We start from the raw sequence: 144,179 nt of genomic DNA on the forward strand, positions 1-144,179 counted from the left end.
CTACAGTGCGGGAGCGCACTGTAGCACGCTCCAGAGCGCCCAAATGGCATGCCATGGCATTTTATATGCCTTATGGGCGCGGCCACTAATGTCTGGTAGCTCTAGGAGGGAGTAAAGAAAGGGGAGGAAGCATTGGATGCCATGGATGGCCACTGGGGTGAGGGGAGAGGAAGAAGAAGTGTGCAAATGGGTTGTCCAGAGAGAGGAAGTGGGGTTTTACCCATCCAATAAGTGAGCTGTGGATTTGCCATTGATACTGGAGGTGAAAGGGGACTAGGAGGAGCTGTGGTAAAAAGTTGAGCTCAAGGAGATTAGTGGAAGGGGTCAAAATGGTGTTTTTGGAAAAATGGCAGAAGGTACTTGATAAGGGTTTTGGCAAGCAAATGAACTCCAATTGCCATGATACTTAACAGGATGGAATGACACTTAGAAATAGGATGTTCCACCAAGTTTGAGCTCATTTGGGCAAAGTAGCCAATGTAACTTTGGTAAACCCTAGAAATTAGCAGAAATGGGTTTTCCAAGATCTAGTCATGCAAAACCATTCTCCTTGATGCACCACTTGGTGTAGCGTCATCATTTGGGGATTTGAACATGTCCACAAAAATTCAGATTAAAAGAACAGACTTGGCAATGTAGAGTTGCTCAAATTTGGTTCTGGACAAAAAAGGGTTTTGGGGCATTTTGGTGAACCAAAATGACTTTAATTGACTTGAGGCTTCGCAAGGTGATCACAACATGCATTCGTGACTTTCTGGATTTTTCTTGGATTTTTATGAAAATATTTCCTGTAGAAATATTTCAAATCCTTGAAATGGGTAGAAATGGTTTTGGGAGGTTTTGTCCAATATTTTTAACATGACCATGTGTTGAAACTCTTATATATGGGAAATATATGCCCACTGAGTTTCCCTGATTTTTGTCAAATATTTTTGAATCAATAAAATAATTTTTCCCTATTAAAGACCATTTCTGGCCTTAAGAAAAAGCCTTTAAATAAAATAGGAAAATAACTTTTAAAATTATATTTTTGGGGTTTATGGGTATCCTATATCTAATAGGAGTCAAAAATACTTTTGGAAATATTTTTGCTGCCCTTAATTAAGTACTTGCAGTGCAAATCTCAATTCAAGGGTTTTTGGGAATCTAATTTTAGAAAATACTTTTTGGCCAAATTATTTTTGTAAGAAAATACTATATTGTACTATACACATGGCATGATCATTGGGCAGAAGTTTGGGGCAAGGAGATGAAGTACAGAAGGTGGAGTAGTTGACTTTAAAGAGCACAAGAAAAATCACAGAGAGAAAAACCAACTCCAAAATAAAAAGGCAAACAATGCAAAAGTTTTTTGTTGGTCCAAATTTTCATGCTTTAATAATGCAAATGAAGTGTTACAAAATGCAGGGTGTGACAGACCTACCCCCTTACAAGAATCTTGTCCCCGAGATTCCTAAACTAGGCTTTAAAGAGATACGGAAACTCGGATCTAAGGTAGTCTTCACGTTCCCAGGTTGCTTCTGCTTCTGTGTGGTTGCTCCACTGGACCTTGAAGTACTTGATGGTGCGGCTTCGAGTGCGTCGCTCAGCCTCATCCAAAATGCAGATGGGCCTCTCACGGTAAGTCAAATCAGGCTGAAGGTCAATGGCTTGGTGATCGACGTCCTTGTAAAGATTAGGCTTGTCTGGGACTTGGAGACACTTCCGGAGTTGTGACACGTGGAATACGTTGTGCACCTCGGATAGTTCAGGTGGCAGTTCCAACTGGTAAGCCACTTCTCCTCATCGGTCAGTGATTTCTAAGGGGTCGATGTATCTTGGGGCGAGCTTCCCTTTGACATGGAAACGCTGGGTTCCCTTGAGAGGTGTGACCCGGAGATAGACATGGTCTCCAACTCGGAAGGTCATGTCTCTCCAACGTGAGTCAACGTAGCTCTTCTGCCTTGACTTGGCAGTTTTCAAACGCTCTCTGACAAGCTGGACTTGCTCTTCTGCTTCACGGAGGATTTCGGACCCAAAGACTAGTCCTTCTCCGGTCTCTGACCAATTGAGGGGTGTGCGACACTTGCGTCCATACAACACCTGAAATGGTGCCATCTGGAGGCTTGACTGATAACTGTTGTTGTAGGAGAACTCGGCGAAAGGGAGGCAATCTTCCTGCCTAGCTCCATATGCTAAGACACAGGCTCGGAGCATGTCTTCGAGTATCTGATTCACTCGTTCTGTCTGACCTCCGGTTTGTGGGTGGAAAGCAGTGCTGAAGGACAACTTGGTCCCCATGGCCTCTTGGAACTTCTTCCAGAACCTTGAGGTAAACTGGGTTGCTCGGTCTGACACAATCTCCTTGGGAACACCATGAAGGCTTAAGATTCTGTTGATGTAGAGGCTGGCTAGCTGGTTTCCCTTGTAAGTCGTTTTGACAGGAATGAAATGGGCTACTTTGGTCAAATGGTCGACTATGACCCAGATGGAGTCATGTCCCTTATTTGACCTGGGTAATCCAGTGATGATGTCCATTCTGACTTTATCCCATTTCCATTCAGGCACCTTGAGAGGCTGTAACAATCCAGCGGGTCGCTGATGTTCAGCTTTAACCCTTTGGCATATGTCACACTTAGCGACGAAAGTGGCTATCTCTCTCTTCATGCCATGCCACCAGAATCTTTCCTTTAGGTCTGGATACATCTTGGTTCCTCCGGGGTGGATGGAATACGGGGTGTCATGAGCTTCTTGCAAGATCAGATTCTTGAGCTCAATCTTGTTGGGTACGCAAATGCGATTCCCAAACCACACAATTTCTTGCTCATCCTCTGAGAATCCTGGGGCCTTGCCTGCCTTGATCTTCCTCTTGATGCCTTCAATACTTTCGTGTCCCTTCTGAGCTTCCTTAATATCATCCATCAGGGTAGGCTTGACTTCAAGGTTGGCTAAGAATCCTGGTGCAACCAGTTCCATCCCGAAGCTTTCAAGTTCTACTTACAAGGCGGGTAGCCTTTCCTTAAGCATAGCATTCAAGGAACAAGCCTTCCTGCTTAATGCATCTGCTACCACATTAGCCTTCCCAGGGTGGTATTGAACACTGAGGTCATAATCCTTGATCAACTCTAGCCATCTTCTTTGCCTCATGTTCAATTCCTTCTGAGTGAAAATATAATTCAGACTTTTATGATCTGTGTATATCTCACACCGCTTCCCTAGGAGGTAATGTTGCCATGTTTTCAGGGCATGAACTACAGCTGCCAACTCGAGGTCATGAGTAGCATAGTTCTCTTCATGAGGCCGTAGTTGCCTTGAAAGGTAAGCTACGACTCTGCCTTCTTGCATCAGAGCACCTCCCAGTCCGGTTCTTGACGCATCACAATATATCACAAACTTCTTGTGTATATCTGGTGTGGCCAGAACTGGGGCGGTGGTCAGTCTCTTCTTCAGCTCCTGGAAGCTCTCTTCACACTTTGGCGTCCATTCAAACTTCTTGTCCTTCTTCAAGAGCCAAGTCATGGGTCGTGCAATGCTTGAGAATCCTTCAACGAACTTGCGGTAATATCCCGCGAGTCCGAGGAAGCTTCTGACTTCCTTCACATTGCTTGGGGATTGCCATTCAGTCACGGCTTCAATCTTAGTGGGATCGACCGACAATCCTTCTTCAGTCAAAACATGACCCAAGAATCCAACTTCGCGCAGCCAAAATTTGCACTTGCTGAACTTGGCATACAGTTGGTGCTCTCGAAGCTTGTCTAGGACCATCCTCAAGTGTTGCTCGTGCTCTTCTTCCGTCTTCGAGAAGACAAGAATGTCATCAATGAAGACAACGACAAACTTGTCCAAATATTCCATGAGGACCTTATTCATGAGATACATGAAGTAAGCTGGGGCATTGGTCAATCCAAAGGACATGACCGTGCATTAGTACAGGCCATATCTGGTTACAAATGCCGTCTTCGGAATATCTTGGGGTCTGATTTTCAGCTGGTAATATCCAAATCTGAGGTCGATCTTGGAGAACACCTTGGCCCCATTGAGTTGATCAAACAGATCTTCAATCTTGGGAAGTGGATACTTGTTCTTGATTGTAACTTCATTGAGGGAGCGGTAGTCAATGCATAAGCGGATGGTACCGTTCTTCTTTGCCACAAACAGAACAGGTGATCCCCAAGGGGAGGCACTAGCGCAGATAAATCCCTTCCTCAACTGCTCTTCCAGTTGCTTCTTCAACTCTGCTAACTCTTCCGATCCCATTCTATAAGGCTTCTTATAGATGGGTCCTGCTCCGGGCATGAGCTCGATGATGAACTCAATCTCTCGGTCAGGAGGCATTCCCGGTAGCTCATCAGGAAAGACATCGGGGTATTCGCATACTACCGGCACTTGCTCCAGTCCAACTTCTGACAGACAGTTGACTTGGGCGCCTTGAGCAGAGGAGGGGTTGGGAGAAAACTTAACTTCGACTCCTTGGTCATTGGTCATAGTGACGGTCCGGTTGGAACAATCTAACAAGCCTTGGTGCTTGATGAGCCAATTCATTCCTAAGATCACATCCAAGCCTTGCGATCTTAAGATGATAAGGTCTGCTTGGAAGTCTACCCCATTAATGACAATCCCGGCACCTTTACATCCTATCTTGGCTCTCATCTCTGCTCCGGGGGTTTGTACCACCATAGGGTTATTCAGGGTTGTAGGGGTCATGCCACTTTTTAATGCAAATCTTTGGGTGACAAATGAATGCGTGGCTCCAGAATCAAACAAGACTGTTGCAGGTGTTGAGTTGACAAGGAACGTACCCAGCACGATGTCCGGGTCTTCCTGGGCTTCTTTAGCAGTGACATGATTCACACGACCCCTGCCGTTGTTGGGCAGGTTGCGGGGAGCTTGGTTCCTTAGTGGCATTCCACGACCTTGTCCTGGGTCCTGCGCATTGGGGCGCGGGGCGTCTGGCTTCTTGTTGGGGCAATTCTTGGAGTAGTGTCCTGGCTGACCAGATCCAAAGCAAGTGACTTGGTTGGGGTTGCTGCTCTTGCCGGCATTGTTATTGGGGTTGTTGTAAGCTGGCCTGGGGTTGGCATACTGCTGGGGTGGATAGTTGGTGCGGGGTGCAGGAGCTCTTGGCTGCTGATAGGTTGGCTTGACCGGGGCTGGCTGCCACGGGCGAGGCTTCTGGTTGCTGGAGCTACCCTTGCTGATCATCTTGCGCTTACGGTTGTCATCCAAAGCACGTCGCTTATCTTCAAGCATGAGTGCCTTGTTCACCAGATCAGGAAAGGTTGGGTAGTCACACACAACAAGCGAGTACTGCAGAGTCTGGTTAAGGCCTTCCATGAAGCGCTCCCTTTTGGCAGCATCAGTGGTGACATCTTCAGGGGCATACCTTGAGAGAACACTGAACTTCTGCATGTACTCCTTGACAGTGCTACTACCTTGCTTCAGGGCTCGGAACTCACGCTTCTTGATGGCCATGATTCCGGAAGGAATGTGGGCTTTGCGTAATTCTGCCTTGAAGTCATTCCAAGTGATGTTTCGCTCAGCATGCATGGCCTTGAATCCATCCCACCAAGCTCTAGCAGTACCCCCGAGACAGTGAGCAGCATATGCCACCTTCTCACGGTCCTCAGTGCATCCGACTAGTTCCAGCAGATCCTCAATGGTCCGGACCCAGTCGTCTGCATCCAGGGGTTCAGCAGTCTCGATGAAGGTGGGTGGTGCATTCTTCTTGAACTCCACCAACGTGGAACGTCTATTGCCGTTTCCCGCCGGCTGGCGGTTGACAGCTTGAGCAATCATCTGGAGGGCTACAGTGTTGGCTTGGCGTTCCTCTCGGAAGGCTTGGAGAAGCTGAGCCATGTCCATGTTTGGAGGTGGTGGCGGTGGTGGAACTTGTCCTTGGGTTTGGTCATGACTGGCTCCTTCTCCGGCTTCTTGCTGCTGGGTAGAGGTACCAGTACGAGTTACAACAGGCATCCTGTTGGAGCGATCAAGGTCTCATGATTGGGAAAGATGGGAAAAGCAATATAGACGGGATGCCTAGTAAGGGGGTTGGTATGACTCCAATTGTTTTCATGCAAGGGCCAAAAGGCCAAACACATTCATTGAAATCCAAATGGGTGATGTGGTCGCTTACAAGTTCCCGAAGGAAAGCACGATGTCCATCAAACATATCAAAGCAAACACAACACTACATGGTTTCATATGAACCATTACAAGGACTCGACTTCGCATAGGGTACACGATCTATCCTACCATAGGGGTTACTAACGGGCATATCCGGGTTGCGAATGATGCCTAAGTGGTGGAATGCTTGGTCGCGTAGTCTGGCTCTTCTGGGTCTTCCTCCTCGCCATCGGTGGCCTGACTTTCCTCTACACTTGAAGGGGTGGGGGAGTGAAGGATCTCAACACGGCGTTGCTCTGCCGGTGGTGCGAAGAGCTTGCGGTATTCCTTTGTGCTCATGCGGTGTTGCTGTGGTGGTTCTCCATCCTTTGGGGGTCTTCCGCCTCTGTATGCGATTGCGGGTTGACCAGGGGAAGCACCTTCCTTCTTGATCCTATCCGTCTTCTCTTGTGCTTGGCGAAGAAGTGCCTTGGTCTCATGAAGTTCCTTTCGGAGCTTCATCAATTCCGAGGCCATGTGTTGTGTCAAACTATTGGCACAAAGGCTGAAGTAGGTCTGGAATCGGAGTGGAAGTCCTTCTTCTAATGGTGGAGCTGGTGCACTGCCCTCATCCTCACCTTCCTTCCAATAAGGCAAGAAGCGGGTTGCCAACTCGTCTGCCATCTCTGGAAGAAGGTCTCGGAGGCGGGTGAGTGCCTTGAGGGTTGCCGTCTCGACGACAAGAACCAGCGTTGCCATCTGGTGTCCCTCGAAGAACCAGCTTGTTGGAGAGTCATTAGCCTTCACGATTACTTCCACATGATACTCCGTCTCGGTGTCATTGATCCAATGCTCATGGTAGGTGAAAATGGGGGCTCGGTGAAACTGGCACTTCTTGAGGCTATCCTCGAGAAGCACGGGAAATCCGGTGGTCAGGAAGTCTTCGGGTACGGCAACCATCTACAAAGGTTGAATGGGAGAGGTCAATAAGGGGAATATATCTTGGGTGTGGTAAGCTTTAGAAAAGAAGAGAAGTTTAGATGGTCTCAAGCTAACTAACGCCCATGTTAACTAAGTCTTCCTACAGTCAACCTGGCTCTGATACCAGCTCTGTGGGGACCCCGACTCATAAGTCATGATCACCGAATGCACGTGTACAGTGATCCCAGAGATCAATGCTCACTGAACACACAGAAGCTGAATAACGAGAGTCTTACATCCATACATATCGTCTTACACAAATTATGACCATTATGGTCAAGCCTTACATTGATAAATCCTTAAGGGCGGAACATCAAATGAAACACAAGCAGCGGAAATCTTCGTCGATAAGTAGAACCCATGCCATCTGCCTTAACCCTACAGGCATTCTGACTGGGAAGCATCCTAGTTCGCATGTTCGTCTCCACAGAATTATTCTTCGAACTCCTATTCTTCCATGCCTGGCCAATTAAATAACCAGTGGCAAGCCAATGAGTACTTTGAATGTACTCGCAAGCAACCCATGTTTTGGTTCAATATACAACAGTGCATGATATAGGTAAATTTTTGTGGAAAGCTAGTTTTGAGTGCAATGACAAGTTCGACCACTTGTAAGACATGCATCAGGAGAATTCAAGTAACCATGAGGACAGGTTACAGATATCAACATAAATAGAGCGGGCACCAACCCAACTCAATCATGTCATGTCCTTGACTTGACCCAAGTAGTTCATCCCACTTATCCAACACACACCCTGGTTTGTAAACAAGTGGACGTAGCCCAAGAGTGGTTACCCAACTGTCCTTGACCGTGGACACGGCTATTCGAATAGTTTTACACTCTGCAGAGGTTGCACACTTTACCCACAAGATCCGGGGAACTTCCGTGTCATCCACGACCCGCGGTACCTCAAGTACCCGGGGTAAGCACCTGATCACTATCTTTCCCTAGACGACACTAACATGGAGTCCACTCGATTGGTAGTAACCCCCGTGCCCAACATTTCACAACTTAAAAATTGTGGAGCCTTGCTCCCATATTCATCACATACCACTGGCACGGGGTACCAACGGTGTGTCCGGTGCCCCATAAAAATGTTCTTGGCCGCCCTACCTGGCACGACCCCGTCCCGAGAGAGAGAACCAACTCTCCCCCATCACTAGTAATGCGGGCTCCAAGCTAGTATCGGCCTAGGTAATCAATAATGCCCTTTCCCATACAAGGGTAGAGTGGTTGCGCATGTAGGGATGGAATAACGGTCGCAACTTAAACCAATCCGCTTTGAAAACAACACACACACTTGCCTTGGTACACCACTTCGTCATCAAGTGGCTACCCAACTCATCATCTCCCTCGGGCATAAGTGGCACCCGACGGGGTTTTCGAAAAGTCCTTTGAAAATAGTTTGTCTCCATCACTATGCATATACCCGTCCCCTTTTGCGTAGCAACTACTTTAGCATCCTATCTACTCCCACCGGCATAACCCTCATAAGGAGGTAGGGTCATGCACAATGCAAGTATCAACGAGGAAGTAACGGAGGCAAACCATCAAAGTGGTTCCACCTCATCATGATTCCGATGCAACAATAATAAAGTGCTATATGAAATGCATAATAAGGGGTTCATAGACATGGTCAAGGGGCTGCTTGCCTGGCTCAACAAAGTCTTCTGGGTCTTCAAAGTCTTCAGGTCCAACTCCTTCGTCAGCAACGCAATCTATCGTCGCAAAATAATAACGAGAAAAATAAGGCAATAATAAAACAGAAAAACCAAAGTGCTCAGAAAAATGTCAACTCATTTTTGTAAAAAACTAGGTTGAAAACTAAGAAGGGGAAAATTCCTAGTTTTGGACTTGGTGTAGTAGAATAGGAGAAATGGATTTACAAAGGCATATTTAAATGCTTAAAATCACATTTAAATATTTACAGTGAAGAAAAGGTTGTTGGATTTGAATGAAAGTTGCACCATTAAATAGGTTGCAATATTTTAGGAATTTAGGAATTGGAATTAATTCATTTGGACATATATTCTGTCTTGTAGAATTTTTGGAAAAAGTGACAGAAAAGAAAAAGAAAAAGGGCCCTGTGCCTGCTGGGCCAGAACAGCCGCAGGGCAGCAGGCCCAGTCAGCGAGGAGGCCCAGCGCACTGGTGCACGCGTGCGCGCCGGGTTTAAACCTGACGGGCGGGGCCCAGGCATCAGCGAGAGAGAGGGGGGCGATGGAGGGGAGAGGCTGACAGGCGGGGCCCGCCTGTCATCCCTAACCCTGAGTCCAGGCGGCCGGCGAGCTCACCGGCGACGATGCAGGGCACGGCGAGGTCGGGCGAGGGCACGGCTGGGCTCAGCATCGTGTCGCCGTTCGGGTGGAGGTGGTGGGCGTCACCGGAGTTGCCTGGTTTGCCGGCGACGAGGTCTTGCGGCGGAGGAGCTTCGGGTGTCGACGGTTCCGGCCGATTCCGGCTGCAAACGAGGCGGGGGACAGAGGGGAAATGATCAGTGGGATGCAGGGGTTCCAGATCAAGGCAGAGGAGGAGCGGGGGAGGCCTATACCTCGCGAACTCCGGCGAGCCGAAGCGGCGGAGCTCGAGCTCTATCTCGAGCTCGGGCGGCTCTGGAGAGGAACTGGGGGTGCAGGGGGAGGTTTTGGTGGCGCAGAGAGCGAGTGGTGAGGAGAAAAGGGCTTGGCGAGGCCTTTAAATAGGCGAACGGCGAGGTGCCGTGGACTCGTGCGCCGGAGAGCTCCTGCTCATCGCCACAGGGCTCGGGAGGAGCTGGCGCCGTGTCTGGGGTGTTCCTGGGCGTGGACTACGCCGACGGGAGCTAAGGGAGAGAGCGGGAAGGGGTCAGAAACGCGCGCGTGTGAGCCGCGCCATTGGCGCTCTCGGGCGGCCTCTGTTTGCTAGCGCGGAGGCGCGGGGAGAAGGAGAGAGGAGGGGGCCGACTGCGTAGCATGCTGCGGACGCCTAGGCGCATCGGCAGGCGCGCGGGGGAGGCCAGAGGTGGCCGGAGGTGCTTGGCAGGGGGCGGCTACAGTGCGGGAGCGCACTGTAGCACGCTCCAGAGCGCCCAAATGGCATGCCATGGCATTTTATATGCCTTGTGGGCGCGGCCACTAATGTCTGGTAGCTATAGGAGGGAGTAAAGAAAGGGGAGGAAGCATTGGATGCCATGGATGGCCACTAGGGTGAGGGGAGAGGAAGAAGAAGTGTGCAAATGGGCTGTCCAGAGAGAGGAAGTGGGGTTTTACCCATCCAATAAGTGAGCTGTGGATTTGCCATTGATACTGGAGGTGAAAGGGGACTAGGAGGAGCTGTGGTAAAAAGTTGAGCTCAAGGAGATTAGTGGAAGGGGTCAAAATGGTGTTTTTGGAAAAATGGCAGAAGGTGCTTGATAAGGGTTTTGGCAAGAAAATGAACTCCAATTGCCATGATACTTAACAGGATGGAATAACACTTAGAAATATGATGTTCCACCAAGTTTGAGCTCATTTGGGCAAAGTAGCCAATGTAACTTTGGTAAACCCTAGAAATTAGCAGAAATGGGTTTTCCAATATCTAGTCATGCAAAACCATTCTCCTTGATGCACCACTTGGTGTAGCGTCATCATTTGGGGATTTGAACATGTCCACAAAAGTTCAGATTAAAAGAACACACTTGGCAATGCAGAGTTGCTCAAATTTGGTTATGGACAAAAAAGGGTTTTGGGGCATTTTGGTGAACCAAAATGACTTTAATTGACTTGAGGCTTTGCAAGGTGATCACAACATGCATTTGTGACTTGCTGGATTTTTCTTGGATTTTTATGAAAATATTTCCTGTAGAAATATTTCAAATCCTTGAAATGGGCAGAAATGGTTTTGGGAGGTTTTGTCCAATATTTTTAACATGACCATGTGTTGAAACTCTTATATATGGGAAATATATGCCCACTGAGTTTCCCTGATTTTTGTCAAATATTTTTGAATCAATAAAATAATTTTTCCCTATTAAAGACCATTTCTGGCCTTAAGAAAAAGCCTTTAAATAAAATAGGAAAATAACTTTTAAAATTATATTTTTGGGGTTTATGGGTATCCTATATCTAATAGGAGTCAAAAATACTTTTGGAAATATTTTTGCTACCCTTAATTAAGTACTTGCAGTGCAAATCTCAATTCAAGGGTTTTTGGAAATCTAATTTTAGAAAATACTTTTTGGCCAAATTATTTTTGTAAGAAAATACTATATTGTACTATACACATGGCATGATCATTGGGCAGAAGTTTGGGGCAAGGAGATGAAGTACAGAAGGTGGAGTAGTTGACTTTAAAGAGCACAAGAAAAATCACAGAGAGAAAAACCAACTCCAAAATAAAAAGGCAAACAATGCAAAAGTTTTTTGTTGGTCCAAATTTTCATGCTTTAATAATGCAAATGAAGTGTTACAAAATGCAGGGTGTGACAGCATGTGTGCGAGAAAGACACCTCGGGAGAGAGTGTGTGAGCATGTGTGAGAGACCACCGATGGAGAGTGAAACTACACGTAAAAGATTGCTCTACAGATTGATTACAGATATAAATGTATCCAAATATTAGGATGGGATCATGATATTTGCAATTCGCGTAAGGAGCGGTCATTGATCCATCAGACATCTAGATTCTATCGAATTTGAGCATGTCTATATTATTATTCGACACAATTGATCCACATAGTTAGTATTTTGAACTCCAGACAATGCATCGCTTTAGCAATCGAATATAAACGTGAGTATAGTTCATGTTGTGTGTGTAAAGCGCATTATACATACGAAAGTTACACAATGGACATTGTAAATAGCTACTACCTATGAACTAGCATACATTTGAATTCAACTTAAGGTTGTTTAAAAAAATTGAATTCAACATGAAGTCCATTCAATTATTTGAATTTGATATCATGGCATTTGTAAACAATACCTAAATTATGGGGGCACCAATCTTTGCTCTGATTTTGTACATAATAGCATATGTAGTCGTGTACAAAATAGATTCAAATTTAGCTCCTCCATTCCAAAATAATCGTAGTTATAGGATTTTCAAGTGTCAAAATTTCAAAAAGAAGCGGATAATTTAATGAGGTTTTCAAACATTCAAGGTCAAATATAACGTTGTATATTTAGGTCAATCCTCATAGTTCAAGAGTACTCTAAACGCGAATGCTTGTGTTTCAAAATTTCGAATGAAGCGCCAAAAGAGCCTCTACTCGCCCGAACCCGCGTGAGACCAATGTTTGGTAGTACAAGGAAATTACTTTTCTAATAACTCCGACCCGTGAAACCTACCGGCCCGACGTCCAAAGGTCTAAACTGGGGTAGGTTTGTAGCTTCATCTAGACGCCACGCAACCGCATCCGAAAAACATTCTTACACAATGGCCGCCTAAGCACACATGCGCATGGCCGAAATCGCTCCCGCCCACTATTTGGGACACCTGGGATTACCATCCTACCCCCGACCCGCAGTAGGTCCGAAATTTAAGAGGGGGGCAAAGTTTGTACTTTCCCCAAATTTCAAACAAGCACGTCCCATCTTCTGTTCAAAAAAGCCAAAAACAAGCGCGTCCCAGACTGAAACATGGTTCCACCCCAACCGTACGATTCCCCATTCGTACTCCGTGGCCGCCAAAACTACCTCTCCACCAGCCGCGAAACCCCGGCGTCCTCCGTCCGCCACCCCATCCCACCCATTAACCGCCGCCCTCCTCCATCACGCCGGAGCCGATATCCCGACGTCGTCGTCCACCGCAAGCTCAACCACAACACCCTCCACCACTAGTAGTTGAAGCCGAGGCCGAGCTGTCCGTACCCGAGCCAGTTCAACCACGCCGTCCTACGCCTCACCGCTACCGCTCCAACTTCGCCACCCTCCACCGCACTGGAGCTGTTCCTGCTACGCCGTCCTTCGCCGCCTCGGATCTGCTTCCCCTCCGCCTACATACGGCCACAGCAACACAGTCAACAATTTGGCCATGGGTCCGTCCAAGCATGCACCCTCCAGAACATCGGTTTCCCCGGTAAAAAGAAGAATATCGGCGCGACTTGTGGAGGTGACCACACCGGCAACCGAAAAAGGTACTCCTCTACCCTTATTCGTGCAAATCTTACATCTCTGCTTGCACGGTATTCATCCCACATAAGACACTAGTTGGCCGCTTCTTCTTGATACTAGATGTTCCTAGTAACTCACGATGCACAAGGTTTCTCCTCATATACCATTTCACCTTAGCTAGAGGTCCGTTGCCCCCCTGAATTTCAATTTCTGGCCACTTGATTCCCAATTAACGGAAGCATTCCCCGGCGTAACTGGCGCTAGTACGCCTATTACGCCGGGGAAGCAACGCCTTGGTGTTTATCTTAGTGGCGTGTGCGGCCTAGAGCTACTAGCGCCCGATCTGGAGGTCGGCCGGGATTAAAGGGATGGCCTGGGGGCGCTTCCAAGCACAGCGGTGGTGTGAGGTCGATGGGAGGGCGGGGCGGCGGAGGCAGGGGTCTGGGACGGTGGTCACTGGCGGTTCGAGAAAGATCGTCAACAGTGACTGGCGGGAGGTAGACGAAGGCCATCTGCCCGTTCCTTATAGATCGGACGGTTCATTAATAAAATCTACTAACCTATTTATTTTCAGTCGACTGTTATCTTAGATATGACCACATGTGGTGGTGTGCTGGAGGAGTACCTGCATTTCCTGTGCTCATATATTACAAAATCATACAGAGTAGAATCTAATTTTGTTTGCCATGCAATGTTGTAGAGCTATCATATGTCTCCTGTCATTTATTTTTCAGCCACCTACTATCTGCTACTTTTACAGTGCACTAGTTCTGCACACACTTCACGCTTACTCTCATTATTGTGTTTTTATGCAAGGGTATTTCAGACTCTGCTGCCATGAGAGAAGCCAAAAAGAAAAGAGAGAGGTCGCTCCAGTTTGGTGTGCGGCTAGGCAAGACACGTTTCAACGCTTTAAAGGGTGTAGTGTCAGCAGATGGAGACGGGGAATGTAGCTCTAGAGTTGATGACCTCGCTCGCAATGAACCACCATCCCAAGTGCTTGCTTTAACTTCGCGGTGTCATATGTGGTTGCATGTTCCATATGGTGTCTGGCTTGTATTTGAAAGGCCGAAGTCGGTAAGATAAGGAAAGATGTTTTTTTACATGAACCACCATCTCGTGAGCACCAGAAGACAAATAGCTAGTCAGGGCACTGGCCGAGCCAGTTACAAGCCCAACAAAGATAGGCATCACCTGGAAGCCAACTAAAAAGCTGCGATGTTGGCGAAGCAGCCCGCCTCCCACCAGGCTCTCAGGTCCTAGATGATCATGCTCACCACTCCAGCCGGATGTCTAGCTTGTATTGCTTCCAATTTGGTTAAATTGCATCTGCTTAGCTTACACATTATACCTTTGAATATGACATGCCTTTCTGTTTTTGGTACATATTAGTACATTTGTGTATTAACCATGTTCTTACATCAAACTAATGTTCTTGTGTATCCCTCATCAATCACTTATGACGAGGCAGGCAGGCAAGGGGATTACTCCTCGTTTAAAGAATGCAGCGTCAGCCTCCCGACATGATTCTCAAGAAACAGAAATGCTAGATGAAGATAGTGAACATAGCTCTCTAGTTGATTACAGCATTTCCCCTACACTAGCATCACAGGTGCTTGCTCTAACTTGGCAGCGTGATATGTGGTTGCATGTTGCATATGGTGTCTAGATTGTAATTCTTCCAATCTGGTTAAACTGCATGTGCTAGTCTGCTTAGCTTATACATTATACCTGTTAATGTGACATGCCTTCCTGTATTTAGTACATAGTACATCTGTCTATTAAGCATGTCCTTACATAAAACTATTGTTTTTTTGTATCCCGCATCAATCAACATGACGAGACACCTTTAGTATATGCAGTGCAATATTAGCTGCATCTTTCATATGATTTATAGCATGCACTGCTTCTAATTTGTTGAAATTCCATTTATGATGGGACACTTTTAACTTGGCAGAGTCATATTGGTTGCATCTTTCATGTGGTGTCTAGCTTGCATTGCTTCTTATTTGCTGGAATGGTTTCTGCTTAGTTTACACAAACAGTTGTGAACATGCCATGCCATCCTGTTTTTCGTACATATTCCATCCTGGTATCATGTGTTTGCCTTACATCAAAGTAGTGATTGTCAGTATCATGCATGAATGAGTTCTGAAGAGAGAATTTTATTGCTTTTTCTTGTCGGTTTTACTTGACAATTCAAAATCAATAAAGCGGAAGGAAGTTAGCAAGGCAGCGGATAAATGTGCTCCTTCTGAATGGAGGGCCTCTACAGTTTCTACTCCTCCACACCCCCAAGATGATTTCCAAGACAACACATGCATAGACACTCAACAAAGCTGTGTTTATGATGAGCACGTCTCCTCTAGTGCAGCATCACCAGTGCTCCCTCTAACTTGGCACTGTTATATGTGGTTGCATGTTATGTATGATGTCTAGCTTGTATTGCTTCTAATTTTGTTGAATTCCATCTGCTTACTTTACACATTATACTTGAATAAGACACGTGTTCCTATTTCTAGAATATACAATATATGTCTATCACACCATGTTCTTACATCAAATTACTACTGTTGTGTAACCTGCAACAATCACTTATCATAAGACACGTTTGACTTTAGAGTGTGATATAGGTTACATCTCACATTCTTTTCTAGCTTGTATTACTAATTTGTTGAAATGGCACTTATGACGAGACAGTTTTAACTTGGTAGAGTGATATTCGTTGCATCTTTCATATGGTGTCTAGCTTTCATTGCTTCTAATTTGTTGAAATGCCTTCTCCTTAGTTTACACATCATAAGCTGTGAATATGCAATGCTGTGAATATGCAATGGCACTAATGACAAGAGACCTCTAACATGGTAGTGTGATGTTGTTTGCATATGATTTATTTCTTGTACTGCTTCACATTTGTTTAAACGCCATTTATGATGAGACACTATTAACTTGGCAGAGCGATATTTGTAGCATCTTTCATATGGTGTCTACCTTCCATTGCATAGCTTCTAATTTGGTGAAATGTCTTCTCCTTAGTTTACACATCATAGTTTTGGTTATCTCTTCTGTCCTGTTTTTCATACATATTACATCCTCCTATCATGTGGTTGTCTAACATCAAAGTTCAGTTCGTCTGCATCACACATCAATTTGTTCTGAAGAACTAAATTGTTATTCGTTTTTCTTGTTGGCTTGACTTAACATGGCACAGAGAAAGAGGAAGAAACACAGAGTGGCAGGGAATGAGAAGCGGATGAATCTTGCAGATTCTGCTGGTACTGATGGTGCAATAGAAGGTCAAAGTCCAGCAGAAAATTCTACAAACACGACATCCCATGCTACATGAGTTGCAAAAAAAGACAAATAGAAACAAATAGCTGCCACCAAACAAGCAAAGACAGCCTTAGTTCTTGCAACACCTACCACGGTACTACTAGCTGCATGACGTACTCATGCGCCAACTGAGCTAGCAGCACGTTCCCAAGCTCCCTTGCCACCTGACACTACTTCCTAAGCACTCTTGACACAAGACGAGTTGGCAATATCAGATGAACCTTGTGAGCTTCAACAGCAAGAAGGTAGTTGCTGGAGTCAAGTTACAGTTGCATGCTTCTTTATATGTAGTCTCACAGTTTAATGTACACTAACACTTCCTATGTTTGTTCTTGGACTAGCACCTAGGCGCAAGAGGAAACAAACATCAGGGATAATGCTCGATAGGTTAACTAAATCTAGAGGAGGAAGAATGGAGATCCGTTTTGAGGCAGGATTAAAAAGGCCACATGATGCTACAGAGTCAGCCAAGTTAGTATCAGAGGCAGCGGTTGCTGTTAGGTGTCATGTACGTATCCTCCCAACATGGATTCAGTACAGGAATGACAAAGACAAAACCCAGTTCAACATCTTCCTCGACCATTTATCTGTACGTATGGTTATGTATGGAAACTAGTAATATCGTCTTGCTCTGTCCAATACTTTCTAAGTTGCTGATAATGAGACTCCCAGAATTTTCAACAGATGAGGTTCAAGTAGGATAGCCAAGATGATGCAACCAGACAAGCTTGCACCCATGTTTTCAACTCTGCTCTGCGACAGTATCGGTATAACTTGAGGAAAACTCACTTGGAAGGCAAGGCTAATAGTGAACTTGCCCAAACATCTCCAGTGGAAAATATATCTGATGAAGACTGGAGAGGCCTCATTAAACACTGGTCCGATCCGAAGTATCAGGTACATTATATATATGTCATCAGATCACATGTTGAAGTCCTATTTATGCATGTGCCACACAAATCTATCTTCTTGTAGGTGAACTGTTCAAAGAACAAGGCCAACCGCACGAAAGTGAAATTCCAACAGACGACAGGATCTCATAGCTATATTGCACACTGCGAGGCTCTTGTAACTAGCTGCCGTTTCACTCTTTTCGCTGTACCATATTATCAGATCTATATTGACTTATTCCAAATGCAGAGGAAAGCCCGCAAGGACCAAAAAGTACCTGAACCAAATGCTGTGGAAATCTTCAAGGACTGTCACACCAGCAAGAAGAAGGGCATGACTACACCAGTCAAAGCCGCTGTTGTAAGTCCTTAATCCTCATGCCTTTTAACTACTACTTACTCTGACTTCTGCCTTGAACTGCATGGTTTGCAGCCAATGTCTATTACTCTTTTCAATTTTATACACAATTGTCTTAGCTGATCATTGCACCTTACAAGGTTTAAAAGAGAGGAGTGATGTTCCTTTGATCTTGACCTGTAATCTAGTTCCGTGCTGGACTTGCCCACACAACGTTACAATTGCCTGTTTGTCTATTCTCAGTTGTTTTGTGATATGAATGACGTCATACTATGCTTACCGTATTACAAACTTTGTCTCTTTATCCTTAGCCCTCAATACAATGTGAAAAAATAGACAATACATTAGCGATGGTACATGGTCATATGTTTGGAAGTTGGTTTTATTATGTACTTTGCAATAAAATACAACTAATATTTTACATGAGTTCACCAGAATAAGTTCTGTATATAGACCAAAGCTATTTTATTTGGTTTTGCTGCCTCCTTAATATCTTCTAATCTGGTACTACTAATGTAAAACCTCAACTTTTCAGCGAGCTATGGACAAAATGGTGGAACCGCCACCTTCTGAAGGTGGCGAGGCAACTATAACCGCAATGTCAGCTCTTGATGCAGTGGGTCAGTACCTGTCCACTAACAGTGCCAAAAGCACGTTCCTGCATAATACTGGGTTGGTTGTTAAGGCAATATCGTCCAAACTGCCTCATGATCAAGATATGCAAGCTCAAAGCAATGTTGTATATGCGCTCCAGACACAAGTCCATTCCCTAATAGAGACCCTTTGTGAAACAAGGAGAAACATTGCTCAATCTCGTCAAGATATGCATGGTTTTGAAACCAGACTATCAGACATTTGCTATGTTGTTCAGGAGCCTAGGGGAAATGAAGGCGAGGGTTATGGTGCTCCATCGGACAATACATCATGAAAACGTAACAGTCAGGTCAAATGAACTGAGCTTCTAAACTTCTGGTGGTGCATTTATCTGCTAGACTGTTAAGTTTTATGCCAACCTTCCTTTTGTTATATAGTTGTAATTTGTTTTGGTGCGATACAAAATTTATTCTTAACGTGCAGCTACCACCTGAAGAAAACAGCAAGCCATTTTTGTATAGTGTAGGGTGTTCCCTATATTTGCACTGGTGGCGATCTTTGATGCCGAGTGGATGTAATCTGTGCAATCGCCTTAATATCCTAGGGTTAGTTTCGGCCTTATTTATTTCCTAGTCTTCTTTTTCCCTGGTTTGCTAGTGGCCGCAACTACCAGGGGCCATATACAGGCCGTAGGATCCATGGGTCTCCTACCTGCCGTCGATAAATGGGCCTGTAATCGGTGGGCCTCGGGCCGTCGGATAAATGGGTCTACATGGGCCATAATCGGGCGTAATTGGTATCGGCCCAGCACGGTAACAGGCCATTAACAGGCCGTAGGACAGCAAAGGCTTAACTCTGTCACAGGCATAACGGGTCGTTAATGGGCCAGAATATAGGACGGGCTGGAAATGGCACAACGGGTTAACAGGCCAGAAACGGGCCGACTCTTGCCATGGGCCAAATTTGGCCCATTAGGGTAACATGCCAGTAACGGGCCGACTCTTGCCATGGGCCGAGTTTGGCCCATTAGTGGAACAGGCCAGTAACGGGCCGACTCTTGCCATGGGCCGAATTTGGCCTATTAGGGGAACAGGCCAGTAACGGGCCGGAAGTAATCGAGGGCCGAAAAGGAGCCCAAGAATGTATGGGCCGTCAATAGGCCGAAAGCTAACATGGGCTGGAAACGGCCCATGTAAATCACAGGCCATTAATGGGTATAAAGAAAATTACTGTTCATTATGGGCTAGATTCACCGTGGGCCTTTACCTGGGCCGGCCTATTATGGCACACGAAAATCTTATGGGCCTTTACCTGGGCCGGCCCATTATGGCCCGCGAAATCTTGTGGGCCTTTAGTTGGGAAAGCCCATTATGGTCCGCAAAATCTCGTGGGCCTTTAGTTGGGCTGGCCCATTATGGTCCACAAAATCTTGTGGGCCTTTAGTTGGGCCGACCCATTTAAACTTGTTGGGCCGTGCCATGTGTCGATGTATCATAGGCACCTTCTGTCCAGTGAGTGGATGACATCTGTCCCGACGATGAGCTGACACGTGTTTCCTCTAACCAGTGATGATTTTACACGTGGAAAATCCCCATTGGTCGGGGCTGTTAACGGGTTATCGTATCCAAAACCCGACCCGATAGCTTAACGGCGTTCCATTACGGTGGATGCCACGTGTCGGTCACCCTTGATGAAAGCACTTGTGTGACGCGCGATTTATTGTCATGGAAGTGGACACTTCCGTGATGATAATTTTGGTAATGTCATGGAACACTTCTACGACAGCACATGTATGACTATCTTGATTCTGTCATAAATTTGTCATGGATGTACATGTATGACAAAAAAGCGACCTACTGTGACAAACACGTATCATCATGGAAGTGTATTTTTTTGTAGTGCAACTACGGAAGATAGCTCATGGCAATGACAAGGGCGGAAACACGGTTATCCATGATGTCATCACCACTGATACTATGGTCACCGAGCTGAGCTAAGCATGCATTTCTTCAGAAGGATTGGATGGTAGAAGGCCGATGGAGCATCTACCAGCAAAAGATGAAGTTTTAACCATAGCTGGTGTATCACCAGGATCTGGAGTAGTACATCAAGAATTTTAAGATGGAGCTCCAGGAAGCCGTATTAGACAAGGAAGTATTTCGTGAAGAACTCAGGAACCAGAAGCTGAAAGTAGCCAAGCGAGAGGAGCAAAACCTCGAGAATACCGAAGATTTGTTAGGAACTGAAGGACAGTAGGACCATGGTTCATGCCAAGGGTGTTGAAACCCAGAAGTTTGGAATGCAACTCCAGAATATTCAAGGATGTTATGAGAGACTTTGCTACAACAGGAATGATCTGGCAAAAGAACTTGAGAAGGACAAGCACGATCAAAAGAAGCCATCGGAGATGTGAAAAAGACTTGAAGAGTTTGGCGACGTTGAAGATTTATTGACCTTTAGCAGACCAAACCCCTGTTATGTGCCTACATTAGATGCGACGTTTGTGAGCTATCATTTGTTTGATGTTTTTCCGACAGCCACAAATAAAATCCGTCTTTTCAAAACTATTGTTTGCATTGTGTGTATCCCTCTCTATCTCTCTAATCTCACCCCAAACCCATGGAACCAATAGAGGATGAATGAAGATGAGCTTGTATTTTCTGGACCGATGAGTCAATTGGAGACAGACCGATGGATTCAGAACATGGAGGATCACATGAAGAATAACCCTGTAGTCGGAAAGGATATGACCCAGCATGCTCTTCAGTGCTTTGAAAGAGGTGCTGCTACTTGGTAGAGGATGTACCAAACCATCAATGGATGGCAAGGAGTAACCATTTGGAAGGAATTTAAGTTGACTTTGTTAAAGTCTCGGCTTGTGTTTTAGAAGTTGAGGCCTTATGGAAAGGATATGAAGAAACCTTGTGCATACAAGCTTTGTGGAGAAATAGGACACAACCATAAAGAAAACAAGGACGAATACCCTCATAATTAGAGGATTACAAAAGGAGTTAGCCGAGGATCTCAGGGAACTTCGGTTGGAGATTGTCCCCAAAGGTTTTGTTGCAGCAATGGAAGTTCAGTCTACATTGTTGAGAAGGATCCGTGAAGCTCAGAAGGATGACAAAGAGATTGCCGAGGTAAAAGAGAGGATGAGCAAAGAAAAGGCCAAAGGTTTTCGTAAGGATGAGCACGACACCTTATGGTTCGAGGACCGTGTATATGTGCCCAATAATGAAAAGATCAGGAAGAAAATACTTCAGGAGGCTCATGACTCACCATACTCGATTCTCCCTGGAAACACCAAGATGTATTTGGATTTGAAGGAGCGTTTCTGGTGGACTGGTATGAAGAAGGATATTGCGGAGTATGTAGTCGTAGGTGATGTATGCCAGAGAGAGTAAAAGCAGAACATCAGAAGCCAGCAGGATTACTACAGCCTATGCCGATACACGAATGGAAGTGGGATAAGCTTGGCATGGATTTCATCACCAGATTTCCCAGAACCCGATCGAGATATGATTCTATCTGGGTAGTAGTTGATTCTCTTGACCAAAGTGGCCCACTTTATCCCAGCGAAAACCACCTATACAAGTTCGAAGTTGGCCAAGATATATTTGACCAGGATCATATGTCTGCATGGAGTTCCGAGGACCATCGTATTAGATAGAGGAACACAGTTTACCTGAAATGTTTTGGAATCAGCTGCACCAGACTTTGGGTACCAGGCTAGAGTTCAGTACAACCTTTCATCCGCAGACAGATGATAGACCGAGAGAGTCAATTAGATTCTGGAGGACATGTTGAGAGCGTGTGCGCTAGATTATGGATCTAGTAGAGATGATAATATACCTGACACGGAGTTCTCATACAACAACAGTTATCAAGCAAGTTTGAAGATGGCCCTTTTGAAGTTTTTTATGGGAGAAGGAGCCAGACACCGTTGATGTGGGATGAAGTTGGAGATCGTCAGTTGTTTGGATCAAATGTGATCAAGGAGTCAGAAGAGAATGTTAAGTTGATTCAAGATAGACTAAAGGTAGCTCATTCCAGGCAGAAGAGTTATGTAGACTAAAAAAACGCAAGGAGGTAGTCTATGAAATTGGAGATAGAGCATGTCTTCGTGTGTCCCTTCTGCGAGGAGTTAAACAATTTGGAGTTAAGGGAAAGTTAGCCCCGAGATTTGTAGGACCATACAGAGTTTTGGAGCGTATGGGAGAAGTGGCCAACAAGTTGGAGTCACCCAAAAGATTGTCTGGAGTTCATGATGTGTTTCACATTTCCGAGTTGAAGAAGTGCCATGCAGAGATGGCCAATATTCCCCTGTAAGGACGCTTGACCCTGGAAAGGATAATGATGTTCCACGGAGTGGACTTCATAAGTACGAGTTTTATCTCGATATGTGGGATACCTCAAGTGGGCAAAGAGATGAAGTACTATTGGATATAAAGGAGGTATGATGTTAGTAATATGGGGCAATTGTGACTCCATGATGAGTCTGAGTAATCACGTCTTGGTTTGGTGCCAATAGAAGGAAGAGAGACAATACAATTGGATGGATTTTAAGTATGCTAGGAACCATAAATTGATGACCACCATGAGATATCGATAGTTGTTTAGTATTGGCGCCAAACCCGTCAGCTAAGAAGACCCCTTCATGGAATAACCTTACCAAGAAGAAAGGACAGAAGAATTGTGGTAAAGGTTATGCCACTACCGGAAGAGCCCGGGTAAGGAATTATCCCGAAGATCTGAGAAGACCGACACTGTTAACAATATGGATGAAGTATATGAGTTTCGATGGAACCGTAACCATGCTTCTAAGGGTGGCAGCACCCCAGACCCCTGTGATGATCGATGGATTTTGAGAAGACCCCCAAACCTAACCTATTTCTTTCTAGCCTCACCGAATCTCAAGGACGAGATTCATTTTAAGGGTGGTAGGTTTGTAACATCCCAAAATTCTAGATTTTGTAATGTTATGATAAATAGATAGGTTCAATTGTTGTGTTATTGATTGACTAAAAGTGAGTGAATTCGAAACTTTTTAAAAGTTAAATGAGAGGGAATAAAAGGACTTTCCCAAACTTTCATTTTGCATTTATGATCTTCGTGACTTCAAATTCTTTTCAAACACAAAACCCTAGAGAGAAGATGACATGACTTCTTCCATTTAATTAAATGAAAAGGGGTGTTGAAAATATTTGAATTTCCTTTGAAAATATTCCCAGTTCTGAAACTTTAAGCAACTCAATGATTTTCATGAGAGAAGATAAAATGACTTCTTCAAAACATATGAAATATGAGTTGGGAGTTTCAAAGAAACTCAAATTTAAAATCCATTTGAAATTATTATTTTTCAATTTGGGTTATTTGAGTTGCTTAAAGTTTAGTCGCCGATCAACGTTCACTAACCCGGATGTAATTAGTTTCTTCACAGTTTAGTCCCTGATCTTCAATCTATCACAACTTTTTGCTCATTTGTGCAACTCCAACGAAACCAATGCTCACTTCTTCGTTATGATCTCCTCTATCCAGTAATCCAACTCAAACATGTTTTTGAAAGTTTAAAAGTTGAATTAGACCAGATTTGAATTCAAACTTCTTTTGTTCATAACTTGAGTTTCGTAGCTCCGTTTGAGTTGATTCTTTTTGCAAATCGAAGCTCTTAACCTAAACTTTTTGATAAGACCAAATTCATATAATTTTGGTGCTGTTAGAAATTGTTTTATGTTGCAAGAGTTATTTGCTTGGATTTGGTGTTTTCCGAATCATCTTCTTCGTTCTTTCTGATCTGTTGAGTGATTGCTTATGTGTGGTTCTATTGCTTGTGTACGATAGATTGACCAGAGTGTGACGAGTAGATCTATCGAATGTTATGAGTGCGAATCATCTTCATCAACATTGTAGGCAAGTTCACACTTTGATCATACCCCTTTATCACCCAGTTTTTATGCATTAGTTCCAATCCTCAAACATTGCATGGTTAGGATGTCATTAACATGTGGGTTGGGAAGTAGTTGATGAGGTAGAACCTATTGCCCTGTTACATTCAAACCCTTGGGAGTCACTTCTACGAATGGCTATGCTATGCTCGTAGACGTGGTTTGGGAGAGTGAAATCCATGATAGATGTGAGATTGTTAATTAATGGTTCAACTTAAGGTGGCAACTTAAATACACATATGGGTGGATTGAGGCACCTGGAGTACCCAGTGTTGCTTGTATTTTTTGGAAATCCCGGAGTACCTATGTGATCTTCCTATGGACCGCCACCCAGGCTCAAAGGGAACTGAGATGATTCATGCCAGAAACTTCTGTGTGCAGCCACAAGCTATTATGGGCTCTAGCATAGTTGAGTAAGTTACGTGAAGCTCTTGAAGAGGTGGATCAGCAGGTAGTGGGTTGTAGGTTTGGTATGGTCTGCCCGGAGTAGAGAGTTAATGTTTCTGAAAGACTGTGTCTCGGTCATCCGTTTCTCAAACACCATGTAGTGCGAGAAATCCAACGGAAGCGATCGAGTCTTGTGGGGAAAAGTGCGCAAACCTCTACAGAGTGTACAAACTAATCATGGTTAGCCGTGTCCCCAGTTATGGACAATCTTGAGTATCTAGTACTTGGAGTATCTTAAGTATCTCATCATGTTACTTAAATAATTTGTTGGGTTATTGATGTTAATTTGGGATTGAGTTGGAGGAACCTTCTCAATATTTTCAACAAACTTTGTAGTTAAATAAATTATATTCCTTTGTAGTAGGGAAAAATTGGCTTTTCGCAAAAACATTATAACCATAGAGCCTTTCCACCAGCCAAATATGCATGTAGTGATAGTCTTCATTCATCATTATCCTATGGTGTGCATTTGCCAGTACATTCAATGTACTGACCCTTTGTGGCTGCAACGTCTCATGTTGCAGGAATCTTACGACGAGTAAGTGATACGTTAGGGTTACGATTTCTACACTCAACTTTGCCGTTGGTGTTGATGGGAATCCACAAACCTTGTTGTTACTTACGCTATTTGGATTGAGGTAATAGTATTTACGTTACTTTATACATGTGATTTACCTCTGTTATAAATCCTCGAGTACTATGTGTGTCAGCATAGCGATCCAGGGATGACACTTAAGCACAGAGACTTGACCGTCTGAGGTCGGGTCGCTACAAATTTTATGTTGACATAGAGTGGGACTAATGCCCTCAAGATCATCCAGTGTATATCCAATAGTGGCACGATGCTTCCTCAGAGTTTTCAATAATTTCTTTTCTTCATGCTTTGAAAGGTTAGCACTAATAATAACATGATATATCTTCTTCTCATTGAGATAAGCATATTTCAAAGTATCAGGTAATTATTTAAGATCGAACGCAGAATCACTCTTGGGTGGTAGAGGATCTCCAAGAGTATCAACAGGAAAATTATGTTTCAAAACAGGCATTTGTTGAAAGAATATCTCATCTATTTCATTTCTTTCATTCATGAACATGTCGTTTTCATGGTCTAGCAAATATTGTTCTAAAGGATCAATAGGAGGCACGTCAATAGAAGCAAGACAAATAATTTCATGTTTACTAGGCAATTCTTTATCATGGGGTTGTCTATGAAATTTGGAGAAATTAAACTCATGAGACACATCCCCGAAATTTACACTAACAGTTTCTTTCTCACAATCTATTTTAGCATTAAGAGTGTTCAAGAAAGGTCTACCAAATATAATGCAACAAAAGTCATCTTGTGGGGAACCAAGAACTAGAAAATCAATAGGGTATTTTATTTTCCAACACAAGACTTCAACATCTCTAACAATCCCAATTGGTGAGATATTATCTCTATTAGCAAGCTTAATAGTAACACCATCAATATCTTCTATTTCAGTAGGTGCAATATCATTCATAATTTCTTGGTATAAAGTAAAGGCAATTGCACTCACACTAGCACCCAAATCACATAAGACATGATAACAATGATCTCCTATTTTGACAGAGACAACAGAGATGCCAACAACTGGTTTACGTTTATCTTTTTCATCGGGTTTAGCAATTCTAGCAGCTTCATCACATAAATAAATAACATGCCCATCAATACTATCGACCAAGAGATCTCTAACCATAGCAATACTAGTTTCAACTTTAATTTGTTCAGGGGGTGTAGGTGTTCTAGTATAACTCATACGGACTACAACTGAAGTTTTTAGCAAGTTCCTTTATCCTAAGAGGAAAAGGTGGTTTCTCAATATAAGAAGTAGGAATAATAGGATCAACATTATAAGTAATGGTTTCTTCTTCAACTTTAATGGGTTCTATTCTTTTTACTTCAATGGGAGGATGATATTTAAACCACTTATCCTTGGGGAGATCAACATGAGTAGCAAATGGTTCATAGAAAGAAGCTACTATCTCAGAGTCAAGTCCATAGTTAGTGCAAAATTCATGAAAAGCATCGGTATCCATAAAAGATTTAACACAATCAAACTTAAGGTTTATACATGACTCCTTAATTTCATTGAGCTCCCAATATTCAGAGTTGCGTTTAATTCTTCCAAAAGATCCCATTTGCATTCAATAATTTTCATCATAAAATAACCAGTACAAGAAGTATCGAGCATGGATTGATCATTACGAGAAAGCCGAGCATAGAATTTCTGAATAATAATTTCTCTTGAGAGCTCATGATTGGGGTATGAATATAACATTGACTTAAGCCTCCCCCAAGCTTGAGCGATACTTTCTCCTTCACGAGTCCAAAAATTATATATATAATTCCGATCATGACGAACCAGATGCATAGGATAAAACTTCTGATGAAATTCTTTCAGTCAATTGTAATTCCAAGCTCCAATTTCATCACATAGCCTATACCATGTCAATGCCTTTCCCTTAGAAGATAAAGGGAAGACCTTCTTCTTGACATCATCCTCAGGCAAACCTGCAAGCTTAAATAATCCACAAACTTCATCCACATAGATCAGATGCAAATCAGGATGTAGTGTTCCATCTCCTGCATAAGGATTAGCTAGCAGTTTCTCTATCATACCCAAAGAATTTCATAATAAATATTTTCAGTAGGTGAAGTAGGTTGAGTGGCAACACTTTGCTCTTCCGGTCGAGGTGAAGATACCCCTAACAAACCCCTCAAAGGATGATTATGCCGGATGCGGTTCATCATGTAACAGTCATAAGATAGGGTGACACAGAACTAGCTCCAATTCATCAATGTAATGTAGGCATGTATTCCGTAAATACTCATACGTGCTTATGGAAAAGAACTTGCATGACATCTTTTGTCCTACCCTCCCGTGGCAGCGGGGTCCTATTGGAAACTAAGGGATATTAAGGCCTCCTTTTAATAGAGAACCGGAACAAAGCATTAGCACATAGTGAATACATGAACTCCTCAAACTAGGGTCATCACCGGGAGTGGTCCCGATTATTGTCACTTCGGGGTTGCTGGATCATAACACATAGTAGGTGACTATAGACTTGCAAGAAAGGATCAAGAACTCACATATATTCATGAAAACATAATAGGTTCAGATCTGAAATCATGGCACTCGGGCCCTAGTGACAAGCATTAAGCATAGCAATGTCATAGCAACATCAATCTTAGAACATAATGGATACTAGGGATCAAACCCTAACAAAACTAACTCGATTACATGATAAATCTCATCCAACCCATCACCGTCCAGCAAGCCTACGATGGAATTACTGATGCACGGCGGTGAGCATCATGAAATTGGTGATGGAGGATGGTTGATGATGACGACGGCGACGAATCCCCCTCTCCGGAGCCCAGAACGGACTCTAGATCAGCGCTCCCGAGACGTTTTAGGGCTTGGTGGCGGCTCCGTATCATAAAATGCGATGATTTCTTCTCTCTGATTTTTTTTCTCATCGAAACTCAATATATGGAGGTGGAGTTGGAGTCGGAGACGCAACAGGGGGCCCACGAGGTAGGGGGCGCGCCCTGGGGGGGCGCCCCCACCCCCATGAGAAGGGTGTGTGTCAGTGTGAAAACCGGCGGATCTCGGGTAGGGTATCCCGAACTGCGCGCCTAGTCCGGATGGTAACAGGAGGCAGGGGACATAGTGTTTAACCCAGGTTCGGGCCCTCTTGATGGAGGTAAAACCCTACGTCCTGCTTGATTGATATTGATGATATGGTTAGTACAAGAGTAGATCTACCACGAGATCAAAGAGGCTAAACCCTAGAAGCTAGCCTATGGTATGATTGTTGTTTGTCCTATGGACTAAAACCCTTCGGTTTATATAGACACCGGAGAGGGCTAGGGTTACACAGAGTCTTTTACAATGGGAGGAGATCTACATATCCGTATTGCCAAGCTTGCCTTCCAGCCAAGGAAAGTCCCATCCGGATACGGGATGAAGTCTTCAATCTTGTATCTTAATAGTCTGAGAGTCCAGCCAAAGGTTATAGTCCGGCTATCCGGACACCCCCTAATCCAGGACTCCCTCAGTAGCCATTGAACCGGGCTTCAATGACGACGATTCCAGCGCGCAGATCGTCTTCGGCATTGCAAGGTGGGTTCCTCCTCCGAATACTTCATAGAAGATTTTGAACACAAGGATAGTGTCCGGCTCTGCAAAATAGGTTCCACATACTGTCGTAGAGAGAATAATATTTACACAAATTTAATCTGCTGATGTATTCCGTAGCGTGTCATCACGCCACAGCCAAGCCTTTATTTGAATCGTTTTTACTGTCCCACCTCAGCGCGTTTTGCGAGGCGGTTTCCTTGGCACGTCTTGTCGAAGCAGAGATCATGTCCCCTTTTCCTGGGATTCTCATCAATACGGGCATGGGTAACCCAACCGCGCCATTGATTACGGCGCTTGGGTGATAAGCGAGTTTTACCAGGCTGGTGGGGACGCATAGTTTCGTCCGCCCATATAAGGGGATAAGGATCCGCCTTTCCATCCATGCCTTCTTCCTCCTTTGCTCATCCATTTTCGCGCACTCAAGCTCCAGTGACCAAGTCCGCATTCCCCACCTCAACCTTCTCCAGCCATGTCCGGGGCAGGAGGCAAGTGGATGGTCTCCTCCGTTACGGAGGGACACATCAAGAAGCTGAGGAAAGCCGGATACTTGTCTGACGACATCACGCACCGGCTCCCAGACGAGGGGCAGCTCATCCCCACCCCTAGGCCCCATGAGAGGGTGGTGTTCCTCACCCATTTCCTCCGCGGACTAGGCTTCTCTCTCCACCCATTTGTCCGGGGACTCATGTTCTACTACGGCCTGGACTTCCACGATCTGGCCCCGAACTTCATCCTCAACATCTCGTCGTTCATCGTCGTGTGCGAGGCCTTCCTCTGCATCCAGCCCCACTTCGGCCTATGGCTGAAGACCTTCAATGTCAAGCCGAAGGTAGTGGGCGGCCGCCAGGCGGAGTGCGGAGGCGCCATGGTGGGCAAGATGCCCAACGTCCTATGGCTCGAGGGCTCATTCGTGGAGACCATAAAGGGGTGGCAATCAGGGTGGTTCTACATCACTGAGCCGCGTGACCCTGAATGGGTCGCAGCCCCCGAGTTCCGATCCGGAATCCCTACGCGGCTCACCTCCTGGAAAGAGAAGGGCCTGCCGTGGGGTAAAAAAGGAGAGCTTACCGGACTCCAAACATGCGTCCAAAACCTGGTGAGCAAGAAGCTCAAACTTGTTAACGTAGTCCAGGTCATGCTCATCCGCCGGATCCTCCCGTGCCAACAACTGGATTTCAGCTTGTGGGAGTTCAACCCAGCCCAGCACCGAACTCTGAGCAGGCTCTTCGACACAACATACGAAGATGCCTGGAAGGTGCTATTCAAGGGCGCCGAGGCTCCCGCATCCTCTACCGAGGATCGCGGATTCAGCACGCAGCGTCAAGCCAACGCGGTAAGCTGTTTTTACCTCTTACAGGATATTTGTCTTTCATAGTTTGACTCTATGCGGGATCTAAGCCCCCATGCCTTTGACAGGACTGGCAGAGTACGGCCGAATAGATCAACTATCTGGCTCCTTTTCCCGAAGACCCAGCGGACGCCTGCTTGGCAGAGCTGCTGGTTCCGGCACCTTACATGGTGCCGGAGAAGAAGGCCAAGAAGAAGGCCATGGGAACCCGAAAGAGTTTCCGGCGCCCGGTGGAGTCAGACTCATTGTCCGATGACTCCGAGGCACACACCTCCCACAAAGACGAGGAGGAGGAAAGAGAGGTTTCTTCCCCACCAGGGGGAGAAAAGAAAAGGAAGGCCGCCCCAACTGGGGAGGCCGGAGGGTCCAAGAAAGGGAGGACCCTCCCTACGGACTACTCCACCAACGGCGACGACGGCGAAGAGGAGTGGCCGCCCAGGGCCAAGCCCCTGGCAAAATCGTAAGTATTCGGATACCTGAGTGACTCATGGCGTTCCATTATTGCACAGCTTCTCCTGACGCCGAATATAATTATGCAGTCCGCCCAAAGCCCGGCTCGACGTGTCATCGAGCAGCTCCCGGGATTCGTCGGATGTGAATAGTTTTTCACTTCCGACCGCTACCTCCCCCCGCCCTACGGACGACGGTGAAGTGTTGTCCCAAAAGGTTCCACGCCAGGAGGAGGTGGTCCTGGAGGCACCGCAAGGCGACCTCTCGGACTCCAGGCGCAAAGGGGAAAGAACCCCCAAGGGCTCCAAGTCCGGCCCTGGGCCGGACACCGCACTGGAACTTTCAATGGTTCCGGAGTCCGGCAGGCGGCCCCCTAGTAAGAAGGGCAAGCCTACGACGCTGGTGACCTCCTCCCAACTGGAGGCACCGAATAATTTGCTGGAGGTGCTTAACGGCGCCTCCATCTACGAGGAGCACCGCCCTATTATCTATGCGGTGATCCAGAAGGTTCAGTCCGCCAAAAGCGGGCTGATTGAAGCCTGTGCCAGCCTGCTAACAGGCTTTGAGGTATGTGAAAAATATGTGAAAATATTATCGCATAGACAGTAGCCCCTGATGCTCTGTTTGGCGTTCGGAAAGAAAAGTCGAATAGATGATCTAACAACATTCGCAGGACTCTAACATAATTAAGTCAATATGCATATGCAGGCTTCGCTGCTGGCCTCTACCGCACTGACTGCAGAGGTGGATGCACTGATGCCAAGCCTCAAGTGGTCCGAGCAAGAGCTCGGCCTTGCTAAAAAGGAGCTCGAGGAAAAAGAAGGTAAGTAATACCTTGTGGAGTATATTTAAAAACATGCAGTTGCAAAAAATGACAAGATCACCATTGGTGTCCTAGGGGCCACGACTGAGGTGGTGACCCTTAAGCAAGCGCTTTCCGAGGCCGAAAAGAAGGCGGCCACGGAGCGCACCGAGCGGGAGAAACATGAGGCACGGGTTGGCGAGGTGCAGCAAGAGCTCCAGGCTCTCATGAAAAAATATGAGAGTTTGGAGCTTGACTCAAAGACACGAGAGTCCGAGCTCGCGGCGGCCCTTGAAAGCTCCAAGTCTGCCAAGGCCGAAGCCCAGAAAGCCCTCTAGGAAGCTGAGGCAATGAAGAAGATAGCAGCGGGTAAGGCATTCTTTATGCAAAGCAAGCACGTGAAAGTGAATTACTTGTTACTTACCCGAATCCGGAGCTCTCCAGGAGCATTCGCAGATTTGCCCCGTAGCGTGTCAGATGCCGCCGCCTTCTACCAGGCCGAGGAGGGCAGCTCGACAGAGAAGGTGTTCTCACTAGTAGAAAACAGGGATTTGGTCCAGGCCGGGTCAGCCCATTAGTCCCGGTTCAGTCCAGGTTCGCAAGCCCAGGGGGCCGGCCGAGCCACGTGGGCCATTGGTCCCGGTTCATCTGGACCTTTTGGTCCCGGTTGGTGGGATGAACCAGGACCAATGGGCCTCGCTCCTGGACCACCACCATTGGTCCCGGTTGGTGGCTTGAACCGGGACCAAAGGCTCCCCTTTAGTCGCGGCTCAAGTCACCAACCGGGACTAATGAGGTGCCCATGTATACCCCTCGCTCGCGAGCAGAGCACCCCAGTGCTCTGTTTTTCTCTGGCCGAGGGGGACAGGGCTTGGTGGTGCTCGAGCTCACCTCCTATGCACACAAGGTGTTCGATGGAATGCCCGAGCCACACTACTTAAGCTTTCTCCTCTCCAAGCTCGACCTCCAAGCTCCATTTTCCATAATATTTGTCTAGGTTTAGCGGTCCGTCACGCCCCATCCCCGTCTTCACCGCCGTCGATCACCCGCGCCGAGCTCATGGCCGGCACCACCGTGGTGAGCCTCTTGTTCTTATCTTCTTTCTGAAAGGAAAAATATTCTTACTTGTATGTTTACATAGATACTTGTATTATTTTCTTACTTTTATTATTGCATCGTATATAGTGTGATGGTTTTGGTATCCGCCCCCGTCGGCCCCCGTCCTGTCTATGATTCGGATGTGGTATATATATTATCTTTATAACTATTGGTTCAGTTATTGTTTATGAAAATTATGCCGACCAACGTGACATAGATTTTATTTATGTAGGATGTATGTGAATCGGAAATGCCAACCGACCCTATTGTCGAGAGGTTAAAATTAGTTGAAGAAGAAAACAATTTGTTGAAGGAAAAAATAAAAAAATTAAGGAGGAGAAGATGATATTGGAGTTGCATGTTGCGGATGTCGTTGATGATCACAAGATCAAGATGGATGCAATGCGCTTGAAGATTAGAAAGATTAGAAAATATGCCATTCATACCGAGGCTTGGTATCATTATGCCGTTGGATCAATTGTTACCTTGGTTGCGATTATGATCGCATTTGTTTTCACATTTAAATGTTTTACATAGTTTCAATGTATGGTTTAATTAATTAGATGCTCTGGAGAGCTATATGTTGTTAGATGAGAACTATGTATGCACTTTGGTTTTAATGTGATGATGAACTTCTATTAATTCGGACACTTAATTATATATAATGCACGCAGATGAACCGGCAATGGATGTACGGTGACAGACACACCCGCGACTACATTAAGGGCGTGCATGAGTTTCTCGATGCGGCTGAGGCAAACAAGCAGAATGGTTTTATGTGTTGTCCATGCACTGAATGTGGGAATATGAGGTCTTACTCTAACCAGAAAATCCTTCACTCCCACCTTCTTTACAAGGGTTTCATGCCACACTATAATGTATGGACGAGGCACGGAGAAATAGGGGTTATGATGGAAGACGGCGAAGAAGAAGAGTACGATGACAACTATGTGCCCCCTGAGTACGGTGATGCTGCAACGGGGGGAGCTGGTGAAGATCAAGATGAACCAGACGATGTGCCCAATGATGCTGCAACGGGTGAAGCTGCTGAAGATCAAGAGGAACTAGATGATGTGCCCGATGATGATGATCTCCACCGGGTCATTGTCGATGCAAGGACGCAATGCGAAAGTCAAAAGGAGAAGCTGAAGTTCGATCGCATGTTAGAGGATCACAAAAAAGGGTTATACACCAATTGCGAAGATGGCAACACAAAGCTCGGTACCGTACTGGAATTGCTGCAGTGGAAGGCAGAGAATGCTGTGGCTGACAAAGGATTTGAGAAGCTACTGAAAATATTGAAGAAGAAGCTTCCAAAGGATAATGAATTGCTCGACAGTACATACACAGCAAAGAAGGTCGTATGCCCTCTAGTATTGGAGGTGGAGAAGATACATGCATGCCCTAATGACTGCATCCTCTACCGCGATGCATACAAGGATCTGAACCCATGCCCGGTATGCGGTGCATTGCGGTATAAGATTAGACGAGATGACCCTGGTGATGTTGACGGCGAGCCCCCTAGGAAGAGGGTTCCTGCGAAGGTGATGTGGTATGCTCCTATAATACCACGGTTGAAATGTCTGTTCAGAAACGAAGAGCATGCCAAGTTGATGCAATGGCACAGTGAGAACCGAAAGAAAGATGGGAAGTTGAGAGCACCTGCTGACGGGTCGCAGTGGAGAAAAATCGAGAGAAAGTACTGGGATGAGTTTGCAAAGGACCCAAGGAATGTATGGTTTGCTTTAAGCGCGGATGGCATTAATCCTTTTGGGGAGCAGAGCAGCAATCACAGCACCTGGCCCATGACTCTATGTATGTATAACCTTCCTCCTTGGATGTGCATGAAGCAGAAGTTCATTATGATGCCAGTTCTCATCCAAGGCCCTAAGCAACCCGGCAATGAAATTGATGTGTACCTAATGCCATTAGTTGAAGAACTTTTATAGCTGTGGAATGGAAACGGTGTACGTACGTGGGATGAGCACAGACAGGAGGAATTTAACCTTAAGGCGTTGCTGTTCGTGACCATCAACGATTGGCCCGCTCCCAGTAACCTTTCAGGACAGACAAACAAAGGATACCATGCATGCACGCACTGTTTAGATGACACTGAAAGTATATACCTGGACAAATGCAGGAAGAATGTGTACCTGGGCCATCGTCGATTTCTTCCGACCAACCATCAATGTCGAAAGAAAGGCAAGCATTTCAAAGGCGAGGCAGATCACCAGAAGAAGCCCGCCATGCGCACCGGTGATCACGTGCTTGCTATGGTCAATGATTTACACTACGTAATCTTTGGAAAGGGTCCCGATGGACTAGCTGTTCCGAATGACGCTGAGGGACACGCACCCATGTGGAAGAAGAAATCTATATTTTGGGACCTACCCTACTGGAAAGACCTAGAGGTCCGCTCCTCAATCGACGTGATGCACGTGACGAAGAACCTTTGCGTGAACCTGCTAGGCTTCTTGGGCGTGTATGGGAAGAAAAAAGATACACCTGAGGCACGGGAGGACCTGCAACGTTTGCACGAAAAAGACGGCATGCCTCCAAAGCAGTATAAAGGTCCTGCCAGCTACGCTCTTACGAAAGATGAGGAAGAAATCTTCTTTGAATGCCTGCTCAGTATGAAGGTCACGACTGGCTTCTTGTCGAGTATAAAGGGAATAATAAATATGCCAGGGAAAAAGTTTCAGAACCTAAAGTCTCATGACTGCCACGTGATTATGACGCAACTACTTCCGGTTGCATTGAGGGGGCTTCTACCGGAAAACGTCCGATTAGCCATTGTGAAGCTATGTGCATTCCTCAATGCAATCTCTTAGAAGGTGATCGATCCCGAAATCGTACCAAGGCTAAGGAGTGATGTGGCGCAATGTCTTGTCAATTTCGAGTTGGTGTTCCCACCATCCTTCTTCAATATCATGACGCACGTCCTAGTTCATCTAATCGACGAGATTGTCATCCTGGGGCCCGTATTTCTATACAATATGTTCCCCTTTGAGAGGTTCATGGGAGTCCTAAAGAAATATGTCCGTAACCGCGCTAGGCCAGAAGGAAGCATCTCCATGGGCCATCAAATAGAGGATGTTATCGGGTTTTGTGTTGACTTCATTCCTGGCCTTAAGAAGATAGGTCTCCCTAAATCGCGGTATGAGGGGAGACTGACTGGAAAAGGCACTCGTGGAAGAGACTCAATAATATGCAGGGACGGATATTCTTGGTCTCAAGCAAACTACACAGTTCTACAGAACTCTACCTTGGTGACCCTGTATGTCGATGAAGACAAGAACAGTCTGCGCTCCAAACACCTGGAGCAGTGCGACGACTGGATTACATGTGAACACATCAGGACTTTCAGTAGTTGGTTGGAAACACGGCTCAAAGGTGACAACACTATTTGTGATGAGTTGTACTTGTTGTCCAGGGGACCATCTTTGACTGTATTGACTTATAAAGGATATGAGATAAATGGGAATACATTTTACACGATCGCCCAAGATCAAAAGAGCACCAACCAAAACAGCGGTGTCCGCTTTGATGCAGCAACCGAGAGCGGAAAGGACACATATTATGGTTACATAGTGGACATATGGGAACTTGACTATGGACCTGATTTTAAGGTCCCTTTGTTTAAGTGCAAATGGGTCAATCTGTTAGGCGGCGGGGTACAGGTAGACCCACAGTACGGAATGACAACAGTGGATCTGAAAAATCTTGGGTACACTGACGAACCGTTCATCCTAGCCAATGATGTGGCACAAGTTATCTATGTGAACGACATGTCTACCAAACCGAGAAAAAGAAAAGATAAGGAAGCGAATACATCATACGATGAGACAAAGCGCCACATAGTTCTTTCAGGAAAAAGGGACATCCTGGGAGTGGAAGGCAAGACAGACATGTCTGAAGATTATGAAAAGTTTCATGAAATTCCTCCCTTCAATGTCAAGGCTGACCCAAGCAACCTGATAAACAATGAAGATTATCCATGGTTACGGTGCAATAAGCAAATGACACAAGCGAAGAAAAAGTGAATACTTTCTCCCGCAACTATTATGATGATACCATGCCAACTTTGTAACACACGAACATGCTACCATTGTCCGTTTTGTACATGCACATGCTATGTGGGTGAAATTATGATACCATGCCAACTTTCAACTTTCTCAGAGTTCATTTGAAATGCTTTCATGTCTTATGGTTCGACCCTCGTAATACCATGACCATTAGTCCCTGGCCCATGCCAACTTTCAACTTTCAACTTTCTAAAACTAATGGCACTAACAGAAAGTTTATAATTTTGCTCCTCGCCCCTGGCCCATGACCATTAGTCCCGGTTTGTGCCACAAACCGGGACTAAAGGATTGGTCCTCGTTGCGGGCAGAATTTACTCCCACCTCGCCAACCGAAGGGGGCTCACACCGGTTTATAAGCCCTTCCCTCTCTACCTTGTTGAGCTCCTCTCAAAGTGAAAATAGATGCCCTAATAGAGAAAAGTTTAACCTAAATTCATAGTGAATTTCTCCGAAATTCATAGAAATTTACTAGGAATTTAGGTTGTAGCGCATCTATTCTCATTTTTTAGTAAGTTAATCACAAACTTATGATTCAAACAATTTTCAAAGAATTCAAGTTTTAACTATTCAAATTCGAAAACTAATGGCACTAACAGAAAGTTTATAATTTTTCAAAAACTAATGACACTAACAGAAAGTTTATAATTTTGCTAACCTAAAAGCAAACAGAATTAAAAATTAAAGCAAAAAATAAAAGAAAATAAATAATGCAGAAAACAAAACAAAAATACTGGAAAAAAATAGCAACAATAAGTATTTTGTTGTAAGTAGAAACAAAATAAAATAAATAAAGCAACAGAATGTTTATAATTTTGCTGACCTAAAAGCAAAAAGAATTAAAAAATAAAGCAAAAACAAAAGAAAATAAATAATACAGAAAACAAAACAAAAAAACTGAAAAAATGAAAATAGCAACAATAAGTATATTGTTGTAAGTAGAAACAAAATAAAATAAATAAAGCAACAAAGAAAACAAAAAAAACAAAAAAAGTGTTTTCAAATTTGAAAACTAATGGCACTAACAGAAAGTTTAGAATTTTTCTAAAACTAAAAGCAAAAAGAATTAAAAAATAAAGCAAAAAGCAAAAGAAAATAAATAATGCAGAAAACAAAACAAAAAAACTGGAAAAAAAATTAAATATAGCAACAATAAGTATTTTGTTGTAAGTAGAAACAAAAAAAACAAAAAAAGTGCCACCTACTGGGCACCCACGGCCTGAATACGACTAGAAACCCTACCATGGGCCAGGATTCAGGCCCGCAGGAGGCCCAGTAGGCCCACAGGCACACATTGCACGGTTAGGCCCGAAAGCCTGCTTTAGAGAGGAGCTCGAGAGGGAAGGCGCACTGCACCTTATAAACAGGTGCGGCTCCCTCTCAACTAGCGAGGTGGGACTAACCATTTGGGCGCGGGGCAGCACAAGGCCTTTGGTCCCGGTTGGTGGAACCAACCGGGACTAAAGGGGGGCATTGGTCACGGTTCGTGGCACCAACCGTGACCAATGCCCCCCTTTAGTCCCGGTTGGTGCCACCAACCGGGACCAAAGGCCTCTTTTGGAAGCGGCGGCCTTTGGTCCCGGTTGGTGGCACCAACCGGGACTAAAGGGGGGCATTGGTCACGGTTGGTGCCACGAACCGTGACCAATGCGCCGTCTATATAAGCAAGACTTGTGAAAAATTTCGTTCAGTTCTTCCATCGCGCCCCGACGCCGCCAGGCTGCCCCTCTGCGCCTCGCCGTCGCCGTCGTCGCCCTGCCTCCGACGCCGTCCCGCGCCGCCCCGACGCCGTCGCCACCCCGCGCCGCCCCGACGCCGTCGCCACGCGCCACCCCGCGCCGTCGCGGTCTCTCCGCGCCGCCCCGACGCCGTCGCCTCCCCGCGTCGCGCCCCGACGCCATCGCCGCCCCGCCTCTGCCTCGCCGTCGCCTCTGCCTCGTCGCGCCGAGCTGCCCCGTGCCGCCGTCGCCTCTGCCTTGCTGTGGTCTAGGCCGGCACCGCCCCCCTCTTCCCCCTTTTTTTGCAAACACATATATGTTTTTTTCCTGCAGATTATATGTATACGTATGAGTATATGTATGAGTATATGATGATGTATGAGTATATGTATGTGCTGAAAAGATAGATTTTTAGAAAAAATACTATTTTTTCTGTTGATGATATGATGATGTTTTTTTTCATATATGCATTTTTCATATATGTAATAATTTTTTAAGTTGTTAGTAGATATCGATTTTAGGTTAGTGCATTTTATCACTGATTTTAGGTTAGTTGATCGATTTAGTGCATTTTATGTTTGTTGCATTTTAGGTTAGTGCATTTGCTAAGTGATATTAAGAAAGGAAGGAAAAGAAGGATAGGAAAGAAGAAAATAAGAAGAGGAAAGAAAGAACAAGAGGAGAGGAAGAAAAGGAGAAATAAATAAGAAGAAGAAAAAAGAAGAAAACGAAGAGGAGAAGAAGAAAGGAATAGTGGAGAAGAAGAGAAAATAGAATATTCTATTTTCTCTTCTTCTCCACTATTCCTTTCTTCTTCTCCTATTTTTTTTCTTCTTTTTTTTTCTTCGATCTTCTCCTCTAGCTATTCCTTTCTTGGAGGGTTCTATAGGGTCGAGGGATCGAGGGTCGAGGGTTCCAGGGTCGTCTAGGGGTCGAGGGTTCCAGGGTCGTTGAGGGTTCGAGGGGTCGAGGATCGCCGAGGGGTCGAGAGAGGTTTCCTAGTGTCGAAGTATTGAAGGAATCCATGGCTTCATCATTAGCCGGAAGTAACCAGGGCATGACAAAGTCCTCCAAAGTTATTCTGGAATGGTGTCCCGGATAGGATAATTTGCCTTTTTGTATGAATTTCAGCAAAGGCCTTCCAAATAACGATATTTGGAAGGTTCTTGCTGAACTTTGTACCAAAAAGCGAATTATCTTATCTGGGACTCCGTTCCAAAATAACTTTGGAGAGCTTCATACCATCATGCACCCGTTACTTTCGCCTAATGATGAACACATGGTTTTGTTGAATCCTTTGACACTAGGAAACCTCCCGACCCCTCGGCGATCCTCTCGAACATGAGAGGAAGAAGAGGATAAAAAAAGAAGAGGAAGAAGAAAAAAAAGAGGAGAAGAAAGAATAGAGGAGTTCTTCTCCTCTATTCTTTCTTCTCCTCTTTTTTTCTTCTTCTTCCTCTTTTTTTATCGGGAACGAGGGTCGTCGAGGGTCGTCGAGCGGTAGAGGAGAAACCCTAAATAGAAAGTATCGTCGGTGTGAGATACATGTACCGTTGGTGTCGGACACTACATCCACGTCCCACAAGTGGCGCGGGCTTCGACGTCCACGTCACTTGTGGGACGTGGATGTAGTGTCCGACACCGGCGGCCACATGTATCTCACACCGACGATACTTTCTATTTAGGGTTTCCTCTACCGTTCGGCGACCCTGACCCTCGACGACCCTCATTTCCGATAAAATAAAGAGGACGAAGAAGAAAAAAAAGAGAAGAAGAGAAGAAGAAGAAGAAAAAAGAGTCTTAAAAAAGAGAAGAAGAAGAAAACAAAAGAGTCTTCTCTTTTTTTCTTCTTCTTCCTCTTTATTTTATCGGAAACGAGGGTCGTCGAGGGTCAGGGTCGCCGAACGGTAGAGGAAACCCTAAATAGAAAGTATCGTCAGTGTGAGATACATGTGGCCGTCGGTGTCGGACACTACATCCATGTCCCACAAGTGGCACGGGCTTCGACACCCACGTCACTTGTGGGACGTGGATGTAGTGTCCGACACCGACGAACACATGTATCTCACACCCACGATACTTGCTATTTAGGGTTTCCTCTATCGCTCGGTGACCATCGACGACCCTCGTTCCCGATAAAAAAAGAGGAAGAAGAAGAAAAAAAGAGGAGAAGAAAGAATAGAGGAGTTCTTACTCCTCTATTCTTTCTTCTCCTCTTTTTTTTCTTCTTCCTCTTCTTTTTTTATCCTTGAAGCGTTGTCGAGGCCACCCCAAACCCTAGAGAAGCAGCGTCGAGGCCACCCCAAACCCTAGAGAAGCAGCATCGAGGCCACTAATTAATATTAGTTCTACGTTTTTGCCACTAATATATCCATCTGTCATGTTTTAATAATAATTGCCATGTTGTCAATATTTGTAGAAACTATGGACACCGCCCGAGACGAAGTACAAGAAGAGTTGTTGCGGGACATAATCACACGATGAAATGATGCCATCTGCTCGTTGTTTCTCAACGACACCGATGGTATGGAAGCAGCTGGCTATGATTATGATGGCTCCGGTGACCTAATGCCGGTGCAAGAAGGAGACCATGAGGACGGCTTCGGTGACCCAATGACGGTGCAAGAAGGAGACCGTGATGTCGTCGCCGGTGACCGAACCGAGTCCGGCCAGATATATATATTAGTTAAGCTTCTGCTGACTAGCTAATTGATGGATTCATTGTTTTGGTATGTACACATATTAATTAAGTCTTTGTTCTTTTTTCTAGCCCTCTGGATCGAGCACAACTTCGGTAAAGAGACGAGGCCCGAAGAAAAAGTTGAGCTCGAATGAAAAGTTTGAGATCATAGCAATCGCGCCCGACGGCCAACCGATTGAACCCCTCCGGACAAAGAGCGCATTTGTTGCTCAGTGCGGGGTTTTGGTTAGGGACATGATCCCGATCAGCATCCAGCAATGGTTTAAGCCGGCTACAGAAGACCCTGAGGTGTCTTATGTCAATGATATGCAGAAAAATGATCTTTGGACTGAGCTGAAGTCAAATTTCACCCTACCGCCAGAGGATAATCCAGAGAAGCCAGTTAAAGAGCAATTAATCAAGTCTTTTGCTCTTAAGAGGATGGCAGAACTATTCAGGAGATGGAAGAAAGAGCTGAATAAGTTTATCGAAAATAATGAGACACCAGAATTCAAGGGCAGATATGAGAGGATCAGACATCACTGGCCCACATTTGTGGCCCACAAGACATCGGAAAAGAGTAAGAAGATGTCGGCGACAAACAAGCAAAATGCTGCGAAGAAGAAGCATCACCATCGCACGGGGTCAGGTGGCTACCTCGTAGCCCGGCCTAAGTGGGCCAAGACTGAGAATGATCTGGTTGCTAAAGGGATCGAACCAGAGACAATTAACTGGCCAGACCGTGCCGGACTTGGTTCTTTGGGGCTAGCGGAACCTTGGACCCTGTAACAGGGAAGTGCATTTGGACGAACGATCAAATGGACATACCAGTCAGGAAACTTCAGCACTATATCGAAGCAGCGTAGCAAGGGACGTTCTTTCCTGACAGAGAGAACGACGAGCTCACAATGGCCCTCGGGAATCCTAAGCACCCTGGATGGACACGAGGCACGCCAGGCTCCATTCTGTAGAAGGTTGGGTTTCCGGACGCAGGCGGTTACAAATCTCATGAGAGGAGGAAAAAAGTGCAGCAGACCCAAATGCAGGCGCTGCAAGCAAGGGTACAAGCGATAGAGGAACGAGAAGCAAATCGCAGCAAATGTACTGCCGAAGCTTCCCCCGAAGCTACCCCGCCATCTCAGCGGAGAAGCAGCGTGGCTTCCACCGAGCTGCTTCAGCCGGAGCATGCCTTGACGGCTCCTGCCAGCTATCCCGTGGATGCTATCACGGAGTCTCAAAATTGCCACCTTATGACGCAATGGATGAATTTGAAGGTCAAGGCGATTGTTGGCTCTGTTTATCCTACTGAACCCAGCACAACTTTTCGCTGCTGGCCGATTCCAGAAGGATATGCTAGGGTGATGGTGGATGAAATAACGGAGGGATTTGAGGACCTCCAGCTTGACCACCCTACCGGTGAAGGGGAGACTAGGGAGGGGTCTGCTCTGAAGACTCCATGCCTATGGCGGAAGGAGCTCATCAACCTTCCGAACTGGACGCCTCCGCCTCCTCCTCCTCCTCCTCCGGCAAGTCAGGGCACTCCGCCTCCTCCATCGCCTCCTCCTCCGGTGAGTCAGGGCACTCCGCCTCCTCCACCGCCTCCTCCTCTGGCGAGTGACGATCAGGGCACTCGACCGGCTCCTTCTCCAGCGCGTGGCGGCACTCCGCCTCCTTCTCCGCCTGCACCGACGCGCCCGAGCAGCCAGCATCCTCCTTCTCCACCTCGTCAGCATGGGCAGAAGAGACCTGCCGCCGCTCTGGCTGCTCCGGCGCGTCGTAGTCCTTCTCCTCCGCCTCGTAAGCAAGTAAAGAAGACAACCGCTCCGTCTGCTCGGCCGGCGTCTAGCAATACAGCCAGAGGCGGGAGGACATACAGATTCGGTCCTTCTCTGAAGACTCCAGAGAAGTTACCATACGAGAGGACCCCGGAGGAGAATGCCGAGATCGCACAAACTGAAGTGGATGACTGGTTTCAAGGGTTGAAAGCAAAGAGACATCCACTTCCGGAGGAGAAGGTAGATCCGGTGAAAGCGAAGCGCACTCTGGCTGCCCTGACAAAACCACCCAAGTCTCCGCCGAAAGGAAACTATGAGCGCATTATTGGAAAGGAATTTGCCGAAGCGGAGTGGTCGGGAAGTACTGTCAGTGATCAAAGGCTGAAAGAACGACGAGCTGGGAAACAAATTGCCCAGCTCGGCAAACAAGCGAAGCAATCGTGCCCCCCGCTCAAGGTGCCTAGCGACAACATCGCTAATGATCCGAGGATGGTGCCCGGTTATAGCAATCTTGCCGATTACCTGCCCGACGATGTACATTATGAACCCATGGAGGTGCAGATACAAAGATACGAGTACGGGAAGCCTCTCGTCAAAGATGAAAGATCTCTATCAACGATGATGCGAAGATTGCATGATTGGTACTTGAAAATCTGCAGAGACTCTGGGGGGAGGAGTACTTTGTATGTGAAAGTTAAAAAGGAGCATGACCTCATTGGAATTGAACTGTTGCCTGTTCCATTTGAGGAGTTCTTTCTGTTTTTCAATCAATTGGCCCTCGATAAAACAACGGTCGCCTGCTACTGTCTGTAAGTAGTACTACTTCTGTCATTAAGTCTCTCTATATAGCTCAGCTCTTTCATTGCATGTATTTATAATCATCCTCACTATATTATGCAGATTGAAGATCACCGAATTGAAGAAAAGACAAGTCGGTGGTATTCGGTTCATTAACACATATCTCATAGATGCAACTCAGGTTAAATTTCATGCCGCAGCTACCGAGGCCAACTTGCTACGATCATTGGTAATAAATGAAAACAAAGATATAATACTCTTTCCTTACAACTTCAAGTGAGTGTTACTGTCTTGTGCGTATTCGGTTTCCCTTATATATTAGTCAAGGTTATAGTAATGTAATTGATGAGTTATGCATGCGTGTGCAGTTTCCACTATATTCTCCTAGAGATTAAGCTTGAGCAGGGACTAGTAACCATCTTAGACTCAAGACGAAAAGATCCCCAGGACTATGCAGACATGACTCAAATACTCGAGAAGTAAGTTAAATCGATCATTATCCACCATATCAGCAACTTTGTTCATTTCCTGATATATCAAGTAATTGTTTTGTTTGTCCGGCAGGGTTTGGAGAAAATTCACCAGAAAAGCTCCGGGACTGCCGAAGGAGCTGCAATTCAGACACCCGAAAGTAAGTACTATAGTAGCATGTTCCGCGCATCTACTAGTGATTCAAGCGCTAGTTTCATCAATACCATTTGGCATTCTTGCTTATCAGTTTGATTGACCTCTATTTCTTGTAAAGTGGTTGTGGCAGGAACAAGGGAATGATTTCTGTGGATACTACGTTTGCGAGTCCATCCGCCACACGACCTGTGAGCGGGGCTACACTGACGAACAATATGAAGTACGTAAATAACAACATTCACAATTTTATTTTATTACCATCATTTGTGTTGAGTTTCATTCATTCATATATATATATATGTATTGATCCCCTTCTTTAAGTTAGATGTTTTGGAAGCAGGATGAACTCCTAGCACCAGCTCGCATGCGAGCAATTCAAGAGGAATTGGCGGCATTCTTTCTTGACCATGTGATCGCTGAAGACAGAGAATACTATGTGGACCCTGAGTCCATATGATTAATTTTGTAAGAGATAATTATTGTATATATGTAGCCGGTAGTGTCAGATAGATAGACGAGAACTTGTTGTTCAAGCAATCTCTCGGAGAAGGAGAGGTGGTCGATATCACTTCTCTCTGTATGCATATATGTTCATGACGATCTTCTGTTTCCTTCGTTTGCTTACTAGCTAGCTAGCGTGTCTAGTCCTGTCTATACGTATGTATAGTACGTAGCGTCGACCAAGCACGGACATAAGAGAGGACACTTCTCTCTATTAATTATAGCTAGCTAACACAATATATGAAACACCTAAATTAACCCCCCAAAACCCCCAACCCCCCCCCCTTTAAATAAAACAGAAACCCCAGCCACAGAAATGCTAACGCGTGGATGCCTATTGGTCCTGGTTGGTGCCACCAACCAGGACCAAAGGGTCTCCTGCTTGGGCTCCGCGCACAGGCCACGTGGAGGCCCATCTGTCCCGGTTCTGGATTGAACCGGGACTAAAGGGAGAGGGCATTAGTACCGACCCTTTAGTCCCGGTTCCAGAACTGAGACAAATGGCCCTTACAAACCGGGACAACAGGCCCTTTTTCTACCAGTGTCTGGTCTAAGTATGCTGAGCCGGACACTCGGTGCCCTTGAGCGACGAGCTGAAGCAACTGGTCGAGATCCATAAGGTGGCCGAACAGGTCATGAAGGGCCTTATAGTTCGGCTATGGCCTAGAGAGGCCCTGCCTGGGAGCTACTTCGGGCTGGTGAGGCGGCTGGTGGATGCCTTTCCATGGCTTGAAGTCGTCAAGCGCTCCTTCTGCATCGAAGGTGCCCGTAGGGCGCTTGCCCGTGCTAAAGTGCACTGGGGCAAGATGGATGCGGAGAAGATTGTGAAGGACGGGCCACCACAGGGCAAGGAGCATCGCCACCCCGAGATGTATTATGAGGGCGTCCTGAAGGGCGCCCGCCTTGTGGAGGACGAATGTTCCAAAGATGTAATATTTGAGTGAACTTGTTCGTTTTATCCTGTGCGCTGAAAACTTGTTCATATGCGCTATGCAACGCTTGTTTTAATTTAAAATATTACCTTCTATGCGGCCGTTTATCGAGTCTGAGAGATGGCGAGTCGTCGGCTTCTGCCCCCATGCCACGAGTGTTGGGGTGTTCGGGATAAACCTGAGCACTCCTTTTCCAATTCTTGGGTCCTTCGAGGGAGGTGCTCAGCAGAACGAACAAGGCAATCGGACTATAATGCGTTATCACTCTCACTTAGCCAGAGAATTCTATAATTTTAAATTTCGGCGAAGTCCCTAGTGTTCGGAAGACCGAGTTCGGGGCGTTATACACGCCTAGGCCGGACAAATCCGACTCCACGCTCTAAGCGGCATAAGTCTTTAGGGACTCGAAACCTCCCGAACAGCGACCAGCTCTCGCCCTATCATGACAGTCAGTTTTAGCATTCTCTACTGAGGTGCTTAGCCCAGCTCAACCGGGGCACAATCGCAGTAGTTCTCCCAGCGCTACCTTAGCCGATATAGCGGAACGTAAGGTACCAAAACATGGGAGCTGGGCAAACCCAACTGTCGGTGTCAAAACCGGTGGATCTCGGGTAGGGGGTCCCGAACTGTGCGTCTAGGCCGGATGGTAATAGGAGGCAAGGGACACAGGTTTGGGCCCTCTTGATGGAGGTAAAACCCTACGTCATGCTTGATTAATATTGAAGATATGGGTGTTACAAGAGTGGATCTACCACGAGATCGGAGAGGCTAAACCCTAGAAGCTAGCCTACGGTATGATTGTATGTTATGATTGTTGTCTACGGACTAAAACCCTCCGGTTTATATAGACACCAGAGAGGGTTAGGGTTACACAAGGTCGGTTACAAAGGAGGAGATATCCATATACGTATTGCCTAGCTTGCCTTCCACGCTAAGTAGAGTACCATCCGGACACAAGACAAAGTCTTCAATCCTGTATCTTCATAGTATAACAGTATGGCCAATGGAGATAGTCCGGCTGTCCGGAGACCCCCTAATCCAGGACTCCCTCACCAACTGTTGACCAAAGACATGATTCAGAGCTGATGCATATAATGCTATAAGTTCGGACGGCCGCACTTTGTGAAAGTGTTCAAACTTCTCACGCCGTATTATGGGGTGCTTGAGCCCTTGGCGTATGGATCGTACCAAAGTGTACGGGTGCTAAATATCATAACTGAACATATGTATTGAAAAAGAAATGAATAGAGAATGCAATAATAAGCTAAAGCTAAGCATTGCTTATTTTAAAAGGCGGCTGTGAAAGCAGAACGATACAAATAGTGCGATAAGCAAGAGATGGGACTATTTGACATGTCTCCCTCCAGGCGCGAGCTGCGATACGGTATGTAAGACAGGTATTTTTCTCGTTATAGAGACCACCTGGGAATTCGACGTAGCTTTCTGCCTCCTTGGTTGTTGCATCGTGTGTTCGGCGGTTGTACTGCCGGACAGGCCTTCCGAAGAATGGAGTCCTAAAAGTAGAAAATAATGACAAAATCGGGAGCCCCTAGTGCGGTTGAGCCGCATTTTTGGGCGTGCCGTGGTCGTGCCCCTCCCCCTGTGCCCATGGTATTTTCAGAGCGTAGTTATGTACGCGTAGTACTGATTTTGCAGTTTCGCGAAGGCTGGGGTTGGGGCCGTATTGCTACGCTTGCTCGGAATGTGCCAGGCGATCTTGTTGTAGGTTACTCCGGGCGCGCTTGACGGTGTCCGGACGTTTAATAGCCGGACTGGAGAATTACCTTGAGAGGCTGCTTTGTACTTCCGCTGTGAGGGCCGCCGTGTGCTCCTCCGTTTGGAGAGAGCGTTCGGTGTTTCCACTGACCGTAATGACTCTTCGAGGACCTAGCATCTTGAGCTTGAGATATGCGTAGTGCAGCACCACATTGAACTTTGCAAATGCGGTTCGTCCGAGCAGTGCGTGATAGCCACTGCAGAACGGGACTATGTCGAAGATTAACTCCTCGCTTCGGAAATTATCCGGGGATCCGAAGACCACTTCAAGTGTAACTGAGCCTATACAGTTGGCCTCTACACTTGGTATGATGCCTTTAAAGGCGTTTTTGTGGGTTTAATCCTTGAGGGATCTATGCCCATTTTTCACACTGTATCTTGATAAAGCAGGTTCAGGCTGCTGCCGCCGTCCATAAGGACTCTAGTGAGGTGAAATCCGTCAATGATTGGGTCTAGAACCAATGTGGCGAATCCGCCATGGCGGATGCTAGTGGGGTGGTTCCTTCGATCAAAAGTGATCGGGCAGGAGGACCATGGGTTGAACTTTGGGGCGACTGGCTCCAACACGTATACGTCCCTGAATGCACGCTTCCGCTCCCTTTTGGGGATGTGGGTTGCGTATATCATGTTCACTGTCCGCACTTGTGGGGGGAAGCCCTTCTGTCCACTATTGTTCGGCGGCCGGGGCTCTCTGTCGTCGTCGCTGTGCAGCAACTTGTCTCTGTTTTCGGCATTTAACTTGCCGACCTGCTTGAACACCCAACAATCCCTGTTGGTGTGATTGGCTGGTTTTTAGGGGTGCCATGTATCTGGCACGAGCGATCGAGTATACAGTCCAAACTGGATGGGCCCGGAGTGTTCCTCTTAAATGGCTTTTTCCGCTGACCGGGCATAGAGCCTCTGAATCCGGCATTAACTGCCGTATCTTCAGCGTTGTCGCTGTTAATGCGGCGCTTGTTCTTGTTGCGACACGACCTACCATTGCTGTCCTTGGTATCCGAATTACCAGGGCTCTTGGTCATGTTATTGCTACGAGCCAGCCAGCTGTCTTCTCCGACGCAAAAGCGGGTCATGAGTGTCGTGAGGGCTACCATAGATTTCGGCTGTTCCTGTCCAAGGTGACGGGCAAGCCACTCGTCACACATGTTATGCTTGAAGGCTGCTAGGGCCTCTACGTCCGGACAGTCGATGATTTGATTTTTCTTGGTTAGGAACCGTGTCCAGAATTGTCTGGCAGATTCTTCTGGCTACTGAATTATGTGGCTCAGGTCATCAGCGTCTGGTGGTCGCACATAAGTGCCCTGGAAATTGTCGAGGAATGCGGCTTCCAGGTCCTCCCAACAACCAATTGATTCTGCTGGCAAGCTGTTAAGCCAATGCCGAGCTGGTCCTTTAAGCTTGAGTGGGAGGTATTTGATGGCGTGTAGATCACCGCTACAGGCCATGTGGATATGGAGATAGTCCTCGATCCATACCGCATGATCTATTGTGCCATCATGTGATTCAATGTTTACGGGTTTGAAACCCTTTGGGATTTGATGATCCATTACTTCATCTGTGAAGCATAGTGGGTGTGCGGCGCCTCTGTACTGGGCTATATCACGACATAGCTCAAATGAGATTTTTTTGCTGTGTTCAACCCAGCCGGATTTGCTGTATCTGGCGTGACGGTTATCGTCTCGTGTCGTGGGGCGCCCGCGTGATCCGTAGATCGATCTTGTTTGCCTTGCCCTGTCTTCCAACATATCTCGCAGGTCTAGCGCATTTCCCCGTGCCTTGGTATTTTTTGAGCGACGCCGGGGTGCGGCTTGAGTGGAGGGCCGGGAGGACTCTCTATCGCGGCCGTGAGGTGGCCGGTCAGCCGCATCATGCACTGGTGATGTAGGCTTCTGTGCTTCCTCCTCTAAACGGGGTAGCAACCTGCGCTTTGGGTAGTTCTTGGAGGGGCATTCGAGTTCGTATTCCTCGGCTGCATGGACTACCGTCCATCTATCGGCTAGCAAGTCTTGATTAGCTCTAAGCTGTTGCTATTTTTTCTTAAGGCTACTCGCTGTGGCCATAAGCCTGCGCTTAAAGCGCTCTTGTTCGACGGGATCCTTAGGCATGACAAATTCGTCATCGCCGAGGCTTGCCTCGTCTTTGGAGGGAGGCATGTAATTATCATACTCTTCTTCTCTGTCTCCCCGCTCTCTCAGGGGGGATGGCTTCTCCATCCTCCTGCGCTGAATCTTGCTGGAGGGAATTGTCTTCGGCACTGTCCGGGGTGTTATTATCTCCCGTGCCGGCATCACTATTTTTTCTTTGGCGGGACTTAGAGCGGCGCCGCTAACGCTGGTGCTTGGGTTGCTTCTTGTGGGGGTCATCCCCCGTTGTTCCGTCGCCATTGCCTTCTTTGGGTGTATCCACCATATATATGTCATATGACGAGGTGGCTTTCCAGTGCCCTATAGGCACTTATTCATGTTTGTCTCCTACATCATCGTCCATACCGTCGATGTCTTCGGAGTCGAAGTCGAGCATGTCGGTTAAATCATCGACAGTGGCTACGAAGTGGGTGGTGGGTGGGCGTCGAATTTCTTCGTCGTCCGCATCCCAATCCTGTTGGCCATAGTCCAGCCAGGGCTCTCCTGACAAAGAGAGAGACCTTAGTGAATTCAGAATGACGCCGAAGGGCGAGTGCTGAAAGATATCCGCGGCAGTGAATTCCATGATCGGCGCCGAATCGGATTCGATTGGCAGGGGCGCGGAAGGTTCAGAGTCCGGAAAAGAGTCCGACACCTTGGAGTCACGGGCTTCGCATAGGATGAGGCTGGTGTTCGGCTCGATCGCCGTTGAGACTGCAGCCCCCGAGGCGGTGTCTAGCCACCCGTCCTCGATCGACGCAGTTGGCTCCGAGCTAAGGGTCGGAGCTGATGCGGGCGCGGCCTCTAGGGTACTGCTCGGCGGTAGAGCAAGGTCATACCCATCGTGATAGTGTGGCGCGCCCGGCTATGGCTAGAATCCGTCGAAGATCAAGTCTCTACGGATGTCGACCGTGTAGTTCAAACTTCCAAATATGACCTGATGGCCAGGGGTGTAGCTTTCAATCTGCTCCAGATGGCCAAGCGAATTAGCCCGCAGTGCAAAGCCGCCGAACACGAAGATCTATCCGGGGAGAAAGGTCTCACCCTGGACCGCCTCGTTGTTGATGATCGGAGGAGCCATTGGGCCTAAAGGTGACGACACAGAGGAACCCTCAATGAAAGCACCAATGTCGGTGTCAAAACCAGCGGATATCGGATAGGGGGTCCCGAACTGCGCGTCTAGGCCGGATGGTAACAGGAGGCAGGGGACACAATGTTTTACCCAGGTTCGGGCCCTCTTGATGGAGGTAAAACCCTACCTCCTGCTTGATTGATATTGATGATATGGGTAGTACAAGAGTAGATCTACCACGAGATCAAAGAGGCTAAACCCTAGAAGCTAGCCTATGGTATGATTGTTGTTCGTCCTATGGACTAAAACCCTCCGGTTTATATAGACACCAGAGAGGGCTCGGGTTACACAGAGTCGGTTACAATGGGAGGAGATCTACATATCCGTATTGCCAAGATTGCCTTCCATGCCAAGGAAAGTCCCATCCAGACACGGGACGAAGTCTTCAATCTTGTATCTTAATAGTCCGAGAGTCCGGCCAAAGGTTATAGTCCGGCTATCCGGACACCCCCTAATCTAGGACTCCCTCAGTGTGGGCCCCCTGGTCTTCATCTTTGGCAAGGATTTTTTATTGTTTTTCTAAGATGTTCCGTGGAGTTTCAGGTCATTCCGAGAATATTTGTTTTCTGCACATAAAACAACACCAAGGTAATTCTACTGAAAACAGCGTCAGTCCGGGTTAGTTCCATTCAAATCATACAAGTTAGAGTCCAAAACAAGGGCAAAAGTGTTTGGAAAAGTAGATACGACGGATACATATTAACCCACAAGTACAATGGATCTGTCGTAGTCCTTTAGATAAGTAAGAGTGTCGAACCCAAAGAGGAGCAGAAGGAAATGACAAGCGGTTTTCAGCAAGGTATTTTCTGCAAGCACTGAAATTATCTGTAACAAATAGTTTTGTGATAAGATAATTCGTAACGGGTAACAAGTAACAAGTGTAACAAAGGTGCAGAAAAGTGGATCAATCCTTTTTGTAGTAAAGGATAAGCCTGGATGAACTCTTACATAAAGAAAGCGCTCCCGAGGACACATGAGAATTATTGTCAAGGTAGTTTTCATCATGCTCATATGATTCGCGCTCGTTACTTTGATAATTTGATATGTGGGTGGATCGGTGTTTGGGTGCTGTCCTTACTTGGATAAGACTCTCACTTATGATTAACCCCTCTCACAAGCATCCGCAACTACGAAAGAAAAATTAAGATAAATCTAACCATAGCATGAAACATGTGGATCCAAATCAGCCCCTTATGAAGAAATGCATAAACCCACCATCTACTTATTACTTCCCAATGCCTTCCCATAGGCCCAAATCATGGTGAAGTGTCATGTAGTCGACGTTCACATAACACCACTAGAGGTAATACAACATATATCTCATCAATATATCAAACGAATACCAAATTCACACGACTACTTATAACAAGACTTGTCCCATGTCCTTAGGAAAAAACGTAACTACTCACAAAGCATGTTCATGTTCAAGATCATAGGGGCATTGAATATCATTAAGGATCTGAACATATCATCTTCCACCGAATAAACCAAGTAGCATCAAGTGCAAGGAGTAATCAACACTACTAGCAACCCACAGGTACCAATCTGAGGTTTTGGGACAAAGATTGAAAACAAGAGATGAACTAGGGTTCGAGAGGAGATGGTGCTAGTGAAGATTAATACGTCTTCGTCGTATCTACTTTTCCAAACACTTTTGCCCTTGTTTTGGACTATAACTTGCATGATTTGAATGGAACTAACCCGGACTGACGTTGTTTTCAGCAGAATTGCCATGGTGTGATTTATGTGTAGAAACAAAAGTTCTTGGAATGACCTGAAACTTCACGGAACATTATTTCAGAAATAATAAAAAATCCTTGAAAAAGATGAAGACCAGGGGGCCCACACACTAGCCACGAGGGTGGGGGGTGTGCCTGCCCCCCTAGGTCACGCCCCCTACCTCGTGGGCCACCTGGAGCTCCTCCGACCTCGACTCCAACTCTATATATTTGCTTTCAGGGAGAAAAAAAATAAAGGAGAAGGATTCATTGTGTTTTACGATACAGAGCCACTGCCAAGCCCTAAAACCTCTTGGGAGGGGTGATCTGGAGTCCGTTCGGGGCTCCGGAGAGGGGAATCCGTCGCCATTGTCATCATCAACCATCCTCCGTCACCAATTTCATGATGCTGACCGCCGTGCGTGAGTAATTCCATCATAGGCTTGCTGGACGGTGATGGGTTGGATGAGATTTATCATGTAATCGAGTTAGTTTTGTTAGGGTTTGATCCCTAGTATCCACTATGTTCTGAGATTGATGTTGCTATGACTTTGCTATGCTTAATGTTTGTCACTAGGGCCCGAGTGCCATGATTTCAGATCTGAACCTATTATGTTTTCACCAATATATGAGAGTTCTTCATCCTATCTTGCAAGTCTATAGTCACCTATTATGTATTATGATCTGTTAACCCCGAAGTGACAATAATCGGGATACTTACCGGTGATGACCGTAGTTTGAGGAGTTCATGTATTCACTATGTGTTAATGCTTTGGTCCGGTACTCTATTAAAAGGAGGCCTTAATATCCCTTAGTTTCCGCTAGGACCCCGCTGCCATGGGAGGGTAGGACAAAAAATGTCATGCAAGTTCTTTTCCATAAGCATGTATGACTATATTCGGAATAAATGCCTACATTACATTGATGAATTGGAGCTTGTTCTGTGTCACCCTAGGTTATGACTGTTACATGATGAACCGCATCCGGCATAGTCATCCTTTAAGGGGTTTGTTAGGGGTATCTTCACCTCGACGGGAAGAGCAAAGTGTTGCCCCTCAACCTACTTCACCTACTGAAAATATTTATTATGAAATTCTTCGGCTATGATAGAGAAACTGCTAGCTAATCCTTATGCAGGAGATGGAACACTACATCCTGATTTGCATCTGATCTATGTGGATGAAGTTTGTGGATTATTTAAGCTTGCAGGTTTGCCTGAGGATGATGTCAAGAAGAAGGCCTTCCCTTTATCTTCTAAGGGAAAGGCATTGACATGGTATAGGCTATGTGATGAAATTGGAGCTTGGAATTATAATTGACTGAAAGAATTTCATCAGAAGTTTTATCTTATGCATCTGGTTCGTCATGATCGGAATTATATATATAATTTTTGGACTCGTGAAGGAGAAAGTATCGCTTAAGCTTGGGGGAGGCTTAAGTCAATGTTATATTCATACCCCAATCATGAGTTCTCAAGAGAAATTATTATTCAGAAATTCTATGCTCGGCTTTCTCGTAATGATCAATCCATGCTCGATACTTCTTGTACTGGTTATTACATTGATGAATTGGAGCTAGTTCTGTGTCACCCTAGGTTATGACTGTTACATGATGAACCGCATCCGGCATAATTCTCCATCACTGATCCGTTGCCTACGAGCTTTCCATATATTGTTCTTCGCTTATTTACTTTTTCGTTGCTATTTCTTATCACTACAAAATACCAAAAACATTACTTTTGCTACCATTACCTTTTGATACCATTACCACTACTATCATATCACTTTGCTACTAAATACTTTGCTACAGATATTAAGTTTCCAGGTGTGGTTGAATTGACAACTCAGCTGCTAATACTTGAGAATATTCTTTGGCTCCCCTTGTGTCGAATAAATAAATTTGGGTTGAATACTCTACCCTCGAAAACTATTGCGATCCACTATACTTGTGGGTTATCAAGGCTATTTTCTGGCACCGTTGCCGGGTATCATAGCTCTATTCTTCGAGTCACTTGGGATTTATATCTGCTTATCATTATGAAGAACTTGAGAGATCCAAAAACCAGGATTTATCCCTCAACTACGAGGGGAGGTAAGGAACTGCCATCTAGCTCTGCACTTGATTCACCTTCTGTTTTGAGTAAGCTTGCCACACCTAAACCTACTTCTGCTATTCGTTCTGATATGTCGCATGTTATTGATGATGCCACTTCTGCTATGCATGATACTTATGATGAAACTAGTTCTATGCTTGATACTACTGTGCCACTTGGTGAATTGCTTGATGAACAACTGGCTAGGGTTAGAGAGAGTGAAAATATTGAATCTGATAATATTGATGAAAGTGATGATAAAGACTCTACCTCTAATGAATATGAATCACCTGTTATTCCTGAGGGTTATGTTTTTGAAAAAGAAGCTGCTTTAGCTATTTTAGCTTGCAAAGATAGATACGTACTCAAGAGGTTATTAGCTAAATGGAAGCAGCAATCTATTAATGCTAGAATGAAACCTGACCCTGCTTTTGCTACTTCACCTATCTATGTTACCGATAAGGAGTATGAATTCTCGGTTGATCCTGATATAATTACTTTGGTTGAATCTGATCCTTTTCATGGCTATGAATCTGAAACTGTTGTGGCACATCTTACTAAATTAAATGATATTGCCACCTTGTTCACTAAAGATGAGAGAACTCGCTACTTTTATATCCTTAAAATATTTCTGTTCTCATTAAAGGGTGATGCTAAGATATGGTTTAATTCTCTTGATCCTGGTTGTGTGTGTAGTCCCCAGGATATGATTTATTACTTCTCTGCTAAATATTTCCCTGCTCATAAGAAACAAGCTGCTTTGAGGGATATATATAATTTTGTGCAAATTGAAGAAGAGAGTCTCCCACAAGCTTGGGGGAGGCTTCTCCAATTACTTAATGCTTTGCCTGATCACCCTCTTAAGAAAAATGAAATACTTGATATTTTATAATGGACTAATCGATGCTTCCAGAGATTACCCGGATAGTTGTGCTGGTTTTGTTTTCAGGGAAAGAACACCGGATGAAGCTGAAATTCTATTGAATAATATGTTGACAAATGAAAATAATTGGACACTTCCTGAGCCTATTCCTAAACCAACTCCGAAGAAGAGAGGTGTTCTATTTCTCAGTCCTTAAGATATGTAAGAGGTGTTCTATGAAAGAGGTGTTCTATTTCATAATCTATGAAAGAAAAAGTTATTAAAGCTGAAGATGTTAAGAATTTACCTCCTATTGAAGAAATACACGGTCTTAATTTACCGCCCGTTGAAGAAACATATGATCTTAATCCATTACCTATTGAAGAAACTCATGGTCTTGATAACCCGACACAGGTAGTAAAGGTAAATTTTCTCTATAGATATGATAAAGCTGAAATCCCATTTACTAAGTTTGCTAGCCCATGCTTAGATGAGTTTGATAAATTTATGGTTAAGCAAGAAGATTTCAATGCTTATTTTGGCAGACAATTGAAATACAATTCAAATATCCTTGAACACTTGGGTGATTATATGGCTAATGTTAAAGGTGAACTGAAACTTATTAGTAAACATGCTTCTATGGTTACCACTCAAGTAGAACAAGTACTTAAGGCTCAAAATGATTTGCTCAATGAATTGAATAGTAAGAATAATGATTATTGTGTTAGAGTGGCTACTAGAACTGGTAGAATGACTCAGCAACCTCTGTATCCTGAAGGCTATCCTAAGAGAATTGAGCAAGATTCTCAGAGAAATAATATAGATGCACCTAGTCCTTCTAAAAGTAAAAAAAAAATTAAAAATGATAGGACGTTGCATGCTTCTTGTGAATCTATTGCTCAACCACCTGAGAATCCAAATGATATTTCTATTTGTGGTGCTGAAACACAATCTGGTAATGAACCTGAAACTAGTGATAATGTTAATCATAATGTTCATGATGATGCTCAACCTACTAATGATAATGATATAGAAATTGAACCTGCTGTTGATCATGATAACCCACAGTCAAAGAATCAACGTTATGATAAGAGAGACTTTGCTGCTAGGAAACACGGTAAGGAAAGAGAGCCTTGGGTTAGAAACCCATGCCTTTTCCTCCCAAACCATCCAAGAAAAAGGATGATGAGGATTTTGAGCGCTTTGCTGAAATGATTATTCCTATCTTTTTGCGTATGCGATTAACTGATATGCTTAAAATGAATCCTTATGCTAAGTATATGAAAGAAATTGTTACAAATAAGAGAAAGATACCGGAAACTGAAATTTCCACCATGCTTGCTAATTATACTTTTAAGGGTGGAATACCAAAGAAACTTGGAGATCCAGGAGTACCCACTATACCATGCTCCATTAAAAGAAATTATGTTAAAACTGCTTTATGTGATCTTGGAGCCGGTGTTAGTGTTATGCCTCTCTCTTTATATCGTAGACTTGATTTTAATAAGTTGAAACCTACTAAAATATCTTTGCAAATGGCTGATAAATCAACTGATATACCTGTCAGTATTTGTAAGGATGTGCCTGTTGTAGTTGCAAATGTTACTAGTTTAACGGACTTTGTTATTCTTGATATTCCTGAGGACGATAGTATGTCTATTATTCTTGGAAGACCCTTTTTGAATACTGCAGGGGCTGTTATTGACTGCACTAAAGGCAATGTCACATTTCATGTTAATGGTAATGAGCATACGGTACACTTTCCTAGGAAACAACTTCAAGTTCATAGTATCAACTCTATTGGAAAAATTCCATCGATTATATCTGGAGGTTTTGAATTTCCTCTTCCTACTGTCAAGAAGAAATATGATATTCTTATTATTGGGGATGTGCATATCCCCGTTGAGGTAACATAGTGTTATTCGAAATTTCTCCGGTTCCATGTTATTCGGAATGAGTTCATTAACAAGACTTGATCAACCTTGTTAGTGGATTCCTTTTGATGATCATGAGATGGATGAATTCAGAAAACACAACTCTCTGTACCCTCCTTTTACTTTCTGTTATTTATATTAAATAAAATAAAAATAATATTTCTCTGTCTGTTATCTGAATTATCCGTGCAATATAAAAATACCCCGAAAATAAAAGTTCTCCAAATGCCCTGAAATTTAAATATGATTTTTTCTGGAACATTTGAGAATATTTGGCACCAAGAGCGCAACACGGGGGGGCATCCACCTGGCCTTGAGGGTGGAGGGCACGCCCCCTGCCTCGTGGGTCCATGGTGGCCCTCCTCCACTTATTCCTGCACCCACACACTTCTTCCTCCCAGAAACACGAATATCCAGCTCAAGCACGAGTTCTAGTTCATTTTGCTGCGATTTTCGATCTCCTTTCTCAAAGCACCTCTCACAAAACTGCTTGGAGAGATTGTTCCTTGGTATGTGACTCCTCCATTAGTCCAATTAGTTTTTGTTCTTGTGCTTTATTCATTGCATATTTTTGCTGCTTAGGTGACCCTGTTCTTGAGCTTGCATGTCAAATATATATGGTTCCAAGTAGTTTTGATGCATGATATAGGCTCTAGGCACTTGTAGGAGTAGTTGCTATCAATTTTGTTGATGTTTGGTTTACTTTTACTTTGAAGTTACTAAAAATTTCAAAAAAAAAATTCAGAGGAAGAAATATGCTTAGGAAAATGTACCAAGGTAGTTCTTCAAGGAAGCAAGGACCCAGGCTTGCAATGCATGATGCTGATGAAGAACCACCAAGAGACGCTCTAGTGCGTCGTTATGAATGGCCTTCGGAAAACTTTATGGATCGAGGAGGAATTAAGGAAGAATTTAACGCATATTTGCGTAACACTGATCTTGTGAGCTTCGAGGAAGAAAAGTGCAGCCAGTATCACTATCTCCACTAGTTCCTTTGTGAGGAGGTTTGAATTTTCATCTTCACGTAATTCTCCAACTGTCCTGTTTGATCTTTATGAAAATTCTTACACTGTGGACTTAGAGGATTTTACCACTGCTTGCAAACTTCCACAATGGGGTAGTGTCAGGGAACCTCGCAAATTTGAATTTAGAGATTTTCTTGCTAGTATAACTGTGGGGGAATCTAGAGATATAACACAAGCTACCATAGGGAGCATTCACTTTCCTGCTATACATTATTTTGCTCTCTTCATAGGTGGATGCATTAATGGTAAAGATGAGGCATGTCACATGTGTGCCCTGACCTCAGTATTCTTAGGAGTGCTATGTTAGGAGATAAATCTTATAATTTGGGAGCCATTGTTGCACGTAGGTTGCATCTTAATAGATTTAATGGAGATTTATTTGGTGGAATTTATGCAACCCGCATAGCTAATTTTCTTGGTATAGCCATACGTGAAGATAATATTGAGTTGCCTCCTGCTTATTTGGATTATGAGGCTATGGTTCACCACCAGTTTGTCGAGAGGAATGAATCACCTCTCTAGTATCGCTTAATCTTGGACAGACGCTGTGCTGTCCGTATCACTCTCCTTGCTCCTGCCTTATTTGATTATCAGGCAAAAGGAAGATATGTTATCACTAAAGAGGAGGCAGATGAGTACGAGAGGAGGGCGGAGGCCGCTCGTCGCCACGCTGCAGCTCAGGAGGCGATAGCCGCTGCATCTTAGTCCGACCCCAACTATTATTATGGATATCCGCCAGGCCAGCTGTGGCCATAGACCAACTTAGGCCAAAATCCTAAGCTTGGGGGAGTACTATTTCCCACCGACATTACATTCATGTTCACACTCATTGCTAGATGTCGGTGCTCATACTTTTTCATTGTATCATCCATGCTAGTTTATTTTCCTTTTTATGATTTCTTCTTGTGTGTTTAATAAACCTTAAGAAAAACAAAAAAATTAGTTGTAGATTTTAATTAGTTTACTTTCCATGCTTGTAGTAGTAATTAAAAAGAAAACCCAAAAAGATTTCCTGTTCTTCTTTTGCTTGTTGGGAGCTTTCCCGTGTAAATAGTTTTATTTCTTTTCTTTTCTTTGGAGGTCGATAGGAGAAGACCATAATTAAATTGTTGAAGCGGCTCTTATATGCATTATTGTTGATCTGACAAAAGAGCCCATATTGCCTTGTCTTCTCCTGTTTATTAAATGCTTGCAGATTCCAGCTTAGTCCAATGCACGTGCACTATTATTATTATACACATCGTTCGGTCGTGCAAGTGAAAGGCAATTATGACGATATATGATGAACTGACTGAGATGAGAAAAGTTGGTATGAACTCGAGCTCCCTTGTTTTTGTAAATATGATTAGTTCATCATTCCTGATTTAGCCTATTATGAATAAACATGTTTTCAATGACAACTAGAGATCATAGTTTCTTGGGCCATGCTTGATTAGCTAGGAGCTTATAATGGTTTACCTTTCATGCCAACATGCTATTAAAATGGTTGTGATGTGGTATGATAGGGTGGTATCCTCCTCTGAATGATTTAAGTGACTTGACTTGGCGCATGTTCACGCATGTAGTTGAAACAAAAATCAACATAGCCTTCACGATATTTATGTTCATGGTGGATTATATCCTACTCATGCTTGCATTCGGTGTTGACTAATTTTAATTCATGTTCATGACTGTTGTCGCTCTCTAGCTGGCCGCTTCCCAGTCTTTTGCTAGCCTTCACCTGTACTAAGCGGGAATACTGCTTGTGCATCCAACTCCATAAACCCCAAAGTTATTCCATATGAGTCCACCATACCTACCTATATACGGTATCTACCTGCCGTTCCAAGTAAATTTGTATGTGCCAAACTCTAAACCTTCAAATAAATATCATGTTTTGTATGCTCGAATAGCTCATGTATCAACTAGGGTTGTCCGTATCTTCCATGTTAGGCGGGTTATTCTCAAGAGGAGTGGACTCCACTCCTCACTCACGAGAAAATGGCTGGTCACCGGGATGCCCAGTCCCATGCTTTATGCAAACTAAATCAAAAATAATTGGAAACAAAACTCCCCCTGGGACTCTTGTTAGTTGGAGGCACTCGTTGTCTCGAGCAAGCCATGGATTGATGCTTGTTAGTGGAGGGGGAGTATAAACTTTACCATTCTATTTGGGAACCGCCTATAATGTGTGTAGCATGGAAGATATCACCATCTCTTGGTTGTTATGTTGACAATGAAAGTATATCGCTCAAAATATTATTCACCTCTATTTCAAAACCGAGCTCTAGCACCTCTACAAATCCCTGCTTCCCTCTGCGAAGGGCCTATCTATTTACTTTTATGTTGAGTCATCATCCTCTTATTAAAAAGCACCAGTTGGAGAGCACCGCTGTCAATTGCATTCATTACTGTTAGTTTACATTGAGTATGAATTGACTGGATCTCTTTACAATGAATTACAATGTCTAGTCAGTCCTTCATCTTTAAAGGTGCTCTGCATTTATGTTTTGCGGTCTCAGAAAGGGCTAGCGAGATACCATCTTGTTATATCATATTATGATTGTTTTGAGAAAGTGTTGTCATCTCAGATTTATTATTATTGCTCGCTAGTTGATTATGCCATTGATATGAGTAAACATGAGACCTATGCGTTATTGTGAATATGTTTAGTTCATAATCTTTGCTGAAAACTTGAATGCTGGCTTTACATATTCACAACAACAAGAGAAACAGAGTTTGTAAAAGTTTTTCTTTATCACTTTCAGTTTATCAACTGAATTGCTTGAGGACAAGCAAAGGTTTAAGCTTGGGGGAGTTGATACGTCTCCGTCGTATCTACTTTTCCAAACACTTTTGCCCTTGTTTTGGACTCTAACTTGCATGATTTGAATGGAACTAACCCGGTCTGACGCTGTTTTCAGCAGAATTGCCATGGTGTTATTTATGTGCAGAAACAAAATTTCTTGGAATAACCTGAAACTTCACGGAACATCTTTTAGGAAATAATAAAAAATCCTTGTAAAAGATGAAGACCAGGGGGGCACACCCTAGCCACGAGGGTGGGGGGCGCGCCCCCCTACCTCGTGGGCCCCCTGGAGCTCCTCCGACCTCGACTCCAACTCTATATATTTTCTCTCAGGGAGAAAAAAACAAAGGAGAATGATTCATTGCGTTTTACGATACGGAGCCGCCACCAAGCCCTGTAACCTCTTGGGAGGGCTGATCTGGAGTCCATTTGGGGCTCCGGAGAGGGGAATCCGTCATCATCAACCATCCTCCATCACCATTTTCATGATTCTCACCGCCGTGCATGAGTAATTCCATCGAAGGCTTGCTGGACGGTGATGGGTTGGATGAGATTTATCATGTAATTGAGTTAGTTTTGTTAGGGTTTGATCCCTAGTATCCACTATGTTCTGAGATTGATGTTGCTATGACTTTGCTATGCTTAATGCTTGTCACTAGGGCCCGAGTGCCATGATTTCAGATCTGAACCTATTATGTTTTCATCAATATGTGAGAGTTCTTGATCCTATCTTGCAAGTCTATAGTCACCTATTATGTGTTATGATCCGTTAACCCCGAAGTGACAATAATCGGGATACTTACCGGTGATGACCGTAGTTTGAGTAGTTCATGTATTCACTATGTGTTAATGCTTTGGTCTGGTACGCTATTAAAAGGAGAGTTTAATATCCCTTAGTTTCCGCTAGGACCCCGCTGCCACGGGAGGGTAGGACAAAAGATGGCATGCAAGTTCTTTTCCCTAAGCACGTATGACTATATTCAGAATATATGCCTACATTACATTGATGAATTGGAACTAGTTCCGTGTCACCCTAGGTTATGACTGTTACATGATGAACCGCATCCAGCATAATTCTCCATCACTTATCCGTTGCCTACGAGCTTTCCATATATTGTTCTTCGCTTATTTACTTTTCCGTTGCTATTGCTATCATCACTACAAAATACCAAAAACATTACTTTTGCTACCATTACCACTACTATCATATTACTTTGCTACTAAATACTTTGCTACAGATATTAAATTTCCAGGTGTGGTTGAATTGACAACTCAGCTGCTAATACTTTAGAATATTCTTTGGCTCCCCTTGTGTCGAATCAATAAATTTGGGTTGAATACTCTACCCTCGAAAACTGTTGCGATCCCCAATACTTGTGGGTTATCAAAGATGTTGATGGAAATTGACCTCCTCTCTATGAGAGGATCGTTGGTGATGATGATGGCTTCGATTTCCCCCTCCGGGAGGGAAGTTTCCCCGACAAAATAGCTCTACTGGAGCCCTAGATTGCTTCTGCCTAGGTTCTGCCTCGAGATGGCGGTGTTTCGCCCCAAAAGCTTCCTTATGATTTTCCCAGGTCTAAAAACTCCATATAGCAGAAGATGGACACCGAAGACCTTCCAGGGGGCCCACAAGCCCTAGGGGTGCGCCCCCAGGCTTGTGGCCACCTGGTGGGTCCCCTCTGGTATTTTCTTTGCCGGGTAATTTTTATATAATCCAAAATAATTCTTGGTAAATTTGCAAGACTTTTGGAGTTGTGCAGAATAGGTCTCTCAGATTTGCTCCTTTCCGGTCTAGAATTCCATCTATTGGCATTCGCCCTCTTCATTTAAATCTTGTAAAATAAGAGAGAAAATGCATATTGTACCATAATGTGTAATAACAACCCATAATGCAATAAATATCAACATAAAAGCATGATGCAAAATGGACGTATCACCTAGCACATTACATAAAGATTTTGGTATAGTGGAAATGTTAGCACCCAAATCACATAAAGCATTGCACTCATAATTTTTAATCTTTACTTTTAATAGTATTTTTCCATTCAGCATACAATTTTTTAGGTATTGAAAATTCCAACTCTAGCTTTTCTTCAAGGGCTTTTATCATAGCTTTTACAATATGTTTAGTGAACACTTTATTTTGTTCATAAGCATTGGGTGAATTTATCATGGATTGCAACCAGGGGCAGATGTACAGGGTGGCCAGGGTGGGCCGCGGCTCACCCTAGGATTTTGAATGTGCTTATATACCTACTATATCTCTAATTGGGATAGAGAAAAAAACGGCCCAGTAACTTATCCATGGACGAACACATCACGACATGTCCATGCACGAGTAGAATCCTCGTCTCGCTCGGTCGGCCCCTCGCACAAAAGCTCCCCTAAGGCTTTGCCCGACCTCGACACCTACCTGGCCAGCCGCCTCGCCGTAGCCGGTCGGAGACTGATTTTCAGCCGCTGATAACCCACAAGTATAGGGGATCAATTGTAGCCTCTTTCGATAAGTAAGAGTGTCGAACCCAACGAGGAGCTAAAGGTAGAACAAATATTCCCTCAAGTTCTATCGACCACCGATACAACTCTACGTACGCTTGACGTTCGCTTTACCTAGAACAAGTATGAAACTAGAAGTACTTTGTAGGTGTTTTTGGATAGGTTTGCAAGAATATAAAGAGCACGTAAATAAAAGCTAGGGGCTGTTTAGATAATGAAGCAATAAAGTAAATATAGTGGGTGTGGAAAACTGGTGGTAGGCGTTGCGAAATTATCCCTAAGCAATTGACTACTTTACTAGACCGATAGCAAGTTTCATGTGGGAGAGTCCACTGCTAGCATCTCATCCCTGACTTGGAATTCTATGCACTTATGATTGGAACTATTAGCAAGCATCCACAACTACTAACGTTCATTAAGGTAAAACCCAACCATAGCATTAAGGTATATTGGCCCCCCTACAATCCCGGATGCATCAATTTCTATGCTAGGTTGAAGCTTCTGTCACTCTTTCCCTCCAATACATAGTCCTATCAACATACAACTAACCCTATGGTGTGAACCACGCGCGCGCTCATATGATGGGCACCAAAGGACATCAACATAACCACAAGCAAATTAAATCAATCATAGCAATTCGTCAACCACCGACATCATAGGATGGCAACACATCATTGGATAATAATATGAAGCATAAAGCACCATGTTCAAGTAGAGGGTACAACGGGTTGCGGGAGAGTGGACCGCTGTAGATAGAGGGGTGAAGATGATGGAGGTGTTGGTGAAGATGGCAGAGGTGTTGTTGTAGATCGCGGTGATGATGATGATGGCCACGGCAGCGTTCCAGCACCACCGGAAGAAAAGGGGAGAGGGGGCCCCTTCTTCTTCTTCTTCTTCTTCCTTGGCCTCCTCCCTAGATGGGAGAAGGGTTTACCCTCTGGTCCTTGGCCTCCATGGCATGGGAGGGGCGAGAGCCCCTCCATGATTGGATCTATCTCTCTGTTTCTCTCTGGTTCTGCGTTCTGTTATTCCGCCCTTTCACCGTTTCATATATATATGGATATCTGTAACTCCGATTGGACTGAAACCTTTGCCGAGATTTTTTTCTTCTGAAAATTCGCTTTCTTGTGGCCGAAGAAGATCAGCAACCACCTTACGGGGGGCCCATGAGGGTCAGGGGCGCGCCCAGGGGGTGGGGCGCGCCCCCCTGCCTCGTGCCCCCCTCGGGCACCGTCTCGCGTGGATTCTTCTTCCCATATCTTCCAAATATTCCAAAAATATTCTACGTCCGTTTTTATCCCGTTTGGATTCCTTTTGATATGGGTTTCTGTGAAACATAAAACATGCAAGAAACAGGAACTGGCACTGGGCACTAGATCAATATGTTAGTCCCAATAATAGTATAACAAGTTGCCAAAAGTATATGAAAGTTGTATAATATTGACATGGAACAATAAAAAATTATAGATATGGCGGAGACATATCAGCATCCCCAAGCTTAATTCCTGCTCGTCCTCGAGTAGGTAAATGATAAAAAAAGATAATTTTTGATGTGGAATGCTACCTAGCAAAATCTTGACCATCTATCTATACCTATACTAATTACAGACTCCCAAGAAATTACCACGTTAATCAGTAATTAGGAGTCGTTAATCTGGTGGGGCCGAGTTATTACGGTGTAGATCAAACCATCTATCTAATCCTCGATTTTTTTTCTTAGTTCAGCCAAAAAATTGCAATCACTTAAAAACGAGTCCTATACCAGTTCTAAAAACAGAACCCTACGATCCAAACTCCCATCTCAGAATTTTTTTTGGCTAACACAACATAACAGATTAGATGTTAGCCTAAAAAAACAGATTAGATGTTGCACGCTGATGAAAAAAGATTTGATGGTGCACGCTCCTTTTTTTCTTGGTTGTTGCAATCCCTAACGTGAGAAACTTGGTTTCCTCATCCAATAAAACAGAAAATCCTAGATCTAGCGGGTGCTTTTCTCGTCTGTTTCCACACGACCCTTCCATGGCGATCTCTCAAGTTTGGCGGCTGCTCCTCTCCTCTCCTACTCAAGCACGACGCCTCCCATTGTTCCAACATCATGACGTATGTATGCCGCTTCCGTTCGGAATCTCCGCTGCTTTCCTTGAGGTGTGTTTTTCTTTTGATCTCCGCCATCCTCTCAGATTTGTACAAAAAGCTCTAAGCTCATGTTGCTGCCGCTACAGGAAGTGCATCATACCGCCTATCTTCTCTCCATGTTCGCATGTGTTGCATCTCCAGCTGCAAAGATCAGGTGCAAGTTATATCAGGAAGGGCGCGTGCGTGCACATCTCGCTGGATTCGCTACATGCTAGGTTCCTGCAGGAGCGCATTGAGAATGAGAGTAATCATTGATGCCATCATAGATGGAAGGGGGCGGCTAGGCTGCAGGTAATCATGACAAAAAAAAATTCATCGCTGCTAGACATCCACCATACACGTTCCTCACAAGCGGCATGAACTAGAACTTGCCACCCACTTCAATTAGAACGTGCTAAGCACCAGCTATACTCTGAGCGCAATGGGGTCAGCGTATATATCATGCAACTTTCTCCCAATTCGTCCCACCCCCTTCTAAATCCTGGGAGTTGCTCTCTATGTGTTCAAGGAATTGTGAAGTTTGGTTTCTCACCAAAATCCCGGGAGTTGCTCTATGTGTTCAAGGAATTATGAAGTTTGGTTTCTCACCAAAATCCCGGGAGTTGCTCTATGTGTTCAAGGAATTATGAAGTTTGGTTTCTCACCTAAATCCTAGGAGTTGCCCTCTATGTGAGAATTTGGATAGTTGCGCATATAGAATAAACATCATCTCTTGATTTAGAGGTGATCGAATTTATAGGTTTGTTTACCAGTTGGTGCACTCATATAGTTAATATGCTAAATGTATGTTTTGATAAAATTGCAGAATTGATACCCACACGACAAGCTATCTGTTCTATTCCAGAAGCACAGAAAATTAAAATGCCAAGTTTCATCATCTTAATGGGTTTTATGTTTCTATTTGTATTTTGTAGGAAGTGGTAACTGTTACTATTGCTTCCATCCCAACAGGCATGATCATTGATTGGTGCTTCGTTTCTCAAGTAAACCACATTGTTGTATTACGAGGATTAACCTAATTAGCAAGATAGGGTTTTTCATCTTCTTGTCTTTCTATCTCTCTTTATACCATGCAGCAAGTGCTAACTCTACTCACAAATAAACTCAACTATGTACTGATTTGATTTCAATATATTATGATGTCAAGGTTTTTAGGATTTCTTTCCGGATCTACCAGATCAGTTTTAGGAGGTACCTACTATGTGAGGCGAATACTAAAATAATCTACAAATAAACTGACTTTAAATGTAGTTTACCACATTGAATTGCAAGGTAAAGCAAGAGAAACTAGTAGGTATGTGATGTTAACTTTTCATTCTATTGGGTCGGTTTTGGTTCAGATTAAACATCCTTGCATGATGTATAATTTTCAACGGAATGGTGTGTTCCTCAAAATTATATTTTTGTTTTGTCAAGCAGGATTCAGCAGCGCCACACCTAGATTTGGAGTGTTTCATGGCTAACCTGTTATATGGCTTTCAGAATCTCAGTGTCGATCTGTTATTGCACTATTAGTTATTTATACACAGTATCACTTCTTGATATGCTTATGTTATAATTGTAATACTTAGCACAGTCATGTCGTTACCTATCACGGTTGGGGACTCTTGCGTATTTGACGGTAGCATCACCTAGCGTTTGGACGACAATGCCAAACAAGCTCACGAGTGATATTCACTCTGTTTTAATTATCTTATGTTCAAAATTTTGTACCTTTGAAGTCCCTATAGTCATGTGTTCGTTAGTGTTTTCTTATTCTGAAAACCAGTCTAATTGTAACTCTGCTAATACTGATACTGCAACTCTGTATTGACATCTTTCAGATTTTATATTTGTTATCTCAAATGAATGTAGGTCTCATGGTCTTCCCTCTTCCCATGTTTGCATGCAGCTAACTTGGTATCTATTTGCTGTAACATGTCATTGATTGAGCTGCAGTCTGAACAGGAAAAGATCGCATGCTATCCTGGGTTTGCTATAATCGTAGGATACTGAGATTTATATTATGTTACTGAAAGTAATATCCCTATTGTATTATTTTTAGGCTTTCTCTAGGCTTTGTTGTTGGCTACGAATCATGGTCATAGACTCGACTGTACCATATGTATTGATTCAGTGTCATGATATTTGCAAGTAGTAGTTACTCAAATGTCAACTAAACATGACACTCCAACTGTCCAACATAAAACAGCTTCTACCTTTAAGGTTTTCCTTATTAGTGTATTTTTAGTTTTTTTACTTATGATTATGCACACATGCCAGGTTCGGAGATAGTTATATTATATACCTATGAAAAAGAGTCCACCATCGGTGATCTGAGGAGTACCATAAGTAGCCTTTTAATTTGTATGGCATGAACTCCCATGCATTGGATCTGATATTCTGAAAGGTACATTTAACAACTTCATTTGTTCAAATTTTCTGCACATTTGGCTCAAGTAACAAGTTTGTATGTTGAATCTGTCTTCTTAACATTTTGACCTATTTTGCAATGAGGTAAGATTCAATTGTTTACTTTTATGCCTTATTGTCCTCTGAAACCTAGCCTACTGGCATCATCATGGCGTCACGGACGGGGTATCCCAACCTTCGAGACTCAAGGTGCAATAACACAGGGTAACTGTGAAAGAATCTAGCTGGCTGTTGTGGCGTTCTTGGGGAGGAAACATGATTTGTGTGTGCTGGCCCTGCACAGTGGAGTTACAGACGATGATGATGCACTGCAATGTGTACACCACCGTGTACTGGCCAGTGCTGAATTTCTATTTATTAGGACGAACAAGACTACAACAGACAAGCAATACTTTGTACGTGATAGTTGCTAAAGTTGATGCCCTTTTGCCGGAGTAACATAGTAACATCAGCCCTGTTTTGTCCGGTGCTGAAATGCATGTATGTTGATGTCAATGATGTAGTTGACATTTTAATACTCACCGTAGGTACTCAGCTCCTCCATAGACTGTCCAGATTCATATCTGTACCAGTTCAGTCTGTTGGACAGCTATTGTCCTAAAGATAGTAACTCTGTCCATCATATATCTTTTGCTTTGTTAGTTTCTTTACAAGAAAGTTAACGTGGTTGATGTGGCTCGGCAAGACTCAATTAGTAAATGCACAAATGAAGATATTAGTGAATATTGACATATTTTTGTGTACTATCTTATCCTTTCATGGACATATGTATAGTGTGAGTATAGGAATCGACCAGTTCTATAATATATATAATAGGATAATATATAATAGGATAATATATAATAGGGTAATACAATCTTAGTGTAACATATTTGGTAAACCATACATATATGTAAGTTATATGACATAGAATTTATTCAAAAGAGTAGAACATTTTTGACACATGGTAACAAATATGCATTATTGTATGTTATTAGTCTCAATGATTAATTACTATTTAAATGATTGTTTCAAACAAAAATTGTAGATAACAAATGTTAATAGAAGTACTCCTTCCATTCCATAATGTAGTGTATATATATTTTCCAAAAAGTCAAACTTAGCTAACTTTGACCAAGTTTATGGAGAAAACTATCGATATCTACAGTATCAAACGTATACAATATGGCAATTTAACTCATGATATATCCAATGATATGCATTTAGTATTCTAAAAGTATATATTTTTCTCTCTAAACATCATTAAAGTTTGCAATGTTCAGCTGTTAAAAAAATCTATACACACTTTATTATGGAATGAAGGGAGTATAACTTATGTACATCTATCTAAACTAAGCTAGCCCGTGCGGAAGCACGGGTTGGCGACTAGTTTAATCTAATCATGGCATGAATATTAAGACACGAGTGATTCAAAGCAATAGTCTATCATTCGACATAAAAACAATAATACTTCAAGCCTATTAATAAAGCAATCATGTCTTTTCAAAATAACATGGCCAAAGAAAGTTATCCCTACAAAATCATATAGTCTGACTATGCTCCATCTTCACCACACAAAATATTCAAATCATGCACAACCCCGATGACAAGCCAAGCAATTGTTTCATACTTTTGATGTTCTCAAACCTTTTCAACTTTGACGCAATACATGAGCATGAGCCATGGACATAACACTATAGGTGGAATAGAATGGTGGCTGTGGACAAGACAAAAAAGGAGAAGATAGTCTCACATCAACTAGGCGTATCAACGGGCTATGGAGATGCCCATCAATAGATATCAATGTGAGTGAGTAGGGATTTCCACGCAACGGATGCACTAAGAGCTATAAGTGTATGAAAGCTCAGACTGAAAACTAAGTGTGTGTGCATCCAACTTGCTTGCTCATGAAGACCTCGGGCGTTTGAGGAAGCCCATCATCGGAAAATACAAGCCAAGTTCTATAATGAAAATTCCCACTAGTATATGAAAGTGATAACTCAAGAGACTCTCTTTATGAAGAACTTGGTGCTACTCTGAAGCACAAGTGTGGTAAAAGGATAGTAACATTGCCCCTTCTCTCTTTTTCTCTTATTTTTTTTGTTTTGTTTTTTTGTTTTTTTGGTGGGCTTCTTTGGCCTATTTTTTATTTGGGCTTCTTTGGCCTCTTTTGTTTATTTTTAAAGTTCGGAGTCTCATCCTGACTTGTGGGGGAATCATAGTCTCCATCATCCTTTCCTCACTGGGTCAATGCTCTAATAATGATGATCATCACACTTTTATTTACTTACAACTCAATATTACAACTCGATACTAGAACAAAGATATGACTCTATATGAATGCCTCCGGCGGTGTACCGGGATGTGCAATGATCTAGCATAACAATGCCATCAAAAAACGGACAAGCCATGAAAACATCATGCTAGCTATCCTACGATCATGCAAAGCAATAAGACAATAAATGCTCAAGTCATGCATATGATGATGATGGAAGTTGCATGGCAATATATCTCGAAATGGCTATGGAAATGCCATGATAGGTAGGTATGGTGGCTGTTTTGAGGAAGGTATATAGTGGGTTTATGGTACCGGCGAAAGTTGCGCGGTACTAGAGAGGCTAGCAATGGTGGAAGGGTGAGAGTGCGTATAATCCATGGACTCAACATTAGTCATAAAGAACTCACACACTTATTGCAAAAATCTATTAGTCATCGAAACAAAGTACTACGCGCATGCTCCTAGGGGGATAGATTGGTAGGAAAAGACCATTGCTCGTCCCCGACCGCCCCTCATAAGGAAGACAATCAATAAATACCTCATGCTCCGACTTCATCACATAACGGTTCACCATATGTGCATGCTACGGGAATCACAAACCTCAACCCAAGTATTTCTACTAATCCACAACTACCCACTAGCATGACTCTAATATCACCATCTTTATATCGCAAAACTATTGCAAGGAATCGAACACATCATATTCAGTGATCTACAAGTTTTATGTAGGATTTTATGACTAACCATGTGAATGACCAGTTCCTCTCATCTCTCTAAACAGATATAAGTGAAGCAAGAGAGTTTAATTCTTTCTACAAAAGATATGCCTACACTCTAACAAATATAAGTGAAGCAACAGAGCATTCTATGAATGGAGGTTTTCTATGTAAAGAGAAATAGGCAATCCAAACTTCAAATGATATAAGTGAAGCACATGAAGCATTCTATAAAGCCATACTCAAAAGATATAAGTGAAGTGCATAGAGCATTATATAAATAAACCAAGGACTATCTCATACCAGCATGGTGCATAAAAGAAAAGTGAAAACTAACTTCAAAAGACGCTCCAAGGTTGCACATATCGCATGAACGAAACGAATCCGAAAACATACCGATACTTGTTGAAGAAAGAGGGGATGCCTTCTAGGGCATCCCCATGCTTAGAAGCTTGAGTCTACTTGAATATTTACTTGGGGTGCCTTGGGCATCCCCAAGCTTGAGCTCTTGCCTCTCTCCCTTCTTCTCACATCGAGACCTTCTCGATCATCGAACACTTCATCCACACAAAACTTCCACAGAAAACTCGGTAAGATCCGTTAGTATAATAAAGAAAATCACTACTCTAAGTACTGTTGTAAACCAATTCATATTTTGTTTTTGCATTGTAGCTACTGTAATATAACTTTTTCATGGCTTAATCCATTGATATAAATTGATAGTTTCATCAAAACAAGCAAACTATGCATCAAAAACAGAATCTGTCTAAAACAGAATAGTCTGTAATAATCTGGACATTCACCATACCTCGGGTACTCGAAAACTTCTACCAAAATTAGGAAAATAAAAAATTTGTAAGACAGTGCAAAAAGTTTCAGAACCATTTGACGTTCCAGTAAAAAATGTAAAATCGCGCACTATAGCCAAAGTTTCTCTCCTGCACCGTACAAACCAACAAGCATCTAAAACATCCTAAAGGCAAACCTTGGCACATTATTTTTATAAAACAATGGAATTGTACAAGGGGATAATTATTATTTTTGAAAAGTTTCTGTAATCAAGATTCACAAAGTTTTCGTGAGCATGAACAAAGTTCAAGGCTAGCTCCCACTTTAACAATGCTCGTCTTTCTCACTGTCGCTTTTATTTTTGAATTTTTTTTGGTTCCCCTCTTTATTTTTTGTTTTTAAACTATATGAAAGCACTCAAAAGAAATAAATGACTCTCTAAAACTTCTGGGTTGTCTCCCTGGCAGCGCTTTCTTTAAAGCTATTAAGCTAGGCATATAGTGCTCAAGTAGTGAATCCACCCGGATCCCAAGGTATATCAAAGCCAATTTGAATCAACAATGATTTAGAATTTAGTAGTGATCACAAAGTAACATATATCTTGCAACAACAAAGTCTAACTCTCTTCCTATGCATCGTCATGTCATAAAAGAATAATTCATGCACACACATAGTAAAGGCCAATGCATAGTATAAACAGTTTCTTGCAATTTTATCATGTTGGAAACATAGAGGGGTGGAGATATAGTTCCTCTCTCATAATAATTGCCAGTAGGAGCAGCAAGCACATGCATATTATAGTCATCAAAATTATCATGTGTAGTAGTGAAACGCAACCCATCAATATAATCCCTAATAAGGGCAGCCTTCTCCGATACAATGTAGTCGGGAGAATTCAAATAGATAATAGGACTATCATGCGTGGGTGCAATAGCAACAATTTCATGTTTAACATAAGGAACTATAGCAAGTTCATCTCCATAAGCATATTTCATATTGGCATCTTAGCCACAAGCATAGCAAGCATCATCCAAAAGGGATATTTCAAAAGAATCACAGGGATCATGACAGTCATCATAGCATTCATCCTTCGGTAAGCACAAAGGGAAATTAAACAATGTATGAGTTGAAGAGTTAGTCTCATTAGAAGGTGGGCACGGGTAGCTAATCCACTCTTCCTCCTTTTTTTCTTTGCTCTCCTCGTCATCTTTTTCATCCAATGAGATCACAGTTTCATCAATTTCTTTTTCCATAGACTCCTGCAAAATATTAGTCTCTTCCTTGACAGCGGAGACTTTCTCAATAAATGCATTAATATCGGCATTGTATTCATAATTCTCATAGCAATATTTAAGGATAGCTAAATTTTCAGGTCTATAAACAGCATCATAAAGATTTTCAAACTCTTTGAACATAGATTCAATTTCATAAGCACCCATAAAAGCAACAAATTCTTCTCTTTGTTCCACATCATAGTAATCATATACACCTCTAGCATAAGAAGTCAAGGTTTCATTATCATTAAATTCGCATGAAAACAGAAGGTGTGGAGCCTTCATCCTAGAGTAACAAGTATAATCATATCTCAAGCATAGTTGCCTAGCATACCAATTCAATATATGAATGTGATCCCATAATAATTTCCCTTTTTTAATCAAGCCATAATCCCTAAAGTATTCACGTTGATCCAAGGTGTCTCCCATTACATAATTAAATGGGGTTTTCTCAGGATTATCAAAGTAGTACATAATATCCATCACATAACGAGCATCGAGGGTTTTAGGAGGTTCCCCATCTCCATGAGTAGCAAGTATACCTAATTTTTTTGTTATTTCGTGGTCCATATCCATAACTAAAGATAAAGAACAACTAAGAACAGAAAATAAAAATTACTTAGTGTTAAAGCAAACAAGCACACATGAGAATATTCACCCCACGCTATGACTCCCCGCAACAGCGCCAGAAAAAGGTCTTGATAACCCACAAGTATAGGGGATCAATTGTAGCCTCTTTCGGTAAGTAAGAGTGTCGAACCCAATGAGGAGCTAAAGGTAGACCACATATTCCCTCAAGTTCTATCGACCACCGATACAACTCTACGTATGCTTGACATTCTCTTTACCTAGAGCAAGTATGAAACAAGAAGTACTTTGTAGGTGTTTTTTGATAGGTTTGCAAGAATATAAAGAGCACGCAAATGAAAGCTAGGGGATGTTTAGATAAAGAAGCAATAAAGTAAATATAGAGGGTGTGGAAAAGTGGTGGTAGGCGTTGCGAAATTGTCCCTAAGCAATTGACTACTTTACTAGACCGATAGCAAGTTTCATGTGGGAGAGGCCACTGCTAGCATGTCATCCCTGACTTGGAATTCTAAGAACTTATGATTGGAACTATTAGCAAGCATCCGCAACTACTAACGTTCATTAAGGTAAAACCCAACCATAGCATTAAGATATATTGGCCCCCCTTCAATCCCGTATGCATCAATTTCTATGCTAGGTTGAAGCTTCTGTCACTCTTGCCCTCCAATACATAGTCCTATCAACATAGAACTAACCCTATGGTGTGATCCAAGCGCGCGCTCATGTGATGGGCACCAAAGGACAACAACATAACCACAAGCAAATTAAATCAATCATAGCAATTCATCAACCACCGATTGGACAACGAAAATCTACTCAGACATCATAGGATGGCAACACATCATTGGATAATAATATGAAACATAAAGCACCATGTTCAAGTAGAGGGTATAGTGGGTTGCGGGAGAGTGGACCGCTGTAGATAGAGGGGGGAAGGTGATGCAGATGTTGGTGAAGATGGCGGAGGTGCTGGTGTAGATCACGGTGATGATGATGATGGCCACGGCAGCGTTCCGGCGCCACTGGAAGAGAAGGGGAGAGGGGGCCCCCTTCTTCTTCTTCTTCCTTGACCTCCTCCCTAGGTGGGATAAGGGTTTCCCCTCTGGTCCTTGGCCTCCATTGCATGGGAGGGGCAAGAGCCCCTCCGAGATTGGATCTGTCTCTCTGTTTCTCTCTGGTTCTGCGTTCTGTTATTCTGCCCTTTCACCGTTTTGTATATATATGGAGATCCGTAACTCCGATTGGACTGAAACCTTCGTCCAGATTTTTTTTCTCCTGAAAATTCTCTTTCTTACGGCCGAAGAAGAGCAGCAATCGCATTACTGGGGGCACGAGGGTCAGGGGCGCGCCCCCTGCCTCGTGCCCCCCTCGGGCACCATCTCGCGTGGATTCTTCTTCCCATATCTTCCAAATATTCCAAAAATATTCTCTATCCATTTTTGTCCCATTTGGATTCTGTTTGATATGGGTTTCTGCGAAACATAAAACATGCAAAAAATAGGAACTGGCACTGAGGACTGGCTCAATATGTTAGTCCCAAAAATAGTATAAAAAGTTGCCAAAAGTATATGAAAGTTGTATAATATTGGCATGGAACAATCAAAAATTATAGATACGACGGAGACGTATCAGCCGCCCAGGAGGCTCCTGCCTCCCCTAGTCCCCTTCCCATCTTCCCGCTCGGCTGCCCACTTGGTGCAGCCGCGACCCTGCCCTACACGCGGCTGCGCCCCTATGGACCGCGTTCTCAGCGTCCTGCTGGCCCGACCGCCCCCCTGCAAAGCCCCACCATGAAGGAAAACCCCTGACCAATTTAAGGTACCGACTATGTGTATTGACTTTACTGATTATAACAGGATATGCTCAATGGTGCTGAATCAAAAGCTGCCGGCTTACAAGAGCGGCTGAAAAATGAAAGAAGTCTACGTGGAAAGGCCGAGTCATCAGCTGCTTCTTTGGAGAAATAATTGTTAATTGCTTCTGAAATTTGAACTCTTTAAAGATCTCTCATGAGGAATAAAAATCATCATTGTTGAAGCATGCTGAGGACACAGAGGGTCGATTTGAGTTGGTCACTGTGGAGCTAAACATGTTGAAACACCATATTACCTATATGATGACAGCTATCCTTGGTAAACAACTCTTTGAATATTTATTGATAATTCACCCGACGACTCCCATTTTAAAGTGGAAGTGTTTTAATCTTAGACTATCCTCATTTTGCAGGTACGAGAAGTGGAAATCTCCGCCTGGCACCTCTGGTGAACTTAAAAGCCGTATACACCTTCCTTGAGCAGTTGAATGCAGGGAGCCTGTTTACCATAATGGATGTGAAGGGTGGAAAAGAGCCACCACAATTTATAAGAGACGTGCTGAAACCACTCTCTACCATCCCCAAGCAACTAGAGGAGTGGAAAAAATCCACTGCCCAAGTCGGCACAATGATGTCTCTTTGTCATGCCAAAGCTTATTTGCTAGAGATGGATCCGTCTAAGATGTCGGGCGGGTTCCTATAATTTAATGTTGATTGTAGTCAGTTTTCTGCAATAGACTATGCTCGTTGCGTGAAGGAAACTCGTGTCTTAGTGAGTCAACTTGTTGAAGACCTTGACTTGAACAAGTATCAGCCGACTTATGAGGAGGAGAATACACGGGTTAACCTGCCAACGTTTAAGCCTTCTGACTTAACTCCCTCACGGCGTAAGAATATCTTTGCTCCTGATGTTGACCCGTCAATTATCATACAAGATGATGCCATCTTAGAAACATTAACAACCATCAACTTAGATTCAAAAAACCTTCATATTAGAGAAGAAGAAGAGCGGGCGCAGGATAACCGGAGGCATCAAATGATGGAGATCATCAAGAAGGTGTCAACTCGGAAAGCGACAACCCATAGGGCATAAGAGCCGACATACATGAGTAGATGGATCCTAAAAACTTTGTTGATATATTGAGCCTAGCTGTGGCTATGTAATATGGTAGTAAAACTTTTGTGTCGTCTGTGGTGCCTTCGCGCACTTTTACACTTTGAGTGTAAAGATTGCGACTTGTGGGGTGTTCTGTTGACCCGCCCAGTATCCTAATACTGATCCGTTGCTTAAAGCAATGATGTGGTGAGTCATATTTTGAGCCGCCGATAATGGTTATTTGTCTGAATCTTGATCCAAAAATATGCAATGTGTGTATACTTGAACGACTCATGGTTGATATCAATACATGATCATTTTAACCTGGTGTACCAATGACCCGACGACTCATGATCACGAGGAGCTCAATCTTGATCGGAATAATCCGGTGTTTTATTGACCCGACGACTTATGGTCAATATAATATTTGATCAAGGAGGAAATAATCCTGAAAAATAGAAAGTGAAAACATGGATAAATATATATATATTAAGCCGACTTTCAAGGCATGACAAGAGACTGACTTTCGAGGCACGAGTCTTGCTTCAATGAAGCTGGCATGATAGCCCTATATTTATCGTAGCTCTCTGTAAATCAGCTCTCACATGACATAAGCCGGTGTTTTAACCTTGACAAGTTCAGGGTCATAATAGATTGACTGTCAAGAGTACGCTAGGTCATCTTGGCGGATGAGCATCAAGCAAACAGGCAGGTGATACATCTCCGTCGTATCTATAATTTTTTATTGTTTCATGCCAATATTATACAAATTTTACTTACTTTTGGCAACTTTTTATATGATTTATTGGACTAACCTATTGATCCAGTGCCCATTGCCAGTTCCTGTTTTCTGCATGTTTTTTGTATTGCAGAGTATCCATATCGAACGAAGTCCAAATGCATTATAATTTCACAGAGAAATATTTTGGAATACATGTGATTTTTGGGAGTTGGAATCACCACAAACGGAGGCCTGATAACCCACAAGTATAGGGGATCGCAACAGTTTTCGAGGGTAGAGTATTCAACCCAAATTTATAGATTCGACACAAGGGGAGCCAAAGAATATTTGAAGGTATTAGTAGCTGAGTTGTCAATTCATTCACAACTGGAAATTAATTATCTGCATCAAAGTGATCAGTAGCAAAGTAGTTTGATAGTTTTGATAGTAGTGACAGCAGCAATAGTAACAGTAACAGTGATAGCAGTAATTTTGTAGCAAGTGTAACAGTGATGCTAGCAGTTGTAACTTAGCAGAAACATGGAAAAGTTCGTAGGCATTGGATCGGAGACTTGTTGGATGATATTCATCATGTGACAGTTATAACCTAGGGCGACACGACACTAGCTCCAGCTCATCGATATAATGTAGGCATGTATTCCATAAACAGTCACACGTGCTTTATTGAAAGAACTTGCATGACATCTTTTGTCCTACCCTCCCATGGCAGCGGGGTCCATATTGGAAACTAAGGGATATTAAGGCCTCCTTTTAATAGAGAACTAAAACAAAGCATTAACACATAGTGAATACATGAGCTCCTCAAACTACGATCATCACCTGGAGCGGGCCCCATTGTTGCCACTCCGGGGTTGTCGGGTCATAACACGTAGTAGGTGACTATAACTTGCAAGATCATATCTAGAACATGGATATAATTATGATAACATAAATGGTTCAGATCTGAAATCATCGCACCCGGGCCCAAAGTGTCAAGCATTAAGCATGGCAAAGTCATAGCAACATCAATCTAAGAACATAGTGGATACTAGGGATCAAGCCCTAACAAAAATAACTCGATTACATGATGAATCTCATCCAATTCCTCACCGACCAGCGAGCCTACGAAGGAATTACTCACTCCTGGTGGTGAGCATGATAGAATTAGTGATGCAGAAGGGTTGGTGATGACGAGGAACGAAGATCCCCCTCTCTGGAGCCCCAAACGGACTCCAGATCTACCCTCGCGAGGAAGAACGGAGCTTGTTGGCGGCTCCGTCACGTGGGTCGCGATAATTCTTTCTCTCTTATTTTTTTCTCCAAAAATAGGATTTTATAGAGTTGGTTTCAGGGTCAGCGGGGCCACCAGGGTGGGACAACCCATCTGGGCGCGTTAGGAGAGGGGGCGTGCCCTGGTGGGTTGTGCCCACCCAGGTGCCCCACTCCTGCAGCTATTGGCTCCAGAAATTCTTATTATTGATATGAAAAATCCTTGAAAAGTTTCATTCCATTCGAAGAACTTTTATTTCTGCACAAAAACAACACCATGGTAGTTCTGCTGAAAATAGTGTCAGTCCGGGGTTAGTTTCATTCAAATCATGCAAATTAGAGTCCAAAACAAGAGGAAAAGTGTTAGGAAAAGTAGATACGTTGCAGACGTATCAAGGCCCACACAGCCCACGGGACAACAAGGCGCGCCAGAGGAGCTTGGCTCGCGGTGGTGGGTTGTGCTCACCTCGTACGTCCGTTGGGGCTCTACTTCGGGTACAAGGAAGATTATATGTTTTACCCAGGTTCGGGCCCTCTTGATGGAGGTAATACCCTACGTCCAGCTTGATTGATCATGATGAAAATGAGTATTACAAGAGTTGATCTACCATGAGATCGTAATGGCTAAACCCTAAAAGTCTAACCTGTATGACTATGGTAATGAGTCTATCTCCGCCTTCCGGACTAACCCCTCCGGTTTATATAGACACCTGGAGGATCTATGGTTTACATAGAGTCGGTTACATAAGAAGGAATCTTCATAGTCGGTCGCCAAGCTTGCCTTCGACACCAAGGAGAGTCCAATCTGGACACAGGTACGGTCTTCGGCCTTCATGTCTTCTCAGCCCATCAGTCCGGCCCATGGATAACAGGCCGGACGCTCGAGGACCCCTTAGTCTAGGACTCCCTCAATAGCCCCTGAACCTGGCTTCAATGACGAGGAGTCTGGCGTGCAGATTTTCTTCGGCATTGCAAGGCGGGTTCCCTTCTATCTGAACTGCAAGATAGTCTGCAAGATAGTCTTCGGATGCAATGATAGTATCCAGACCTGTCACACACACCATATACAACTGCAGAGAGAGTATATTCTTACACGAGTTCCATCTGCTGACAGCTTTTTACAACGTGACATCACGTCTGTTCGGTCACAATTTCGAACCATTTTCCGTCTGCCGCTCCACATTTTGAGGTGCGGTTGCCATTACCACGTCTTGTCGAAGCAGAGATCGTGTCCCCTTATTGCGGGATTTTCATAAATACGGGCGTGGGTGACCCGACCGTGCCATTTGCACGGCCCTTGGGAATAGGCGAGTTTAAGGCGAGTGGGGAGGCGCTTGATATTCATGGCCTTTATAAGGGGATAAGGATTCCCTTTCCTCACCCACACCTTGGTTCCTCCTCAGCCCTTCCGTCCCTGAGCTCCAGCGTCCAAGATTTAGCCCTTCCCTCGTCCGAGAAAGCACTCTGAAGATGTCCGGATCCGGAGCTAGAGGCAAATGGATGGCCTCCTCTGTCAAGAAGAGGGATATGAAGGAGCTCCGGGAGGCTGGATACCTGGCTAAGGAGATTGCTCATAGACTCCCTGCCAAGGGATAGATCGTCCCTACTCCAGAGCCCCACAAGAGGGTTGTGTTTCTCACACATTTCATCCGTGGGTTGGGCTTCCCTCTTCATCCCTTCGTTCGTGGACTGATGTTTTACTATGGGCTAGACTTCCATGACCTAGCCCCTAACTTCATTCTCAACATCGCGGCATTCATTTTAGTGTGCGAGGCCTTTCTCCGCATCCCACCTCATTTCGGCCTATGGCTGAAGACCTTCAATGTCAAGCCGAAGGTGGTGAGCGGCCAACAAGTAGAGTGCAGAGGCGCCATGGTCGGCAAGATGCCCAACATTACCTGGCCCGAAGGCTCATTCAGGGAGAGGGTGAAGGGGTGGCAATCAGGGTGGTTTTATATCACCGAGCCGCGCAATGCCAACTGGGCGGCGGCCCTCGAATTCCGATCCGGAATCCTGATGCGGCTCACCTCCTGGCAGGAGAGGGGCCTAACCTAGGGTCCCTCGGACGAGATGAATGGGCTCCAGATGTGCGTCCAGAACATGATAGATAGGAAGATCAAGCTTGTCAACATGGTCCAGGTCATGCTCATTCGTCGGGTCCTTCCGTGCCAACGCCGGACTTGCTATCTGTGGGAGTACGATCCGGCCAAGCACCAGACGCTACTAGAGCTCTTTGGCACGACACACGAAGAAATATGGAAAGTGCTTTTCAAGGCCGGCGAGACGCCACCTCCCACAACCGGAGATCGCGGGCTTAGCTTAAAACGCCAGGCTAACCCGGTAGGTTCGTTTACTGCTCTCAAGGTGTACCCTTTACTAGCATATTTCAGGAAAAAGCCAAAGCTTTGCTACCCATGTTTTCAGGCCTGGATCAAGGTAGCAGGGGGGATTAACTGTCCGGCTCCGCTGCCCGGAGACCAAGAATTCCCATTACTGACGAGAATGCTTTTTCCATCACCTTATGAGGTGCTAGAGAAGACGGCCAAGAAGGTGGCCAAAGGGGCCAAAAGGGGCCCTCGCCTAAAAGGCGCTTCGGACGTGACATCTGAATACGATACTTCCTCTTTGCCCGCTGACAATGACGACGAAGAGGAAGAAGACGACTCCCCACCTGAAGTGGGGAGGAAGAAGAGAGCGGCCCCCAAGAATCCAGAGGCGAAAGCGCTTAAGAGAGTCAAATGCTCCCTCGCCGATAACTCTGTGTGGGATGTTGATAGCAGTCCAGAGCGACCTTGCCGGACCAAGCCTCGGGCTGCCTCATAAGTACCAGAATCAGAAAACGTCTAGCCTTCCCGGTTTGTAGTATTGATATACCTTAAACCTTGTCATTGCAGTCCGGCACGCGATGGCTCCCCGCGATCCTCGACATAGGGATCGCTAGACTCGAAGGAGATGGCTAGCATGTCTCCGCCACCTGCTCGTTCCGTCTCTTCCAAGGGTGACGACGAGGTGGTGTCGCAAAAGACCTTCCCCGACCGGGGGGAGCTTCCGGAAATCGTCGGGGTGGCTCCCCAATACGATTCCTTAGTCGTCGGACACATGGGGTAAAAAATCCCCTATGGGGACTGGCGACGGGGGCCGAGTTCCCTTCTGACCTAAGCCGAATACCATTCCGGAGATCTACGCGGCTCCATAGTCCAGGGAACGACATTCCCCAAAAGGAGGGAATGTGCTTGTTCCGCCGGTGACCTCTGTCCAACCAGAGGCATCGGATAATCTACTGGAGGCGCTACGAGGCGCCTCTATTGTGGGTGAACATCATGCTCTTATGGGCACGGTAATAGAGAAGGTTCAGTTCATCAAAAGAGGAATGACCAAAGCATGTACTAGCCTTCTATCAGGCTTTGAAGTAAGTAATGCAGTTGTAGGAAAAATATCACAGTATAGACAGTAGCCCCTGATGCTCTGTTTGGTGTTCGGGAAGAAAAAGCCAAATAGAGGATCAAGAAGAAATATCGCAGGAGTCTAACATAAGTTGTCTATGTGAATAAGCAGGTATCGCTGCAGGCTGCCACCGCTCATGCTGCGGAGGTCTCCGGATTGAAGCGGAAACTGGAGCGGGCCGAGGAGGAGCTCGGCCTCGTGAAGAAGCAGCTGGAGGATAGCCAAGGTATGCAGTAACCTGCGGGTACATTTTAAGAAAAAATGAATAGTCCGTCCAGACTGAAGTGTCATAAACTTTATTAGGGGCCACGATCGAGGTGGTAACCCTTAAGAAGGCATTAGCCAAGGCCGAGGACAAAGCGACCAAGGAATGCGCCGCGTGCGAGAAGCACGAGGCCCGAGTTGGCGAGGCACAACAATAGCTCCAGGGCACAATCGAGAGATTTGAGTCCTTGGAGCGCGATTGTAAGGTGCAAGAGTCCGACCTGGAGAAGGCCCGCCAGAGCGCACAGGATGCACGAGCCGAAGCCCAGAACACCCTCCAGGAAATTCAGGTAGCCAAGAACATTACGGCGGGTAAGTATTTCGCCATGTAAGGCAAGTATGTAAAAGAAATGTTCCTTGTACTTATCCGAATTTGGGTTTTCCAGGGGCGTTTACGGATCTACCGCGCAGTATATCAGATGCTACCGAGCATTATAGAGCCGAAGAAGGGATGTCTGCGGAGAAGCTATTCTGGTCCCAATATCTTGGACCCGAACATCCGGTGCCCTTCAGCGACGAGCTGAAGCAGTTGGTCAAGCTGCACAGGTCGGCAGAGCTAGCCATGAAGGACCTGATAGTCCGACTGTGGCCTGCCGAGCCTATACCTAGCAGCTACTTCGGACTTGTTAAGCGGCTTGTAAGTGCCTGTCCGCGACTCGAAACCGTGAAGCGGTCAGTCTGTATTGAAGGTGTGCGTATGGCATTTGCCCGTGTCAAGACGCATTGGGAAAAGCTGGATGCCAAGAAGCTGATGACCGAGGGGCCGCCGGAGGGCAAGGAGCATCATCGACCCGAGCTCTATTTTGATGGTGTCCTGGAGGGGTCCCGCCTTGTGGTGGACCAATGTTCGAAGGATGTTATATTCAAATGAGAACATTTGTATTATCCTGTCCTGTAATGTAGAACAATGATGTTATGTATTATGATGCTTGCGATTTACATTTTACCTCTTGTGCGGCCGTTTATGAAATCTAAGAGTTGACCAGTCGTTGGCTTCTGCCCCCACGTTGATAGTACGGGGGTGTTCGGGATAAATCTAAACATGCTTTACTCCACATTCTGGTCCTTAAAGGAGGTGTTTAGCGCAACGAACAAGGCAATCAGACTATGCGGCCTTTACCACCCTCACTTAGCCATAGGAGTTTGACAATTAAGAAAGTTGGCGAAGCCCCTGGTATTCGGAAGGCTGAACTAGGGGAGTTGTACATGCCTAATCATAGGAACCGATTCTTCGCAAGAAGCGGAAAAAATCTCTAACGATTTGGAACCTCTCGAACAGTTGACCAGCTCTCGCTGCATCATGACAGTCAGTTTTCGGCTTTCTCTACTAAGGTGCTCATCCGGAAGTACCGGGACACAATCGCAGTAGTTCTCCCTTTACTACCCTAGCCGATATAGCGGAATGTAAGGTAGTAAGCACAGGAGCCGGGCAACCCAACTATTGACCAAAGACATGTTTCGGAGCCGATGCATATAATGCTATAAGTTCGGGGTGCCGAACTATACTGTAGAAGTGTTCGGACTTTAATTGCCGTAATGCGGGGTGTAATGAAGCCCCTGGCATAGTAATGCGTACCATGGTGTACGTGTGCAATGAGTAATAAATACAAAGGTGAGAAAACAGGAAAATGAAGTAGTAAGCTGACGCCACTATTTATTCACCATTGTGATATAATTAGTACGTCTAGGCGTACTTTGTACAAGTAATGCGATAAGAAAGTAAGGCTATTTATCATGCCGTAACCAAGGGCGGGCTGCGTGCGGGTATGTAAAACAAGTATGGCAATCGTTTAGTAGAGATCACCTGGGGATTCCCTTGTATGCCAGAGCTCCGTGCCTCCTTGGTGTGTTCTGCAAGCGGGTCGTCCGTATAGACCTCGAAAAGAGAAAAAACTGTAAAAAAGAAAAAGTAAAGGCGTGCGAATCCCAGGGTCGGTCAAGCCGCACTGTGGATCGCGAGCGAGTTATGCCTCCTTCAGTACCCATGAGGTTTTGAGTGCGTAGTTATGTACACGCGGTACTAATGCCATTTCCTCATCGAGGCTTGGACGGAGGCCGAATTTACTAATTCAGCTCTTGACGAACCGGGCTGCCCTGTTGAAGTGTAGTCCGGACCTTCTTAACGATGTCCAGGGGCTCGGCGGCCGGATTATGGTGCCGCTTGAGAAGGCCGCTCTATACCTCTGCTGCTAGGGCTGCGGTGTGCTCCTCTGTACGGAGGGAATGTTTTGTCTTTCCATTTACTGTAATGACGCCGCGTGGACCAGGCATCTTGAGATTGAGATAAGCATGATGTGGCACCGCATTGAATCTGGCAAACGCGGTTCATCCGAGCAGTGCATCGTAGCCGCTGTGGAAGGGGTTGATATCGAAGATTAGCTCCTCGCTCCGGAAGTTATTCAGGGAACCGAAGACCACCTCCAGTGTGATTGAGCCCGTACAACGGGCCTCTATGCCTGGTATGACTCCTTTAAAGGTAGTTATCGTGGGCTTGATTCATGAGGGATTAATGCCCATTTTTTGTACTATATCCTGATAGAGCGGGTTGAGGCTGCTACCACCGTCCATTAGGACTCGTGTCATTTGAAATCCGTCGATGATTGGGTCGACTACCAATGCGGCCGAACCGCGATGACGGATGCTAGTTGGATGATCTCGATGATCAATGGTGATCGGGAATGACGACCATGGGTTGAATTTTGGGGCGACTGGCATATATCATGGTTTGAATTTTGGGTTGAATCTTGCACTCCCTTTTGGGGATGTGCGTGGCATATATCATGTTCACCGTTTTGACTTGAGGCGGGAATTTCTTCTCCCCCCAGTGTTCAGTTGCCGGGGCTCCTTGTCATCGTCCTTGCTCTGTGATTCCCCTTCCTTGTTTCTGATATTCACCTTGCTGGCTTGTTCAAAGACCCAGCAATCTCTGTTAGTATGGTTGGCCGGTTTGTCTGGGGTTTCATGTATCTGGCACGGACGATCGAGTATGCGGTCCAAGCTGGATGGTCCTCCGCCGTTCCTTTTATAGGGCTTCTTTCGCTGGCCGGACTTGGAGCCACTGAATCCGGCGTGAACTGTAGTGTCGTCGGTGTTATCGCCATTGCTTCGGCGTTTGTGTCTGTTGTGCCAGAGCTTACCGGTGCTGTTTTTGGCCTCGGAGGGGCCTGCTTCGTTGGTTGTGTTTGTACTGCGAGCCAGCCAACTATGCTCTCCTGCGCAAAAGCGGGTCATAAGTGCCATCAGGGCTGCCATGGACCTCGGCTTTTCTTGGCCGAGGTGGCGGGCGAGCCATTCTTCATGGATGCTATGTTTAAAGCCGCTAGAGCTCCGGCATCCGGACAGTCGATGATCTGGTTCTTTTTGATTAGGAACCTAGTCCAGAATTTTCTGGCGGACTCTCCAGGTTGTTGAACTATGTGACTTAAGTCATCGGCGTCAGGTGGCCGGACATAAGTGCCTTGGAAGTTGTAAAGAAAAGCTTCTTGCAGATCCTCCTAGCTACCGATGGAGTTTTCAGGCAGGCTGTTCAGCCAGTGTCGAGCTGGTCCTTTGAGCTTTAGTGGGAGGTATTTGATGGCATGGAGGTCATTTCCTCGGGCCATGTGGATGTGGAGAATAAAATCTTCGATCCACACTACGGGATCGGTTGTTCCGTCGTATGATTCAATATTGACGGGCATGAACCCCTCGGGAAATCCGTGATCCAGCACCTCATCTGTGAAGCAGAGAGGGTGTGCGGCGCCTCTATAGCGGGCCGCGTCACGGCGCACCTCCGATGAAGTCCGTCTGCGGTTATCGGCCCGGGTGTAATTAAGTTTGTCACGTCCGAGTAGGTGGCTGTCATGCTGAGTGGGGAAGGGTCCTCGCGATCCGTAGATTGATCTGGTGTGTCCTGCTCTACTATCCCTGTTTTTGCGAGGCGGTGGGGTGGGCTGTTGTTCGGCCTGAGTTGTCGTTTTATCCCGACCGCGGGGTGGTCGGTCCGCCGCACTATCCCGGCCACGCGGTGGTCGGTCCTCGTTACGCGACGGTGGTATGGGATCTGGTGCCTCCTTATCAAACTGAGGTAGTAGTCTGCGCTTTGGGTAACTCTTGGCTGGGCGCCTGAGGCCGTATTCTTTGGCTGCCAGGACATCGGTCCATCTGTCGATGAGTAGGTCTTGATCGACTTGGAGCTGCTGCTGCTTTTTCTTTAGGCTTCTTGCAGTAGCTATTAGCTGGCGCTTGAAGCACTCCTGCTCTAGGGGTGCCTCAGGCATGATGAAATCCTCGCTGCCGAGGCTCTCCTCATCCTCGGAGGGTGGACGATAACTATCGTCATCTGGGTTGCTTAGCATGTCCTGTTTATCAGGGTTAGCTTGCTCATTATCATGTTCCTCTAGTTCGGATGATACTCCAACAGGGTTTTCGTTGTTTTCGGCGTCGTCCAGAGTGATCTTTTCTCCGGTGCCAGTGTTGCCATCTTTTGAGCGGCGTGGCTTAGAGCGGCGTTTAGGGCACTGACGCTTGGACTATGTCTCAGAAGGTTTATTCACATCTGGGTCTTCTTTGTCGTCGCGGCTAGATTCTTTAGGTGTATCAACCATGTACACATCGTGTGAAGAGGTGGCCGTCCAACGCCCCGTGAATGGCGGGTCTTGGCCTTGCTCCTTATCAGCATCGTCGTCCATACCGTCGATGTCTTGGAGTCATAATCCAGTATGTCGGTTAAGTCCTCGACGGTAGCTATGAAGTGGGTGGCGGGTGGGAAGGAAAATTCTCCGTCGTGAGCCGCTAGTTCGAGCCGGACATAGTTTGGCTGCGGGTCTCCCATGAATGACAGGTTCTTTAAAGAGTTTAGCACATCGCCCAAAGGTGAGTGCTGGAAGATGTCCGCAACGCTGAATTCGAAGATCGATAATCGATCAAGCTCTGCGCCTGCGGGCGTGCGTAGTTCAGAACTTATAGCCGGAAGCGAGTCCGGAATTCCGTTGACGCAAACATTGCATGGAGCTAGGTCTGTGTGCGGCTCCGATGCCACGGATTTTGTGGTTTCGGATGGTGCGATCTGCCCTGGGTCTAAGGCCGTAGCAGTTATAGGAACCATCTCCTGCATATTATCCGATTACAGATTTAAGTCATGTCCATCAGAGCGAGGGGGAGCGATCGCCGCGGTCTCGAATCCATCGAAGATCAAGTCTCCACGGACATCCATGAAATAGTTCGAGCTTCCGAATCTGACCCGATGGCCAGGGGCGTAGCTATCGATCTACTCCAGATGGCCAAGCAAGCTGGCCTGCAGTACGAAGCCGCCGAACACACAAATATGTCTGGGGAGGAAGGTTTGTCCTTGGACGGCATCACTATCGACGATTGAAGGGGCCATCAAACCTTTCGTCGACAGCACGGTGGAACTCTCAATGAAAGAACCAATGTCGGTGTCAAAATCGGCGGATCTCGGGTAGGGGTCCTAAACTGTGCGTCTAGGATCGATGGTAACAGGAGACGGGGGACACGATGTTTACCCAGGTTCGGGCCCTCTCTATGGAGGTAATATCCTACGTCCTTGTTGATTGATATTGATGAAAATGAGTATTACAAGAGTTGATCTACCACAAGATTGTAATGGCTAAACCCTAGAAGTCTAACATGTACTCCGCCTTCCGGACTAACCCCTCCGGTTTATATAGACACCGGGAGGATCTAGGGTTTACATAGAGTCAGTTACATAAGAAGGAATCTTCATAGTCGGTCGTCGAGCTTGCCTTCCGCGCAAGGAGAGTCCAATCCGGACACGGGTACGGTCTTCGGCCTTCATGTCTTCTCAGCCCATCAGTCCAGCCCATGATAACAGGCCGGATTCCCGAGGACCCCTTAGTCCAGGACTCCCTCAAAGGGTGCATATGAAATTGAATCTTTGTTTGAAAAATTTGAAGATTTTGATGATTCGGTTTATAGACCTGAAAATATTGCTATCCTTAAATATTGCTATGATAATTATAAATACAATTATGATATTGATTCATTTATTGAGAATAACTCTGCTGTCGAAGAAAAGACTAACATTTTGAAGGAGTTTATGGAAGAAGAAATAGAAGAAACTATGAGCTCATTGGATGAAAAAGATGATGAGGAGAGCGAAGAACAAAAGGAGGACGAACGGATTAGCTACTCGTGCCCACCTTCTAACGAGAGTAACTCTTCAACTCATACATTACTTAATTTCCCTTCATTCTCACTGAAGGATGAATGCCATGATAATTACTATGATCCCGTTGATTCATTTGAAATATCCCTTTTTTATGAACTTGCTGCTTGCTATGCTTGTGGCCAAGATGCTAATATGAATTATGCTTATGAAGATGAATTTGCTATAGTTCCTTATGTTAAACATGAAATTGTTGCTATTGCACCCTGGGGGAGTCCTGGACTAAGGGGTCCTCGGGCGTCCGATCAATTGGACATGGGCCGGACTGATGGGCTATGAAGATACAAGACCGAGGACTCTCACCCGTGTCTGGATGGGACTCTCCTCGGCGTGGATGGCAAGCTTGGCGTTCGGATATGAAGATTCCTTTCTTTGTAACCGACTTTGTATAACCCTAGTCCCCTTCGGTGTCTATATAAACCGGAGGGGTTTGTCCGCAGATACGATCATAATCATATAGGCTAGACTTCTAGGGTTTTAGCCATTAAGATCTCAAGGTATATCAACTCTTGTAATACTCATATTCATCAAGATCAATCAAGAAGGAAGTAGGGTATTACCTCCATAGAGAGGGACCGAACCTGGGTAACATCATGTCCCCTGTCTCCTGTTACCATCAACCTTAGACGCATATTTCGGGACCCTGATGACCCACAAGTATAGGGGATCTATCGTAGTCCTTTCGATAAGTAAGAGTGTCGAACCCAATGAGGAGCAGAAGGAAATAATAAGCGGTTTTCAGCAAGGTATTCTCTGCAAGTACTGAAATAAGTGGTAACAGATAGTTTTGCGATAAATTGTAACGAGCAACAAGTAACAAAAGTAAATAAAGTGCAGCAAGGTGGCCCAATCCTTTTGTAGCGAAGGACAAGCCGGAACAAACTCTTATAATAGAAGAAGCGCTCCCGAGGACACATGGGAATATCGTCAAGCTAGTTTTCATCACGTTCATATGATTCGCGTTCGATACTTTGATAATTTGATATGTGGGTGGACCGGTGCTTGGGTGCTGTTCTTACTTGAACAAGCATCTCACTTATGATTAACCTCTATTGCAAGCATCCGCAACTACAACAAAAGTATTAAGGTAAGCCTAAACATAGCATGAAACATATGGATCCAAATCAGCCCCTTACGAAGCAACGCATAAACTAGGGTTTAAGCTTTTGTCACCCTAGCAACCCATCGTCTACTTATTACTTCCCAACGCCTTCCTCTAGGCCCAAATAATGGTGAAGTGTTTTGTAGTCGACGTTCACATAACACCACTAGAGGCTAGACAACATACATCTTATCAAAATATCAAACGAATACCAAATTCACATGACTACTAATAGCAAGACTTCTCCCTTGTCCTCAGGAACAAACGTAATTACTCACAAAGCATATTCATGTTCATAATCAGAGGGGTAATAATATGCATATAGGATCTGAACATATGATCTTCCACCAAATAAACCAACTAGCATCAACTACAAGGAGTAATCAACACTACTAGCAACCTACTAGCACCAATCCCAGACTTTGAGACAAGAATTGGATACAAGAGATGAACTAGGGTTTGGAGATGTGATGGTGCTGGTGAAGTTGTTGATGGAGATTGCCCTCTCTCGATGAGAGGAGCGTTGGTGATGACGATGGTGATGATTTCCCCCTCCCGGAGGGAAGTATCCCCGGCAGAACAGCTCTGCCGGAGCTCTATATTGGTTCCGCCAAGGTTCCGCCTCGTGGCGGCAGAGTCTCATCCCGAAAAGTTCCTTCCTATTTTTTTCTTATCAATAGACTTCATATAGGAGAAGATGGACGTCGGAGAGCCACCAGGGGGCCCACGAGGTAGGGGGCGCACCCTAGGGGGGGCGCCCCCCACCCTCGTGAGCAGGGTGTGGGGTTTCGTGGAGTTTTTCTTTATTTATTTTAAGATGTTCCGTGGGGTTTCAGGACTTTTGGAGTTGCGCAGAATAGGTCTCTAATATTTGCTCCTTTTCCTGCCCAGAATTCCAGCTTCCGGCATTCTCCCTCCTTATGTAAACCTTGTAAAATAAGAGAGAATAGCCATAAGTATTGTGACATAAAGTGAAATAACAGTCCATGATGCAATAAATATCGATATATTAGCATGATGCAAAATGGACGTATCAGACCCCCTACCCGAGATCCGTGGGTTTTGACACCGACATTGTTGCTTTCACTTAGAGTTCCGCTGTGTCATCATCAGAAGGTTCGATGGCTCCATCCATCATCTACAACGACGCTGCCCGGGGGGATGTTTTTCTCCCTGGCCAGAACTACATATTCGACGGCTTCGCACTGCGGGCCAACTCGCTTGGCCATCTAGAGCAGATCGACATCTACTCCCCTGGCCGTCAGGTCAGGTTTGGAAGCTTGAACTACGTCGCTGATATCCGCAGAGACTTGATCTTTGACGGATTTGAGACCATGGCAGCTACTCCCTGCCACCGCGATGAACATGACCTAAATCTGTCATCGGACCATACCCAGGAGATTGCGCCTATAAGCGCTCTGGCCCTAGATCTGGAGCAGCCTGTGTCATCCAAAGACGGGAACCTTAACCCCGCCATGGAAGCCGCAGACTCATCGGCATTGGAGCCGCACACAGACTCAGCTTTGAGCGGGGTCTTTGTCACCGGACCCCCGGATTCATCTCCGGTTACTGGTTCAGAACTACATGCATCCGCGTCTGCCGAGCCTTACCAGGCGCTGAGCATCGAATTTTGTTCCACGGACATCTTCCGGCACTCACCTTTAGGCGATGTGCTAAACTCATTAAAAACCCTCTCTTTAGCAGAGGACTCACAACCGAATTATATCCGGTTTGAACTTGGGGATGATGATGGGGAATTTCGTTTCCCACCCAACTCCCACTTAATAGCCACTGTCGATGATCTAACCGACATGCTCGACTACGACTCTGAAGGCATCGACGGTATGGACAATGATGCCGACGAGGAGCAGGCCCAAAACCCGCCATTTACCGGGCGCTGGACGACCACCTCCTCCTACGACGTATACATGGTGGACACACCCAAAGAAGTTAGTGGCAATGACAATTAAGACCCAGTGGAAGATAAACCTCCTAAGACACAGCCAAAGCACCGACGACAGCGGCGCCACTCTAAGCCACGCCATGAAAAAGACAGCAATACCGGCACAATAGAAAACAATACTCTAGACGATGCTGAAGACGATAAAAACCCTGTTGAGCCAACTTCCAAACAGGACGAACAGGAAGATGGGCGAGTCAGCCCTGATGAACATGCCGTGCATGAAGACTCGGAGGACAATAGTTATCTTCCACCCGCCGAGGGTGAGGTGAGCCTCGGGAACGAGAATTTTATCGTGCCTGAGGAACCTCTAGAGCAGGAGCGCCTTAAGCACCGGCTAATAGCCACTTCAAGGAGCCTGAAAAAGAAGCAGCAACAACTTCAAGCTGATCAAGATCTGCTCAATGATAGATGCACTAACGTTCTAGCAGCCGAGGAATACGGCCTCGAGCGACCACTCAAAATTTACCCGAAGCGCAAATTACGACCCCAATTCGATGACGAGGCGCTGGAGCCCGTGCCATTAGTGCACAATGCGGCTGACCGGCCACTACATGGCCGGGATAAAGTGACAACTCAAGGCGAACACCAACACGTACAACCTCGCTATAAAGGCAGGGATAAAACAGCTCGGGCATATACATATGACCTTCAGCAGAACCTGGACAGTAGAGGAGGACATACCAGATCGATCTATGGATCGCAGGGGTGTGCCCCGACACGCGATGACGGCTATCTATTCGGACGTGTGAAGCTTAATCACGCACGGGCCGAATGCCGCAGACGGACTCCATCTGAGCTATGTCGCGATGTGGCCCGATATAGAGGCGCCGACACCCTCTTTGCTTCACTGATGATGTAATGGTGCATGTTCCCAGAAGGGTTTAAACCCATGAATATTGAATCATACGATGGAACAACAGATCCCGTAGTATGGATTGAAGATTTTCTTCTCCATATCCACATGACCCGCGGTGATGATCTCCACGCCATCAAATACCTCCCATTAAAACTAAAGGGACCAGCGCTGCACTGGCTAAACAGCCTTCCAGAGAACTCTGTTGGCAGCTGGGAAGACCTGGAAGACGCCTTTCGCGATAACTTCCATGGTTCATATGTCCGGCTGCCAGATGCCGGTGACTTAAGTCATATCATTCAGCAACCCTGAGAGTTAGCCAGGAAGCTCTGGACTTGATTCCTAATTAAAAAGAACCAAATTGTGATTGTCTGGATGCCGAAGCCCTCGCGGCCTTCAAACACATCGTCTGGGATGAGTGGCTCGCCCGCCACCTCGGTCAAGAAAAACCAAAGTCCATGGCAGCCCTTACCGCTCTAATGACCCGCTTTTGCACGGGAGAAGACAACTGGCTCGCTTGTAGAAGAAACAGCACCAGCGATCCAGGCACTTCCACTACTAGGAAAAGGGTTATAGCTGTTATGGACATTAATGGCGCACCAGATACAGGTGCGCCATTAGTGTCCTCATTACTAATGGCGCACGAGACACACGGTGCTCCATTACTAGAAAATTTTATTTTTTTTATTTTTCCAAAACTATTAATGGTGCACCAGGGCACAGTGCACCACTACTGACATTTTTTTTACTTTTTTTTCAAAAGTAGTAATGGCGCACCTGGGCGAAGTGCGCCATTCTAGCTCAAACTAGTAATGGCGCACCACACCCACGGTGCGCCACTACTGAGATTTTTTTTTCAAAACTAGTAATGGCGCACCCCTGGCAGGTGCGCCATTAGTAACCAGGGTTACTAATGGCGCATTTGTAGGTGGTGCGCCATTAGTAACCTGAGACCAGCTAGATATTTTGGAGAGCCACCTACCACACTCACTTTCCCCACTTCATTCTCTCCTTCTCCTCCTCCAAGCTTGTCTCGGCTGCCTCATCCTCCTCACCTCATTTGCACCATAGATTCACCCAAATTAAGTGGTTAAATTACCTTTTTTGATAGGTAAGTAAGGGGAAAGCTATCTTTATGTTGTAGATCTACTTTTTTCTCCCTCCAACAACGTGCACATGCACTTTTTATGGCCTAGCAAGATCTACGTATGTTTGTGGTGTTGCATATATGTTTGTGTTTGCAGGTACTAGTATTTGAAATGCGATAGTTGCCAATATTTTGCCGGAATGTTGATTCATTTCCGTTTTGGCGAGAATTTAGCACTATGCATTATTTTTGGTCCTATTTTTAGGTAAAGTCATGCCAAATTTTTTCTTGGTTCTAAAATATCGTTTTGCTCTACCCCGCAGGCGACCATCGTCCGCACGATGACCGAAGGCATCGTGAATAGGTTTTTGAGCTCTGCGAAGGCCGAGATGCTTCAAAAGAATGAGACGGAGATAAGATGTCCGTGTCAAAGATGCAAGCTGAAGAGCCTTATTGCGGACCCGAATTCCGGGCAGGTACAGGACCACCTGCTCTTGCGTGGTTTCATGGATGGCTATCGGTGGCAAGGTGATGAAGATGACTATGAAGTCATCCATGGGGGCCGGGCAAGAAATGAGGAAGGGCAGCAAGAGAACCACCGCGGTGAGGGCGGATGAGAAGACGAAGAATCTCCAGGACATGATCATGACGGTGATGCCGGACATGATGATGAGGAAGATCAAGATGAAGGGCATGATCATGAAGATGAAGATGCAGGATGGACCATCGATGGGCTGGGTGCAGGACCCTCATATTCAAGAGCTGCTTCTCAAGCAGACGGATAACGCAAGAGCTGCCACCCGAGAGAAAGCCAAGCTGGATCAACTGGAGATAGACGCGGTTACTCCATTGTATGAAGGATGCAGGCCCGAGGATACCCGCCTGAAAGTAACGCTCATGGCTGTGGAGATGAAGGTAAAACACAAAATGACCGACGCATGCTTCGACAAGAACATGTCATTATGGCACGAACGTCTTCCCAAGGGGAACAAGTCCCCGACCAGTTTCGAGGAGGCGAAGAAAATCATGTGTCCTCTGGATTTACCGCACGTGAAATACCATGTGTGCATGAACAATTGCATCATTTATCGGGACAAGCACGTGGAGTCTACCATATGTCCGGTGTGCGGCGTCACTCAATACAAGAAGAGGAAGAAAGCTCCTCGAAAAGTGGTGTGGTACTTTCCGATCACTCCTCGTCTGCAGCGGTATTTCGCGGACCCTAAGCTAGCAAAGCTCCTGCGTTGGCACGCGGATAGGGAGGAGAAGAAGCGAGAAGATGACAGAAATGATCTGAAGATAAATAAAAAAGACACCCTAAGGATGCGAGCCAGTGGCAAGCATTGAACTTTGAACACCCAGAATTTGGGGACGATCCAAGGAACATCATGGTGGGCGTGAGCACTGATGGAGTTAATCTGTTTGGCAGCCAGAGAAGCACACATAGCACCTGGCCTGTGTTTGTGTGGATGTACAACCTTCCCCCCTGGTTGTGCATGAAGAGGAAGTACATTCACATGAGTATGCTAATTGAAGGGACGAAACAACCAGGGAATGACATCAATCTGTATCTGGGGCTGCTGAAAGAGGAGCTAGACACGCTGTGGAAAACACCAGCCAATACGTGGGACGCCGCAGAGAAAGAATATTTCCCTATGAGAGTCGCAATGCTCACGACGGTGCACGGCTATCTCGGTTACGGATATCTCGCGGGGTAGGTGGTCCACGGATTTTCTAGATGCGTCAGGTGCATGGATGACACAACGTATCGCCAGCTAGATAGAGATCCCGGGTCTTCGAAAACCGTGTTCATGGGATATCGAAGGTGGCTTCGCGACGATGACCCATGGAGAAAATGCAAGGATCTGTTCGATGGTGAAACCGAACCCCGAAGACGCCCGCGTACGAGGAGCGGCGAGGAAATAGACGAGCTGTTGAAAAATTGGAAAGACTGCCCACTGCCGGGAAAGAAGCAAAAGGCGCCAGAGCCGGGAAAGAAGCGAAAGGCGCCAGAGCCGCTGCTGAAGGTATGGAAAACGAGGTCTGTTTTCTGGGACTTGCCGTACTGGAAGATCCACCGTGTGCCTCACAGCATTGATATCATGCATATCACGAAGAACGTGTGCGAGAGTCTGCTTGGTACCCTGCTCAACATGCCAGAGAGGACCAAAGATGGGTCGAAAGCATGGGCAGACTTGAAATCAATGGGCATCAGGGAGGAGCTTCACGCTAATGATGATGATGATGAGGCGAAGCAGGACATGGAAAGTCGTCACAAAGGCAAAAAGGCCAATAAGACCGGAAATGACTACCCTCCCTTGTGCTTCATTCTAAGTCAGGAGGAGATCGAGCAGTTTTTCACCTGCCTCGTAGGAGTAAAACTTCCTTACGGTTACGCGGGGAAGATAAGCAGATACCTAGACTCAGCGAAGCAGAAGTTCAGCAGGATGAAGTCTCATGACTGTCACATGCTGATGACGCAGATACTTCCAGTTCCAATCCGTGGGATCATGGACACGCACGTCTGTGAAACGCTATTTGGCCTATGCAACTTTTTCGATGTCATCTCTCGGAAGTCGGTTGGCGTGAGGCAACTCAGATGGCTACAGGAAGATATCGTGGTGATACTATGCGAGCTTGAGTTGTACTTCCCGCCCGCATTATTCGATGTTATGGTGCATCTGCTGGCAACTCAGATGGCTACAGGAAGATAGCGTGGAGGATATCATCCAACTCGGGCCGATGTTCCTACACAGCATGATGCCGTTCGAAAGGATTAATGGTGTCATCAAAGGATATGTTCTCAACATGTCACTCCAGAGGGAAGCATAGCCAGGGGCTTTCAGACCGAAGAGTGCATCTCCTACTGCACGAATTATCTAGGCATCATGAACCCCGTTGGTCTACCCGTCAACAGGCACCTCAGCAGGCTCGCTGGATGGGGTCACCGCGAGGGTCGCCGCGAAATGCATGTCGACTTTGAGGGTCGACTCGCCGACTTTGAAAGAGCAAACCTAGTCGTGCTACAACACATAGACGTGGTCGATCCTTGGGTGGTAGAGCACAAAACCTTTATTGAGAAGACGTACAATGATCGAGGCCAACAGAGGACAGACGGAGATATAATCAAAGAGCACAACTCATGTTTCACGCGTTGGTTCAAGTAGAAGCTTATGTCGTACCCTTTACATGAGGATTCTTCCGCGGAAGAAAAACTCATATTCGCCTTGTCATAGGGCGCCGAGCACAACCTGATGACCTATGAGGCGTACGATATCAACGGCTACACATTCTACACCGAGGACAAGGACATGAAGAGCGATGGTTATCAGAACTCCGGGGTAACGATGGAATCCTACACCAGTAACGACAAGGACAGATACTACGTAAGGATCGAGGAGATTTGGGAGCTGAGCTACGCTAGTGAGAAGGTCCCGATGTTCCGTGTCAGATGGGCTAAGAACGTCATAAAAGAAGACCGGTATTTCTCCACCATGGTTATACCCGAAGACAAATCCAAGACCGCGGGCGCAAGCGTCGTCGCAAAAAATGAGCCATGGGTACTGGCTTCCCAAGTGGACCAATGCTTCTTCATTAATGACCCGTCAAAGCCCAGTCGTGTTGTCGTGAGGAGAGGCAAAAGGAAGATCATTGGAATGGATGGAGTCGCCAATGAGCAAGACTTCGACAAGTACGGCGAACCGAAGATGGAACATGACGATGACGATGAAGTGCCATACACCATAAGAAGAAGCAGGACCACCCTACCTAAAGGACGTCCGTTCAACAGAAGAACTCCATTTGTGAAAAAGAAGGGCAAGAAGATTCTGAAAAGATAGCTAGCTAAGATCGATTGTATTTAAATCGTAGTGTTCATTTCTCGATTGTATTTCAATATTTTGAAATGGTATTTCTTCTGTTCTAGTCCTCATGAATATTGAATTTGTTAATATTTTTTGAACTTATGAATATTTTTAAATTTGATGGGCACTTTTTGAATTCATGAATATTCTTCAAATTTCATGATATTTTTTCATATTCATAAATGTTTTACCAAGTCATAAATGAATGCAACTAAAAATCCAAAAAAATATTGATCATATTTTTAAATAACAAATTTGATGATATTTTCAAATAACAAATTTAATGATATTTTCAATTAAAAATAAAAAACAAATTTGATGATATTTTCAAAACAAACAAATTTGATGATATTTGAAGATATCTTCACACTCGTAGAAAAAGGGCCTGTTGTCCCGGTTCGTAAGGGCCTTTAGTCTCGGTTCCTGAATCGGGACTAAAGGGTCGATACTAATGCCCTGACCCTTTAGTCCCGGTTCAAACCAGAACCGGGACTAAAGGCCCTCCACGTGGCCGGTCCACCTTTAGTCCCGGTTGGTAACACCAACCGGTACTAAAGGAAATTTTCTGATTTTTTTTTTGAATTTTTTTTTGAATTTTTTTATTTTCAAATTTCTGAATTATTTTAACCTCTAATCTCTAATCACCCCTCATCACTGCTCAATTTAATCTCTAATCACCCCTCATCATTCCAAATCATCTAACTTCTCGGACGGTCACCCATCCTCCCACTCCCCCAGCCTGAGCACACTTAACTTCCGGGTTCTATTCTCCCTCGTTTCCAAGTCTGCACTCGTTGTTTTCCTGACAATAGCAAGATGTCAATCCTATTAACCCTCAGGAGTTTAGCTTGAGCATGAAGTCAAACATTTCACTATTTGAGTTTGAAACTATTGTTCTAAAAAACAATAATTTTTTAGTAACACTAATATTTCTTGAATAAGTAGTTTGACCATTGTTTGACCATAGTTTGACCATAGTTTGACCAGATTTGACCAAAATTCCAAAAAACTGAAATAATTATTTAATAATACTAATATTCTTGAATAATTATTTAGTAACACTAATACTTCTTGAATAAGTAGTTAGACCATAGTTCGACCAGATTTAATGAAAATTTAAAAAAACTGAAATTTGAGCATAACTTTTTTTCCTTTTGGAATTTGAGGATTCTACAAATTTGCAAATAGGCCGTAGGTAGTTTCCATCGGATGTAACTTTTCGAGTAGATGATTTTTCATATAAAAAACTTTTTAATCCGAGTTCGTATGCAAAAGTTATGCCCATTTTACAAATTCGAGAGAGATTTTGTAAATAAAGTCGAAATTCATATTTGTAAATTTCCCAACAACTAGAAGACATATCACATGGGAAACTTATTATATTTTATTTTATTGACATTTCCATCATTTTCTTTTGTTTTTTCTAAAACTGAAAATGGGACCTTTAGTACCGGTTCGTGCCATGAACCGGTACTAACGCCTCAAAGCCCATTAGTCCCGGTTGGTGGCACCAACCGGGACTAAAGGTCTAACCTTTAGTACCGGTTGGTGCCACCAACCGGGACTAATGGGCATCGCACCCTTTAGTCCCGGTTCGTTGCACAAACCGGGACTAAAGGGCCCAGGTGAACCGGGACTAATGCCTTAGCCGCACGAACCGGGATAAATGCATCCATTGGTCCCGGTTCTGGACTGAACCGAGACTAATGGGCTTTCCCGGCCTGGACCAAAGCCCCCTTTTCTACTAGTGTCAGTTCTAGTCCTCATGAAAATAACAAATTTGATAAAAAAAACAAATTATTAGATGCAAAAAAATAATGAAAAAAAAGTTACTAATGGCGCACCAGAGGAGGGTGCGCCATTGCTATTAGAAAAAAAAGTTACTAATGGCGGACCAGAGGATGGTGCACCATTGCTATAAGTGTTTTTATGGCGCACCCCTGGATGGTGCGCCATTACTAACATTCCCCCCTCTAGCTAGATACCCCTTCGCCCGATCCCTCTTCCCTCTCCCTCGCTAGATCCCCCTTCCCTCCCTCACCACACCCGCTCCGACAACCCCCGCCCGCTCCACACCCGCTCCGGCTCCACTGTTGGATAAGGCCGAGCCAGACCCCTGTGCAAACCCTAGCACCTCCCCACTTCCCCTCCCCTCGCGCTGCTTCACCCGACTAGGTCGTCGCCGTCACCGCATCGTCCCCGCGACCACATTCGTCCCCGCACCCCACCAAGGAGTCCAGGAGCTCTGTAGTGTTCTTCTACGTCATCTACGGCCACCCGTTCGAGCTCGATGACTCTGCATCGTGCGGATCGAGGTCTTCTTCCACCTCCGGCCACCGTGGCCTCACCGTCGATCCGCGTCACCTCGCCAACCCCGGCCCCACACGAGCTCGCCATCGTGTTCCTCTTGGTGAGCTGCACCAGTTCCCCTTCCCCCCCTTCGATTTTGTCGCCGTAGATTGTCGCACCACCGCGCCCCAGCTCCTGGTTGCCGCCCCCCATGGCCGTGCTCCCCCCTGGCCGTGCCCTGGCCCCGCCCAGGCGCACTCACCGCACCGCGACCACGCCTCCACTATGCTTGGGATGCGCCCAGCCGTATCGCCCAATCTGATGGTGTATACTTCTTATGTTCTTTCCAATTTGTTTCTTTTTACCATGCTTTGCTTGTGTGTTCCTGCTGCTTGACTAATTGAACACCTTCTGTTGCTACTGTGGGACAATGTTCCTTCTTTTCTTCCTGATTTTGCTATTTCCATTGAAGTACTCACATGTGTTCTAGATGAGCTGCTGCTAGTTAGTTCCCCTTAGACTACATTCTAGATTGCATAGCATAACTCCAGAATTTTGTCATTGCACACCTGCGCATATATTTCTGTTGTGCATTACTCCAGAATTTATTTATCTGTGATTCGTATTTGGTTAAAAACTAGGGTGACTCTGGCTGTAAACTGAACTTGGTTCGATTAAAAACTGCACTGTCAAATCTGGACATCAAGCTTATATCTGAAAAATGAGTTAGCTAGGCTCAAAATTTTGAGTTGGCCCCTTTACATAAGTTTTAGATAAAGTTTCAAGGTTTATTTAGAGTATTTATTTGTGTCTTTTGGATGTACAGTTTGAGAGCAGCTATCAGTTTAGTTTGTTGTCCCGAAATATAAGTTCTTGGGTACAATATTTTGAGGTGGTATTAAAATAAAGTTACAACATGAAAATTTTAGAGGCTGTTCTATAGATACTTAAAACACATATCACTTTTCAGGTTTCGTTTGGTATATTAAATCCTATGAAATTATCAAAGTGGGTTGTACTATGTTGGACAGAATTTTATGTTTGGACTTGGGTGAATATAACCAGACTTATACTCTCAGATTTTTTCATAGTTGATGGTGTGAGGATTTATAATGTGATAAAGTATATACGTTGTTGCAACACCTCCATATGAAAGTAGACGCACATTGTCGTGCTAGTTTGCTGGGTTTTGTCTCCGACCATCGTGTCGTGATGATTTTGCAGGTACCCCGAGAGGCCCTTGAGTTTGCCGGAACGTCGATTAACTTCCGTTCCGGCAAATTCGGGTACTCCATATGTCCTATTTTCAGCAAAGGTCATGCTGAAATTTTCCGTGAATTTTAGCATGACTTTGCTAAAAATAGGACATATGGGATACTTGCGACTAATGCATGGGCCGGGGTATCTTAGTACTTAATTAAGTAGGATCAACAGCCTCTTGTGTTATGCATGGGCCTTAGCGTCGACAAACCCTAAATGATAAAACCTTGGCTTTTAGGGTGCCTCGGTGTTGATAAAAACCTAAATGATGAAAGTTTAGGCCTTAGGGTGCCTCGGCGTCGACAAACCCTAAATGATAAAAGCTTAGCTTTTAGGATGCTTCGATGTTGACAAACCCTAAATGATAAGACCATGATCTTGTTCCTTCACAAGAACCAACTTTTTGACCATTTTTTTCTTATTTAGAGCAAAACATGGCCCACAACGATGAGGCCGGCGCTTCGGGCAAGGCATTCTGGGAGCTGTCCCAGGAGATGGAGGAAGAACCTCACCGCTATGAGGACGCCGCGGAAGACACCGATCCCGACTACACAACCCCTAGTGGCGTCGGGGATGACACCACTAATGGTGCCGCTGAGGATGCCACCACTGATGATGGCGGCGCACGCACAGATGGCAGCTAACCGAAGAGGCAACGGAAGAACCGGCGACCGAACGTGCTCGGCACCGTCAAGGAGGAATTTACTGAAGTGTCCTCCGAGGGGCATCCAATGGCGCCCAGAGAAATAGTCAAGGGGTATGCGGGACAGCTTGGGTGCATTCTCCGGAGCACCGTCTCGATCAACACCGAGAACCTAAGGCATCATGACCGAGGGAATTTGCGCAACCTCCTCTTCATGAAGCTTCACGAACGATACAAGTTCCCCGGTGACTTTGCAAACACACGCCTCTCGGGGAATAAAGTGAACAGTGCCGCCCTCACGAAGATGAGCACGGCCCTGGCTACTTGGAGAGCCTCGGTGAAGAGCATGATTGAAAAAGGTGATAGTTATGAGAAGATCAAGGAGAAAAATCCTTCGATCATCGAAGATGACTACTGGGAGTTCAAGATCAAGTGCGAGAGCAACGCATCTACGGAATCAAGTTAGTGGGGGAAAGAGATGCGGGACTTGAACTTAGGGGTCCACAAACTCGGTCCCGACGGTTACAGAGTGGCGGAACCAATATGGGACAAGGAGGATGCGGAGCGTGCCGAGCAAGGCCTACCGCCCCTCTTCGAGAAAATTCGTGACAAGCAGACCAGGAACTATGTCAGGGCCCGGTACAAGATTGACCCGGTAACCAAGGAGCTTACCACGGAACGGAAGACCAAGGCGCTTGAGCGTGTTCTGGTAAGGAATACACCCCCCGCGTAATTAGCTCCATATGGTTGCATTCTAATTAATGAAGCCAAATTTCTAAATGGTTCACGTTCCTTCCGCAGGACACTGAAAGCAGTAGCGCGGGGTCGTCTCAGAGCTCCCCTTTCGACACCCATTTAAATAGGGCATTGAATGTAATGAAAAACAAGGATAAGCTCAGTAAGCCGACGTCAGCTGGTCGTGTGGCCGGCAAAGGCTTGTCCACGAAATGGTCGGAGTACTGTACCGCTGGGCGAAAGGAGAGAAAGACCAGCTCGGAAAGCCAGGAGCGCGAGGTTCAACAACTCAAGGCACAAGTGGCATGGATTCCAGAGATCGTCGAAGAGCAAGTGCGAGACCAACTAGGAGAGACGATCACCGCCATTATGCCTACCTTGGTTTCTGGGCTGTAGGAGTGGATTGCGGGCGGCCAACAGGGGCCGCCCCCGATTCCTAGTTTCACGGGTAGCAACTCGCGCAACGCGCCGGCGGCACCATTGGTGTCTCCGGCGGAGGCGGCATTGGTGTCTCCCACGGCGGCGCCGGCATTGCAGCTTAATACACCAGGTTGTGGGAAGAATACGCCGGCCGGCACCTCGGCAAGAAGCGTCCCCTCCGTCACTTGCACGCCCGCCGTTGGCGGTGCATCGACATTAGCCGAGCTCGACGCCATCACGGTAACTAATTAAGCCTCTCGGCCGATGACTTCATCTCCTTGCCTTTGATTGGGCATCCCTGACACCCTACATGTTTTCGCAGGGCGCCGCCGACGTTCCGTGCACTCTCCTGCACTTCATGAACAACGAGTTGGTCGATGTCGCCAAGGGCAGAATCGTTCAACCGGGCAGCCGCATGTTCCACGATAATCCGATGCCACTCACCGTTTATAGGGTTCAACTGGTTCGGGTGCTGCCGGGCTTCGACGACATGTTACATTCGTATCGACCCCATGGGGCTGACGAAGATGATGTGATGACCCTCAGCGCCTGCATAAGCTGGCCCATGCTTTGGCCGAAGAGCCAGATTCGTTTGGGGGCGGGTGACACCACCCCACAGACAACACCGCCAGTCGTGCCGGCGCCAAGCCCTGGCAAGACCCCCGCAACGCTACCGGACATGTCGTACATGGATATGGCACAGGATCCGGACATGCATATGGCACAGGATTCAGACGACGCCGACGATGACAACGGCGGTACATTTACCAACGTCGATAAGTACTTCAACAAACATGGGTACTATGACGAATTCTTGGGGCCTCCTTCTCAAGAACCCAACCCTGCAAAAGATGATCTAGCTGGTACCGCGGAGAAAGCCAGTTGCAACAGGCGTTATCTGGCATTTAGTTCTCAGGAGACGCCTCCAGCTGCCGTCTTCACTGAGCCTCAGATAGCCGAGGTGCAAAATATTATCAGCCTCAACACACTCAAGAAGGCTGTCTATGAGCAAAACTCGATCCCATTACAGCAGAAGAATAAGGGACGGAAAAGAAAGAATAACAAGGGTGTGAGCCAGCCGGCACCGAGTATGATCCGTGCCTAGGACGGGCCACCTACATCTAAGGATATCTCGAGGAGGGTGCATGTGGCGGGTAGGCCGATGCTACCGACTAATCTGCTCAATGCTGCAATCGGTGCTATGCGGAGTCTGCATGACAGTGTTCTTTCTTTAGAGAAGCGGCGTCTCTTCGAGAATGATGTGGCATACTCGGTTTTCGTGGCCAAGGTGCCAGAGGGCAAGGGCTTTGTTGATAGCGCCATCGGGGTTATGATCGTCCTGCGGTTTGATGACATCTTCGCTATGTTTAACCTTCATCAGCTGCACTACACCTTCGTTCGGCTATTTTCGCTGAGTATGGAGATGCGGATCACTAGAGACAAGACCCCGGACATCGTGATAGTCGACCCCTTCTACATGTGTGCCAAGATCTTGGGCAGCGCTGGGGACCGGCAAGTCGCGAGTTCATACCTCGAAGGCGTCATTCTGGCAAACCCAGATAAGGATAACTTCCTCGCGCCTTACTTTCCCGAGTAAGAGATCCCCTCACCGCCCCGTAACATATGATTTCTTAGATTTTGATCGTTCTTTTTTTTCTAACATTCTGTGTTTTGTGCAGTGACGCACATTGCACACACATCCTCTTAAGCCCAAAATATTCCATGGCCACATATTTCGACTCAGACCGTCAGTCGAAGAAAGACTACACAAATATCAAGAAAGTTCTTGCTGATGTTCTCCCCGGCTACACCAGATCTGGAGGCACCTTCAGCAGGCCAATTCTTAGGTACGATAAGCACGTGTTCGCCCACAAAACAACGTTCCCCTGCATCAAGCTGCCTCCTGGCGGTCAGAAGGATGCCTACTACGCCCTCCATCAGATGCGAGCGATCGTACGGGACCATAATCACCTTCTGCTACCAAATAATCTCAAAGATTGGGCCGCAAGCTTGTCGGCAATCCAGGATCGGACATCAGACAAGAATTCTTTTGCATACAGTCAGAGTTTGCGGAAATCATCCATCAAGATGTCCTTCATACCTCAGGGCAGTTCTACCTCAGATATCAACCGTCCAACAGTGAGATAGAAACAACGCTACAAATGCAGGCTGACAACGCCCGCGATTTCATGACCATCACGATAGACGGCGGCTTCATCCACGCTCCGGTCCCTGAGTCGAGTCGAAAGTAGTGATGCTATGTGTAGTTCTGAAATATCGATTAGCTCATGCTGTAATTAAACTTTAATGAACTTGTATGTCTCTTTGGTTTGGACAGTCGCTCAACTTATATGTAATCGATGCTATTTATTAGTAGGACCATGAATCGTGCTATTAGTGTCTTGCTTTTCACTTCCGATCCTTTTGTTGCATACTTATATATTGCTTATGTATTTTCTGTGAATTGCTACTAACGTTTTGTTAGGCTAGTGCATAGAGATGCCGTCGTATGTCGTGTACAAGGGTAAGGTTCAGGTTCACCATTTTAGCGGTAACAGTTACAAAGGGTACACCACTAGGGTGGAGGCGGAAGCTAGATACACGCGCTATCTAGCGGGAGAGAGGAGGGAGCGGAGGAGGAACCGGATGAAGACCAATTTCATCGCGATGATGCTAATCGTGTGTAACGCCCTCGATGCGGCTTTATCTCTCACGTGTCGAAGCACGACTTAGAGGCATAATCGCATTGAAAGCAATGTCGCAAGTGAGGTAATCTTCACACAACCCATGTAATACATAAGGGAAAAGATACATAGTTGGCTTACAATCGCCACTTCACACAAATACATGAATAAATCATTAAATCATCCAGATACAATCAAGGTCCGACTACGGAACCAAAATAAAAGAAGACTACCCCAAAAGCTACATAGATCCCCGATCGACCCCAACTGGGCTCCACTACTGATCGACTAGAACGAAAACAACACAAAGGACAAGATCTTCAACGAGCTCCTCCTTGAGCTCGGTTGCATCACTTGCTCGGTAACATCGGCACCTGCAAACTGGTTTTGGAAGTACCTGTGAGTCACGGGGACTCAGCAATCTCACACCCTCGCGATCAATACTATTTAAGCTTATAGGAAGGGTAAAAGGTATGAGGTGGAGCTGCAGCAAGCGACTAGCATATATGGTGGCTAACATACGCAAATGAGAGCGAGAAGAGAAGGCAAGGCACGGTCATGAAAACTATGATCAAGAAGTGATCCTAGACTACTTACGTCAAGCATAACTCCAACACCGTGTTCACTTCCCGGACCCCGTCGAGAAGAGACCATCACGGTAACACACACGGTTGATGTATTTTAATTAAGGTCAACTTCAGGTTTTCTACAATCGGACATTAACAAATTCCCATATGCCCATAACCGCGGGCACGACTTTCGAAAGTTCAAATCCCTGCAGGGGTGTCCCAACTTAGCCCATAACAAGCTCTCACGGTCAACGACGGATATTCCTTCTAGCGGGGAGACCCGATCAGACTCGAAATCCCGGTTACAAGACATTTCGACAAGGTAAAACACGACCAGGAAAGCCACCCACATGTGCCAACAAATCCCAATAGGAGCTGCACATATCTCATTCTCAGGGCACACCGGATGAGCAAGACGTAGGGTGGGACAGCCTAGAGTTGCCCCTGGTAGCTCCGGACATCGCTCAGTTTGGACCAACACTCAGAGGAGCACTCGCCCGAGGGTTTAATAAAGATGACCCTTGGGCAGGATCGGGCTCGCGCAGGTTTCGGACGGCGGCGGCTCGGGCCAGCGCGGGCCTGCGATGGGCCTGTAGGGCCGGCACGGTGGAGGGAGAGGAGAGAGAGGGTGAGGTGCTGAGGTGGCGACGGCCGGTTGGCTCCGGCGGCGGGGAGGGCGACGTGGGGGCCTCTGGTTGGCCGGAGTGAGGTGGAGGCTGGATGTGTCCGGCGGGCGCGGACATGTCCGGCGGCGGAGTGGGAAGACGCTAGGGTTTTGGACTGCGCGAAAAATCGGGGAGAGCCACATATTTATAGGTAGAGGGAGCTAGGAGAGTCCAAATGAGGTGTGGTTTTCGGCCACGCGATCGTGATCGAACGACCGAGATGATGGAGGAGGTTTAGGTAGGTTTTGGGCCAAATTGGAAGGGTGTTGGGCTGCAACACACACGAGGCCTTTTCGGTCCCTCAGTTAACCGTTGGAGTATCAAACGAAGTCCAAATGGCACGAAACTTGATAGGCGGTCTACCGGTAGTAAACCAAGGCCGCATGACAAGTCTTGGTCCAATCCGAAAACATTTAACACCCGCACACGAAAAGAGGTAGAAAGGGATACCGGATGACATAGGAGCGCCGGATTGCAAAACGGACAACAGGGAAAATGCTCGGATGCATGAGACGAACATGTATGCAAAAGAAATGCACATGATGACATGATATGCAATGCATGACACACAAGCAATGACAAGACAACAACAACGAATAACTGGAGGACACCTGGCACAACGGTCTCGGGGCGTTACATCGTGATGACCGCAGATCTCTTCTATGTGATGGTAGTTTAGATGATCGATATCGACTTGTAATGTGAAGAAAAACTCGCTACTCGCGGTCTCGAGACTTGTAATGCTCTAACTTTTTTCGGTATTTTGAATTCGGAGACTAGCTAATATGATGAATTGTATTCGGAGACTAATCTTCTATTGTATTAGATAAATCTATTGTTGCTGTGTGGTGCTGTCTATATTCTATGCAGTAATATATTTTGTAACCTGTGCAAATATCAGAAAAGAAAAAAAATTCTAATATTCATACTAGTGGCGCACCATACAGCATATTAGTGGCGCATTACTGCAAAAATACCCAGGACTGGATAACAAAGGCGAAGATGATTCGGTGTTCGGCCCCCCTCCCTGAGGGTTTGGAAAATCCGGTACTGGAAAAGATGCTCGAGCTAGCACCTTGCCCGGATCCCTCAAAGGGGGGAATAATGAGGGTAAAAGCGGGCCTCCACCGCTACCTATTCCGACCGAGGGAACAAGCTCCTCCGTGAGGGAGGATAACCGAGGGGAGGAATCGGACATTCTCTCACCCCGGGGAAGGAAGAGGACTACCTCTGAAGATCCGAAAACCAAGGTTTCCAAACGGGAGAAGAAATCCCCACCAGAGGTACCTGCCTTGGAGGGTGCTCTTGCCGCACAAAGTCCGCGTGGGGATCAGCCCTCTAATGAGCTATAAGTAATTAAAAAGTACTTTAATAGTGAAGATATATTACCTTACCTCTGAGGAAAATAACCAAAGTATTTATCTTGCAGTTCGGATCTTTGCCCTTCTCAGCAGAGCTCGTCTTCGGGGGATCTTCTTCCAGAGATGATGGAGAGCGAAATGCCTCCCGCGGACTCCTCCGCTCAAGAAACGGGCGACCTTGAAGTGTCGTCACGGAGGGCCTCTCCGGATCCGGTGAGGCCAGAAGATAATCCTATAGTCACCAGAAGTCCCCAGCGTCCGGCTCTCGAAGAGAGCAAACAAAAGAGTCCGGCACCGACTGGTATGCAGTTGGACGTACTGAGAGAGCTGTTGGAGCGAGCGTCCATCTCAAAAGAACATCGTACATTGATGGGTACGGTGATGGAAAGGATCTCATCAGCCGAAAGCGGGTTGCATGATGCCTTTATGAGTCTACTGACGGGCTTTGATGTACGTAAAATGATGTACATTTGTGATGGTACGGCACATTTTTAGGTGTGCCCTGTATAGATAGTAGCCCCTGAGACTCTGGTTGTTGCCGAGAACGACGGCAAACAGAGGATCGTAGTCCCAGGCAATAACCATGCCGCTTTAATGTGCAGGTAGTGGGAGCTCCGGTGGCTAGCCAGACTCATGAGTTTGCCGAACTGAAGCAGCAACTGGATGCGGTGGATGCCATTATCTTTAATATGTTGTGACTGCAGATGGACCTGCCACCGTGGAAACCTTACAGGCGGAACTTACCCAAGCCAAAGAACAAGCAAGGATTAGTAATGCGGCTGCTTTGAAGGCGGCCGAAGAGTTGAAAGCCGAGAAGGCCGCGCATTGCGAGAGCAAAGAGAAGATGACCTAGATGGCCGTAGAACTAAAAGACACTGCCGACCGTTGCCAGTTCCTTGAAAAAGAAAACCGAGCGAAGGCAACGGACCTTGAAAAGGCCACGATGGAGAACAAAGACACCCGCTCTGCTATGAGAGCGAAGAAGGAGGAGCTGCGTGAAGCTGGGGATATTGCGGCTCGGAAGCCCTTCATGCTACAGAGGAAGTTCGGAGATCCACGGTATGCCCCTCTGTATCGGCTATGGAGTTCGACAGACGCATATATGGACTTGGCGGCGAGCGCTGCCGATGCAGTCAAATACTTCCAAGGTCAAACAGATCATGAAGTGGACAAGCTGTTCTGGTCGCAATTCAACGTTCCAGAGCGTCCGCTTCCATTGACCGATCACCTAGCCGAATGGGGTGAACTAAATAGGTTGTCTGGACTCGCCATGAGGTCTGTCGTGGATCAGCTGTGGCCGGAAAAGCCAAAGCCGAACAGCTATTTCAGCTTAGTGCAGCAGTTCCTTGGTGCGGTGCCGCGCATCAATGCGATGAAGAGGTCGGCGTGCATAGAAGGCTTGCGGATGGCCCTTGCCCGTGTTAAAGCATACCGGGCGGAGATGGATGCTACCACTGTTGCGGTGCAGGGTTCGGCCATAGGCCGAGTGGCTGCCGAGCACTATTTCGAAGACGTTCTCGAGGGTGCTCGTTTGAAAGAGGCCCAATGCTCGAAGAATATTACGTTTGAGTGACATGTATTCCCATTGTAAACACAATGTTTTTATGAAATTTATTAAGGTTGTGTTTATACTTTTGCCTGAAAGTAATATGATGCCTCATGTGCGGCCGTTTATGTATACATGTGTATAACCTAAAAGATTTCAGTCGTCGGCTTTAGCCCCCACGCATATAATGCGGAGGTGTTCGCAGAAGACGCGTGTTCACACTTAACCCAACGTCTTGGTCCTATTAAGGAGGTGATAGCGCAACGAACGAGGCAACCGGACTATAATGCTTTAACACTTTCACTTAGCCATAGGAGTTTGACGGTGGGGCTACTATATAGCCCCTGTTGGCTCCGCACTCTCCCGAATTCGGGATGCGTACATGCTTGGCTGGGAAACGGCCCTTCGTTAAGGCAGAGGAATTCTAACATTCCGATAGGTCATCGAGTGGTTGACCAGTCTCACGCTATATCATGACCGTCAGTTTTCGGCTTTCTCCACTGAGGTGCTTGTCAGGATGACCCGGGGCACAATCGCTATAGTTCTCCTAGTGCTACCTTAGCCGATAGAGCGGAACGTAAGGTACCAAACACATAGGAGCTGGGAAAACCCAACATTTGACCAAAGACATGATTCGGAGCTGATGCATATAAGGCCAAACTCGCGACGCCGAACACTCCCTAAGGTATTCGGTCTTTATGGTATAAACCGGGCCTAAATAGTGCCCTTTGTAAGAAGCCCCTGGTGTCCAGGTACGTGCATTATTCTGACATGGACACATGCCAAGACGCCAGCATCCTTCTCAATTGTACTGAGAATCCGAGGGATGTGTATCAACAAGAGAAAGTAAAAAAGGTTGACGCAGGGTCTTAATATAAAAAGAATCCTTGGGACGGGTCCCTGCTGCACGTCTGTGCCTGTGTATCCGTTGTGCCGTATCCTGGACGGGTGTAGCACGATGGTCATCTATAAAAGAGAGAAACTTAGGTGAAAAGTTGTCGTGCAAAAAGGTAGGTTTAAAGAAACCATGTATAATTCAAGATGAGTAAAAGTTGCCACTTGTCTGCGCGCGTTGAGCCCCTTGTATTTGTAATAGGGGCGTGGCTTATCAAACATGTGTGAGTTACATATAGTTGCGCCAGACTCGTCTAACCGTGTCCGTGATCTTGATGACCTATCAAATGCTTTTAGCTGGTGATGCCATTTTTAGTGTGCGGCTGCCAAGGCAATCGCACTCTTTTCGGCGCGCAGGGATCGCTTAATATTTCCATTCACTGCAATGATGCCACATGGACCGGGCATCTTAAGCGTAAGGGAAGCGTAATGCGGTATCACATTAAAGCGAGCGAAAGCTTTGCGTCCAAGTAGTGCTTGATAGCCACTTTGGAACGGAGCAATGTGGAATGTTAAAGATTCGCTACGGAAGTTATCGGGGAAGCCGAATATAACCTCTAGTAGCAGGGAGCCCGTGCAATGAGCCCCTGGGCCTAGCGTTACTCCTTTAAGGGTAGTGTTGTTGTGGCAAATGTTTGTTGGGTCTATCCCCATTTTGCGGATTGTATCCTAGTATATCAGGTTTAAGCTGCTGCCACCGCCCATCAGGACTTGTGTAAAGTGGTATCCATCAATTATTGGGTCTAATACCAGGGCAGCCAATCCTGCATGTCGGATACTTGCTGAGTAATCACGATGGTCGAAAGTGATCGGCTGAGACGACCAGTGGCAGGACTCCGCGGTGACAGGCCCTTGGGCATATTTTTCTGGGAGTGCCGCTTTGTTTCTCCCCTTGATCATGTGTAACACGTTGACTGTTTTGACTTCTGGTGGAAATTTCTTTTGTTCCCCAGTGTCTTGCTTGGGAGGCTCATCCTCGTCTTCGCTTGGTGTATCCTCCCACTTGTGTACGGCGTTGAGCTTGCCGGACTGCTTGAAGACCCAACATTCTCTGTGGGTATGAGTAGCGGGTTTACCAGTGGTGCTATGGATCTGACATACTTGGTCTAGAATTTTATTTAGGCTGGACAGTTCGTCTCTGGCGCCTTTAGAGGGCGGCTTTTGCTGACTTGGCCGAGCGCTTTTGAATCCGGCGTTTACTGCCGTGCTCTTCGTGCTGTCTTCTTTATTCTGACGGTTATTATTTTTGCTGCGTCGTGATTTCCCGTTTTCATCTCTAACTTCGGATGTACTTGGGTCACTGGTGCTGCATCTGGCTAGCCAGCTGTCCTCACCCGTGCAAAAGCGGGTCATGAGGCTTATTAATGCTGCCATTGTTCTCGGCTTTTTTTGGCCGAGGTGTCTGGCAAGCCATTCGTCACGGACGCTATGCTTAAAAGCTGCCAAGGCTTCGGCGTCCGGACAGTCGACTATTTGGTTCTTTTTAGTAAGAAACCTGTTCCAAAGCTTTGGGCTGACTCTCCGGGCTGTTGAGTTATATGACTCAAATCGTCCGCATCCGGAGGTCGGACATAAGTCCCTTGAAAATTTGCCCGAAAAGCGTCTTCGAGCTCTTCCTAGCTTCCAATGGAGCTTCCGGGGAGGCTTTTAAGCCAGTGTCGATCTGGCCCTTTGAGTTTGAGGGGTAAATACTTAATGGCGTGGAGATCATCTCCTCGAGCCATATGGATATGGAGGATATAGTCCTCAATCCAGACCCTAGGGTCTGTTGTTCCGTCGTATGCCTATATGTTTACGGGTTTGAATCCCTATGGAAATTCATGGTCCAGGACCTCGTCGGTGAAACAAAGGGGGTGTGCGGCACCCCTGTATCTGGGTGTACCGTAGTGTTCGGATGTTTACTGTGTTTCATCATGTGCTGGAGCATGCCTGCGTGGTCCATAGATGGATCTGGTTGCGCCGTCCTTTTGATGCGAGCCCTCGCGTGGATCGCGTATTGGCTTATGTGCGGCATTGCTTGCCGCTCTATGTTGGCCGTGAGGTCATCTATCCGGCTAGGTGGCCGTTTTAATTTTTGGTTGCGGGGGATCTAAGGCCTCCTCATGGAATTCAGGTAGCAACTTCCACTTCGGGTAGCTCTTGGTGGGGCGATTATCGCCGTACTTTGCTGCAGCATTGAGTACTTTGCTCCATCTGATTCCGAGTGTGTCTTGTGCAGCCTTGAGTCTTTGCTTCTTCTTTTTTAGACTCCTCATGGTGGCAACAAGCCTTTGACGGGCATTCTATTGGTCTGGGTGTCTGCCCGGTGTGAAGTCGTCCGGACTATTATCTTTGATAGAGTCAGGTTGTTCGGCTTGATCCTCTATGTTGTCGTGGTCCGGCAATGGTTCCCCCTTCTCTAACGCTGGGTCTGTATGATCGTTGTTTCTGCCGAGGCGGGATTTGGGGCGCCGCTTACGCCGCCGTTTTGACTGCTTCTCGAGGGAACAACCCTTCGTTGCGTCCTTCCGTTCCTCATTGTCGTTTTCCTTTGGTGTATCCACCATGTATACGTCATGTGGTGAAGTGGGCATCCAGTGCCCTGGGGGCAGTGGTTCCTGTTCGTCTCCTGCATCGTCGTCCATACCGTTGATGTCTTCAGAGTCGAGGTCGAGCATGTCGGTTAAGTCATCGACAGTGGCTACTAAGTGGGTGGTGGGTGGGCGGCGAATTTCTTCGTCATCCGCATCCCAATCCTGCCGGTCATAGTTCAGCCAGGATCCTCCTGACAAGGAGAGAGACCTTAATGAGTTCAGTATGTCTCCAAAGGGCGCCCAATCGGATTCGATATGAACGGGCGTAGGCGGCTCAGAGTTCGTGGCCAAAGAAGGATCCGGCAGTTTAACAACACGGCTCTCATGCAAGGTAAGGTCGATGTTTGGCTCGATCACCGTTGAGGATAAGGCCTCCGTGGCGGGGTTCATCCCCCCGTCCATGGACGCCACAACTGGCTCCAAACTGAGGGTCGAAGCGGCTGCCTGTGCGATCTCTTGAACACTATCCGATGGTAGAGCTAAATCGTACTCATCGTGATCGCGTGACGCACAAGGCAGAGGCTCGAATCTGTCAAAGATCAAGTCTCCACGGATATCGGCCATGTAGTTTAAGCTTCCAAACCTGACCTGGTGGCCAGGAGTGTAACTTTCAATCTGCTCCACATGGCCAAGCGAATTGGCCCGCAGTGCAAAGCCGCCGAACATGAAGATCTGTCCAGGGAGAAAAGTCTCACCCTGGACTGCATCGCTATTGATGATAGTAGGAGCCATCAAGCCTAACGGCGACGACACAGAGGAACTCTCAATGAAAGCACCAATGTTAGTGTCAAAACCGGCGGATCTCTGGTAGGGGGTCCCGAACTGTGCGTCTAAGGAGGATGGTAACAGGAGGCAGGGGACACAATGTTTTACCCAGGTTCGGGCCCTCTTGATGGAGGTAGAACCCTACGTCCTGCTTGATTAATATTGATGATATGGGTAGTATAAGAATAGATCTACAACGAGATCGGAGAGGCTAAACCCTAGAAGCTATCCTATGTTATGATTGTATGTTGTAGTTGTTGTGTCCTACGGACTAAAACCCTCCGGTTTATATAGAAACCGGAGAGGGTTAGGGTTACACAAGGTCGGTTACAAAGGAGGAGATACACATATCCATATTGCCTAGCTTTCCTTCCATGCCAAGTAGAGTCCCATCAGGACACGAGACGAAGTCTTCAATCTTGTATCTTCATAGTCTAACAGTCCGGCCAATGGAGATAGTCTAGCTGTTCGGAGACCCCCTAATCCAGGACTCCCACAGGGAGTATAAACTTTACCATTCTGTTTGGGAACCGCCTATAATGTGTTTAGCATGGAAGATATCGCCATCTCTTAGTTGTTACATTGACAATGAAAGTATATCGCTCAAAATACAATTTATCTCTATTGCAAAACCGAGCTCTGGCACCTCTACAAATCCATGCTTCCCTCTGCGAAGGGCCTATCCATTTACTTTTATGTTGAGTCATCACGCTCTTATTAAAAAGCACTAGCTGGAGAGCACAACTGTCATTTGCATTCATCACTATTAATCTATGTTGGGTGTGACTATGATTGGATCTCTTTTACCATGAATTACAATGTCTAGTCAGTCCTTGATCTTTAAAGGTGCTCTGCATTTATGTTTTGCGGTCTCAGAAAGGGCTAGCGAGATACCATCTTGTTATATCATATTAATATTGTTTTGAGAAAGTGTTGCCATCCGAGATTTATTATTATGGCTTGCTAGTTGATCATGTTATTGATATGAGTAATTATGAGACTTGAGAATTATTGAAAATGTGGTTAGTTATGATCTATGGTGAAAACTTGAATGCTGGCTAGACATAGTTACAACAACTAGAGCAAACAGAGTTTGTAAAAGTTTTTCTTTCTTTCTTTCAGCTTGTCAACTGAATTGCTTGAGGACAAGCAAGGGTTTAAGCTTGGGGGAGTTGATACGTCTCCGTTCTTTCTACTTTTCCAAACACTTTTGCCTTTGTTTTGGACTCTAACTTGTATGATTTGAATGGAACTAACCCGGCTGACGCTATTTTCAGCAGAATTACCATGGTGTTGTTTTATGTGCAGAAAACAAATATTCTCGGAATGACCTGAAACTCCACGGAACATCTTAGAAAAATAATAAAAAATCCTCGCCAAAGATGAAGACCAGGGGGCCCACACCCTGTCCACGAGGGTGGGGGCGCCCCCCCCCCTAGGGCGCGCCCCCTACCTCGTGGCCCCCTGGATGCCCTCCGACGCCAACTCCAACTCTATATATTTACTTTCGGAGAGAAAAAACCAGAGAGAAGAAATCATCACGTTTTACGATACGGAGCCGCCGCCAAGCCCTAAAACCTCTCGAGAGGGCTGATCTGGATTCCGTTCGGGGCTCCAGAGAGGGGGATTCGTCGCCGTCGTCATCATCAACCATCCTCCATCACCAATTTCATGATGCTCACCGCCGTGCGTGAGTAATTCCATCGTAGGCTTGTTGTACGGTGATGGGTTGGATGAGATTTATCATGTAATCGAGTTAGTTTTGTTAAGGTTTGATCCCTAGTATCCACTATGTTCTGAGATTGATGTTGCTATGACTTTGCTATGCTTAATACTTGTCACTAGGGCCCGAGTGCCATGATTTCAGATCTGAACCTATTATGTTTGCATGAATATATGTGAGTTCTTTATCCTATCTTGCAAGTCTATAATCACCTACTATGTGTTATGATTCGGCAACCCCGAAGTGACAATAATCGGGACCACTCCCGGTGATGACCATAGTTTGAGGATTTCATGTATTCACTATGTGCTAATGCTTTGTTCCGGTTCTCTATTAAAAGGAGGCCTTAATATCCCTTAGTTTCCAATAGGACCCCGCTGCCATGGGAGGGTAGGACAAAATATGTCATGCAAGTTCTTTTCCATAAGCACGTATGACTATATACAGAATACATGCCTACATTACATTGATGAATTGGAGCTAGTTCTGTGTCACCCTATGTTATGACTGTTACATGATAAACCGCATCCGGCATAATTATCCATCATTGATCCAGTGCCTATGAGTTTTCCGTATATTGGTTTATGCTTATTTACTTTCCCGCTGCTACTGTTACAATTACTACAAAATACCAAAAACATTAGTTTTGCTGTCTTTACTTTTGTTGCCGCTACCACCACTATCATATTACTTTGCTACTAAACAATTTGCTGCAGATACTAAGTTTCCAGGTGTGGTTGAATTGACAACTCAGCTGCTAATACTTGAGACTATTCTTTGGCTCCCCTTATGTCGAATCAATAAATTTGGGTTGAATACTCTACCCTCGAAAGCTGTTGCGATCCCCTATACTTGTGGGTTATCGGTGTTGCCTCTAGATGAACAGGACCCCGATCGATCGAGCCGGTTGGGGCTGGATAAACAGGACCCCGTGGAGGTCTAGATGAACAGGACCACCCCGTGGAGGGTAGGATGAACAGTAGACGGTGGAGGGCTAGATGAAAAGTAGCCCGTGGAGGGGTGGTTGAACAGGAGCCCGTGGAGAGGGTTGGTTGAACAATAGCCATTGGAGTAGCGCGCGGTGGAGGTTGGATGAACAGGAGCCCGTGGATGAAAAATCGCAGGTGGAGGCTGGAGGAGGTCGACGGTGGATGAACAGTAGCCCGTGGAGGCTAGAGGGGGTCGACGGTGGAGATGAACAGTATCCTTTGGAGTCCCGTTTTGCGGTATCCCACACCCCTCCCGATGAATAGGACCCCCATTTCAACCGTAGCGCTCCAACACAAGTCCGTTTCCTCCATTTTGCGGTATGCCACACCCCTCCCGATCAACAGGACCCCCGTTTCGACCGTAGGAGGTCTGTTTCCTCCGTTTTGCAGTAAGCTAGCCCCTCCTGGTGAACAGGATCCCGTTTCGAACATGGCCGGTCGAACACAAGGTCGTTTCCTCTGTTCTGCGGTACACCATGCCTCATTTGCATTGGTTATTCCATCCAAGCCGGTTGGCTCCCACGCGTTCTGTTACCTCCTGATGAACACGACGCATTCCTTTGCCTCCCCATGAACACGACGATGGCGCAGTTTCTCCGTTTCGACCCAGCCATGTAAACGAGCCCTGGCCGTACGTATGCACGAGTAGGCGTTCGAGACCCCGCCCGTATGTACGTACGTGGTCGTATTTTCTTTCATGCACACTGGCCGCTGTACGTATGTGTACATGCTACATGCGCGCCTCAACTACGACACGTGCGTGCTCTACATCGACCAGTATGTACGTACACGTTCGCGACCAGAATGGCAACGCTACGTACGCTTCGACCAGGTGGGTCCCGACTATGAGGCACTTCCTTGCGTGCGAAGATATAGCTGGTGGGTCCCAGCAGTCAGGGGGCGAATCGTTTTTTTGCCCGGACGCACTTCCTTGTGTGCGAAGATGTAGCTGGTGGGTCCCAGCAGTCAGGGGGAAATGCTTTTTCATGAAATACAGTGGCCCGTCCGGTGGGTCCCCACTGTCAGGTACAGGAATAATTATTTTGCGCATAATAAGGAGGCACTTCCTTGCAGCTGTCGTGGACGCAAATGTCATCCTCTCCACGTACAGTACTCTTCCGATGGAAGTCGGTCGTTGACCACATTAACCACACCGCGCCGAGAGCACCAAGGCGTTTGACGACGGCGAGGCCTAGGAAGGGGACGGTGCAGAGCGAGGGAAGACGCGGTAGTGGATGCCCACGCGTGGAGGGGTATGAGGGTTTACTGGTTCGCTGCGGTGTGGGGCTGCCGTCGTTGCAAAATACCATGGGTTGTGGGTGAGTAGAGGGATGGCCTGTCCAGCGGTGGCAGAAGTAGGGAGCGGTGATGCCTCCGCCGCATCGCAGCCGGATACGGGAGGCAGGAGCATGAGGCATGACCAATGCTGGTTTGGGCGGCTGGAGCAAGAAGACCAGAGGTTGAAGAAGCACTACGGCCGTTGGATGGACATCGTACGGTCACTGAGCTAGAATCGTGCATATTGACTAAGTTGACAAAGCCCTCCGTCCTCGTCAACTTAGTAGGCCCACAAGTCAGCCTGCCACTATACTGGGTCCCTGCTAGCAGGGGGAGTATTCATTTTTTGTGCATCATAAGGAGGCATTTCCTTGCGTGCGGAGATATAGCTGGTGGATCCGAGCTGTCAGCGGTGGTAACATTTTTTCCATGAAATACAAAGGCCCTTCTGGTCGGTCCCAAATGTCAGGTGGAGGAATCATTATTTTGCGCGTAATAAGGAGGAATTTCCTTGCGTGCAGCCATGGACCCAGCTGTCAGCCTCTCCACGTACAGTCCAGTTCAGATGCATGTAGGTCATTGACCACATTGACCAGGCCACGCCGAGAGCACTAGAGCGGTGGACGAAGGCGAGGCCTAGGAAGGAAACGACACAGAGGTAGGGAAGACTCGGTAGTCATTCCCCACGCGGAGGGGAGTATAATTGTATGAGGGTTTACTGGTTCGTCTGCCGTCGCCGGAGCATAACAGCAAGTGTGGGTGAGTAGAGGGATGGCTAGGCTAGAGATGGGAGTACGGTGGGCGGTGAGGCCTGCGCGGCAGCACAGCCGGCCAAGGGGAGGAGGGAGCAGGCAGTCCCGCTGGCGCTTGTTTGAGCGGCTGGAGCAAGAAGAGTAGAGATTGAAGAAGCACGACGGGCGTTGGATGGAAATCTAACAGTCACTGCTTGTGCGTCAACCTTTTTTTAGGAAATCCTCAAATCTGTGGAATACATCATATAAGCCATTTGCCATTATTTCTAATAATTTACAGCCCATTTGATAATTCTTAAGGTTTTTTTGGAGCCCATATTCTTTTTGTTAGCATTACATCCCATATTGTGGCCACGATTAAAAAATTATATGAGATTTTGCATATTTCGGTGCGGTCCGAACTGTTTTTAATCACGAAATTTCGAGTCACATTCAAACTGATTTTAAAAATAAATGTATATCAATATAAAATCCAACAAATTGTCCACGCATAAAAATCAATGCAATTTAAAATCTCGAAATGAAAAAAAGAAATTTGAAACCAATTGCCGGTTTGATGTGTTTTAAAAATGTACAACCCATTTCTCATTACTGATAGGCCATTTTTTCGGCCAACTGAATGAAGCTCTCCTCGTCTTGAAAGATTTGCAGCCCAAGAGGCCTGACAAAGCGACTTACTTGGCAAATCACAAAAAAGCTAGGCTGTGGCCGTGGACCCAGCTGCGGCTGTGGACCCAGCTATCAGCCTCTCCACGTATAGTACTCTTCCGATGGAACTCGGTCGTTGACCACATTGACCACGCCGCAACGAGAGAACCAAGGTGGTGGACGACGGTGAGGCCTAGGAAGGGGACGATGCGGAGCCGGGGAAGACACGGCAGTGGATGCCCACGTGAAGAGGAGTACAAGGGTTCACTGGTTCGGTTGCGGTGTGAAGCTACCGTCACCGCAGAATAACAGGGTGTGTGGGTCAGTGGAGGGATGGTCTGGCCAGTGGTGGGAGTAGTATGGGGGCGGTGAGGCCTCCACGGCAGCACAGCCCGCCACAGGAGGCAGGGGCAAGGGGCACGACCGGCGCTGCTTTGGGTGGCTGGAGCAAGAAGACCAGAGGTTGAAGAAGCACTATGGCCATTGGATGGACATCGGGCGGTCACTGGAACTAGAATCATTCATATTGACTAAGTTGACAAAGCCCTCTGTCCCCGTCAACTTAGCAGGCCCACAAATCAGCCACCCACTATGGTGGGTCCTAGCTAGCAGGGGGTATTCATTTTTTGTGCGTCACAAGGACACACTTCCTTGCGTGCAAAGATATAGCTGGTGGGTCTGACCTGTCAGCGGGGGGAACGTTTTTATCGCGAAATACAAAAGCCCTTCCCGTGGGTCCTAGCTATCAGGTGGAGGAATCATTATTTTGTGTGTAATAAGGAGGCATTTCCTTGCATGCGGCCATGGCCCCAGCTGTCAACCTTTCCACGTACAATACACTTCCGATGGATGTCGTTCATTGACCATGTTGACCAGGCCGCGTCGAGAGCACCAGGGCGGTGGACGATGGCGAGGCCTAGGAAGGGAACAACACGGAGCCAGGGAAGACTCGGCAGTTGTTTCCGACACGGGGGAGTACGAGGGTTTACTGGTTCGTTTGTTTCGGATTTCGGGTTCCGGCAGACCCTTGAGGTTCGAACACTGGGGTGCGCTCAGAGATCTCTCCCCTACCGATCTACGCCCAATCTCCTCGCGTGATCTAAGCTGGAAACAATGAACAACACAAGGGACACGAGGTTTATACTGGTTCGGGCCACCATTGTGGTGTAATACCCTACTCCAGTGTGTGGTGTGGTGGATTGCCTCAGGGGCTGCTAATGAACAGTACACAAGAAGAACAGCCTAACGAGAGGTGTTCTTGAGCTAGTGCGACGAACTGCTAGGGTGAGTTCAGTCGCCTCTCTCTCTCTCTCTGCTTGGGTTCTACTAGATCTCTAGATGTCTGGGTGTCTTGATCTCTCCGGGGTCTCTCCGGGGTCTCCGGGGGCGTCTCTCCTTTACTCTGTGGTGGCTAGCTCTATTTATAGTGGCCCTGGGTCTCTTCCCAAAATAATTTGCGGGAAGGGCACCAACAATTGACCATTTTGAAGGGGAACATCTAGTACAAGTTATCCTGACCAAAGTTGGTCTTCGGCTGCCAAAAGTACTGGTGATGACATCGTCTTGGGCTCCACGGTGACCTCCGTCCTGCCGCTCTGCTGGTCTTGGTCTCGTTGCACCGGAATGGTAACCTTTGCCCGATGCCTAGGCCTGTGCTTGCCCCCTTTGCACCAAAGGGGAAACAAGGACACTGTGCAGGCCGGCGCCCGCCTGGCGCCCGCCTGGTCTCGATCGTCATGGCTTGCGTCACGGGTTCCTCGTGAGGTACCCCTACCTTGATCTCTCCACCTCCTCGCGAGCCTGCCTGATGAGGCTGCCTCAGAGGAAGCTCTCTGTCGTCCGCCCCGCGAGGCTTGGCCCTCGCGAGGGTCTTGAGCTTGAGCTGATGAAGACGGGCCATGTTGGGCCCCCACTTGAGCCACGCCGCAGGCTGCAGGCAGGCAAGTCTGGGACCCCCGTTCCTAAAACGCCGACAGTAGCCCCCGGGCCCAAGGCGTGCCTGGGCTTGGCCTAGCAGGAAAGTGAAGGGGCAAGTGCGAAGCACCGCAGGCCCTAATAGCCTACGGCCTTGGGCGCCGCAAGGCGATTGATTGGACGTGGGCATCTGCGCTTCCCCACGATGCCTTGGCAACTGTCCATCTGACAAAAGAGGTGCCCGGACCAGACTTACTTGCTTTGTTCTTGTTCGCCTCGCTCCAGATCCCCTTTCTCTCTCTCCTCTTTCTTGCTTCCAAAATCCTCCAGATCTGTCTCAATCCTTCTTGCCCGGCATGCCATGGCACCTCGCAAGTCCTCGACCAAGGCCTGGTACTCACCGGCCCTGGATTCCCCGAACCTACCGGAGAAGAACCTCACACTCACGCGCCTGATGACGGTGGCGCAGGGCAGCAAGGGGGCGACTGTGCTCAAGGCCGGCTCCGACCAGCCTAAAGGCAGGGGGAGCACCTTCTATCCCCTCTTTGTGAGCGCCATCGTCGCCGGTCTAGTGCCTCCTTTCTCTGAGTTCTTCTTTGCTGTTCTCCACCAGTACAACTTGCAGGCTCTGCATCTCCACCCCAAATCTGTTCTTCTCCTGGCGATTTTTGCTTACTACTGTGAGGCTCCTGTCGTGGTAAAGCCCTCGATGGCCTTGTTGCGCCACTACTTTTCCCTCCGGGTTTCTGGTGGCCATGTCTCCTATTGTGCGAGCTTCATCGCATACTCCAATTCCAATGCTATCTCGAAGACTGGGAAGAGAATCGAAGGCTTCCGGAGCAAGTGGGTCATGGTGGACGTCGGGCGCCTCCACCCCCGTCTAGTGTTGCCTATGGGGCAGCCCAAGGCTGTCGACACATGGTCCCGCTCGGAGCTCGTCGACCCCCGTGCGAGGGCGGTGCTGAAGAGGATGAACGCGGACCTGAGGCCGAGCAACCTGGGGACGGCGAAGCTGACTGGAGCCACGCTCCTGAGGGAGTTCTTGGAGCACCAGGTGGCTCCACTCCAGGAGCACTCGCTCCCGTTGTGGAGGCTTGGGGAAGCGGACGCCGCCTTGCCCCTAAGCTCTGAGGCCCTGACCGATGAGAATCTGGTCGCGACCCTCCATTCCTTGGTTGGGGGAGACGTGCCGAAGCCGGTGGGCACCCCCGTCCCCCTGTTCCTTCGTGACGACTGGGAGCAGGTGGTGAATGCCATGCCCACCTCTAATGGTGATGGGCTGGTGCCCGCGGAAGCTCCCGAGGGTCTTGCGGTGCTGGCGATGGTGAACGTGTCCTCCGGTAGCTCCAGCGGGAGTGAGGAGGAAGAAGACGTGGAGGAAGAAGAGTCTGACTTTGAGGCGACTGGCGAGGAGTCGGGGGAGTCCTTTGATACGTCTCCAACGTATCTATAATTTTTGATTGCTCCATGCTATATTATCTACTGTTTTGGGCAATATTTGGCTTTATTATCCACTTTTATATTATTTTTGGGACTAACCCACTACTAGGAAAAGACGTACTAATGGCGCACTAGTTTTGCCTACTAATGGCGCATCACTGGTGCGCCATTACTAGCACGCCACTAGTAATTTTTACTAATGGCGCACCACTGGTGCGCCATTAGTATCTGGTATACTAATGGCGCACCACCAAGTGCGCGATTAGTATATAAAACCATGCGCCATTAGTGTGCCTCACAGGGGCCATATTTAACCATGTGCTTTGGCACACTAATGGCGCACTGCGGATAGATGCGCCATTAGTATACTTGGCATACTAATGGCGCACTCTGTCTTGATGCGCCATTAGTATCCTTTGGCATACTAATGGCACACTCTATCTTGATGCGCCATTAGTATCCTTTGGCATACTAATGGCGCACTCTGTCTTGATGCGCCATTAGTATCATTTGGCATAGTAATGGCGCACCTTGTGGTGATGCGCCATTAGTATGAATATTTGTTTTTTTTTACTTTTCTGATTTTTGCATAGGTTACAAAATATATTATTTGACAGAATATAGACAGTAGCACACAACAACAGTAGATTCATCGAATACAATAGAAGATTAGTCTCCGAATACAATTCATCATATTAGTCTCCGAATTCAAAAGATCAAACAAAGATAAAACATTACAAGTCTCGAGACCGCGAGTATCGAGTTTGTCTTCACATTACAAGTCGATATCAATCATCTAAACTACCATCACATAGAAGAGAGCTGTGGTCATCACGATGAGCATCATCGTGATCAAACTGGTCTTCATCCGGTTCCTCCAACGCTCCCTCCTCTCCCCCGCTAGATAGCGGGCGTATCTAGATTCGGCCTCTGCCCTAGTGGTGTACCCTTTGTAACTGTTACCGCTAAGACGGTGAACCTGTCTCCGACACTCCTCCCAGTCGTCGTAGACTCCGGGAACCTTACCCTTGTACACGACATACGACGGCATCTCTATGCACAAGCCAAACAACAGACAATACATACATAACCAATATATAAGTATGCAACAAAAGGATCGGAAGAGAAAAGCAAGACATTAATAGCACGATTCATGGTCCTACTAATAAATAGCATCGATTACATCTAAGTTGAACGACTGTCCAAACCAAAGAGACATACAATTCATTAAAGTTTAATTACAACATGAGCCAATCAATGTTTCAGAACTACACATCACTACTTTCGACTCGACTCATGGACAGGAGCGTGGATGAAGCCGCCGTCTGTCGTGATGGTCATGAAATTGCGGGCGTTGTCAGCCTGCATTTGTAGCATTCCGTCTACCTCAATGTTGGACGGTTGATATCTGAGGAAGAACTGTCCCGAGGTATGAAGGACATCTTGATGGATGATGTTCGCAAACTCCGACTGGATGCGAAAGAATTCTTGTTTGATGTCCGTGTCCTGGATTGCCGACAAGCTCGCGGCCCAATCTTTGAGATTATTTGGTAGCAGAAGGTGATGATGGTCACTTACGATCGCCCGCATGTGATGGAGGGCGTAGTAGGCATCCTTCTGACCGCCAGGCGGCTGCTTGACGCAGCAGAACATCGTATTGTGGGCAAACACGTGCTTGCCGTACTTACGAACTGCCCTGATGAAGGTGCCTCCAGATTTGGCGTAGCCAGGGAGAACATCATCAAGAACATTCTTGATATTTGTGTAGTCTATCTTGGAGTTATGGTTCGGGTCGAAATACATGGCCATGGAATATTTCGGGCTTAAGAGGATGAGTGTGCAATGTGTGTCACTGCAGAGAACACGGAATGTTAGAAAAAAAGAACGATCGAAATCTAAGAAATCATATGTTACGGGGCGGTTAAGGGATGACTTACTCGGGAAAGTAAGCCACAAGGAAGTTATCCTTATCTGGGTTTGCCAGAATGATGTCTTCGAGGTGTGAACTCGCGACTTGGCAGTCCCCAGCGCTGCTCAAGAGCTTGGCACGCATGTAGAAGGGGTCGACGATCACGATGTCCGGGGTCTTGTCTCTAATGATCCGCATCTCCATACTCAGCGAAAACAGCCGAACGAAGGTGTAGTGCAGCGGATGAAGGTTGAACATAGCAAAGATGTCATCAAACCGCAGGACGATCGTACCCCCGATGGCGCCATCCACAAAGCCCTTGCCCTCTGGCACCTTAGCCACGAAAATCGGGTATGCCACATCATTCTCTCTGAGACGCCGCTTCTCCAAAGAAAGAACCCTGTCGTGCAGACTCCGCATAGCACCGGTTGTAGCATTGAGCATATTTGTCGGTAGCATCGCCCTACCCGCCACATGCACCCTCCTCGAGATATCCTTAGGTGAAGGTGGCCCGTCCTGAGCACGGATCGTACTCGGTGCCGGCTGGCTCGCACCGGCGCCCTTTTTAGTCGGCCGTTTCTGGCCCTTCTTCTTGATCTGCTGTAATGGGACCGAGTTCTGCTCATAGACCGCCTTCTTGAGGGTGTTGGGGCTGATAATATTTGGCACCTCCGCTATCTGAGTCTCGGTGAAGGCGGCAGCTGGAGGCGTCTCCTGAGAATTGAACGCGAGACGATGCCTGTTGCAATTGGGTTTCTCCGCCGTACCAGCTAGATCGCGGTCGTCTTGTTTGGGTTCTTGAGAAGGAGGCCCGCAGAACTCGTCACCATACCCATGTTCGGCATACTTATCGACGTTGGTAAATGTACCATTGTCGTTGTCGTCGTCGTCCGGATCCTGTGCCATATGCATGTCCGGATGCTGTGCCATAGGGATGTCCGGCATGTCTGGTAGTGTTGCGGCATTCTTGCCATGGCTTGGCGCCGGCATGACTGGCGGTCTTGTCTGTGGGGTGGTGTCCCCTGCCCCCACACGAATCTGGCTCTTCAGCCAAAGCAGGGACCAGCTTATGCAGGCGCTGAGGGTCATCTCATCTTCTTCGTCGGCCCCAGCGGGTCGAGTCGGAGGTTACAGCTCGTCGCAGCCTGCCAGCACCCGAACAACTTCAACCCTATACATTGTGGGTGGCATCGGATTACCGTGGAACACGGGGTTGCCTGGTTGAACGATTCTGCCCTTGGCGACATCGACCAACTCGCCGCCCACGAAGTGCGGGAGAGTGCAAGGAACGTCGGCGGCGCCCTGCGAAAACATGTTGGGCGTCAGGGATGCCCAGTCAAAGGCAAGGAGATGAAGTCCTCGGCCGAGAGGCTTAGTTACCGTGATGCCGTCGAGCTCGGCTAATGTCGAGGCACCACCAACGGCGGGCGTGCAACTGACGGAGGGGCCACTTGCTGGCGAGGTGCCGGCGAGCGTACACCCGGGTGCATTAAGCTCCAATGCCGGCGTCGGAGACACCAATACCGCCGTCGCCGGATACACCAATGGCACCGCCGCCGTAGACACCAATACCGCCGCCGCCGGAGACACCAATGGCGCCGCCTGCGTGTTGTGCGAGTTGCTGGCCGTGAAGCTGGGAATCGGGGGCGGCCCCTGTTGGCCACCCGCAATCCACGTCGTTATCCCATGAATCAAGGTAGGCATAATGCCGGTGAGCGTCGATCCCAGTTGTTGTTGCACTTGCTCTTGGACCATCTCCGGAATCCGCGCCACTTGCGCCTTGAGTGCTTCAACCTCGCGCGACTGGCTTTCCGAGCTGGTCTTTTTCTCCTTTCGCCCACCAGCGGTATAGTATGATGTCCATTTTGTGGACAAGCCTTTGCCGGCCACACGACCAGCTAACGTTGGCTTACTGAGCTTATCCTTATTTTTCATTACGTTCAACGCCCTATTCAAAGGGGTGTCGAAAGGGGAGCTCTGAGACGACCCCGCGCTACTGATTTCTTTGTCCTGCGGAAGGAACGTGAACCATTTAGAAATATTGGGGATTAATTAGAATGCAACCATATGGAGCTAATTATGCGGGGGTGTATTCCTTACCAGAACAAGCTCAAGCTCCTTGGTCTTCGGATCCGTGGTAAGCTCCTTTGTTACTGGGTCCTCCTTGTACCGGGCCCTGAGAAAGTTCCTGGTCTGCTTGTCACTGTATTTCTCGAAGCCGGGCGGTAGGCCTTGCTCGGCACGCTCCGCGTCCTCCTTGTCCCATACAGGCTCCGCCACTCTGTAACCACCGGGACCGAGTTCGTGGACCCCTATGTTCAACTGCCGCATTTCTTTCCCCCACTTACTTGATTCGGAGGTTGCGGGGCTCTCGCACTTGATCTTGAACTCCTTGTAGTCATCTTCGCTCATCAAAGGATATTTCGCCTTGATCTTCTCATAACTATCACCTTTGTCAACAATTGCCTTCACCATGCTTTTCCAAGTAGACAGGAACGTGCTCATCGTCGTGAGGGCGGCACCGTTCACTTTATTACCCGAGAAGCGTGTGTTTGCGAACTCAGCGAGGAACTTGTATCGTTCGTGCAGCTTCGTGAAGAGGAGGCTGCGCAAATTCCCTCGGTCCTTATGCCTTAGGTTCTCGGTGTTGATCGAGGCGGTGCTCCGGAGAATGCACCCGAGCTGAATCGAGTACCCCTTGACTACGTGTTTGGGTGCCGTCGGATGCCGAGCACGTTCGGGCGCCGGTCCTTCCGTTGCCTCTTCGGTTGGCTGCCATCTGCGCGTGCGCCGCCATCATCAGTGGTGGCATCCGCGGCACCATCATCAGTGGTGTCATCCCCGACGCCACTAGTGGTTGTGTAGTCAGGATCGGTGTCTTCCGCGGCGTCCTCATAGCGGTGAGGTTCTTCCTCCAACTCCTGGGACAGCTCCCAGAATTGCTTGCCACCCAAACCGCCGGCCTCATCATTGTGGGCCATGTTTCTCTTTAAATAGGAAAAAAGTTTGGTCAAAAAGTTGGTTATTGTCAAGGAACAAGATCATGGTCTCATCATTTAGGGTTTGTCGACACCGAGGCATCCTAAAAGCTAAGCTTTTATCATTTAGGGTTTGTCGACGTCGAGGCACCCTAAAGCCTAAGCGTACATCATTTAGGTTCTCATCGACACCGAGGCACCCTAAAAGCCAAGGTTTCATCATTTAGGGTTTGTCGACGCCGAGGCACCCTAAATGATAAGTTTTCATCATTTAGGGTTTATTGATGCCGAGGCACCCTAGGTTGGTCCTAATCACTTGGCACTAATTAGTTGGCTCTATTGCCACCTATGTTGGGTTGATCATCTAGGGTTTATCGATGCTGAGGAGAATTTCTAAGTTGGGCCTAATCACTTGGCTCTATTGCCACCTATGGTTTAATGCAGCAAGAATAAAGGGGCAGTTGGTCCTAATTAATTAATTACTAAGATACCCCGACCCATGCATTAGTAGCAAGTACCTCATATGTCCGATTTTTAGCAAAGTCATGCTAAAATTCACTGAAAATTTCAGCATGACCTTTGCTGAAAATAGGACATATGGAGTACCCGAATTTGCCGGAATGGAAGTTAATCAACATTCCGGCAAACTCAAGGGCCTCTCGGGGTACCTGCAAAATCATCACGACACGAAAGGCCTCTCAAGGGCCTCAAGCAGCAGCGGCATCTCCCAGGACCCCATTTTTTTGCTAAATTTCTTTCAGCAACAATTAGAGCAGAAAATTCAGCATATTTCTATAAAAAAAATTTGTACACATAAGATAGAAATGTAGTGCTGAAAGTTTAATACTTACAAAAGACTTGCTGAAATAGTGAAAAATATGGAGTCACCAAGCTGGCTAAGAAACTCCCAAAGTCCACTAGCAAATCCAAGATCTAATCCTGTTACACACATCATAACAATTTAAGATAATTAGGATAAGGATAGTAGGAAATGAAAAAGAAAGATCTCAAAAAACAATCACAACAGAAAAATAATAAAAACCTAGTCCTAGAAGAAAATAAATCCTAAAAGAAAAGAAATCTTAAATAATAAAAAGTTTGCATCTGAGCCACCCTTCCAATCCAACATAGAGAAACGACCTAGTCAGGACAACATACAAATGTGTAGATTTCAAGATAATTAAAACAATGTGCAGTACACCAAACACGAAAATGTTCGGCAGCAAACTGAGGGCACATCTCCATTGATTTATTGCTGATTGGTCCCGCAAAAAAAGATTTATTGCTGATTGGATAAAATTCCTAGCACGAGCACTAACAAATTTGCATCTAATAAACAATCCCTAGCAGAAGATAATCATTGAATCCCTAGCACGAGCTACCCCGTTTCCTTCACCACTACGTACTGGGGTCGGGTCGGGTCGGGTGGCAGATAGACCTAGACCTAGACCTAGCTACCAGATGGAAGGGAAGAATTGTAGAGCAACCTTGGGGTGGGTGGGGAGAGGTGAAGCGGAGGGAGGGAGCACCTTGGTTGGGGCGGAGCGGCGAGGGCGACGGGGTGACGGGGCGATGGAGCGGCGAGGGCGACGGGGCGACGGAGCGGCGAAGGCGACGGACGGGAGGATGAGGCACGGCGGACGGTGGCGGTCGAAACCCTAGGCGGTCGCTCGCTCGCTTCTGGGGTTGGGTTGGGGGTGGGTCGATCGATCTGGCGGCGAGGGAGAGAGGGTTGGGGGTGGGTCGATCGATCTGGCGAGGGAGAGGGAGATAGCTAGGGGGAAGCTTACTAATGGCGCACCACACCTTGGTGCGCCATTAGAAATCTTTTTTAGATAGCAATGGCGCACCCCGCAGCGGTGCGCCATTAGAATTTTTTTATTACAGTTCGAGCACAGGTTATATTGCACCTAACCCAATCCACATCAGAACCTGCCCACTAGCCCGACTGGTCAGCACGCAGCACACACACCAGGAGCTCCTGGGTTCGATTCCCAGGCTCTGCAATAATTTTTTTTCGCATTTTAAATGCTATTTGATATTTATTTGTGTTTAAGTATGTTCGAACTTGTTTAAATCATAACAGTAATATTTTTTTATAAAAACAGTAATAACTTTTTAAAAAATATATTCAAATTTGTTACTTGAAAATATCATCAGTGGCGGCGGTGGAGCGGGGGAGGGTGTGGGTGGTCGGGTGCTCGTCGGCGGCGGTGGAGGGGGATCGAGATCGAGTGTCCTCATGAATTCAAAAAGTGCCCGTGAAATTTAAAAATATTTATGATATCAAAAAGTGCCCATGAAATACAATCGAGAAGAAATGAAGACTACGATTTAAATACAATCGATCTTAGCTAGCTATCTGTTCAGAATCTTCTTGCCCTTCTTTTTCGCAAATGGAGATCTTCTATGGAATGGACGTCCTTTAGGTAGGGTGGTCCTGCTTCTTCTTGTGGTGTGTGTTGCTACTTCATCGTCGTCGTCATGTTCGATCTTCAGGTCGCCGTACTTGTTGAAGTCTTGCTCATTGTCTACTCCATCCATTCCGATGATCTTCCTTTTGCCTCTCCTCACGACAACACGACTGGGCTTTGACGGGTCGGTAATGAAGAAGCATCGGTCCACTTGGGAAGCCAGTACCCATGGCTCATTTTTCACGGTGACGTTTGCGCCCGTGGTCTTGTATTTGGCTTCGGGTATAACCATGGTGGTGAAATACCAATCTTCTTTTAGGACGCTCTTGGCCCATCTGACACGGAACATAGGGACCTTCTCTCCAGCGTAGCTCAGCTCCCAGATCTCCTCGATCCTTCGGTAGTATCTGTCCTTGTCGTTACCGGTGTAGGATTCCATCGTTACCCCGGAGTTCTGATAACCATCGCTCTTCATGTCCTTGTTCTCGGTGTAGAATGTGTAGCCGTTGATATCGTACGCCTCATAGGTCATCAGGTTGTGCTCGGCGCCCTGTGACAAGGCAAATATGAGTTGTTCTTCCGCGGAAGAATCCTCATGTAAAGGGTACGACAGAAGATTCTGCTTGAACCAATGCGTGAAACATGAGTTGTGCTCTTTGATTATATCTCCATCCGTCCTCTGTTGGCCTCGGTCATTGTACGTCTTCTCAATAAAGGTTTTGTGCTCTACCACCCAAGGATCGACCACGTCTATGTGTTGTAGTGCGACTAGGTTTGCTCTTTCAAAGTCGGCGAGTCGACCCTCGAAGTCGACATGCATTTCGCGGCGACCCTCACGGTGACCCCATCCAGCAAGCCTGCCAAGGTGCCTGTTGACGGGCAGACCAACGGGGTTCTCGATGCCTAGATAATTCGTGGAGTAGGAGATGCACTCTTCGGTCAGAAAGCCCCTGGCTATACTTCCCTCTGGACGTGACATGTTGCGAACGTATCCTTTGATGACACCATTCATCTTTTCGAACGGCATCATGCTGTGCAGGAACGTCGGCCCGAATTGGATGATATCCTCCACGATATGGACTAGCAGATGCAACATAACGTCGAAGAATGCGGGCGGGATGTACATCTCAAGCTCGCATAGTATCACCACGATCTCTTCCTGTAGCCTTCTGAGTTGCCTGGCGCCAATCGACTTCCGAGAGATGACATCGAAAAAGTTGCATAGGCCAAATAGCGTTTCACGGACATGCGCGTCCATGATCCCACGGATTGCAACTGGAAGTATCTGCGTCATCAGCACGTGACAGTCGTGAGACTTCATCCCGCTAAACTTCTGCTTCGCTGGGTCTAGGTATCTGCTTATCTCCCCCGCATAACCGTAAGGAAGTTTTACTCCTACGAGGTAGGTGAAAAACTGCTCGATCTCCTCCTGACTTAGAGTGAAGCACGCGGGAGGGTAGTCACTTCCGGTGTTCTTGGCCTTTTTGCCTTTGCGACGAGTTTCTGTGTCCTGCTTCGCCTCATCATCATCATCATCATCATCATTAGCGTGAAGCTCCTGCCTGATGCCCATTGATTTCAAGTCTGCCCTTGCTTTCGGCCCATCTTTGGTCCTCTCTGGCATGTTGAGCAGGGTACCAAGCAGACTCTCGCACACGTTCTTCGTGATATGCATGGCATCAAGGCTGTGAGGCACACGGTGGATCTTCCAGTACGGCAAGTCCCAGAAAACAGACCTCATTTTCGATACCTTCAGCAGCAGCTCTGGCGCCTTTCGCTTCTTTCCCGGCTCTGGCGCCTTTTGCTTCTTTCCCGGCAGTGGGCAATCTTTCCAATTTTTCAATAGCTCAACTATTTCCTCGCCGCTCCTCGTACGCGGGCGTTTTCGGGGTTCGGTTTCACCATCGAACAGATCCTTGCGTTTCCTCCACGGGTCATCGTCGCGAAGCCACCTTTGATGTCCCATGAACACGGTTTTCAAAGATCCGGGATCTCTATCTAGCTAGCGATACGTTGTGTCATCCATGCACTTTACGCAGTCAGAAAATCCGTGGACTACCTACCCCGCGAGATATCCATAACCGAGATAGTCATGCACCATCGTGAGCAGTGCAGCTCTCATAGTGAAATATTCTTTCTCTGCGGCGTCCCACGTATTGGCTGGCATTTTCTACAGCGTGTCTAGATCCTCTTTCAGCAGACCCAGATACAGATTGATGTCGTTCCCTGGTTGTTTCAGCCCTTCAATTAGCATACTCATGTGAATGTACTTCCTCTTCATGCACAACCAGGGGGGAAGGTTGTACATCCACACAAACACAGGCCACGTGCTATGTGTGCTTCTATGGCTGCCAAACGGATTGACTCCATCGGTGCTCGCGCCCAGCCCGATGTTCCTTGGATCCTTCCCAAATTCTGGGTATTCGAAGTTCAACGCTTGCCACTGGCTCGCATCCTTAGGGTGACTCAGCATCTTGTCTTTTTTATCTATCTCCGGATCATTTGCGTCATCTTCTCGCTTCTTCTCCTCCCTATCCGCGTGCCAACGCAGGAGCTTTGCTACTTAGGGTCCGCGAAATACCGCTGCAAACGAGGAGTGATTGGAAAGTACCACACCACTTTTCGAGGAGCTTTCTTCCTCTTCTTGTATCGAGTGACGCCGCACACCGGACATATGGTAGACTCCATGTGCTCGTCCCGATAAATGATGCAATTGTTCATGCACGCATGGTATTTCACGTGCGGTAAATCCAGAGGAGACAAGATTTTCTTCGCCTCCTCGAAACTGGTCGGGCACGTGTTCCCCTTGGGAAGACGTTCGTGCCAGAATGACATGTTCTTGTCGAAGCATGCGTCGGTCATTTTGTGTTTTACCTTCATCTCCAGAGCCATGAGCGTTACTTTCAGGCGGGTATCCTCGGGCCTGCATCCTTCATACAATGGAGTAACCGCGTCTATCTCCAGTTGATCCAGCTCTTGCGTTATCCGTCTGCTTGAGAAGCAGCTCTTGAATATGAGGGTCCTGCACCCAGCCTCCATCGTCGTCTGCTCCGGCATCTTCATCTTCATGATCATGCCATTCGTCTTGATCTTCCTCATCATCATGTACGACATGATCTTCTACATGATGACCGTGTACAGCATGACCGTCGTGATCATGTCCTGGAGATTCTTCGTCTTCTCGCCCGCCCTTGCCGCGGTGGTACTTGTCTTGTTACCCTTCCTCATTTCTTGCCCCGCCCCCATGGACGACTTCATAGTCAACTTCATCACCTTGCCACCAATAGCCATCCATGAAACCACGCAAGAGCAGGTGGTCCCGCACCTGCCCGGAATCCGGGTCCGCAATAAGGCTCTTCAGCTTGCATCTTCGACACGGACAACTTATCTCCGTCTCGTTCTTCGGAAGCATCTCGGCCTTCGCGGAGCTCAAAAACCTATTCACGATGCCTTCGGTCATCGTGCGGACCATGGTCGCCTGCGGGGTAGAGCAAAACGATATTTTAGAACCAAGAAAATTTTTGGCATGACCTTCCCTAAAAATAGGACCATAAAGAATGCATAGTGCCAAAATTCTCGCCGAAACGGAAATGAATCAACATTCTGGCAAAATATTCGCAACTATCGCATTTCAAATACCGGTACCTGCAAACACAAACATAAATGCAACACCACAAACACATGCAACACCACAAACATACATAGATCTAGCTAGGCCACAAAAAGTGCATGTGCACGTTGTTGGAGCGAGCTAGGGAGAAAAAAAGTAGATCTACATCATGAAGATAGCTTTCCCCCTACTTACCTATCAAAAAAAGGTAATTTCACCACTTAATTTTGATGAATCTATGGTGGAAATGAGGTGAGGAGGAGGAGGCAGCCGAAAGCTTGGAGAAGGAGGTGGAGGGAATGAAGTGGGGAAAGTGAGTGGGTAGGTGTGGGGTTGTCCAAAATATCTTGTTGGGGTCCCAGGTTACTAATGGCGCACCACCTACACATGCGCCATTAGTAACCCTGGTTACTAATGGCGCACCTGCAGGTGGTGTGCCATTAGTAGTTTTGCAGAAAAGTAAAAAATATATATATATATATATATATATATATATATACTAATGGCACACTTTTACAGGGTGCGCCATTAGTAGTTTTGCAAAAAAAGAATAAAAAAAATCAGTACTGGCGCACTCCTTGTCTGGTGCGCCATTACTAGTTAGAACTAGTAATGGCGCACCAGACATAGGATGCGCCATTAGTATGTATGTAAAAATAATAAAAAAAATTATCACTAGTGGCGCACCTGTTTTCTGGTGCGCCATTAGTGTCTTCCACACTAATGGCGCATCACCAACTGGTGCGCCATTAGTATATAGTATTGGCGCACTACTTCCCTGGTGCGCCATTAGTGTCAATCCTATCTATAGCCCTTTTCCTAGTAGTGACCTATTAACCGGAGGCCCAGCCCAGATTTGTTGTTTTATGCCTATTTCAGTGTTTGGAAGAAAATGAATATCAGACGGAGTCGAAACGGAATGAAATCAACTGGAGAAGTTATTTTTGGAAGGAAACACACCTAATGGACTTGGACCCCACGTCAAGGAAGGAACAAGGTGCTCACGACGGTGGGGGCGCCCCCCCTAGGGCGCGCCCCCTGTCTCGTGGGGCCCTCATGGCTCCCCTGACGTACCTCCTGCACTCATATATACCTACGTGACCTAAAACTTCCAGAACGCACAATAGATCGGGAGTTCCGCCGCTAGAAGCCTCCGTAGCCACCGAAAGCCAATCTAGACCCATTTCGGCACCCAGCCGGAGGGGGCAATCCTTCTCCGGTGGCCATCTTCATCATCCCGGCGCTCTCCATGACGAGGAGGGAGTAGTTCTCCCTCGGGGCTGAGGGTATGTACCAGTAGTTATGTGTTTGATCTCTCTCTCTCTCTCGTGTTCTTGAGATGATACGATCTTGATGTATCGCGAGCTTTGCTATTATAGTTGGATCCTATGTTTCTCCCCCCCTCTTCTCTCTTGTAATGAATTGAGTTTCCCCTTTGAAGTTATCTTATCGGATTGAGTCTTTATAGATTTGAGAACACTTGATGTATGTCTTGTCGTGCGTATCTGTGGTGACAATGGGATATCACGTGAATCACTTGATGTATGTTTTGGTGATCAACTTGAGGGTTCCGCCCATGAACCTATGCATAGGGGTTGGCACACGTTTTCATCGTGATTCTCCCACTACTAGGAAAAGGCCTACTAATGGCGCACCTAATTTGGCCATTAATGGCGCATTAGTGGTGCGCCATTAGTGCCACGCCATTAGTATATTTTACTAATGGCGCACCACTGGTGCGCCATTACTATCTGGTATACTAATGGCGGACCTCATATGCGCCATTAGTATATACAACAGTGCGCCATTAGTATGCCTCCCAGGGGGCCATGTATACCTAGGTGCTTTGGCATACTAATGGCGCACAACAACAAGATGCGCCATTAGTAACTTCGGCATACTAATGGCGCACTGTTCAATGATGCGCCATTAGTATCCTTTGGCATACTAATGGCGCATGTGATGTGATGCGCCATTAGTATGAATATTAGGTTTTTTTTATTTTTTAATTGTCTGCTTTTTTGCACAGGTTATAGAATGTATAATTGGACAAAATATAGACAGCACACATCAACAACAGATCCATCGAATACGATAGAAGATTAGTCTCTGAATACAATTCATCATATTAGTCTCCGAATACAATTCATCATATTAGTCTCCGAATTGAAAAGACCGAACAAAGATAGAACATTATATTACAAGTCTCGAGACCGCGAGCAGCGAGTTTGTCTTCACATTACATATTAATATCGATCATCTAAACTACCATCACATAGAAGAGAGTTGCGGTCATCACGATGAGCATCATCACGATGAAACTCGTCTTCATCCGGTTCCTCCAACGCTCCCTCCCCTCTCTCGCTAGATAGTGGGCGTATCTAGATTCGGCCTCGGCCCTAGTGGTGTACCCTTTGTAACTGTTACCGCTGAATCGGTGAACCTGTCTCTGACACTCCTCCCAGTCGTCATAGACTCCGGGAACCTTACCCTTGTACACGACATACGACGGCATCACTATGCACTAGCCAAACGAAACGTTAGTACCAATTCAAAGACAATACATAAGCAATATATAAGTATGCAACAGAACGATCGGAAGAGAAAAGCAAGACATTAATAGCATCGATTACATCTAAGTTGAACGACTCTCGAAACCAAAGAGACATACTACAAGTTCATTAAAGTTTAATTACAACATGAGCCAATCGATGTTTCAGAACTAGACACAGCATCACTGCTTTCGACTCGACTCAAGGGACCGGAGCGTGGATGAAGCCGCCGTCTATCGTGGGAGTCATGAATTAACAGTCGTTGTCAGCCTGCATTTGTAGCATTGTGTCGATGTCACTGTTGGACGGTTGATTTCTGAGGTAGAACTGCCCCGAGGTACGAAGGACATCTTGATAGATGATTTCCGCAAACTCCGACTGGATGCGAAAGAATTCTTGTCTGATGTCCGCGTCCTGGATTGCCGACACGCTCGCGGCCCAATCTTTGAGTTTACTCGGTAGCAGAAGTTGATGATGGTCCCGTACGATCGCCCGCATGTGATGGATGGCGTAGTAGGCACCCTTCTGACCGCCAGGCGGCTGCTTGACGCAGCAGAACGTCGTATTGTGTGAGAACACGTGCTTGCCGTACTTACGAATAGGCCTGGTGAAGGTGTCTCCAGATTTGGCATAGCCGGGGAGAACATCATCAAGAACCTTCTTGACATTTATGTAGTCTACGTTCGAATGACGGTCCGGGTCGAAATACGTGGCCATGGAATATTTGGGGCTTAGGAGGATGAGCGTGCAATGTGTGTCACTGCAGAAAACACGGAATGTTAAAAGAAAAACGATCGAAATCTAAGAATTCATATGTTAGGGGGCGGTTGAGGGGAGTACTTACTCGGGAAAGTAAGGCACGAGGAAGTTATCCTTATCTTGGTTTGCCAGAATGACGCCTTCGAGGTAAGAACTCGCGACTTGCCGGTCCCCAGCGCTGCCCAAGATTTTGGCACGCATGTAGAAGGGGTCGACTATCACGATGTCCGGGGTCTTGTCGCGAATGTTCCGCATCTCCATACTCAGCGAAAATAGCCTAACGAAGGTGTAGTGCAGCGGATGAAGGTTCAACATAGCGTGGATGTCATCAAACCGCAGGACGATCGTACCCCCGATGGAGTTATCCACAAAGCCCTTGCCCTCTGGCACCTTGGCCGCGAAAACCTGGTATGCCACATCCTTCTCTCTGAGACGCTGCTTCTCCAAAGAAAGAACACTATCATGCAGACTCCGCATAGCACAGGTTGCAGCATCGAGCATATTTCTCGGTAGCATCGGCCTACCTGCCACATGCAGCCTCCTCATTAAATCCTCAGGTGAAGGTGGCCCGTCCTGAGCACGGATCGTACTCGGTGCCGGCTGGCCCGCACCCTTGTTAGTCTTTCTTTTGCGTGCCTTCTTCTTCTAATGTAATGGGACCGAGTTCTGCTCACAGACCGCCTTCTTGAGTGTGTTGGGGCTGATAATATTTCGCACCTCGCCTATCTGAGGCTCGGTGAAGTCGGCAGCTGGAGGCGTCTCCTGAGAGCTGAAGTGCAGACGACGCCTGTTGCAACTTGGCTTCTCCGCGGTACCAGCTAGATCGCGCACGTCTTTTGTTGGGTTGGGTTCTTCAGAAGGAGGCCCCATGAAGTCGCCACCGTACCCATGATCGGCAAAGTACTTTCGACGTTGCCAAATGTATCGTCGTCGTCGTTGTTCTGATCCTGTGCCATATGCATGTTTGGATCCAGTGGTATAGGGATGTCCGGCACCGTTGCGGCGGTCTTGCCATGGGGCCGACTTGGCGCCGGCACGACTGACGGTGTTGTCTTTGGGGTGGTGTCCCCCGCCCCCAAACGAATCTGGCTCTTCGGCCAAAGCAGGGGCCAGCTCAGGCAGGCGCTGGGGGTCATCACGTCATCATCGTCGGCCCCGAGGGGTCGAATCGGAGGTAACAACTCGTCGCAGCCTGGCAGCACCCGAACCAGTTGAACCCTAAACAAGTTGGGTGGCATCTGGGTACCATGGAACAAGGGGTTGCCCGGTTGAACGATTTTGCCCTTGGCGACATCGACCAACTCGTTGTTCACGAAGTGCAGGAGAGTGCACGGAACGTCGGTGGCGCCCTGCGAAAACATGTAGGGCGTCAGGGATGCCCAGTCAAAGGCAAGGAGATGAAGTCCTCGGCCGAGAGAGGCTTAATTAGTTACTGTGATGATGGCGTCGAGCTCGGCTAATGTCGAGGCACCGCCAACGGTGGGCGTGCAGTTGACGAAGGGGCCGCTTGCTGCAGAGGTGCCGGCCGGCGTACACCCGGGTGCATTAAGCTCCCGTGCCGGCGTCGGAGACACCAATGCCGCCTCCGCCGGAGACACCAATGGCCCCGCCATCGCGTTCTGCGAGTTGCTGGCCGTGAAGCTAGGAATCGGGGGCGGCCCCTGTTGGCCGCCCGCAATCCACGCACTCAACCCCTGGATCAAGGTAGGCACAATGGCGGTGATCGTCGCTCCGAGTTGTTGTTGCACTTGCTCTTGGACAATCTCCGGAATCTGCGCCACCTGTGCCTTGAGTTCTTGAACCTCGCGCGCCTGGCTTTCCGAGCTGGTCTTTTTCTCCTTTCACCCACCAGTGTTATAGTATGACGACCATTTTGTCGACAAGCCTTTGCCGGCCACACGACCAGCTGACGTCGGCTTACTGAGCTTATCCTTGTTCTTCATTACATTCAACGCCCTATTTAGAGTGGTGTCCCAAGGGTTGCTCTTAGTCGACCCCGCGCTACTGCTTTCAGTCGCCTGCGGAAGGAATGTGAACCATTTAGAAATTTGGCTTCATTAATTAGAATGCAACCATATGGAGCTAATTACACAGGGGTGTATTCCTTACCAGAACAAGCTCAAGCGCCCTGGTCTTCGGATCCGTGGTAAGCTCCTTTGTTTTCGGGTCCTTCTTGTACCGGGCCCTGACAAAGTTCCTGGTCTGATTGTCACCGTATTTATCGAAGAGGGGCGGTAGGCCTTGCTCAGCACGGTCCGCCTCCTCCTTGTCCCATATAGGCTCCGCCACTCTGTAACCGCCGGGACCGAGTGTGTGTTCCCCTAAGTTCAGCTCCCGCATTTCTTTCCCCCACTGACTTGATTCGGAGTTTGCGGTGCTCGAGCAATTGATCTTGAAGTCGTTGTAGTCATCTTCGGTGATCGAAGGATTTTTCTCCTTGATCTTCTCATAACTCTCACCTTTCTCGATCATTCTCTTCACATTGCTTTTCCAAGTAGACAGGGCCTTGCTCATCTTTGTGAGGGCAGCATTGTTCACTTTATTCCCTTTGAGGCTTGTGTTTTCAAATTCAGTGGGGAACTTGTATCGTTCGTGCAGCTTCGTGAAGAGGAGGTTGCGCAAATTCCCTCGGTCAGGATGCCTCAGGTTCTCGGTGTTGATCGAGACGGTGCTCCGGAGAATGCACCCGAGCTGAAGCGAGTACCCCTTGACTACTCGTTCGGGCGCCGTTGGATTCCCGTCGGAGTCCACTTCAGTAACTTCCTCCTTGAGGGTGCGGAGCACGGTCGGGCGTCGGTCCTTCCGTTGCCTCTTCGGTTGGCTGCCATCTGTGCGTGCGCCGCCATCATCAGTGGTGGCATCTTCGGCGGCTCCATCAGTGGTGGCATCAGTGGGGTCATCCTCGGCGGTACCATCAGTGGTCTCAGGATCGGTGGGGAAGGTGGCATCCTCATACAAGTGAGGTTGTTCCTCCATCTCCTGGGACAGCTCCCAGAATGCCTTGCCGCCCGAACCCCCGGCCTCATCGTTGTTGGTCATGTTTCTCTCTAAATAGGAACAAAGTTTGGTCAAAAAGTTGGTTATTGTCAAGGAACAAGATCTTGGTCTCATCATTTAGGGTTTGTCGACACCGAGGCATCCTAAGAGCTAAGCTTTTATCATTGAGGGTTTTTCGACGCTGAGGCACCCTAAAAGCCTAAGCTTTCATCATTTCGGTTTTTATCGACACCGAGGCACCCTAAAAGCCATGCATTAGTCACAAGTATGCAGGGGCACTTGATCCTACTTAATTAACTACTAAGATACCCCGGCCCATGCATTTGTCACAAGTACCCCATATGTCCTATTTTTAGCAAATTCATGCTAAAATTCACGGAAAATTTCAGCATGACCTTTGCTGAAAATAGGACATATGGAGTACCCGAATTTGCCGGAACGGAAGTTAATCGACATTCCAGCAAACTCAAGGGCCTCTCGGGTGGACAAGGAAAAAAAGGCCTCCATCACAACATGGAAAATACATTGGCATGTGAAGAGGTGAAACAATATATGCATCTCCAAGCAGTATCATTCAACATTTTGGACAAACCACTACAAGCAATACTGGATCAGATACAAGAAGAATGTGAAACAATATATGCATATCCAAGTCATTTTCAAATATATATACACTACACATTTTAATATTAACCTAAGGAAAAATGAATAGTTAGGTTAATATTAACCCAAGATACATCAACTACTGCACTGTCCTGCCTAATAAAAACAGTCATGCCAGCATATAGTATATAAATCTGAATTTGTGTTTACAAGAAGAGTGCCCATTGCAATGTAAACCTGAGAACACAACTCACCTCAAGTGCAGGATATAGCAGACACCTACTTCTTCAGTCAAGTGCAGTAAAAGACCGTTTGCAGAACCTGTTTAGTCAGAGTTGAACATTACATAAGATGAGAACTCTACGTAACTAATATTGGTATGACAGATAGAAAACTGAGAATGGATAAAAAACTAAGCATGGCAGCAAGACGCTGATGCATCTTCTGTGTCGCCAACTTTCAAAACAGAACCGGAATTCTGTTGATAAATGGAAGCATGAAAGTTCAATAACAGAATCTGCTTAACAAAAAAATCTGTATAGTTCGTTGTCAGGTATGGTTAATGCCTTAGGTAGTTGGTCGATGTTTATGTTCCGATGATCAACTGGTCAACAGTGCGCGCTTGACTGACAGATGCACCAATACGACAATCTGAACTGTGAGGAACGAACAAAAACTAACCCAAAAAGGCAGCCACAGATCAGAATAATACTTTCGTACTACTTCCAAACCAACTACCTCGAAACGACGTAAGCGCGTGCGCGCGAGGGGGAGAGGGGAGAGGAGGAGGGGGAGCTCACGGGGGCCGTAGGGATAGGGCAGTGGGGCGCAGGGAGGATGTCGGGGACGACGACGACGCAGGGGAGGAGGCGACGAGGTCCGGGTGGTGGTGGTGCTCTGGCGACGGTGGTGTGGACGGGGCGGCGTCCGGGCCGCTGGCGACGAGGGCGGTGGGGCGATGGCGTCCAAAGAGGTGGGGCGACGGGGAGAGCGCCGCCGACGTCAGGGCCTTAGGCGGCGGTGGTTGGAGACGGGCGACAGGGACGACGGGGCGCCAGCGATGGGCGCAGGGGCAAGGCGCGCCGATCCAGATCGCGTTTGGGAGGAGACGAGGACGACGGTGCGGCGTCATGGCGTCAGGGCCGCGTCGAGGCGGCGGGGCAGTGGCGTCGGGAGAGGAGAGGGGAAGGGGATCGAGGGTGAGGGCGAGGGAGAGAGAGGGGATAGGTTTGGGCCGGGGAGGAAATATGGATGGGGGCGGCACAATACTAATGGCGCACCACCCCTCGGTGCGCCATAAGTACATCCATACTAATGGCGCACCTCACCCTACTGCACCATTAGTATTTTTTTTATTTCTGCTCGAGCCAACAGGTTATCTTCCACCTGACCTGATCCACACCAAGTTCCCTCTACTAGCTTGACTAGTCAGCAGCCAGTTCTCACACCAGGAGGTCCTGGGTTCGATTCCTAGGCTCCACAATTTTTGTATGCATTTAAAATGCTGTTTGATACTTATTTGTGTTTAAATATGTTCAAACTTGTTTAAATCATAACAGTAATATTTTTTTATAAGACAGTAATAGTTTTTTAAAAAATATCATCAAATAGTAATGCCGGTGGAGCGGGGGAGGGTGCGCGGGGTGCGGGGGGTCGGCGGCGGCGGTTGAGTAGGGGAGGGGTGCGGGGGGTCGGCGGCGGCGGTTGAGTAGGGGAATCGAGGGTGCGGGGGGTCGGCGGCGGCGGCCGGTGGACCGGGGGTGCTCGGCGGCGAGGGGGACCGGATCTAGCGAGGTGGGATAGCGATCGAGATGGAGGGGGATCGAGATCGAGTGTCCATGAAATTTAAAAATATTCATGATAGTTCAAAAAGTGCCCATGAAATACAATCGAGAAATGAAGGCTACGATTTAAATACAATCGATCTTAGCTAGCTATCTGTTCACAATCTTCTTGCCCTTCTTTTTCGCAAATGGAGTTCTTCTGTGGAACGGACGTCCTTTAGGTAGGGTGGTCCTGCTTCTTCTTGTGGTGTATGCTGCTACTTCATCATCGTCATCATGTTCAATCCTCGGGTAGCCGTACTTGTCGAAGTCTTGCTCATTGGCTACTCCATCCATTCCGATGATCTTCCTTTTGCTTCTCCTCACGACAACACGACTGGGCTTTGACGGGTCGGTAATGAAGAAGCATTGGTCCACTTGGGAAGCCAGTACCCATGGCTCATTTTTCGCGGTGACGTTTGCGCCCGCGGTCTTGGATTTGGCTTCGGGTATAACCATGGTGGTGAAATACCGGTCTTCTTTTAGGACGCTCTTGGCCCATCTGACACGGAACATCGGGACCTTCTCTCCAGTGTAGCTCAGATCCCAGATCTCCTCGATCCTTCTGTAGTATCTGTCCTTGTCGTTACCGGTGTAGGATTCCATCGTTACCCCGGAGTTCTGATAACCATCGCTCTTCATGTCCTTGGCCTCGGTGTAGAATGTGTAGCCGTGGATATCGTACGCCTCATAGGTCATCAGCTTGTGCTCGGCGCCCTATGACAAGGCGAATATGAGTTGTTCTTCCGCGGAAGAATCCTCATGTAAAGGGTACGACAGAAGCTTCTACTTGAACCAACGCGTGAAACATGAGTTGTGCTCTTTGAGTATATCTCCGTCCGTCCTCTGTTGGCCTCAGTCATTGTACGTCTTCTTAATAAAGGTTTTGTGCTCTACCACCCAAGGATCGACCACGTCTATGTGTTGTAGCGCGACTAGGTTTGCTCTTTCAAAGTCGGCGAGTCGACCCTCGAAGTCGACATGCATTTCGCGGCGACCCTCACGGTGACCCCATCCAGCGAGCCTGCCGAGGTGCCTGTTGACGGGCAGACCAACGGGGTTCTCGATGCCTAGATAATTCGTGCAGTAGGAGATGCACTCTTCGGTCAGAAAGCCCCTGGCTATGCTTCCCTCTGGACGTGACATGTTGCGAACGTATCCTTTGATGACACCATTCATCCTTTCGAACGGCATCATGCTGTGCAGGAACGTCGGCCCGAGTTGGATGATATCCTCCACTATATGGACTAGCAGATGCACCATAACGTCGAAGAATGCGGGCGGGAAGTACATCTCAAGCTCGCATAGTATCACCACGATCTCTTCCTGTAGCCTTCTGAGTTGCCTCACGCCAATCTACTTCCGAGAGATGACGTCGAAAAAGTTGCATAGGCCAAATAGTGTTTCACGGACGTGCGCGTCCATGATCCCACGGATTGCAACTGGAAGTATCTGCGTCATCAACACGTGACAGTCGTGAGACTTCATCCCGCTGAACTTCTGCTTCGCTGGGTCTAGGTATCTGCTTATCTTCCCCGCGTAACCGTAAGGAAGTTTTACTCCTAGGAGGCAGGTGAAAAACTGCTCGATCTCCTCCTGACTTAGAGTGAAGCACGCGGGAGGGTAGTCATTTCCGGTCTTCTTGGCCTTTTTGCCTTCGCGACGACTTTCTGTGTCCTGCTTCGCCTCATCATCATCATCATCATCATCATCATATATAGCGTGAAGCTCCTGCCTGATGCCCATTGATTTCAAGTCTGCCCTTGCTTTCGGCCCATCTTTGGTCCTCTCTGGCATGTTGAGCAGGGTACCAAGCAGACTCTCGCACACGTTCTTCGTGATATGCATGACATCAAGGCTGTGAGGCACACAGTGGATCTTCCAGTACGGCAAGTCCCAGAAAATAGACCTCGTTTTCCATACCTTC

At 46.6% G+C, this 144,179-nt stretch overlaps 1 protein-coding gene and 1 pseudogene across 1 annotated transcript; both read right to left on the bottom strand.

The window, feature by feature from the left end:
• Nucleotides 1-3,903: 3,903 nt before the first annotated feature.
• Nucleotides 3,904-5,841, bottom strand: LOC147978925 (uncharacterized). Its single transcript, XM_087514950.1, has one exon. It carries the CDS (start codon nucleotides 5,839-5,841, stop codon nucleotides 3,904-3,906), a length of 1,938 nt encoding a protein of 645 aa, XP_087371076.1.
• A 432-nt stretch (nucleotides 5,842-6,273) lies between these two features.
• Nucleotides 6,274-86,741, bottom strand: LOC147978926 (uncharacterized; annotated as a pseudogene).
• Between the last annotated feature and the right edge of the window lie 57,438 nt (nucleotides 86,742-144,179).

Source organism: Triticum urartu, chromosome 3A (assembly GCF_056163025.1).
Source record: "Triticum urartu cultivar PI428250 chromosome 3A, HENAU_Tu73, whole genome shotgun sequence".
In the NCBI taxonomy this organism is placed as follows: Eukaryota; Viridiplantae; Streptophyta; class Magnoliopsida; order Poales; family Poaceae; genus Triticum; species Triticum urartu.

What these genes read in the sequence shown, in the direction of transcription:
- LOC147978925 (XM_087514950.1), bottom strand. Translation starts at nt 5,841, where the DNA reads ATGGACATGGCTCAGCTTCTCCAAGCCTTCCGAGAGGAACGCCAAGCC.